This window comes from Dromiciops gliroides, chromosome 3, assembly GCF_019393635.1.
Source record: "Dromiciops gliroides isolate mDroGli1 chromosome 3, mDroGli1.pri, whole genome shotgun sequence".
NCBI lineage: Eukaryota > Metazoa > Chordata > Mammalia > Microbiotheria > Microbiotheriidae > Dromiciops > Dromiciops gliroides.
This window is the reverse complement of record NC_057863.1, coordinates 217,985,384-218,129,562: the sequence shown is the minus strand read 5'-3', so window position 1 is coordinate 218,129,562 and position 144,179 is coordinate 217,985,384. Positions and strand designations below refer to the sequence as shown.

At 38.7% G+C, this 144,179-nt stretch overlaps 2 protein-coding genes across 2 annotated transcripts; one reads left to right on the top strand and one right to left on the bottom strand.

Moving 5' to 3' along the window:
* Window positions 1-6,396: 6,396 nt before the first annotated feature.
* LOC122747369 (28S ribosomal protein S24, mitochondrial-like) lies at window positions 6,397-8,592 on the bottom strand. The gene is given in 3 exon segments (XM_043993437.1): window positions 6,397-6,778; window positions 6,780-6,881; window positions 8,483-8,592. Coding segments are annotated over 3 exon segments (594 nt in total).
* Window positions 8,593-42,017: 33,425 nt separating this feature from the next.
* On the top strand, window positions 42,018-95,650 carry GRPR (gastrin releasing peptide receptor). The gene is made up of 3 exons (XM_043998212.1): window positions 42,018-42,525; window positions 88,226-88,577; window positions 95,258-95,650. Exons 1-3 carry the CDS (start codon window positions 42,113-42,115, stop codon window positions 95,648-95,650), a joined length of 1,158 nt encoding a protein of 385 aa, XP_043854147.1. The 5' UTR covers window positions 42,018-42,112.
* Window positions 95,651-144,179: the final 48,529 nt, after the last annotated feature.

Below are 144,179 nucleotides of genomic sequence, written 5' to 3'. Positions count from 1 at the left end.
AAACTCTCTTCCTCCCTCCCTCCCCACCCCCCAAGAACTCAAGCAATTATATAAAAGTTACACATGAGTAATCATGCAAAACATTTCCACATTAGCCAGGTTGTAAAAGAAAACAGACAAAAACAAAACTTCATTTAAAGGAACTAACAAAAAAATTATGCTTCAATCTGTATTCAGATACCATCAGTTCTTTCTCTATAGATGGATTACATTTTTCATAAGTCCTACAGAGTTGTCTTGGATCATTGCTTTGCTGAAAATAACCAAGTCATTCACAGCAGGTCATCTTACAATAGTGCTGTTATTTTGTATACAGTAGATTTCACTTTGCATCAACTCATGTAGGTTCAAGTTTTTTCTGATAGCACCCTGCTCATCTTTTTTTTTTCCCTATAGTAAACTACATTTACATAGTACTTTAAAGAGAGATTTCCTTACAATAAACTCATGAGGTTGATTCTTGCAACAAAGGTAATAGATAACATTTATATAATACCTTATACCTGACAAAGAATTTTCTTCACAGTAGCCCAGCAAAGTAAGTACCATACAATTTATCATCATCATCATCAATCAATCAATCCTCATCAATCATTCCTCATCTTTATTCAATTATCATCAATCCATCAATCAATCAATGGAGGATGTAGTCTTAAAGTAAAACAAGGCACCATCCCAAACTGAGACAACTTCCCTCTTACAATCATAACCCTTTAAGTAGAAGATGGTTATAATGTACTCATAGGTCTTCTCTCATCATCCCTCAGTTCCTTTAACTGATCAATCACTGTATCATGTTTTCTAGTTTACCTGCCCTATTTATTGCCCTTCTCTGCACACTCTCCAGTTTCTTAATATCTCCAGCCCATTCTGAGGTGTGGTACTCAGACAAAACACAGCACTCCAAATATGACAGTGGTCTTTAAAATTTTTTGATTGATTGATCTGACCAAGAAAGAATGCAGAAAAACAATTATTTCCTCCATTTTGGACACTATACCTCTAATAATGCAGGCTAAGATAGAGTTCTGGCCCTGCGTTCAGGAGAGACATGAGTTCAAATCTGGCCTCGGACACTTACTAGCTGTGTGACCCTGGGCAAGGCCCTTAACTCAGTTTGCCTAAGTTTCCTAATCTGTAAATTGAACTGAAGAAGGAAATGGCAAACCGCTCCAGTATTTCTGCCAAGAAAACCCCAAAAAGGGTCATGAGGGCTCATACACGACTAATTGACTAAACAAAAATTGCATTAATTTTGCTTTGTCTTGTTTTCCTTTTGCCATCCTGCCCCATGGTTGACTAATATTGAGCTCATGGTCCACTAAAAACTCAAGTCCTTTCCAAAATAACTGTTGTCTAGCCACAGCTCCCCTATATCCTGTACTTGTGCAGTTGGTTTCTTTGATCCCATGTTGGAATGTATATTTATACCAATTTAAGTTCCTTTATTAAATTTGGCTCATTGTTCTTGTCTGTCAAAATCTTTTTGTATCCCAATCCTGTCATCCAACATATTTGCTCTTTTTCTCTGCTTCACATCATCTGCAAAGTTGATGACAAGGGGCTGTCAAGGCAGAGTGAGTTGATCTATTCTAGAATAATAGAGTTGGCATAAAGTCAAATGTAGTTTTCTAGTTAATGGGTGGTAACTCGTTTGATGACAGCCTCAACCCAGAACACTAAGAATCACAGAAGCATAGAACATTCAGCTGGATGAAATCTGGAAACCCCCATCTGGTCCAGCTCCTTGTTTTCAGGATTAGTAAATAACAAAGGAACCTAAGACCCAAGGTCATCTGTCAAAGCATCTACTATATGGTCTCTGCTTCACTTCTCTGTAGATATGATAGAATATCTGATTTTCACTGTGCGTGAAGCTGCCCAACTCTTTTTTTCCATTGTTTCTGATGTCTGAGTTAATTCTCTCCTGAACTTTTCAAATCTCGGATCAGAATTTTGGCCCCACCCCTCAAGTTACTACCAGTGAGATGAATTAAGGTAACAGATACTTGGTAGCCAGCAATGAATGAATGAACAACTTCATTAGTGCAAAACTATGTGGATTGAATGTACCAAGATCTCTATGATAAGATTATGAATGTTTATTTGTAACAAAAACAAACTTTTATATAAAAAACAAATAAGAAAAAATAAGCAACTACACTTTGTGTGAAATGTCAAAGTTCACATTTACAAAAGCAGTAAGCAGCTTCCATCAAGAAAATATATGAATATGTATGCATGCATACATATATATGTGTTTATTAAACTTGTTCCCATGTGTATTATTTCAGTTCATGTTCCCTTCTTGACACAAATGCCAGTTGTCATTCTTCTGACAGGATGCTGACAGTCTCAACAGTATCAGCTATATTCATAAGCTATCTTTTTTTACTCAGCAAAGTCCCCATTAAGTTAACTAGATGTAACAAGTTTTTCCTCTGAATAAAAATCAACCTATTTATCACAGAAATGTTTTTTTCCCTTCATAGAACTGTCAATTCTTCACAGCCTCAGCCAAGCTGTCATTTCTATCTATTATGGCCTCTCTGAGACAATCCCCCTGTATCTCACAGGATGGTCTTGCATTCCAAACAGCTGAGATTTTGTAGAAGGACGTGAACTTGTTTTACTTACAAGTTATACTCATGACACAGTGGGTAGCACAACTTTCCACTTTAGTAAAATGGTAATAAAAAATGAACAGAACTGGGTCTTGTCAGGCTCTGTATTACAAACATATTTTTTTATGGCCAGAAACAGGATTTTTGCCAGTAACCAAGATAAGCCTTAAAGTACGGTACTCTGGCAAAAGGGGAAGGGCATAAGGCATGAACTAGTCAAGAGAAAAAAGTTAGGAAAAGCTAAAATTACACTTTAATATATAATATAACATAACATAACATAACATAACATAACATAACATAACATAACATAACATAACATAACATAATATAATATAATATAATATAATATAATATATATTTTACTTGAGCATCTTTCCTTTCAGGTGGCATGATATACTTGACGAATCAGCAGAAACTGTACTTAACAAATTCAATTTCATTGAGGTCTTCATGCCAATAACTAGTGACAGTTCCAGCTAGATTGACATATCTGTAAATTGTGTAATAATCAATTTTTTTTACAGATAAACAGAAGGAGAATGAGAAATAATGTGTTCAATACAGTTTTATTGATAGTTCACAGTTTGTGAAGCTTCCTTTCCAATATTTTGGCAAGTTGTATGACCAGAGGTGAGTCTAAAGAGAGTGAATTAGGTAGAAAAGAGAAAACAATTCCATAAAGTGGTAATTAATGACAATGTAAGGGCATCCCAAACTTAGCATCTGTTGCAAATTTAAAGGAATGATGTCACTATACTGTGTTTTTCCTTCACAGATTCCTAAATTTTGAGTGGAAATTGATAAATATGCTATAAGGTACAATGTGATAAATACAAAGGGGAGGGTCTAGAACAAAAGTTCTTAACCAGATCCATGAACTGTGGATGGGGAAAAGTGTATATCTTTATTTTCATTAGCCTTTGGCTTCCTTCATAATCCTATGTCATTTATTTTATATATTTTACAACATTATTAGGGGAAGGAGTCTATAGAGCTCACCAACTTACCCAAGGAGTCCAGGATACAAGAAAAGGCTCAAACCCCCTGGAGAATATGGTTGGGTTTTGTTTTGTTTTGTTTTGTTTTTGTTTTTGTTTTTGTTTTTTGGGGCAGGGCAATGAGGGCTAAGTTACTCCACCAACAATGCATTAGTGTTCCAATTTTTCCACAGCTTTTCCAACATTTATTATTTTCCTTTTTTGTCATTTTAGCCAATCTGATAGGTTTTGGGTGGTACCTCAGAGTTGTTTTCATTTGCATCTCTCTAATCATTAGAGATTTAGAGCATTTTTTCATATGGGAATAGATAGCTTTGATTTCTTCATCAGAAAACTGCCTGTTCATATCCTTTAACCATTTCTCAATTGGGGAATGACTTGGATTCTTATACATTTGATTTCGTTCCCTATATATTTTAGAAATGAGGCCTTTATCAGAGGTACTGGCCATAAAAATTGTTTCCCAGCTTTCTGCCTCCCTTCTAATTTTGGATGCATTGTTTCTGTTTGTACAAAAATTTTTTAATTTGATGTAATCAAAATCATCCATTTTACATTTTATAATATACTCTATCTCTTGTTTGGTCATAAACTGTTTTCCTTTCCAAAGATCTGATAGGTAGACTATTCCTTTCTCTCCTAATTTACCTATGGTATCACCTCATGTCTAAATCATGTACCCATTTTGACCTTATTTTAGTATAAGGTGTAAGATGTTGGTCTATGCCTAATTTCTGCCATACTATCTTCCAGTTTTCCCAGCAGTTTTTGTCAAATACTTTCTTCTCTGATTGCTAAAGCTAACATTTCTATTACAATATTAAATAATAGGGGTGATAATGGACATCCCTGTTTCACCCCTGATCTTATTGGGAAGGCCTCTAATTTATCTCCATTGCATATAATACTTGCTGATGGCTTTAGGTAGATACTGTTTATTATTTTAAGGAAAACTCCACCTATTCATAAACTCTCTAGTGTTTTTATTAGGAATGGGTGCTGTATTTTGTCAAAAGCTTTCTCTGCATCTATTGAGATAATCATGTGATTTTGGTTGGTTTTCTTATTGATGTGGTTGATTATGTTAATAGTTTTCCTAATGTTGAACCAGCCCTGCATTCCTGGTATAAATCCCACCAGGTCATAGTGTATTATCCTGGTGATCACTGGCTGTAATCTCCTTGCTAATGTCTTATTGAAGATTTTAGCATCAATATTCATTAGAGAAATTGGTCAATTATTTTCTTTCTCTGTTTTTGCTTTGCCTGGTTTTGGTATCACCACCATATTTGTGTCATAAAAGTAATTTGGTAGAACTCCTTCTTCACCTATTTTTCCAAATAATTTGTATAATATTGGAATTAATTGTTCTTTAAATGTTTGGTAAAATTCACCCATAAACCCATCTGACCCTGGGGATTTTTTCTTAGGGAGTTCATTAATAGCTTGTTCAATTTCTTTTTCTAATCTGGGTTTATTTAAGGATTTTATCTCCTCTTCATTTAACCTGGGTAGTTTGTATTTTTGTAAATATTCATCAATTTCATTTAGATTGTCAAATTTATTGGCATACAGTTGGGCAAAATAATTCCTAATTATTGATTTAATGTCCACTTCATTGGTGGTAACATCACCCTTTTCATTTTTGATACTGATCATTTGGTTTTCTTCTTTCTTTTTTTTAATCAAATTAACCAATATTTTATCTATTTTATTGGTTTTTTTCATAAAACCAGCTCTTAGTTTTATTGATTAATTCTATAGTGTTTTTTTGCTTTCAATCTTATTAATTTCTCCTTTAATTTTCAGGATCTCTAATTTAGTATCTAATTGGGGATTTCTAATTTGCTCTTTTTCTAGCTTTTTAAGTTGCATGCCCAATTCATTAATCTCCTCTTTCACTTTTTTATTCATGTAAGCATTTAGAGCTATAAATTTTCCCCTAAGCACTGCTTTGGCTGCATCCCATAGATTTTGGTATGTTGTCTCATTATTGTCATTCTCTTGGATATAGTTATTGATTGTTTCTATGATTTGTTGTTTGGCCCATTCATTCTTTAGAATGATATTATTTAGTTTCCAATTGATTTTCATTCTACTTTTCCCTGGCTCCTTCTTACATGTAATTTTTATTGCATCATGATCTGAAAAGGATGCATTTACTATTTCTGCCTTTCTACATTTGACTATGATGTTTTTGTGCCCTAATACATGGTCAATTTTTGAAAATGTGCCATGTACTGCTGAGAAAAAGGTATATTCCTTTCTATCCCCATTCAATTTTCTCCAGACATCTATCATGTCTAACTTTTCTAGTAATCTATTCACCTCTTTCACTTCTTTCTTATTTATTTTTTGGCTAGATTTATCTAATTCTGAGAGGGGGAGATTCAGATCCCCCACTAATATAGTATTACTGTCTAATTCCTCTTGTAACTCATTTAACTTCTCCTCTAAGAACTTGGATGCTATACCACTTGGCGCATATATATTTAAAATTGATATTACTTCATTATCTATAGTACCTTTTAGCAAGATGTAATTTCCTTCCTTATCTCTTTTTTTTTTTACCATAAACAAAAAGTTTTATTTTACACATTAATTTAATGAGAAATCACAGCCACAGAGATCACTGATCCCTCCTTTGAAAGCCACAATTAAGATGGGGGGAGGTTTTATTTCACAGCAGCTTCGCACAGTCGGGAGGCCAGAGGCCCCTCCCCCAGCCCCACCCCTCTCACCCAGTTGTGGTCATTGAGGGCCCGGGGAGCCTAGATGTACTTGTACACTGGCTTGTGGGCCACAGTTTGCAGGCACAGGTTCACCGGGCACTTGTAGAAGGTGGAGAGCAGCGCCTCGCTATAGCCCACAGGGAAGTACATCTTGGACAGCAGCATGTGCTGTAGTAGCAGCAGGCAGATGACCAGCTGGTTGGCCCGACGCTTGACGACCACCTGGTTGGCCAGGCAGCCCGGGAAGGTGCCGAACGGGAACTTTCGGAGGAAGACGTCCTCCACAGTCCTTTCGGCAGCCCCCTCCTCTCCGTTCAGGTTACTCGTGTGCAGGGGCAGCCAGCCCTTGTGGTGAGCGATGAAGTGTGGGGGGTGGGCTTGCTCGTAGGTTACAGGCTTGTCCCCCTTCCCCACTCGGACCGGGTGCTCGGTTCTTGCAGCAAACCTCGGTTGTGTGGATGCTGCGGCTGGTGGACAGCAGCTCTGGGACCCCAGAAACGGCCACCCACTGGCTGAACCAGCTGCTGCACGGCCATTTGGGGACGGGCCCTTATCTCTTTTAATGAGATCTATTTTTGCCTTTGTTTTGTCTGAGATAAGGATTGCTACCCCTGCTTTTTTCACTTTAGCTGAATCATAATATATTCTGCTCCAGCCTTTTACCTTTACTCTATGTGTATCTCTCTGTTTCAAATGTGTTTCTTGTAAACAGCATATTGTAGGATTCTGGTTTTTAATCCACTCTGCAATTCGCTTCCGTTTTATAGCAGAGTTCTTCCCATTCCCATTCACAGTTATTATTACTGACTGTCTATTCCCCTCCATTCTATTTACCCCCTTTGTACTTCCCCCCCTTCTTTCACCCTATCCCTCCTCAAAAGTGTTTTTCTTCTGACTGCCCCCTCCCTCAATCTGCCATCCCTTCTTTCACCCCTCCCCCCCATCCCCTTCCCCTCCTACTTTCCTGCAGGGTTAGATAGATTATTCTACCCAATTGAGTGTGTATGTTATTCCCTCTTTGAGCCAATTCTGATGAGAGTAAGGCTCACTCCTCTACACGTCCTCCATCTTCTCCTCCACTCCATAAGCTTTTTCTTTTCTTTTCTTTTCTTTTTTTTAAAGTGAGGCAATTGGGGTTAAGTGACTTGCCCAGGGTCACACAGCTAGTAAGTGTGTGTTAAGTGTCAAGGCTGGATTTGAGCTCAGGTACTTCTGACTCCAGGGCCAGTGCTCTATCCACTGCACCACCTAGCTGCCCCCTTAACTCCTTCTTAAAGTGGGGCACTGCTTTGATGGCACACTGTCCCAAGCCTCAGAGAGTCCCAGGTGGTATGATTTAAGGAGAGGCATATTCCACACTTCCCTGGCCTGTGCTCTGGTCTGTAAGTTACCACAGGCCTCGTTACTCTTTAACCTGGAAATAGAATTCTGTTTTCTTTTTGAGAGTTTCAGATTTTATTTAATAAAGCTACTTCCAACCCCTCCACAAGCATTAGCGGAGCTCCCTCACCTCAGCCATCTCCACTACCACAGGGAGAACTGGGTGATTAAACCAGGCTGGGCTCTGGACCCCGATGCAAGGACCCTGTCCCCAGAGGGGCCACTCCCTTCTCCGTGAATCTGACTTTCAATTTGTCAGCTGACTGGTTCCTGCATATCATCCTTCCAGGCCTCCACCTCCTCCACCAGCATCAGTTTCTTCTAGACACCTTGCAACAGTTGCTCCTGCAAGGCTTGGAGTTTGTCTCTGTAGATGTGCAGTTCAGCTTCTACTGCCAACTTCTTGGCTATGGCATCATCATGTTCCTGGGTGACCCGCTCCAGAGCAGTTTTTGCCTCAGCCTCCCCCAGGGCTCTGGCCACCAGCAACTAAGTTGTTGGCTCTGGTTCTGCTTTGGGGTCTTCCTTTGTGATCCACCAGCCCACTGTCTTTCTGCTCCCTGGGTGTCTCTGTCTTCCAGCCACAGAATTCTGTTTTACTGTGGTTGTGACCTCCATCATGCCTCTACCCCTCCCCAACCTGGGCCACCACTCAAAACTGCTTCCTGTTTCTGAGCATGGGCAACACAACAGAGTTCTGCCTCAGTGCCAACAGAGACCCCTGCAACCTCCCCCCCCAGCCAACTGCTCTACCTCCTCACAAGTCCATGAGTTGAGTTCCAGAAGTAGCTGCTGCCTCAGCTGCTTCCAAGGTTCCAGAGGCCTGATTCTCTGGGGCTGGGGCTGGGTCTGCATGGTGCGGTCCAGATCTGCACTCCATTCTCACCCAGGTACAACAGGCCTTTCCTGATGACCTTCTTTTTTTTTGGTGGGGCAATGCGGTTAAGTGACTTGCCAGGGTCACACAGCTGGTAAGTGTCAAGTGCCTGAGGCCAGATTTGAACTCAGGTACTCCTGAATCCAGGGCTGGTGCTTTATTCACTGTGCCACCTAGCCGCCCCCTCCTGATGACCTTCTAAGCTGTCTTTGGCTGGAAAATGATCTCACCCCATCCTTTTGTGGGTTTTGATGCTCCAGGAATTGTTTTATGGCATTATTTGAAGGGATTTGGAGGGATTTGGGGGAGAGCTCTGAGGAGTAACTGCCTTTCCTCTGCCATCTTGGCTTCACCTAGGAAGTCTCTAATGTACTCATTTTGACCTTATTTTAGGATACAGTGTAGGATGTTGGTTTATACCTAGTTTCTGCCATACTGTTTTCCAGTTTTCCCAGCAGTTTTTGTCAGATAATGAGTTTTTGTTCTAAAAGTTTCACACCGGATAAATTGGAAATGATCAACAGGGAGAAGGTACTAGAGTTAAGAAGGATTGGGATTCTCCAGGAAGTAGAAGGTAAGGTTTTACTTGGGACTTAAAGGAAGCCAGGAGCAAAGATGAGGAAGGGAACAGCCAGAGAAAATGTCCAGAGCCAAGAGATGAAGTGCCTAGTTCCAGAAGCTGCAAGGAGCATGGGATCGCTGGATTGCAGAGTACTGGAAAAGAGGGGTTTGGGGAGAGGTTTGAAGAGCTTTAAATGCCAGAGAATTTATATTTGATTCTTCAGGTGGTAACAAGCCCCTGGGGTTGAGTATAAAGGTAACATGGTCAGACCTGTGATTTAGGAAGATCAACAGCTAAGTAGGGGATGGACTGAAATGGGGAAGTGTTTGTGGCAGCCACACCAGTCCAAAGTCCCAATGTGAGGCGATGAAAGACCTGAGTTCAAGGCCAGCCTCAGATACTTATTAGCTATATGACCCTGGGCAAGTTACAGCCTCTGTCTGCCTAAATTTCCTCTTCTGTAAAAATGAGAATAGTACTAGTTCTTCCCTCCCAGAACTACCATGAGGATAATGGGAGGTATTATTTGTAAAGCACTTTGCAATCCTCAAAGGGCTATATGAATTCTATTATTAGCAATGGTAGATAAGGAGACTTCAAAGGAGTGATGGGGAAGATAGGAAAGCAATTTCCTGAAAGCCAAGGGAAAAGAGATTCTCTAGAAAGAATGTGCCACATACTACAGAAAGGCCCATGAGAATAAAGAAAGAGAAAATTCCTGGGTTTCATAACTAAGGGATCACTGGAAACCTTGGGAAGAGTCATTTCTATAGTGTTGGGGACAGAAGCTAGATTGCAGGGACTTGGAGAGCGAGCAAGTGGTGGCCACTCTTCCCACAAGTCCATCAGTGAAGGGAAGAAGCAATAAAGAACAGCCACTTGATGGGACAGGGAGTTTGGCAAAGGAAATTCGTTATAAGCCACAGCCAAGATTTCTGCAATTCTTCTATAGTACAGCCAATTCCAAGTCTGTAAGTGTCAAACGAGGAATCAAAATCCACCCAGAGTTCTTACAGAACTTTCTTTCTTTGACTACAAGGGGGCAGAAAATAGAGAAAGAGTATTTTACATATAAAACCAAATTTCCATTGCTTAATTGGATATTTCTTCTCTTTGATGAAAATTTGTTGAAATTTGCAATCCTTTTTCTTCTTTATTTTAAAATTAATGAAAATATCTTGAGCTAAATGTTCATATCCTTCTCATCTTGAACAACATAAACAGAAGAAGCATTTGTTGCTGTTCAGTCATTTCAGTCATGTCTGACTCTTGGTGACCCAATTTGGAATTTTCTTGGCAAAGATACTGGAGTGGTTTGCCATTTCCTTCATCTCATTTTACAGATGAGAAACTGAGGCGAACAGGGTGAAGTGATTTGCCTAGTAAGTGTCTGAGGCCATATTGGAGCTCAGTTCTTCCTGACTACAGGCCTGTTGCTCCATCCAGTGGGAAGCATTTGTTAAACACCTACTATTGTCAAGCACCTACCATTTAGCATTGCCCTAAATGCTGGGGATACCAAAATGGCAAAAACATGGCCTCTGCCTTCTAGAAGCTTCCATTCTAATGGTGGAGACTATATTCAGTTAACTATGCACTTACAAGGCATATACATACATATAAAGGGGGGTGTCTCAGATAAGGCACTGTCAGTGAGGGGAGCAGAAGCTGCCCTCCTCACTTCAACTTTCCAGTATGCCAAGCTTCCTTCAAGACTCCTCCCTTCACTGCAAGTACATATTGTCTCTGATAGTCAGTGAAAAGGAAGGAGGTGGGAGAGTGTTATGTACAATGAACTGCCCAAAGGACCAGTGTCAATAGATTGTAAAGTACTTGGAAGTGGGCAAAGAGTAAAAAAAAAAAACAACTAGAAAGGTAGGAAGGAGCATGATTGTGAAAGACTTTAACATCAAACAAAGGGTTTTTACAATTTATCCTCAGGGTAATAGAAGGGAGGGGGGCACCCAGTCATCTCAGTGGATGGATAGAACCTGAGCCTGAAGTCAGGAAGACTCATCTTCCTGAGTTTAAACCTGGCCTCAAATACTTGCTAGCTGTGTGACCCTGGGCAAGTCACTTAACCCTGTTTGCCTCAGTTTCCTTCTCTGTAAAATGAGCTGGAGGAGGAAATGGCAAATCACTCTAGTATTTTTGTCCCAAACCCCCCCAAAAAAAACAAATGGGGTCACAAAGTGTCAGACATGACTGAAAATGACTCAACAACAACATGGAGAGCTTTAGAGTTTATTGAGTGAGTGTGTGTGTGTGGCAGGGAGGAACAACATGGCCAGACCTGTGCTTTAAGATGATTGCTTGGGCAGCTGAGTGGAGAATGAATTGGAGCATGGAAGGACTTGAAACAGGGAGACCAACCAGAAGGCTACTGCAAAAGTCCAGATGTGAGCTGATGAAGATATGAGGATACACAAGGGGGGTAGCTATGTGAATAAGAGTGGAGAAGGGCATGTATATCCGAGATGCTGTGAAGGCCAAAACAAGACTAGGGAACAGACTAGCTATGTGAGGTAAGTGCAATTGAGGAATCATTTTTTGGTGAGGCAATTGGGGTTAAGTGACTTGCCCAGGTTCACACAGCTAGTAAGTGTCAAGTGTCTGAGGTCGGATTTGAACTCAGGTCCTCCTGAATCCAGGGCCAGTGCTCTATCCACTGCACCACCTAGCTGCCCCGGAATCATTTTTTTTTTATAGTTAAGTTACAATTATATAGTGCTTTAAAGAGAGATTTCCTTACAATAAACCAATGAGGTTGATTATTGCAACAACATTAATAGATAACTTTTTTTTTCTTTTGCGGGGCAATTGGGGTTAAGTGACTTGCCCAGGGTCACACAGCTAGTAAGTGTCAAGTGTCTGAGGCTGGATTTGAACTCAGGTCCTCCTGAATCCAGGGTCAGTGCTTTATCTACTGTGCCACCTAGCTGCCCCTAGATAACTTTTTTATAGTACCTTAAACTTGACAAAGAATTTTCTTCACAATAGCCCAGCAAAGAAAGTACCATATGTTTTGTCATTATCATCAATCAATCATTAATCAATCATCACATCTGTTTCCCTCCATCCTATTCCCTTCCCATGATATTTACTCTATTTTCTATCTTCTTTTACCTTATTCCTCCTCAAAAGTGTTTTGCTTCTGATTGCCCCCTCTCCAGCTCTACCCTCCCTTCTTTCACCCTTCCCTCCTTATCCCCTTCACCTCCTACTTTCCTGCAGGGTTAGATAAATTACTCCACCCAATTGGGTGTGTATGTTATTCCCTCCTTCAGCCAACTATGATGATATTAAGTTCTTTGAGCTAATTCGGATATGTGTAAGGCTCCTTCACTTCCCCACTCCTCCCCCAACCCCCCCCCCACTCCATAAACCCTTTCCTACTTCTTTCATGTGAGATTTTACCCCATTCTACCACTCCCCTCCCCCTTCCCCCAATGTATTCCTCTCCCCACCCTCAATTTTACCCCAGAGATGTCATCATTGGGCAGCTAGGTGACACAGTGGACAAAGCACCCACCCTGGATGCAGGAGGACCCCAGTTCAAATCCAACCTCAGACACAAGACACTCATCAATCCCAACTGCCCCCCATGCCCCCCCAAAAAGAGAAACAAAAGATAAATGCTTTGCAGTTATTATCCCTTCATAAATAATTCCCACCTATCCCCTCTGTCCAAATTTATTCCTATAATCTGCCCTAATACTCAGAAAGTTCTTATGATTCAGACATATCATCTTCCCATGTAGGAATGTAAACAGTTTAACCTTTTTACTTCTCTCATGATTTCCTTTTCCCGTTTATCTTTTTTATACTTCTCTAGGGTCTTGAATTTGAAAGTCAAATTTTCTATTCAGTTCAGGTCTTTTCATCATGATTATATGAAAGTCCCCTTTTTCATTGAAGTCCGATTTTTTCCCCTGAAAGTTTTGATGGGTAAGTGATTCTTGGTTGTAATCCAAGTTCCTTTGCCCTCCAGAATATCATATTCTAAGCCCTCAGATCCTTTAATGTAGAAGCTACTAGATCTTGTGTTATCCTAACTGTGGCTCCACCATACTTGAATTGTTTCTTTCTGGCTACTTGCAATATTTTCTTCCTGACCGGGGAGTTCTGGAATTTGGAAAAATTCCTGGGAATTTTGCTGGTTGTTAGCTCCTATGAGCCTGCACCCCTCCCCCACCTGGGCCACCAGCACTCAAAGTTTCATCCTGGTTCCCTGCTGGGGTAGGACATCCAAATCCCCCCTTAGCTCCTGCATACACCCCCACAGACTCCCCTCCAGCCAGCCATTCAGCCCTCTCACTGGACTGTGAGTTTAGTTCCAGAAGACTCTGGCACTGCAGCTGATGAGGAGGCTTGGAGGGTAAGTTTCTCCACACAGCCTGCCTGGGGCTGGATCTGTGTCAACATGATCGTGGGGTTGGACTCTACTTCCAGCACTGCTCCCCCTCCTGCTAAACTTCCAAGCTGTCTGTCTGTAGGTTTTGCTGCTCCAGGAGTTGTTTGTTAGCTGTGTTTGGAGTTTTTTTGGAGTAATTGTGTTAGGAAGTCTGAGCGTTTATTGCCTTTCCTCCTTCATCTTGGTTCTGTACCACATCAAAACCCAACAACTTTGAAAGATTTTATAACTCTTATTAACACAATGATAAATCAGGAGTCCAAAATTATGAAAAGAAACATGCCACTTACCTCCTTAAAGGGAAGTGATTAACTGAAAATACACAAAGGGATATATTTTTGCATGTGACCAATGGGAGAGTTTGTTTTACTAGCTAAATATGTATGTATCAAGGACTTTATTTTTTATTTTTGTTTTTTAAATTTGCTCATGGAGATGGAAGAGAGGGGTTTGGCATAGTAGGGAGGTCAGATTAATAAAAGAAAAAATATGTAAGTAGTTGAAAAAGAGATGTGTGTAGCAGTGACATTAAAGATGCAGCATTTTGAGAGATTGCACCAAAAACAAGTTAGCACAACACAATAATATTATTATTTTTACTATTTGTATGTGTTAGGTGACACAGTAGATAGAACACTGGGCCTAGAGCCAGGAAGACTCCTCTTCCTGAGTTCAAATCTGGCCCCAGACACTTACTAGCTGTGTGACCCTGGGCAAGTCACTTAACCCTATTTGCCTCAGTTTCCACATCTGTAAAATGAACTGGAGAAGGAAATAGCAAACTACTTCAGGATGTTTGCCAAAAAACCCCAAAACTGGGTCACAAAGAGTTGGACACAACTGAAAAACAACCAAACAACAACAAAAACGTTATACATATCTACGTATATTATGTTACTTTATTTTATGGTTAAGATTAGTTTTTGTTAAAGAAATTATAATAGTCTTTAAAAGAGATAAAATATTATTATTATTTACTAATTAATATTAATCCTTTCAAGATAGCAATAGTGTGGATTCCCTGCTGGATCCATGTACTGTATTTGTTGTAGTTCACTGAATTCCATGGTTCTTTTTTGTGTCACACACAAAACACATTTCAACAACCCTCACTTTACAGACGTTTGTGTCACTTACCTTGAATTGAGTTGCCTGTTGTAACGATTGGAATGATGACACGTGCTGGAGACTTACTGGAGAAAAGCTCCACCATGAGGTGAAGGTCTTTGAGGGCAAGACCATGCATCTTTTCTTTGGCGTCAGGAAGTGACATTTGCTGATGGGAGGAAGAAGGAAGAGCCTGGCGCTCTGACTCTATCTCTTTCCTGTGGACTCTGGCAGAGAGTGAGCTAGGAATGCTCTCTTCCTTTAATAGATAGATGAATGTAGGCCTTTCTCTCTCTCTTTACCAAGTTCTTATTCTCCTTAATAAATGCTTAAAAGTCTAACTCTTGATAAAGCTTATAATTTATTGGTGACCACTCATTAGATATTTTAGACAGACTAGCTAGAATTTTAGCCCTTAACACTGTGGTGGGATCATGGATCTAGAGTTAAAAAGGAAGCCATATAGATCATTCGGCCCAACCTCTGCCTTTTACACATGACAACACCAAGGCCCAGAAAGTTAAGGGATTGCTTAAGGAGACACAAGTAGAAATGTTTCAGAGGAATGACTCAGACTCAGGTATTAGAGTCTAGAATTTGTGGCTCCAAGTTCAATTCTTTCTCTCGCAGAGATTAAGAAATATCCAATAAGTCTGATTTCATTCTATTATGCACTGGAGAGCAGTAGAAAATAATGCTATGCTGTGAATGACTTGAAAATTCTCAACACTACAATTATCCAAGAGAGTCCAAAAGGACTATTGATGAAACATACTATCCACCTCCAAAGAAAGAACTGATATTGATGGAACAGACTGAAGAATGCTAGTTTTCATTTTCTTTCATTTTTAAAAAATCAAGATTGCTTGTACAAAATGACAGATATGGTAATGTTTTATATAATCATACTTGTATAACCCATATCTGATTGTTTCCTGCCTTAGGGAGGGGGGAGGGGAGGGATAGAAAGAAGAATAAAAACTGGAGCCCCAAACTATAAATAAAAATCTTTATTATTTTTTGAAAAAGAAAAGAATGTCATGAAAACCCAAAGAAGAGAAAATATTCAAGAGAACATGGTCATTGATAGCATCAAAGCCTGCAGAGTTGACTAGACAGGTGAAGATTGAGACAAGACCATTAGTGGGAGGAAGAATCCCATTTCTACTTGGAATTTTGCTAGAAAACATCCTTCATGATAATACTGGATGGCGTGACTCCCCCTTTTGTGCCTCACTTTTTCTGTTAAGTGCATCAATAAGTAAAAGCTATCTCCTTATGTAATCTTACAGAAGATTTCATGCATTGCATAATTGCATGGACTAAATACATGTTTAATTTAAAAAGGACTTGTAAGGCTGCATTTTGCTCTACTGAGTCAACTATTGGTTTGTTTTATTTTTAATTTTTAGTATACTCAGGAAACCAAAAAAAATGCAACTATATTCTCTATAACTGTATGACTACGTGTCTATTGTAGAAACTCCTTTAATGAAAGCCATCTTACTCTATTCTCATATTTTCATTATATATACATACATACATACATATATATGTGTATGTGTATATATACATATACATATATGTATGTGCGCATATCTATATCTATCATCTATCTATCCATCTATCTCTCTATCTCCTTGACTATTCTCACAAAACATTTGTGGATAAAGGATATGTGATTTCATTTATGTGGGGACCTCCCAGTTTAGGAACTCTCTCCATCAACATAGATCATGAACTATCTATAATCTGTCTATAATTTAGCAAATGAATTTGATGAAGTTACTTGAGGCACACAAAGATAAGGATGAGAAAAGGGATTTGAATCCAGACCCCAAGTCCAGCAGTCATTCCATCCACTCTGCAACAATCTCCATTAAGATTTTAAGAAGACAAGAATTTATTTAGGCAGCTGATTCAAATACTATTGATATTTTCTTGATCAAATCATTCACTTTTTAAAAATTACACTCATATTATTTTGTTTTTTAAAAATCCTGCCCTATGAGATATCTTTAAAATGATCTCTAAGTGACTTTAAAAATGCATCATAGATTACTTCTATATATACTTGGTCAAGTCCAGCCATTCTTTCTGATTTCATCTTCATAAAGGCCATTACCAATTCATCATCCAGTACATTGGTACTGAAAACAAGATACTGTGTCAGAATACAGAAAAGAAAAACTACTTAGACTTCTTCTCTGGTATGAAGGGAGGGCCAAAAAATTTTACATGGGTTTTCATGGGATATCACACCCCTAAACCACCATGGAAGAGACCACTGTAAAACAGTATAGTCCTTTTGTTATATGGCAGCCACTGTTTTTATTCTGTATATTCATCTTGTATTTATGTTGGACTTCAAAGTCTCCAGCTAGGACCCATCATTGATGTATGTCACAGAGGATTCCCCTCCATGAAGGCACAAAAACTCTGAATCCCACCAGAAAAATTAAAGACAGCTCTGTTGTGTTTCCTTGGTGTGAGATTTAAAATTGTATATATGAGTATTAAACTCCCCCTTTAACTTTTCTCTCCCAGACCAGTAAGAAAAAGAAGCCTCTGAGCTTTAATCAGTGAGGGATTAGCTTTTATTGTTTGGGAATTAATTAGACAGCAAACAGGTGATACCAATTAGGGAAATAGGAAAGTAGAAATACAAATTAATAGTCTTAGATCTATGCTTAGTCTATATTCTTTTATAAAACTCACCGAATCCCAAAACTGCCTGCCAGGCCGAGAACTAGAGTCGATCACCAAAGCACGCTGTCACCGCTAGACTGAGAAGCCAGAGTGCGCAAACAGAGAGAGAACTTCCGTTCCCACTCTCAGTTTTAAGTTGGCGTCCTGGAAATATGGCGTGCTTGGCCACGCTCTCCGGGCAGCAGCAGGCGCACCGCCGTTCGTCGCAGTCTCCTCCCCAAAAGGGCGGTCCTTCAAAAGCTGCTTCAGTAGCATGCGCTCAACTCTCAAATGATTCAGCTAAAACTTACATTTTTTACCACATTGGCATGGATGTGTTGACTAGGATAGGGTTCAAATCATATATAATGCAACATACATAGAATATTTCACTGTTTATTAGATCTCCTTTAAACTCCCCTGGTACATCTAGACATAGGAGACACACCATGAAAACAGAGAGACATCTTTGATGACCAGTTAATTTTAGGAATCCCAAAGACATTCTTTAACTGGTCAAAAGCAGATGAAGCAGAAATTGTTAATACTTTCTTGAACAGACAAAAAATGTTTAAGTGAACTCACAAGTTTTTCTTTGTCAAACTACCACATGACATGAGACATCTGTTCATACTGTTCACAGTCAGCAGTGTCATCCACAATTATTGAGACCATTTTTCCATTTAGTGAATACACCATTTTTTGTTGCCCAACATTGTGCAAGGTCACAATTAAATCATTTTTATATGATTATTTAGATAAGTAGCATTTCAAGGAAGCACATTGTCCTTCTGGTAGAACAATGATAAGATATAGAAATAAAGCCTCAGAAGTGTCAGCTTTTTCATCACAGGCCAGGTCATCAGATGGAATATTTGATACTTGGATTGAAGCTACACTGACCCCAGCTAAGAGTGCATGTATTTCTGTTGATCATTTCTCATTTTATTGCTCTTGCTACTAGAGCTGATGGAATCATTATCCTCATGTCAGTTCTTAACTGAGGAGTGGGAAGTAATTGCACTGCTATCAGCACATTCATTATAATTCACTTTGGCTGCTTCTTTTCTTATCTTAACAACACACATATCCATATTTTAAATTTAAAAGGGATGTCATGATAGCCATGGACTTGTTATACTATCTCAGTACTGCCTAGGTGAGAAAGATTAAAGGTACTAAACTAAGCTGGACATACCTGTTGTAGCCACTGATATAGGTCAAAATAATTTTCCAGAGCACTCATCAGAGGAAAATGAGACCAATGGTAAATGTGGCTTACCCAAGCTTCATCTCCAGCTCCTGTCTGAGGGTACAGGGCTACAAATGGGGTTATGGTTCTTTAAGCTTTGACCTTTGCAGAGAACTCATATAGAATAATCAAGGGATCTGAAAAGCTCCATTATTCAAATTTAGTAGAAGCATATATTACCAGAGGGAACAAAAACTATTGATCATTGGTCCCCACAGAAGAAAACTTGGCTGACTGCAGCAGGTTGAAATGTCAGAGCCAAAGAAATAAATACTACCCAGGGATCTAGGTGGCAGGGCACCTGCCCCTTTACCATTAAGTTAATTTATTTTGTAGTTCAAAAAGAAAAGTTTGTTATAAAACTTTTGCTTGGGGGTCAAGGTTTTTAATAAATGTTACTTGCCTGAACTTCTTATCAAGTACATTTCATATGGTTCTTTAGCTCTTAGTGCAAAGTTTGCCCTGATCCCTGGAGTGTTTTTCCATGCTGATCGAATGTAGGAGCAGGAAAGGCAGGACAGAAAATTGAGGCTTTACTCCAGATGGGTTCAGGATAGAGTCAGGTAGGTGATGCCATGGATAGAGGACTAAGCCTGGATTCGGGCAGAGTTCAAATCTGGGCCTCAGACATGTACTAGTAGTATGATCCTGGTCAAGTCACTTCACCTCTGCCTCAGTTTCTTTATTAGTAAAATGGGGATAATAACAGCACCTACTTCCCAGGGCTGTTGTTAGGATCAAATGAGATAACCTGTAAGGCCCATAGTAGGCACTTAATGTTACTATTACTATACTATTACTACAACAACAACAACGATGATGATGATGAGATGAGGACCAGTCTTACCATCTGCTCTACCTTTATGCCTGGCACTGCCACCTGACCTAGTAATGTGACCTAAGGACTTGCTACCTACTCCAAAATGATACCCTTAGTACCCTGGATTCCTTCTATCTTTCATGCATCCAAACCTCTTTTTAAGTGTTATATTTTTGTTTTTGTTGTTCAGTCATTTTGGTCTTGCCAAAGATCCTGGAGTGCTCTGCCGTTTCCTTCTCTAGCTCATTCTACAGATGAGGAAACTGAGGCAAACAGGGTGAAGTGACTTGCCCAAGGTCACACAGCTAGAATTTGTCTGAGGCCAGATTGGAACTCAGGTTCTCCTGACTGCAGGGCTAGAACTCTATCCACTGCAACACCCACTGTGTTTGGGGTTTGCGGGGGGGAGGGGGGGGTGCGGGGCAGGGCAATGGGGTTAAGTGAATTGCCCAGGGTCACACAACTACACAGCTACTAAGTGTCTGAAGTCAGATTTGAACTCAGGACGATGAATCTTCCTGACTTCAGGCCCAACCCTCTATCCTCTGAGCCACCTAGCTGCCCTCTTTTAAGTGTTACCTCCTTTAGTTAGCTTTTGATCTCATTAAGAGCTAAGACCATCGTGCTTTTTCTGTTTGTTTGCCCTAAATTTAGCATAATGCTTGACATATTCTAAGTGCTTAATAAATGTTTTTTCATTCATAAATTCATTCTTTTCCTGGCCTTTTCATATGCAAACGAGCCACTCAAAGCCTACCACCTGAACCTACTCAAAGTTTTAAAACCTAAACAATGTGCAAAATGATCTACTCTCATCAGAAAGGGGCTGACTCTTTACAAGGTGCAAAGGGCGTCTTATAGGAGAACATTCTCAAACCTCACTGTCTCTGTTGCTTGCCCTTTACACTACCAGAAACTTCAAAATGTTGTGGATAAAATGTCATGAGATTTAAGTAGCAACAAATTGCACAATTGAAATAGCAAGTTGGTTGGGAAAAAAAAATTGTCTGGATCCAAATCATGAAAGACTTTTTGTTTTTTGTTTTTGTTTTTTGGTGAGGCAATTGGAGTTAAGTGACTTGCCCAGGGTCACACAGCTAGTAATTGTTAAGTGTCTGAGACCGGATTTGAACTTAGGTCCTCCTAACTCCAGGGCCAGTGCTTTATCCACTGTGACACCAAGCTGCCCCTATGAAAGACTTTTAATGATCATTTTGGAAAGTCCAAAGGCTTCTAAACCTAGGCTTTCCAGTGGCCCTGAGCATGTCACTCAGTTTCTCTAATCTTATTTAAAATGAGGAGCCTGGACTAGATGATCTCTAAAGTTCCTAAAAGCTCTGAAGTTCCACCTAGAGTGATTATGAATATCAGTCAGTCAAACAATCAGCATTTATTAAGTGCTTACTGTGTGCCCAGGGGCTGTGCTAAGTGCTAGGGATACAAAGAAGGGAAAAATTATGATGTGTGACAGAAAGGAGATAATATATGAACATTTATGTGCATACAAGATACCTACTGGGTAGATTGGAGATGATTTCCAGGACAATTTGTCATTCTTTTTAAAAGAGGCTCAATGACACCTCTGGGTGATGACTTGCCTGTGGATTGGATTTAAGTGAAGCAGAGCTGCACAGTCATCAGCCTCACTCTCTCTCTCAGCCATCAAAATCCAGCGGCAAGACAAAAGTCAGGACAACTGGCCTGGGATGCAGTGGATGGCCTTGGCATCTTTATGTCCAGCACAGCTCCTGCTTCAGCTTCCTCTGTGGCCTTTGGAACAAATTGTTCTCATCCCCCCTATTCCTGCACAAGTGGAGGTGGGGTGGGGGGAGGATGTCTTCCTGCACTTAGGACCAGCAGTGGAAATGATCAGGAAAGGCCTCTGGCAGAAGGTGGAATTTGGGCTGTGTCTTAAAGGAAGCAAGGAGGTAGAGAGGAGCTAAATCCTAAAGCTAGGAGGTAGAGGTGTGGAAGGCAGAACATTTCTGGCATGAGGAACAGTTAGTGAAAAGGTAAAGAATCTAGAGCTGTAGGGTGAGATGCAAGGAACCACCAAGAGCCTCAGTGCTGCCGCACTGCATACAGTATGTGGTGGGGAGTAAAGTGTAAAAAGGCTGGGAAGGTAGGAAGGGTCCCAGGTAGAAAGGGCTTTAAAAGACAAACAGAAAAGAAAGAAAGAGAGAGAGAAAGAAAGAAAGAAAAAGAGAGAGAGAAAGAAAGAGATAGATAATTAGATAAATAAATGAATGGATAATAAACAAATGAATGAATGAATAAATAAATAAATAAATGAATAAATGAATAAATAAATAAATAAAAGACAAACAGAAAAGAAAGAGATAGATAATTAGATAAATAAATAAATGAATGGATGAATAAACAAACAAATGAATGAATGAATAAACGAATGAATGAATACATAAATAAATGAATAAATAAATAAAGACAAACAGAAGATTTTCAATTTGATTAGGGAACCACTGGCGTTTGTACAGCAGGGAGTCAGACCTGTATATTAGGCAACATTTGCAGCTCGGCTGGGCAATGGAGGAAAATGGTTATTTAGGAAGATTATTTGAACTCCTTTCAACAAGCATCTATTAAAAACCGAGTATATTGCCAATGGCAGAAGTAGGTGCTAAGGATGCCGAAGACAAAAATAAATAGACCATGTCCTCAAGAAATTAATATTTTCCTGAAGGGTTGTAGCAGGTATACAAAGAAGTAAAGAAAACAGAAGGGTCGGGTGGGCTATGGTCCATGGGGTTACAAAGAATCAGACACAACTGAACAACAGTCCAAAGTGAAGTTCAGTAGCAGGAGAGCACTGACTGTCAAAACATCAAAAAAAAAAAAAAAAAAGACCTTGTATAGACGATGGTACCAAAGCTAACCCTTGATGGAGGCCAGGGATTGTAGGAGGTGGAAGTTAGGAGAGGCTGCATTCTGGGTATGGAGGATGATCACCCATGCAAAACCACACAGGTGGGAGATAGAATGTCATGAACTGCAGGTTCCAACATTTTCCAGAGCATGCAGCTTTTAAAAACAGGGTCAATTGGAGCTGACATGATTGACTACAGTATAGTCTTTTTTATATTTATATTTTTTTTCTAATTTCGTATTGATTTTGACCTTTGCACTAAGAACTAGTCAATGATTCAACTTCTCACAGCAGAAATAACTCCCATTTCAATAACCTGTCATTTCCTGTCCATTAAGAGACGATCAATTTCATTTTTTTTTTGCTATGTCCTTCACTACTTCCCACATTGAGCACCTTCTATCATGAAGAAATTATTCATGATATAAAGGCATGAGGCTTTTAAGTAGTCACAGAATTGTAGATTTAGAGTAGAGAGAGACCTCATAGGTCAACTATTTCAACCCCCTCATTTTACTGATGAGGAAATTAGATCCCCAGAAGTAAGTGGCTTTCCCAAAGCCCCACAGGTAGTAAATGACTGAGCTGGGATTTGAACCCAGGTACACTGCCTCCAGATAGAACATTCTTTCTATGGCACCAAATTATACACTCTACAATCCTCTGTCTACCTTCATTTCTCCATTGCTGTTGTTGTTCAATTGTTTTTAGTCACATCTGACTTTGTGACCCCATTTGGGGTTTTCTTGGCAACAATGATAAAGCAGTTTGCCATTTCCTTCTTCAGCCCATTTTACAGAAGAGGAAACTGAAGCAAACATTGCTAAGTGATTTGCCCAGGGTCACAGAACTAGTAAGTGTCTGAGGCCAGATTTGAATTCAAGAAGATGTCTTATTGATTCCAGGCCTGATGCTCTATCCTCTATGTCACCTAATACTGAATATTTTTAATAGGTTTGATGTTCTTTCTTGTATATAGCTTTGCATTACAGTCAAAAGTATAAAAGTAAATGTTAATTTAATTTCAAGGATATTGTCAAGTTCTTCATTAAACTGTTATAATTACTATTCGCCCCCCTCAACATATACTGATGCATAAGCTATAAATATTTTCATAGTGTTCTGTTTTCTTTGCTCATCTTGAACACCAACTGATGAGCTCATCCTTGTGTTGTTTTCCCTTTGTCCACAGAATAAAACCTCTACTTCCCTTTCCAAGGGGACTTGGTCTGCTACCTTTACATTGAGCCCAAGTGTATTCTGGTTTAACAACCAGCTTTGGGAGGAATATATACAAAACACATTTTGAAGTTTAAACTGTATTATTATCACTTTCTTAAGTCTGGACATAAAACAAAGCAATATTTGTAATGTTTGTTTATTTAAGCCCAGATTTGTAATATTTGTTGATTTTTTGAGGTGTAAATATACACACTAAAATATACGTCATTTCTCCCAAGGTGCCTCAAGCTGGCTCCAGCACACCACTGATTTTAATTACACTTTCTTTGTATAATCTAGTTTTCTTGTTCTGTTTGTAGCATAATCTCCCCCACAGGTTTCCACATGACTCTGAGGCCTCTTGCTGCTGTCCATGTTTCACATGCTGTTTGAATATAACATCTATTCAAATCCGCAGTTCTTGAGCCACTATAGAAAAAACAGCCAGATGACAGGTGGAATCAGAGAAAAAGCATCTAGTTAAAATAGGATGCAAGATAAATGACAAGTAATCAAATCAGGTCACAAATGTTTTCTAATTTATCCTTCTGGTAAGATGGAAGACCACCAGACCTTGCCACCTGCTGTGCTGCTGCATGCTGAGGTCTTCCAAGCCTTTCCCTTGGCCCTGCCTCCAGACTCCAGACTCTAGACTACTACATTTATACACCCTATATTTATTCACCCTAAAGAACCCTGGGACTTGCTATCCACCCATTGTTGCTCTCTCAGGATTGTAGGTTTTTACATCTGCCCTGCAAGTGAACTGATTTATGTACTGACTTCACTAAATAGAGTGTGAATTCCTTGAGAGCATGGGTTAGATCTCACTTCCATTTTTCTTTCTCACAACTTCTATTTTCTTTGTTTGTTTGTTTGTTTCTTTTCCTTGCTCCTTCTTCCCTCTCCCTCTCTCTGTCTCAGTCTTTGTCTCTCTCTCCTTGTGTGTCTCAAGATTGAGTCTCTTTTTCCCATGTTGTTTCTCACCCCATCAAGGGGAGAGAGAGAGATAAAGTCAGAGAGACAGAAAGACAGAGAGAGGGCGAGAGAGAGAGGGCAAGAGAGAGAGAGAGAGAGAGAGAGAGAGAGAGAGAGAGAGAGAGAGAGAGAGAGAGAGAGAGAGAGAGAGAGAGGGATGGATGTGATAGATAGATGGATAGATATTTGGAGGGGATAGTTGGTAATTCTCTCTTATAATTCTTTAGCTATAGACTGAATGAAGCATTTCCACAGAGGCAGCCCTAGACCTTGGGCATTTGACCAGTCTTTCCACATAAAAGCACCATTCCTATCCCTTTGAGGTTTAGGGCAAAAGAGAAAGAAGCTGCTCTTATAACTGTATTCTGTGGTACTAAATTCAAAAGAGCAAAACTCTTGCAGGGACAAATAATATTCGACAAAAGGAACATTTACAAAGGGAAGGACAGACTTGGCTATTTTTGTAGAGCTGGGGAGAGATCTGCCAAACACAGAAGAGCTTAGCCTTGTCCCTTTAGAAAGGATTAGTGAAGTAGTAGTGCAGAAAGGAAGATGGCAAATTAGGAATGGGATATGGAGGGGGATGGAAAACAGTCCATCAAGCTTTGTCAAAGTGCTCCATTTAACTGTCTGAATCTTTGCTATGAGATCAGCAGGAGAGAGAGTGAGAGAGAACATGCTCACTGTTGCCAGGAAATAATCACCCCAAAGCCCAGCAATATTTCTGATGAGAAGTTACCTATTTTGCTTCAAGTTTCTGTATGGATTTTTTTCCTGTTTATTGAGAGAGGAAACTCAGCCTGGGCCCTGTCAGTCTCAGAATCTGATGGCTTTCTGCTTTCTCTCTGCTTACTTCAATTCTGAATTAATTATGTATGAAAGAATTTTGATGGAGGCCAGGAGCTAAGGCCAGAACTGAATGTCCTGTTTAGGAATTGATGTCCCTGGGTGCAGCTTACAAGAAAATGGGGGATGGAAAAATAGAGGCACAGACTATTGTCAAACACATTGTTCTTATGGATGAGATACATGTGCACATATACGCACATACATATATACACATGGGTGAATATAGCCAGAGACATAGGTGTGTGATATACAATAATATTTATATAGTGCCTGCTGTGCTGCCAAGCGCTGTGCTAAGAGCTTACCTATATCATCTCATTTAATCTGCACTACTCTGGAAAGCAGAGATGAGGAAACCAAGATAAATGAGTTTAATGTTTGCCCAGGGTCACAAGCTATTAAAGCATCTGAGGTCAGATTTGAACCCAGGTCTTCCCGACTCCAGGCTCAATGTTCTATCCACTCTACTGCTTAGCTGCCTTGATACATGTATTGTGAAATATGTATATGTAAATAGATATGTACATGCCTGAACATATATGTATATGGCTCTCTGTGTATATATCTGTGTACATATATGATATAAAGATGGAGTGTATATGTATACACATGTATCTGTGACACACATACATGCACGTATGTACATACATATACACATGCATGAATACACACACACACACATATATGGCATAGGGATATATACTAGGTGTTGTTTCCTTGGTCTTCCTAGTAAAATGAGGAAACAGAGTGAAAGGAGGAAAAATAAGAATGCCCCGCTACCTTCCCACATCTCATTTAGCAAGCTTTAGCTCTTTAGATAAGCCGGAGGTGAAAAGGACCTTGTAGATGATTTAGTCCAACTCCCTAATTCTACGTGTAGCATCTGAATTTCTCTCATACATGAAATCCCCAAATCTACCTGAGCATTCTGTGACTCAGCACTTACCCCAAATCACAGTCCATGAGTCCCACTGATAATGTTTATTTTATTTTATTATTTTTTATTATTTTTTTTTTAGTAAGGCAATTGGGGTTAAGTGACTTGCCCAGGGTCACACAGCTAGTAAGTGTTAAGTGTCTGAGGCTGGATTTGAACTCAGGTACTCCTGAATCCAGGGCCAGTGCTCTATCCACTGCGCCATCTAGCTGCCCCTATGATAATGTTTATTTTTATGGAATCAATTGGGATGGATATGTGAGTTCAAAGCCAAAATAAAGTATAATCAAACAGCAGAGGGAGAAACAGTAACAAGCTGTTCCACATCTAGGGGCACCATACATATAGCTGTACCATGCATGGAGGGGTACATTCTTCCTCATATAGCCTCAGTGGGGGAAGGTTGTTCTATAGATGTAGGAAGCAATTGTGAGCACATGGCTATAGCAACTCCTACCTCTCTCAGTGAAGTGCCAGGTCCTCTGGGGATGTTGTTGTGCTTTTTGCTACTTCCGGGTATTGTTTTGCCTCTGGTGCTCTCTGCTAGGCATCACACTTCTGCATATCAAGACATCTCTACTGTGCTGTGCTTAAGTGAGGATCACTGTTCTCCACTCCATCTCTGGAGGGTCTCCAGCTGCATGGCTCCCTGAGCTGCTCTCTGCTACCATCTGCTGGTTTTTAACTCCACAGCCTCTTCAGGGTTCTCTGCTGCTCTCTCTCTGTCACGGTACAGCTGGGTTAGTAGTCTGATCCCTTTCATGGATTCTCATGGATTTCCACATAGCCTAATACCATCACAACTGCATTTAGCTAGGCAGCCAGAAATAGCAAACAGACTTTCCAACTTAATATTAAATTTTCCTTTGAATCGACTCTTCCATTGTTCTTACTTAAGGTCCCTGGTTTTAGCTAATTATCTGACTTGTCAGTTGGAAAATTCCTTGCAATTGCTGTGAAAGCCCTAATTTTCAGTTTGCATAGCTCAAGTCATTTCAAGGACTCCACTCAACATGCCTAGGAATTGGTTCCTCTCATCCACCCATAATGCTCCTGGTTGGCATGTGGAAAAACCAAGGAGCAAGAATATAAGTATAAAAATTGAGCCTGCAGGGTTAACAGCCTCTGCCTTAGATCCTCGGTAATACATGCCTGCCTCTTACGTACCAGTAACAAAATCGTTGTTCTTTGTATGTCATTCTTGTCAGCAGCAAACCTCCCTGGACTCCCTTCAACAAAATGGGGCATTATTTCTCCAACTTCTTTCAAGGACACTGCCCCTGCCTGGTGAGACAAAAGCTAAATCCTGAAATGCACTTCTTCCATACTAAGTGGACCTGATTAAGTTTCAGGAATGTTGCCTGATCTCTGTGAGGCCCACAAGGCCTAGGGGCACTCATCTGTTGCTCCAGTCAGCTTAAAAGGCACGAATTTTCTTTCTTCACAATCATCTCCAACTCCCAACCCTTTCTCATTCAGCCGTTATAAATTAATGGTTTTTTTTTTCCCTTTTTCAACATGCCTGACTCTGTTACAAAAGAATTTTTCCTCTATAAGTTTCATTAACCACACCTTGACATTGTCAAACTCATAGTCAGGGGGAATGTGTAGGGGAGAGGAATGAGAGAAGAGAAAAAGAAAAGAGATAAAAGGAAGTAGAGAATTCTACCAATATAGATGATGCCTCTTCATGGAACCTCTTTTCTTAGGACATTGATGATGGAGATTTGAACTCATTTTTATAGATGGGAAAACTGAGGTACAAGAAATTCAATGATTTGCCTGAAGTCACAAGGCAGATTGAAGAATGGAATCTTTGTCTTTTGAATCCTAGGCATATGCTTTAGCATTTGAACTATAAACTCAGCTTTACTGTAAATCCAGTCTAGTGCTTATTTTGTAAATTTTGGGGAGAGGATTCATAGAAAATCCCGCTTCTGACTGGATGATTTTATTCTACAAAAATTTTCTCTTCCACCAAACTATATTTAAGATTACCTTCAGCTTAGACTTCCATAATATTGATACTTTTAGCCTCTATCCTGGCTTATTATAGTTTTTTTTTCAACATTTTCTCTCTTTTCTCCTCTTTTTTTTCCAATCCTCTGACAGATTTGACTGCTCTGAATTTTAGTCCTGAAATTTTCATCTTCTGCCTAATACATTTTCTTATGGAGTTTACTCCTGGTTTAATTTTTTAAAATTTCTATATTTTGTTTTATACCTCTTGCACTTCTCTCTTTCACAAAAAGTCATGACAGATGGTACAAAAATAAAGAAAAAAATTAACAAAACTCATTGCAGGTGGAGTTGTGAACTGATCCAACCATTCTGGAGTGCAATTTGGAACCATACCCAAAGGGCTATCAAATTGTGCATACCCTTTGACCCAGCAATACCACTACTAGGCCTATATCCCAAAGAGATTATAATAAAAAAGGGAAAATGACCCACATGTATAAAAATATTTCTAGCAGCTCTCTTTGTGGTGGCAAAGAATTGGAAATTGAGGAGATGCCCATCAGTTGGGGAATGGCTGACCAAGTTGTGGTATATGATTGTAATGGAATATTATTGTGTTATAAGAAATGATGAGCAGGCAGAACTCAGAAAAACTTGGAAAGACTTAAGTGGAGTGATGCTAAGTAAAGTGAGCAGAACCAGAACATTGTATACAGTGAGAGCAACACTATGTGATGATCAGCTTTGATATATTTAACTCTTCTAAGCAATACAATGATCCAAGATAATTCCAAAGAACTCATGATAGAAAATGTTCAGGGCAACTAGGTGGCACAGTAGATAGAGCACCGGCCCTGGATTCAGGAGTACCTGAGTTCAAATCCAGCCTCAGACACTTAACAATTACTAGATGTGTGACCCTGGGCAAGTCACCTAACCCCAATTGCCTCATTAAAAAAAGAAAAAAGAAAGAAAGAAAGAAAAGAAAAGAAAATATTCGCCATATCCAGAAAAAGAGCTGTTGGATCTGAATGAAGATGGAACCATACTATTTTTAATTTTTGCGTTGTTTTTTGTTCTTTTTTGAGGTTTTCCCTTTTTGTTCTGATTCTTCTTTCACAACATGACTAATGTGGAAATACATTTAATGTGACTGTACATATATAAACTATATCAGATTGCCTACCATCTTGGGGAGAGGGGGAGAGAAGGGAGGGAGAGAAACAAAGTTTGAACTCCAAATCTTATAAAAATGAATCTTTGAAAACTATCTTTCCATGTAACTAGAAACACTTCTGCAAAGGAGGGAAGGAGATATACACCTATTTTATCTCTACTTTATCATATCTCTACTTTAGCACCAATCTTATTTTTTTTTAAGTGAGGCAATTGGGGTTAAGTGACTTGCCCAGGGTCACACAGCTAGTAAGTGTTAAGTGTCTGAGGCCGGATTTGAACTCAGGTCCTCCTGACTCCAGGGCTGGTGCTCTATCCACTGAGCCACCTAGCTGCCCCTAGCACCAATCTTGATCATTTTAATTTTCAGTTTCATTTTTGTTTGTTTGGTGGTGGTTGTTCTTTCTAGTTATATTGTGGTAATCATAATATATAATGTTTTCCTGGCTCTACGTTTTTCACTTCACATCACTCCATACCATATCATCTACCCATTTCATCAATTATATACATAGATGCGAAATAAAGTTGGGACTATAGTCTCTCCTACACTGTATGACTCTACTATGTGGTGTTTCAGTTTGGAAAATTTTTTCTTAAGACTAAACCCCACTTTCTTATAAGGACTAGCTCTCTGAGTCAGGGATAGGGAAATATATATATATATATATATATATGAATGTGACATAAAAATATATGAATAAAATACCATTTAAATGTTTACAAAAAGACTAAATCTCTTATTTTAGGGTCATCTTTTCTATCATTTTTGATGTCAATAGTGTCTCCAATATAAGTAGAGAAGAAAAGAGAAATGAAAAAATAACCTGAGCATTTCATGCTTTGATATCATCATCACATTCTTCCTTCTTTGTTCTCCCTGCCTAATTAAAATCTGACATCTCTCCAGGCTGACTCATCTTTTTTTGTGTAATAAAGATTTTTATTCATAGTTTTGGGTTCCAATTTTTATGCTTCTTTCCCTCCGTCCCCTTCCCTATCCCTGAGGCAGTAAACAATCAGATATGGGTTATACATGTATGATTATGTAAAATATTACCATATTTGTCATTTTGTACAAGAAAACTTGATTAAAAGGGAAAAAATGAAAGAGAGTGAAAAAATAGCATGCTTCAGTCTGTTTCATTAATATCAGTTCTTTCTTTGGAGGTGGATAGTATGTTTCATCAATAGTCCTTTGGGATTGTCTTGGATCATTGTATTGTTAAGAAAAGTCAAGTCATTCACAGTTATGAAGACAATATTGCTGATTCTGTATATAATGTTCTCTTGGTTCTGCTCACTTCACAATACATCATTTCATACATGTCTTTCCAGGCCTTTCTGAAGTCATCCTGCTTGTCATTTCTTATAGCACAATTATATTCCATCACCATCATATACCACAGCTGGTTTAGCCATTCCCCAATTGATGGGCATTCCTTTGATTTCCAATTCTTAGCCACCACAAAAAGACCTGCTAGAAATATTTTTGTACAAATAGGGTTTATTTTTTCTTTTGGGGGGATGTCTTTGGGATATAAACCTAGCAGTGGTATTGTTGGATGAAAGGGTATACACAGTTCTATAGCCCTTTGGGCATAGTTCCAAATTGCTCTCCACGGGCTGACTCATCTTAAGTAAGGATTACTGCAAACTTTACTCTGGCTTCCCCATTGCTCAGGTTCTATGAACAGTCAAAGATCTGATATCCGTATGATATCCGTTGTACATTTTCCTCCAGCAACATGGCTGACTTCAAAACTCCTGGTTTGATGCACTATGCTTTTTAAAATAACTGATTTACTTATTGACACTTCTGAGCTTCAGAACTCCCAGTCATTCTTTGTTTTTATAGATCTGACTGATAATTTCATCTTTCCTTTTTTTTACTCCTTTACCATTTTCTTCTCTTCAACTATATTAATTAATGCGATATGTCTAACAACAAATTCTTCACCTTCCACAAGTTCCAGTCTCATATTTCTGACTGCTGAACTTCTCCATACTGATGGTCTCTTAACATATCAAACTTGAAAGATGGATGGCAAGGGTGTGGTCTTATGTGGCCAATTTGAGCTTCTGATGACTGCAGAATTCCACTGGTGTGGAGAACTCAGATAAGATTTACTTTTCCAATGACAGTTAAATCATTTTGAGACTTGGACAGAATTCTAATTGCCCTTTGTCCCTTTTTGTGTCACTAAGAGGGGGAGTTCCCAAACTTGACTTCATAAAGACAAATTCTATCAACACTTGGCTCCCAAGTGGGGGATCAGTAAAGGAAAGTGTCCAATTTCTAATGACAAAGAGGAGACAAAGCTGGCTTTACAAAATTATGGGGAATCTAAATTCACTTTTAAGAATAGTTTACTTGGTGGCAATCTTGAGTTCCTAGAAGAAAGTGAGGAGGAGTCTTTTCTTGGCCTCTAATGAGATAGAGGGAAGCTGGGGCAGCTAGGTGACGCAGTGGATAGAGCACCAGCCCTGGAGTCAGGAGTACCTGAGTTCAAATCCGGCCTCAGACACTTAACACTTACTAGCTGTGTGACCCTGGGCAAATGACTTAACCCCAATTGCCTCACTAAAAAAAAAAAAAATTAAAAAAAAAGGAATAGAGGGAAGCCTACCATATCCTTTTAAAATCTTTTAATGCAAATAAATCTTTTAATGCAAATAAATTTGTTTTTATTTGTATTTAGTTTCAAGGCTCATGAATATTTCATTGCATTCCAGTTGTGAACTTGAATAATTGGCCTGGTCAGAACCAATCATGACCCAGAACAATAGTGACAACTCATGGTGGTTAGCCTTGTTCATTCTTTACTTCCCCTGTCCACTGGCATTTGTGTGGTAAAACCTACAGTATTGGGGGGAAAGGGGCTGAGAGTTGAGTGAAGCCTCAGCATTTTTGACCCACAAAAGCCCTGTGAAATATGTTGCAAGGAATCTTAGGTATTAAAGAAGAGTATCTCCAAAATTTTTCAGGGGGAATTCAGGTTTACTATAAGGACTCAGCTATAATTCAAAGAGATTTTCTAACCCTTAGTCAGATAGAGACTTAGTGAAGAAACATTGATCCTGCTAGCTATTAGGAAGAAGTGAATTAAAAGAATAGATAATTTTTGTCTGAATCTGCTCTGTCTGGCTACTACTTTTTACTAGACAGGAGCCAAAATAGCCAGAAATTGTCTTGAAATGATGAAACCCAGAAATTGGTAATAGAGTTAAGCTCAGAAATCCTGAGACCAGCAGATAAACAGAATCTTCATCAGGAAGTAGATCAAGAATAAAGCAATGTCCAAAGTGGGGAAGGGAAGTAAAATCTAAAGAAAAGAAAAGAAAAAAATAGTCTTCAAAAGGATGTCTGAGAACTGTATGGCATCACAAGTGAGCAAGAGCAGTCTCATAGTACAAGAAGTGTGAGTTTTGGGGCAGCTAGGTGGCACAGTGGATGGAGCACCAGCCCTGGAGTCAGGAGTACCTGAGTTCAAATCTGGCCTCAGACACTTGACACTTACTAGCTGTGTGACCCTGGATAAGTCACTTAACCCCAATTGCAACCCCCCCCCCCAAAAGTGTGAGTTTCCAAACCACATGTGTGTCTTTTCTACACAAGTTCTCTGCATCTATACCATCCACACATGTGCCTTGATCACAGTGTGAACATCTATTTACACATATTCCTTGGTCATACTTATCCTTGATCCATTCATGCTCTCTGGTCACACACATTTGTGTATATGCCACAGCACACATGTCCCTTAGGTGTGTTCATGCTTCTCATTGATGGTCTGTGAACTTGTAGAAAAGTGTGTCCCAGGTTTACAAGGGGAGTGTTCTACTGCTATTTTGTACCCTTCTTTTCTGCTAATTGCTTTTACTTTCAACTAATTATATCATCTGGATAACTTGTAAAAGGAAGTATATCGTTGGAGATTTGTTCACTATAATTCTGAATACAATCAGACACATAGGATAGCTTTGAAAATGTTTTTCTTGGGAGGCTTCTGTGTAAGAGGGGCCATACCAGGTACAATGTTAGGGGCAATCCCAGGTAAGATGTTAGAGTTCTAAGGAACCATAGAGATTAACAAGTCCCCTCATTTTGCAAGTGTGGAAATGAGGCTCACAGAGGTATTCATATAATTGCAGACTTGGAAAAGAATTCAGAGGACATTTAGTCTAACAAATACAAAATATTGAATCTCTACAGCATTCCCAGAAATGATCACCTGGCCTCTTCTTAAAGAAATCTAGTGAATAGAAAACATTTTACAACCCCTTTTCCTTTGCTTTAACTGTTAGGGAATTTTTTCTTACATTGAACCAAAGTAAGCTTCTTTTTTGTAATATAGATAGATATAGATATAAATATAGATATAGATACACACACACACATATTGCTTTAATTAACTAAAATCTGCCTTTTCAACTTTGTACCCTCACTCCCCACCAGTTGAAAACACAAGAAAAACAAAAACATCTATAATCAATCAAAGCAAATTTTCACTTTGGTTATGTCCAAAAAAAATTCTTATTCTGCATTCTGAGTCTTTCAACTCTCTATCAGGAGGTAGGTAGCATGTTGTATCATTAGTCCTTTGGAATCTCGGTTGGTCGTTATGCCGATAAAGAGTTCAGTACAATAGTATTCCATCACATTTATATGCTATAATTTGTTCATCTGTTCCCCAATTTAAGGGCATTCTCTCAGACTCTCACTCCTTGCCACCTCGAAAAGAACTATAAACATTTTTGTATATCCTTAGAGTTTATTTTGCTCAGGGCTAATCCATCCCTTTAACTATTCCCTAATTCCTCCTCACTCCTCTATTTTCCCTCCTATTTCCCTGTTGAGTAAAATGTTTTTCTGTATGCAAATGCCTGTGTATGTGTATTCTTCCCTCTTTTGCTTGGTTCAGATGAGAGTGAGATTCAATCATCAACCATTTCCCTCACCACCTCCTCCTCTTTTTCTCATGTAGATTCCTACTTGTATTCTCTGATTGTGAGAGATTATTTGCCCTACCTTCCTTTCCCTTCTCCCTCAATGCTCTTTCCTCTCTTTCCATTCTTTTCTTATGATCATTAAGACATAACAGAGGGGCAGCTAGGTGACACAGTGGATAAAGCACCGGCCCTGGATTCAGGAGGACCTGAGTTCAAATCTGACCTCAGACATTAGACACTAGCTGTGTGACCTTGGGTAAGTCATTTAACCCTCATTGCCCCGTAAAAAAAAATAATAATAATTTTTTAAAAAGACACAACAGAGCCACTCTTCAACCTTGTTGAAATGGATTTCCTCTATGAATCCTGATGATAGGGTTCAGAGGGGACATGTATCATATTTTAATATCTGAATATAAGCAGTTTATCCTTGTTTAGTCTTTTATCATTGTTCATTCACGTTTAATTTTTATAATTCTTTTCACTCCTGTTTGCACTTTAAATCTTCTGCACCACTCTGGTCTTTTTTTCATTAGGAATGTTTGGAAGTCCTCTATTTCATTTTGGCCCCTATAGCATTATACTAAAATTTTTCAGGTAAATTATTTTTGCCTGTAAGCCTATATCCTTTGACTGGTGGAACATCATATTCCAGGGGCAGGTAGGTGGTACAGTAGATAAAGCACTGGCCCTGGAGTAATGAAAATCTGAGTTAAAATCTCACTTCAGACACTTACTATCTGTGTGACCCTGGGCAAGTCACTTATCCCCAGTTGCCTCAGACATCCGGGGCCATCTCTAGTCATCCTGATGTATATCTTGCCACTGGACCCAGATGGCTTTGGAGGAGAAAGTTAGGTTGGTGATCTTGCACAGCCCTCCCTCACTTAAATCCAATTCACTTGCAATTCATGATATCACCTTGATGTCATGGTCCTCTTAGAGAACCAAGGACAAACAACAACAACAATCATATTCCAAGTTTTCTGTTCCTTAATATTTGTGGCTGCTAAATTCTATGTGATCCCGACTGTGTCCTTGGTACTTTAATTCTTTCTTTTTGCATGCAGCATTTTTTTTTTGACCTGGAAGCTCTGAATTTGAGCTATCATGTTCCTAGGTGTTTTCATTTTATGATTTATTTCCAGAGGTGACCAGTATACTCCTTCTATTTTCACTTTTCTCTCGGGTTCAAAGAGACCTGGGCAGTTTTAAGATTTCTTGAAATATATTGTCTATACTCATAGATCATAGCATTCAGTTAGTCCAATTATTCTTCTTTTTGTTTCTCCTTGATCTGTTTTTCAGGTCGGTTATTTTTGCTATGACTTTTGATAAATAATTTTTAATAACAAATATTTTGGGGGACCCAGAGATATACCATTTTTAGTCCTCTCCACCCAAAGACAAACTCTCCTTGAGAGATTCTATCAAATCTTATCTCTGTCAAACCCACTCCAACAACCCCAAGCTCACAAAAGGCGCCTTAGGTGGAGACAGATTCTTTTGTCTAGATAGAGGAAGGACATCACTGATGAGATTAAACCAAACTTAGATGAAACATTTTGCCCTGACAAGCTTGAGTGGGGGGTTTTATATTCCTTTCTCTGATGTAACCTGACCTCATTTTAATATGACACACTTTCAAATTATGTCAACCAATTAGATTTGAATAGTGCTAGCCTATTAGATTTGTTTGCTGTGATGGACCTCTTACAGTGGAAAGTTATATGAATCAAGATCCTATCATGAGGAAGAGGCATTTGGTCTGAGAGAGATGGTCATAGACCTCATTTTATTAATAACCTGCTGGACACATTAATAAAATGATTAAATTACCTAAATACCACATCTCTAATTTTTAAAAAAATCATCACAGATATACCAAATATTTTCTTCTATTTCTTTAGTCATTAGATTCTTTCAAGCTCTTAATATTTCCTACTGCCTCATGGAAGTTGCTCTACTCTAATATTCAGGGAGTTGTTGCTGGGGTAATATTTTGAATCTCTTGTGCCAGATTATTAATTGCCTTTCTAATCCTTTCTTCCCTAGCTCTAATTTATTTTCTAATTGTTTCCCACAAGTGCTTTCACTCCACTTAGAAAAATGTTTTACATTTTTTTTTAACTCTTGCTTCATTTCATCCAGGAATTCTAGCTGAGTATATGTTCAAGCTTTATTTTTCTTCAAGGCATTGCTTGTAGATGTTTTGGAGTCATCCTCTTCTGTGCTTTTTTGTTGATTGTCCTTGCTACCATTCATTAGAGTTCTTTTTTTTGTTTGTCCATCCTTCCCGCCTGCTTCCTGACTTTGAGCTTAATGTTATGGATGGGCTAGTCCTTTTGCAGCTTTCTTGGATAACCAGGGACATACTGGAAAGCCTACAATCTTTCAGTGTTCCCAGAGTGGTTGGATCCAGGGCAAAGTCAGCTTGCTGCCTCCTGGTCTGAGTTCTACAAGTTCCTGACCTGGGTTTGGGTCAGTGCAAGAATAGTCCACTGCCAGGTTCTGTCCCATAAACCATCTTGAAAGCTCTGTTGATTCAAAGTGACAGAATTGTGGTTTCCCCTTTGGTTTGGGATTCTTGCCCTGGTTATTTCTCTGCAGACTGGGCTCGATGTGTGGAGTGAGATTCAGTTCTGAATCTGAGGTCTGTCACCCTGCTGTAGCTGCCACTGGCTTCTGAACTTCTGCCCTTATGGGTACACAGCCTAGGGCCTTCCTCTCCAAGAACACCACTGCCCAACACTGGTGCCCGCTGGAGTTCCCCTTCTTAGTCTACTCTGGGTCTGTGATGCAGAAGAGTGTAGTGGACAGCAAAGCTGCCAGTTGGCACCTGTCCCCATTGCAATGTCCCACTATTGTGCCCTTTTATCGGTCTGGGACCTCCTCTTGCCCTGGTGCACAACTCCTTCCTGCACACTCCAATACTCCACTAAAGTCCTGCTTCTGACCTGACCCAGTCCTTAGTGTCCCCAAACCCTTCTGCCTGTCTCCCTGTGTTGAGCTGGAGTGAACAAAGGACTTCCTGTACCTCTTTCTGGATTCCCTCATTAGTATTCAGTCTGGTGTGTTTTCTAGATCTCATGGGAGAAGTTTGTGGGCATTGCTTCCTATTACTATACTGGCTCCCAAAACAATCTTTTTATAACTTCCATGCCCTGCTCCTGCTTCTGTAATCCGTCTTCCATGTCACGACCCTTTGATGTTTAAAGACAGTTATTTCTTCCTCCTCAAACCCTGCTTTTCTCCAGGGTAAATACCCCCAGTTTAATCAAATAATCCTCATGTGCCATGACTTTATCCCCTTCTCGTCTTGGTCCCCTACTCAGTTTATCACTAGCACTTCTAAAATGTGGTAGCCAGAAGAGCAGAGATTTGAGATGTGCCCCATTTCTAGGGCAGAGCCGAACAGTCCACCCTTCACTCTGAATCCACTCATAATGTTTCTATACTACTTCAGGACGGCAAAGGGGCAAAGATACATTATCCCATTGGAGTCCCATGGAAATCCTGTGAGGTGGGTCCCACAGACTTTATTATTTTCATTTTACAGATGAAGAAGCAGACTTAGAGAGGTTAGCGAATGAGTCCATGATTGCACAGCTACTAAATGTCACGTGTGGGATTTGAAACTGGGGTTGCCTGACTCCAAGGAGCCTTGTATGTTACACATAGCAGCAGGATCTTCCTTCTTTGTTTGCCACATCATAATGGTGACACATGTCCTCTAAAACCTCAGGGGCTTTTTCAGATTAATTAATCACCATCCTATGTCTAGACAACTGATTTTTAAAAATCCATTTTAAGCCTTTATACTCATTTCTGTTCATGTGTAACATTTCAACCCCTTGAAATGTTTTCAGATCTGTATTACATAAGTCCTTTCAATTTTATATCTTCTGCAAATTTGACAGGCAAAAAAAATCTATGTTTTTATTCAAGGCATTGATGGAAATGCATCACAGAACAGAGAAAAGGACAGAAATTCTCCACCACCACTATATACATACACTGTGATAATTCATTCCCAAAGGCTTCCTTCTACAAGGAAGGAAGGAAGGAAATACTAAGTTCCTACCATGTGCTAGGCACTATGTTACGTGTTTTCCAAATATTACCATTTGATCTTAACAACCTTGGGAGGTAGATGTTATTATTATCCCAATTTCACAGTTGAGGAAACTGGGATAGACAAAGGTAAAGTGACTTGCCCAGGATCATACAGATAACAAGTGTGTGAGGTTATATTTGAACTCAGGTCTCTCTGACTCTAGGCCTAGCACTCTATCCACTCCCTCTCTGTCTGAATCCTATTTATTTTTCAAGATCTAGTTCAAGCATCCTATTCCTTTGTGATTAGAAGTACCCTGGCCTCTCTGAAACCATTCCATACCTTGTTACACCATAATGATTTCTGTCACTTCAGAATTCCTGTAGCATTCATTGTCTGTACTGCTCATTTGTCATGTACTTCCTGGTTTATCTGTTAACTTTTCTCTGTGCATGTGTATCGTGATTTCAGACTGCAAGGACCTCAAGGGCAGGGACCTTGTCTTATACTTTATATTTGGCATATTACTTTTCATGATGCTCTACATAGAAATGGTGCTCATTATAAATTGGTTGTTTGGTTAAAAAATGTCTTCCCTTTATTTACTTTAGTGATACCATTGAAAATGCACTGACTTGGGAGCAGCTAGGTGGAACAGTGGATAAAGCACCAGCCCTGGATTCAGGAGGACATGAGTTCAAATCTGGCCTCAGACACTTGACACTTACTAGCTGTGTGACTCTGGGGCAAGTCACTTAACCCCAATTGCCTCATGAAAAAAAATTAAAAAGAAAAAAAGAAAAGAAAGAAAAAGCACTGACTTCAGAGTCTGAGGACCCAGATTCAAATCCTGATTCTGTCCCTCCCTGTTCAACCTAGAACATATCATTTAACATTTCCAGTCTTCAGTTTCCCCATCTCTACATCAGGCTATGTGGCATCCAAGTTGGTTTCCATCTCTCAATCAATGATTCTATGATCCCCTACTCCTTCTCTTCCTCCCGTATAATCTCCATGACTTCCATCCAAGTCACATTCATTGTCAACTTCAAATATACTACAAAGTCCAGTTGTCTAAAGTGATGAAAATGATTGAACTACTCATGAAAACTAAAGCAAAAGCAGTATCAAGCGAGAGAGAGAACAATGTTGGACCAGTTTTTCCTTCTCAGAAACCTTTTTGTTTGTTTGTTTGTTTGAAAATAGCAACCATTTGCTTACCTGTGTTCCATTCTATACATATGCTGAAGACACAAGGGTCAACATTCAGTCGTCTGCTGAACAAACACCTGAGTGTGATAGACCCTGGCAGGAAAGGACACATCATCATCATGGTGCAAGGAGTGGTTGTGTCTAATCAAGCTTCCTCCCTTCCCTTCCCTCCTCTCAAGGGTGCTCAATAATATTGATGATGACTATTGTCGCCAAGGCGTCAATCTTACACTGGACAGTGCAGCAACTGATAGGTGCTCACATATCAGGCAACAGCTGCTGATTTTGTTCTGGGTGTTTGAGCAACAGAACTGTGGTCTGAGTGTTTGTAATGTCATGTTGGAAATTCCCAGGGCGATAGTTTCTGTGATTTCCTGATGGATGCATTTCCCCTTTTAGGAATACCAAACAGGACCAATCTCCAAGAACTTGCTTCTTCTTCTTCTTCTATTGTTTTTAGTTCAGGATGCTGGAAAGTGAGGTTTTCCATAGGAATCCTTGAATAAGAACCCAACAATAATTGATGGGCTGCTGGAGAACTTCAGGGGGTTGTTTGTTCTGCACAAATTTTAAAGATTGGAACAGGGTAGCGAAGTCCATTCATGTGCATAAATTACTGACGAAAGAGCTAATTAATAACATACTTGTCAGGTTAGAGTGGATTAGCATGTTTTAGAAGACAGTGCAGCACACGACTGAGCACATATGCATTCCCACTTACTAGCCTGGTGACTATGGGAAAGTCACTTAAAATCTCTGGTTCTCAGTTTTATCTTTTATAAATGAGGGTAATAATACTTGTACTATCTACTTCACAGGGCTGTTGTGAGAAAAGCACTTAGTGAAATGAAAAGCCCTTTAGGACTATGAAGAGTGGTTGTATTTTTTCTGTAAGAGAAATCAAATACTTTTGCCCTTAAGATTATATCTGATTCCCGGGGGCAGCTAGGTGGCCGGTAGATAGAGCAACTGGAGTCAGGAGGACCTGAATTCAAATCTAGACTCAAACACTTACTAGCTGTGTGACCCTGAGCAAGTCACTTAACCCTGATTGCCTCCCCCCAAAACCCAAAACACACAAACACACAAACAAACAAAAGACAAAAAGATCATATCTGGTTTTCAGCTCAGGGATCCCATAATAAAGAAAGAGCATTTCCTTTTTTGTGACTATAGGAGAAGATTGTTATACACTTTGACATGTCTTAGAGCATCTCCTGGGCTTTCAGAATGTTAGTTATTAAAGAGTTAAAGCCCTTTACTGTCACCCTTTGTCCCCTAGCTTCCTCCAGGCTACAGTATGCAATGCTAAAATTGATAAATTGAGGAACAGATGCACTTGGCCTGTTTATTTGAGAGGATTACTAGAGTTCTCTTGTAAAATAAGTTTTCAGTCTCTGCTATACTGAAATAGGGTGGGAAATGGGAGTGGGCTCAGCCTTTCCTTCAGGACCCCTAGAGAACTTGGGGTGTCTCCCAGGTGGTTTCCAGTACTGAGTTCAGGCAGGCGGTCAACATTTATTGAGTACTGACTGTTTGGAAATCGTGCTGAATTCAAGGCTGAAAATACTTCTGTTATCATAAAGATAAACCCAAGAGGACATCTGTTCCATTTCCCCCTGAAGAGCTAAGGCTTTTTTGGAAAGGGACAGTGGATTGGGCAGTGAAGAAATTGTCCAGTAGGTGGCTGGCATTCTCTAGTCTAGAAGTAGCCCAAAGCTCCTTTCCAATTGTTCTATTGAGCAGTCTTGCTGGTGAGAGCTGTCACGTGCAGTCTCTCCCGCCTATAGGATCCGAGGCTTTCCAAGAGCAGTTTCTTTCCCTCACTTTAAACCTGTCTTTTTTAAATACAGGGAGAGACGGGGAATGAAAGCAGCAGTCAAAAGTTCTGGCAAATTGCAATCAGGCAAACTCAGACACTAGCACTAGCCTAGCCTGGAATAGCGTGCAGAGGAGGTAAACTAACCAGATTGAATCTGAGCCATTCTCTCTCTCTCTCTCTCTCTCTCTCTCTCTCTCTCTCTCTCTCTCTCTCTCTCTCTCTCTCTCTCTCTCTCTCTCTCTCTTTCTGTCTCTTTCATGTCTCTGTCTCTCTGTCTCTGTCTCTGTTTTTCTGTCTCTCTGTTTCTACTCCCCCCCCCCCCCCTGGACTTTCTTCAGAGGGTTTTTTTTTTTTTTTGTAACAAACTTACAGATTGATCTGCTTGGTTAAATGAATCTGAAGAACAGAACAGACTCAGGATCAAAAGCCTGGCTGATATGTCTCCAATGCCATGGTATGTGAGGACTTCTGCCTAGTGATGTTTGTATTAAAGAAGATAAATTGCCCAGAATAAAACGTAGCCTCTCTCCCATCCATGCCTGTACTACAACAATTTCTTCTTCAGAGTATCTAAGAGCACTCTTGGGTGGCACAAGTTTAAGTGATGGGGCCAAAGGAATGCTTTCTTATGGATCTGGAAGAAGACAACTTTATTAACTGCAACATCTCCAACCACAGTGAAAACTCCCCTCTGGAGAATGACTGGTTGAACCCAGGATTCCTGTATATCATCCCAGTTGTGTATGGTCTCATCATTCTGATAGGGCTGGTTGGCAATATTACCCTGATCAAGATCTTTTGCACAGTCAAATCCATGAGAAATGTGCCCAACTTATTTATCTCCAGCCTGGCTTTGGGAGACTTGCTTCTGCTCATCACCTGCGCCCCTGTGGATGCTAGCAGGTATTTGGCAGACAGGTGGCTTTTTGGCAGAATTGGTTGTAAACTGATCCCCTTCATCCAACTCACTTCAGTTGGGGTGTCGGTCTTTACACTCACGGCTCTCTCTGCAGACAGGTAAGTGTGCTGTTGGAAGTTCAACCTCAGTTTTCGATTTTGGTGCTTTTTCTAACTGCCCCCATCCCTATGATACTGACTTTCCTGTGTTCATACTGAGTCTTTCTGGAGCATGGACTCGCTGGCAATTGGGCTGCCTCTTCGGGGTTTACTTCTGGAAGTTTATTGGTAAGAGGTTTCCAAGAGAAAATCAGTAAGAAATGGGGTGAATAAGGGGGAGAATCAGGTAAACATCCTTTCTTCTAAAGAGACAGCTGAAATAGTACTGAGAGAGATGCACATTTAACAGTGGGTTCAACTGACAGTTCTTCTATGTCATTCCTTTTAACTTCCTGCCCCCTCTAAGTTTCTAAGAGAAAACTAATAAAACCTGGCACAATTTACATTTTAGACAACATATTCTCCCCAATAGCCTAATGCTTACAAGAATATTATTCTTAGGAAGAGCTACAAAGGAAGAGTTGGATTTATGTCCTTTCTTTTCCAGCATATACTTTTAGACCAGGCTAAGAGTATAGATAAACTAGATTTCTTTGAATTCCTTTTTCCTGGACAGCTTGACTTTTTCTCATGGCTGAATTCCAGGGTGACTTTGAGTGGACTGAGCAGTTTGCACAGAGAAATCTGTTCTATGGATATCTCTGTAGTGAAACTTCACACACTTAACATTTTTGAAAGAGGGATACGTAAGTTTGAATCCTCTGCCTTGCTTTTGTTGTTCATTTGTATCCGACTCTGTGTGACAAAGTTTTCTTGGCAAAGATACTAGAGTAGTTTCCCATTTCCTTCTCCAGGGTGTCCCTATTTTAAAGATGAGGAACTGGAGGCAGATAGGGGTTAAGTGACTTGCCCAGCGTCACACAGCTAGCAAGTATCTGAGGCTGGATTTGAACTCATTATCTTCCTGACTCCAGGTCCAGTACTCTACCCACCACACCATCTATCTGTGTCTTACTAGGAGTGACTAATTTTATCATGTTTATTGAAGTACTCCTATGTCCATTGCCTCTTGAATTTAATCCAGCCTGGTATATTCTTCTGAGAAAAAAAAATGCACATAGGAATTATTTCTCCCCATAGCAGCTCCTTAGGAATTGGTATTTGTGCAGTAAATATTTATTGAGCACCTAATTAATGTAGTTGAGAGAGTTGCTTTAAGAAACAGGCTAGGAAGAACATATAGGATACTCAGATTTATTCTGTTTTGAATGGTTTAATGGACTTTAATTAAATATCTGTAGAAAGTAATAACTAGGCTTCTCACAGTTTCAAAGTCTGAAATCTTTTTTCTTCAAAATCCTATGACTGGGTCATGGTACCAAGTGAAGAGAAATGTTGGTGAGAGATTTCTGAGAAATGCCTTCTAATTTTACCTCCAAATCAAATGTCAATGATTCTGCTGTTAAAGAAGTTTGATATACCAAAGAAAAAAAAACAACAGGTAAAAAAAAGAGAGAAGGCTCACTTTATAGATTTCTGTCAGAAAGAAATGTAGTCCACTGCCCTGCATGTGGTGCTGGGTTCTAATTGTGTAATCTAATTTGGATCCTAATTTTTGACCTGGCTCTGTGGAGTTTTGTATAAACAAGAGAGAAGGCTATGTGTCTGGGTAAAGGTATGGACACTGCTACCTGGAATATAGTGCTTAATCCAAACAGCAGTTTCAAAAACTGAACAAAGGACAGAGGAAAGAAAACAAAGTTCTGACACATTCCCTTTATGAGATAAGGTTTCATTTATTCAGGCCCTTTTCCTTTGCACATATAACCACTCCTATGCACTGTCCTGCTGGCTTCAATGAATATAGATGACTTCAAATGCTGAGGCCACAGCAGAAAACTACTTTCAATCCCCCTACAAAGTTTGTGGTTCGTAAGGCCTTCCAGGATGTCACACACACACACAGAGAGACATACACACATGCATACATACATACACACATACATACAAAGAAGAGACTTTGCCACCTGGTTGGGAAGGGAATTGGTGCAGGTGTCTTTTTTTAAAAACTCATTTGTTGTTTACTAATACAATCACACTGAGCTGATCTCCAGGACTTCAAACTTTGGAAATCTTTGTTGTTGACATATATGAAAAATCCTTTCAAATGTGTCTTAGGGTCAAGAGGCAGAAGAAGCCTTAGGTGCATGTTGTTGTTATCATTTGTTCTTTATTCTCGAAGAGGACTATAACAGATGTCATGACTTGCAATGAATTGGATTTAAGTGAGGGAAGGCTGTGCAAAGTCACCAACCTCACTCTCACCTCTAGAGCCATCTGAATCCAGTAGCAAGACACACATCAGGATGACTGGAGATGGCCCTGGATGTTTAAGGCAATTGGGTTTAAGTGACTTGCCCAGGGTCACACAGTAAGTGTCTGAGGTCACATTTGAATTCAGGTCCTCCCACTTTCAGGGCCAGTGCTCTGGCTACTGCTCTATCCAATGTGCCACTTATAGGGCATGCCTAAGTGGGCCAGGACACCTATCTCACCTTCCATGTGTGCCTAAGGAAGAAACTCAGTTTTTCTGGTACGTAAATACTTTCCTCAGTCTTAAGCACTTTTTGGAAACCCCAGTGAGGCTAAACTACTGAGAATATCACTTGCATGGCAGTTATGGTAGACAATGTACCATGAGCCTCAGAATATACTACCAAATTCAGAAACTGATACAAAGGAGTTTTGTGGTTGTTGTTTAGTCAATTGGTATATCCAGCTCTTTGTGACCCCATTTGGAGTTTTCTTGGATACTGGAGTGGTTTGCCATTTCCTTCTCTAGCTTATTTTACAGATGAGGAAACTGAGGCAAACAGGGCTAAGGGACTTGCCCAGGGTCACACAGCTAGTAAATGTCTGAGGCTAGATTTGAACTCAGATTCTCTTGACTCCAGGCTAGGCACTCTATCTACCATGCTACCTTATAAAGGAATTGATGGATATTATTTACAGAGTAAATATTTTTAAATTCTATTTCCACACCATGCTATTTCCACTCCAGCATTCCCCATTGGCCAGCCCCCCCCCTCTCTCTGTCTCTCAGTCTGTCTGTCTGTCTCTCTCTGTCTCTGTCTCTCTCCAACTTTGGATTCTGTCCTAAGATTCTAGGATAATATAGGTGATTTTTTACCTTACCTTACCTGGACCCAGTTACCCACAACATGTCTTGACCATCTATATACCATGTTGCCTTCTGTTCTCCTTATTCAGCTCCCTTTTAAGTATTATTTTTCCTTATTAGAATGTAAGTTCCTTGAGGGCAGGGATTGTCTTGCTTTGTCAGATTTATATCCCAGTGCTTGGCACATAGTAAATTCTTTATAAGTGGGTTTTTTTTGTTCCTATCTAGCTATTTAGTTAGATTACATTAGTTACATTTGATTCACAGTTCTTAATATCACACCCCATTCTTACAAAAGCCACAGTGCCTCACAAATACTAAGTACCTTCTAAACATGTGTCGAGTTAAATGACTTGTTCACACAACCAGAAAGTGTTGGTAAGAATTTGGGTCTTCAGGGGCAGCTAGGTGGCACAGTAGATAGAGCACCGGCCCTGGAGTCAGGAGTACCTGAGTTCAAATCCGACCTCAGACACTTAACATTTACTAGCTGTGTGACCCTTGGCAAGTCACTTAACCATATTTGCCTCCATTTCCTCATCTGTAAAATGAGTTGGAAAAGGAAATGGCAAACCACTCCAGTATCTTAGCCCAGAAAACCTCAAATAGGGTCATGAAGAGTTAGACACGACTGAAACGAATGAACCCTGTTAGAACATGAACTCTTTGAGGACAGGCACTGTTTCATTTCTGTCTTTGTGTGCTCATTGTCTAGCATAATACCTGACACATTAAGGGGCCTAATGCTTGGTGATTGATTTATTATTTTCTTTAGCCATCATGTCAAGTATTTATATCGGATTGCGAATCTCACCAGAGCAAAGAACATAAACCTAGGAAAATAGTTTTAGAGTTGAGTGACTCGGCTTCCCAGTAGTGTCCTAATATTTCAAATCATTTGGGTTACTTGCAGTTTGCACCATAGGAATGAGATCAGTACCCATAAATGAGACTCTAAGTATATATTCATGTAACCAATAAAGTTCCATTTCAGCTAAAGTTTATGTAGTGCCTAATGCTGGCAAAATACTGTAATAGGGAGTGGGAAAGAAACAAAGATTTTATAAAATTAAATTCTATAAGACATAGTCCAATAGAATACTTATTGAACTGCAAGGGTCCCTGCCTTCAGGAAGCTTACACTTTAATTAGGCATATATGACACGACAATAACAACAATAGCAATAATAACATTTATATAACATTTTAAGGTTTGCAAAGTGCTTTACTTCTATTATCTGATTTGATCCTTAGAACAATACCATAAGGTAGATGGTTATTAGTTATTAGTATCCTTATTCTACGATTGGGGAGACAGAGGCTGAGATAGGTTAGGTGACTTACATACAGCTATAAAATATCTCATTAGGATTTGAACATAGGTCTTCCTGACTCCAATTTCATCACTCTGCAAAGAGATACTTGATAAATAGAGATGGCATAAATCAAGTTCTACATAAGACCCAAAAGGAAAGGTATTGTGGCTAACTAGAAGGACTGGGGAAAGTTTGTTGGAGGAGAATGCACTGAAGTTAGTCTTAAAGGACAATTAGGATTGTAACAGATGAAAATAGAGTAGAAAATATTCTAGGAATGTGTAAAAGTGTAAGCAAAGGTTTTGAGACTGGAATACCTGGGGTATGTACAAAGGGTAGCAAGTAGTTAATTTTTCCTGGAATATAAAATAATTGAAAGGGAATAGTAAGTGATAAAGGAAAAAAGATAAAGGTTGTGGAAGGCCTAGAATCCCAAGCTACACATATTTTTATACCTATATGTTTGTCTTCCTTAATATAATGTAAGCTGCTTAAGTGAAGGGACTGTTTCATTGTTCTCTGTTCTTAGCACAGTGCTTGACACATAGTAGGTACTTAATAAAAGTTCTTAGTTGATTAATACTGAATTTTATTTGGTTGGTAATATGGCGCTATTGAAAGATTAGATTTCAAGATTTGTAGATGATTAGATTTGATTATTAGATTTGTATATCAGGAAAATTATTCTGGCAGTAGTATAAAAGCTAGATTGGAGTAGGGGAGGAGATGAAGCAGGAGCCCTGTGTGTGTTTTTAAGTATATTTTTTCAATTCAATTTTATTTTATTTTCAGTTCCAAATTCCCTCCCTCCTTCTCCCTTTCACTCACCCATTAAGGACACAAGAAAAACAAAACCCATTACAAATAGGTTTAGTCATATAAAACACATTACTGTCTTAGTCATATTAAAAAGGAAAGGAAAGGAAGGAAAAGAAAATGTGCTTCACTTAGTATTCTGAGTATATCAGTTCTTTTTCTGGATGTGGATAGCATTTTTTATCATAGGTCCTTTAGAATGATGGTGGGTCATCATGTCAATCAGTTACAGAGTCTTTCACAGTTGATTATCTTTACAATATTGCTATTATAGTGGAAATTGCTCTTCTGGTTCTGCTCACTTCACTTTGCATCAGTTCACAAAGTATTCCCAGGTTTTTCTGAAACAACGCCTTCATCATTTCTTTTTTTTTTTTTTTTTTTTTTAGTGAGGCAATTGGGGTTAAGTGACTTGCCCAGGGTCACACAGCTAGTAAATATTAAGTGTCTGAGGCCGGATTTGAACTCAGGTACTCCTGACTCCAGGGCCGGTGCTCCATCCACTGCGCCATCTAGCTGCCCCTGCCTTCATCATTTCTTACAGCACAAAGCATCCCATCACAACCATATACCAAAATTTGCTCAGCCACTCCCCAATTGATGGGTATCCTCTGTTTCCAATCCTTTGCCACCATACAAAGAACTTCTATAAATATTTTTGTATGTATGTGTCCTTTTTTTTTTTCTTTGGTCACTTTGTAGTATAGACCTAGTAATGGTATTGCTTGGTCAAAGGGTATGTACAGTTTAATAACTTTTGGGGCATAGTTCCAAGTTTCTTTACAGAATGGTTGGAATAGTTCATAGCTCCACCAGCATTGTCTTGTTTTCCCACATCTCTTCCAGCATTTCTCATTTTCTTTTTTTTTTTCATCTTAGCCAAGCTTATGGGTATAAAGTGACAACTCACAGTTGTTTTAATTTGTATTTCTCTAATTATTAGTGATTTAGAGCATTTTCCACATAGCTATTGATTACTTGGATTTCTTCCTCTCAAGAAGCCTGTCAAGTTATTCTAATAGTCCGGGTTTGGGAAGGCAAATAACGAAAGACTGGAGTAAAATGGTAGAAATGACACTCTAGAGAAGAGAAGACACACAAGAGCTTGCAAAGGCAGAAATGTCAGGTCTCAATCAGTGATTAGATGTGGGAAGTAAAAAATAAGGACAGATTAGATAGATATGAAAGTTGGGAATGTGGGTGACTGAACAGTGCCAGTGACAGAAATAGAAAAGGAAATATGGTGTTGAATTGGCAGGAGAAAATGATTTCATTTTGGACAAGTTATGTCTAAGTTCTTCCTGTGTCCTTCAGTTGGGTATGGGAGTTTAAGATGTAGGTCTTAAGCTTTGTAGAAAAGTTAAATCTAGATCAATACCACTGGGAGTCAACTAAATATTGGTAACTGTGGAAATCGTGTTAGTAAATGGGTTCATGAAGGTAGAAAATTTGGACAGAAGAAGGGACTGAGAATAAGACCTTGGGGAAAAGTATTAACATTAATGTGACAGAGGAAGAATGGTTTGAAAGAGAGGAGACCCTGGAGAATGATGTCTCAAAAGTCAAGGAAGAAGAGAGTATTCAAAATTCCAAGAGGGTTGTCAAAAGCATTAAAGAGGCAGAGAGGTCAATCAATCAACAAGCATTTATTAAAGGCATACTTTGTGCCAGATACTGTGTAATGTCTTGAAGGTAAAAATCCAAAGGATTTCAAAGGGTTTACTTCTAACATGAGGACTCGAGAAAAACCATTCAATTTGATGATATAAAAGTCACCGATGACCTTTGAAAGAGCAGTTTCTTTTTTCTTTTTTAATTTTGGACTTACATGTAAAAATTAATATTTCCATATACAAAGTAGAATAAAAAAGAAGGTTGTATAAGAAACAGGTATCTCAAATATACTGTTTGCTTTTTTAAGCATATAATAATTTCAGCATGCTATTTTCAAAACTGTCCTGGTTGTTTCCTTCTGAACATCTTTCTGTTCTCTTCTATCCATTTTCTTTGAAATCCTTCAGTGATATTCTTTTCTTTCTTTTTAGGGGCAAAACTATTGGTATCCCTCTTTTTTTCCCCCCAAATATCCCTCCCTCAATTGAAAAAAACAATAACCTTGTAACAGATAAACACAGTGAAATAAAGCAAATTCCCTAATAGCTACATCTGGGGTATCTAGGTGGCTCAATGGATAGAACACTGGGCTTAGAATCCAGAAGACTCCTATTCCTGAGTTCAAATCAGACCTCAGACACTTCCCAGCTCTGTGACCCTGGGCAAGTCACTTAACCCTGTTTGTCTCAGTTTCCTCATCTGTAAAATGAGCTAGAGAAGAAAATGGCGAACCATTCTAGTATCTCTTCTAAGAAAATCCCAAATGTGGTCATGAAGAGTAAGACATGGCTGAAATAACTCAAGAACAACAATGCCACATCCAAAAAACATATGTCTCATTCAGCACCTTGAGTTTATCACCTCTCTATCAGGAGGTGGGCAGCAGGCTTTATCATTAGTTCTCTGAAGTTGTGGTTGGTCATTACATTGATCAAAGTTCTTAAGTCTTCGAAAGTTGTTTTTCTTTAAAACATTTTTGCATAGATTGTTTTCCTGTTTCTGCTTCCTTCTCTCATCATCAGTTCATATGTCTTCCTAGTTTTCTTTGAAACCATCCTGTTAACTGTTTCTTTGGAGCAATAATATAACATTTATATATCACAATCTATTAAGCCATTACCAAGTTGACAGGCATCCACTTAGTTTCCAGTATTTTTCACTATAAAAAGAGCAGCCATAACTATGTTTGTACATGTACATCCTTTCCTTCTTTACCTGATACCTTTGTTATACAGGCCTAGTAGTGGTGTTGCTTGTTTAAAGGGTATATATGGATTAGTGAATTCTGGATCACAGTTCTAAAATTCCTTTCTAGAATAGACAAATACTGGACAAATTCACAGTACACAGATGTGCTGCATACACACATATATCTAAATATGTATATATATAAACATATATGTGTGTGTATATATATATATATATATATAAACATATATGTGTGTGTGTGTGTATATATATATATATTCCACACCTTCTCTCCCCTATTCCTCACTTCCTCACCAATCACAGTTTTCATGTTTTTATCATCTATGTAAATCTGATGGGTGAGACATGGAAGGGGTTGTTTTAATTTGCATTTCCCTAATAATGATTTGGAGCATTGTAATACAAATTTTAATAGCTTTGTTGTTTAATTTTTTTTCTTTTGAGAAAAAAAAACCCTGTTCATTTTCTTTCATCATTTATCTATTGGGAAATCACAGAGAGAACAGTTGCAATACAGCGATGTAAAGAGAAAACAAATTTCCAAGGACTAAGGTGTGAGTGGGTGGTGAGGAGATCATAATAAGCACAAAGTATTTTGCAAAAAATCCTTCTATGTTAAAATTATTTCTGTCAGGGTTGTATGCATGCTTGTCAGTGCTCCAAGGACACAGTCTATGAGTATTACCCTTAAAAGAGTTAACGAGACTTACAAACGAGGCTTTTATACTCACACACACACATACACACTTGGAGAATCTGGCTCATGATATTTTAAAAACACATAAATATACTTTATTATTTGTCAGATCCGTGGTTTCTTTTCAACTGAACTCTCAAGAGTTTAACCAGATGCCTTTTTCTAAGCCTGAATTAGAGTCATCCATCTAATATATCATGGAAATTATGGAACATAATGGAAAGAGCATTGGGTTTAATCAGAGGATGTGGGTTCAGATCTTATCTCTGATATCTACTTGTGTGACTTTAGATAACTTGATCTCCCTTGGCCTCAGTTTCCTCATCTGTAAAATGATGGGGCTGGACTAGATGGCCTTTGAAGTCCCTTCCAGCTCTAAATCTTCAACCCTATTAAGTCTCTGTTGTTGTTCAGTTGTGTCTGACTCATCATGATTCCATTGGGGGTTTTCTTGGCAAAGGTACTGGAATGGTTTGCCCTTTTCTTCTGCAGTTCATTTTACATATGAGGAAATTGAGACAAACAGGGTTAAGTGACTTGCCCAGGGTCACACAGCTACTAACTAAGAGGCTGAGGGCAGATTTGAACTCAGGTCATCCTGACTCCAGGGCTGGTGTTCTATCCACTGTGCCACTTAGCTGGCCACATTAAATCTTTTTATTCCCAACCATGTACTTCTACAGACTCTAAAGCACTGGAAGCTACATGTTGAAGCACATTTACATTTCTATCTTTTCTGGAGTTTAATTTTTCAACTAATTAAGTGCTAAGTTTAACACAAAGGAAAATATGAGAACCACATAAAGCTGTATATAGCTATGTGTTATATGTTAACATAGTCATTTTCCAACCACATTGTAAGCTCTTTGAGTGCAAGAACTATCTGACATTTCTTCTTTATTCCCTGTGGTATCCAACACATTATTCAACACATAACAAGAACTTGATGAATATTTGTTGATTCACTAATGACTTTGTCAGTAAATGGGAACATAAAATTCCATCCTCATTTATTCATTCAACATATAACTCTGAATCACCCTCTTTGCTTTGTGAATTATGCTAGGTTCTGGGGAAAATATGACATTTAGATGACTCCATCCTGACCCTGTTGGAGCAGTACAGCCCGACAATGATGGGCAGCAGTAGCATTTTTAAAAGCATCAACAAAGAGACAATAGTAATAATAACTGTTTCTCACAGTTGCCCAGATATAAATAACAGTGATCCATAAAAACAAAAATAATGGAGTTTTGGGGGGTAAATATCACCCTGCCAAATAATCTTCAGGCTACATGGAATAAATATCTTTTTAAGTGTACAGTTCTAACAGAGAAAATCAAAGTCATGTGGGACTTTTGACAAAGTAGTGACTTGTCTCAGGACCATTTCTACCTAAATTCCAACAAAAAAGGATGAGAAGGGGGCAGCTAGGGGGCGCAGTGGATATAGCACCGACCCTGGAGTCAGGAGGACCTGAGTTCAAATCCGGCCTCAGAAACTTAACACTTACTAGCTGTGTGACCCTAGGCAAGTCACTTAACCCCAACTACCTCACACACAAAAAAAAAAAACCCACCCAAAAACCAACAAAAAAACCACAAACAAACAAAAAGGATGAGAAGAACTTATTAGTTGTGTGACCCTGGGCAAATCACTTAACCTTAATTGCCTCACGTGCAAACACACACACACACACACAAGGATGTGACAGTGATCCTGTAATAATTAAGGAGTGAAAGACAGAGGGAAATAGAGAGAGTGAGCATTTATTATTAAGTACCTACTAGGAATACAAACACAAACAAAAATTCAGATGGTTCCTGCCCTCAAGGAACTTACATTCTAATGGGGCAAGACAACACATATAAGGAAACTAAAGATGGGTTGGAGAAAGTAAGGGGGCAATGTGGAAAATTTGTCATATAATAATAATAATAATAATAATAATAACTCACATTTATATTGTGCTCTGTGGATAATTTAACTTGAAGCTCACCCTGCTTGATTGTGAAGCTTTAAAAAAATTATGTTCCTGTCAGTGGTTCATAATTCTGATATTCAGTTGTTGCCCAAGGCTTGTAGACATTTCTAATGGGAAAGGCAACACAACAGACCACTAGTACACATCACCAGCAACTATATCCCTCCCCGTTGTCCCACCGACAACCCCTCCAGAAGCCTTGTGGCATTGGTAATAGACTCCTCTTTCCAATGCCAGTTCTTTTCCCCATCAAGACATGGAAGAAATAAAATAGATTAACTCAAAAAAGATTAGGGGACTCAGCTCTAGAAGATAAGATAATATCAAATAATATCAAAAGGAAGTTCCAAGGAGGAAGAAATACAGCTGCTGAGTTCCAAATGTATAATTGGAAATAACTTTTAGCAAGACTAGGGTCTGGATGCCCTCCATGATATGGCCCCAATTTACATTTTCAACCTTATTTGCTTTTGTCTACATGCATTCTATACATCAGCCAAAAGGGTCTTCTGAAACTCTTCTAATCATGTTATTAATATTAATGTTTATATTTGTGCCTTTTCTAATGCTACTTCATACCTGGAATCCTCTTTGTTTCTTCTCTACACATTCAAATTTGTTGTTGTTGTTCAGTCATATCTGGCTTTTCATGACCCCATTTGGGGGGTTTTCTTGACAAAGATAATGGAGTGGTTTGCCATTTCCTTCTCCAGCTCATTTTACAGATAAAGAAACTGAAGCAAAGAGGAATTAAGTGACTTGTCCAAGGTCACATGGTTACTAACTGGCTGAGGCTATATCTGAATTCAGGTCTTCTTGATTCTAAGCCCAGCATCCTATCCACTGTGTACCTAGCTGATCAGAATCCTTCCTTAGCCTTAAAAGTCCAGGTCATCCCACCTCTTTCTAGGACACCTCAGTAATTTCCTCTTTTCTAAATTCATAGGGTTTCTTCTCAGTAGTATCCCTTATCTGACCATCAAACATATACTACCCTAAGGAATATTGTTATCTATCTATTGTTACCATTTTGTTATGTTGTTATTTAATTTTTCATGTTTTTAAGATTTCGTATACTGACTTCTCAACAAAATTATTGCTACTTGAGGGCAGGGATCATGTATTGTGCTATAGTACCTACTATGTTCATTCATTCATTCATTCATTCATTCATTCATTCATTCAACAACAATTATTTATTAAATACCTACTATATCTGGTCTTTCCCCAGCCCTCGGTTTACCTGAGGCATTGCCCATTCAATGACTAACAGCTAGCTATCTTGACTTTTCTCTTGTCACAGGACTCTGATGCCTCTGAAGGAGAGACTGAGGCTGACTACTTTGGGCAGCTCAACCTTACTGGCTAGTCAGGGTATCACCCTCATGATGTCATTGGTACTCCTTGAGAAGGAGAAACAACAGCAAACTTTATCTGGGCCCTGGGCTAGCACTGAAGAGGAAATTCACATGTATTTAATACTTTAAGATTCAAAAAAAATCTTTCCTCATAAATGGTAACATTATTTATTTTTTAAAAAAAAAGGAAAATGGAAGGAGGTCCCTTTATAGCTCTGGCTCAAGAGAGAATTCTTTTTTTTTTTTTTTGGCAGGGCAGTGGGGGTTAAGTGACTTGCCCAGGGTCACACAGCTAGTAAGTGTCAAGTGTCTGAGGCCAGATTTGAACTCAGGTACTCCTGAATCCAGGGCCGGTGCCTATCCACTGCGCCACCTAGCCGCCCCTCAAGAGGGTATTCTTAATCAAATAAGAATAGAGATGATCCTAAAAGATAAAATAGTCTGATTGTATAAAGTTAAAAATCAGCCAATCAGTCAATAAACATCAGTTTACCTGTTAGATGCCAAGTATTGTGCTAAGCACTGGGAAGACAAAGAAAGGCAAAAAACAGTCCTTGCCTTCATAGAGCTCACAGTATAATAAGGGAAACAATGAACAAATATGCACAAACGAGCTATGTTTAAGAGACATAGTAAATAACTAAGAGGAGGAAGGCACTAAAATTAAGAGGGGTTGGGAAAGGCTTCCTCTGGGACTTAAAGGAAGCCCGGGGGGGGGGGGGGCAGTAGGCAGAGATGAGGAAAAAGAGCCTTCCAGACATGGAGGAGAACCTGAGAAAATTCCTGGAGCAGAGTCAGTCAGCCCACTGAAGAACATAGCGAGCCTCAGTTAGGAAAATCTGCCTTTCAGTCCCACTTCTAAACCACATTGACAAATCACTTCACCTCTAGACAGCTCTCTAAGCTTATGAGTTGCTGATTTATGTTGGTAAAAGCAATTCCACACATCACTGAAGTCACAGGGCCAGAGCTTCTTCCTTCCTCCCACCCCTAAAAATGGGTAGGGAAGAAGACCATTTTTATATCTTGTTAATTACATCCTTTTCTTTACTCTAACTAGGCTTCTAATCCTTCCCACTCACACACACACACACACACACACACACACACACACACACACACACACACACACACCTTTTTTTTTTTTTTTAACCTTAAGGAACCTTATTCATCCATGAGTTTCAATGAGAAAAAAACATGTTGGATCTAGTGTTAGGTAAAGATTTGGCTGGGATACTCTCCTAGTGATATGACCTGGAGTGTGTCTCTTAAACTCTCTAAGTCTCATTTTCTTATCTGTAAAATGAGAGTGTAATATTTGCATAATCACCCTTAAAGTGTTTTGTAGAAAGGGCTTTGTAAACCTTGAAAGTGAGCTGTTTTTATTCCCAGACTGTTAGCTTCCTCCCTCTTGTTTGAAGAAGAGGAGAGATGGTGCTATTGAATCAATTCATCAACAAGTATTTACTTGTTGGTGCCCGATATCATGCTAGGTACTACAGCGCCCCATGCTGTGCCATGGGAAGAGCCCATCCCAGCGTTGGTGGGCTTTATTTCTCCTCTCCCGGCTTTCCCTTGTCAAGATCTTGGGTATATATTTTACAGAATCTTGCATGACCAATCAGGGATTACTCCTGCCAATGTATATGATTGTACAATGGCAAAACGTGGAAACTTCAGGGCAGCGTCTGAATTGTGAAACGTTCACTACACAACACGTGCCAGAGAACCCCAGTGCCCTCAGGGACTTTTCAGAACCACACACTTGCCTTCACGTCCATTACACACTGGCTGGGATTGTAAGATCCCTTGATAATATTTATACTAGGAACAGTGCTTGAGTTGAAAAAAGAGTTCATTCTCTTCCCTGTCTGTAACTTGTTTTGATTCTGTAATGATTAATGATCTCAACATTTACAACTACCTGGTAGGATTGGAAGGCCTTATACTGTAATAAATGGAGGACTTCTTAGGAAAGTCAGAGGGTCTGCCTTCCTGCACCAGCTTTGCTGGGGATAGCCTGTGTGACCCTGGGCAAGTCATTTAACTTCTCTAGGCCTCATTTTCTCACCTCAGAAAACAAGAGATTGGGCTAGATGATTTCTAAGGTCCCTTTTAGCTTGAAATCCTATGATCCAATTATGTTTGTTATGTAAGTTCATGGAGACCGACTATTTCCTCCTAGGCACAGTGCCTGTGATTTTATTAGCAGCCTCCAAATGAATGCGGTACCTTGGTACTTCAATCTTCTTGCAGTTGTAGATAAGTGACAGAGGGTACATGACTTTACAAAAAGGGGATGATCACAGAGGGTCTATGGAAGAGGTGAGATGAGCTGCTAGGCTTTGAAGGATGAGTAAGATCTGAATGCTTTCATACAGCACTGGATTTAAAATCTAAAGAGCTGTGTTCAAATCTCATCCCAGTCGCTTACAAACTGGATGACACTGAGTACTTTTCTGAGTGCCAAAGTTTCCTCATCTATAAAATAGAAGTGATATTACTTTCACTGCTTCCCTTGAGGGGTTGTTGTGAAGAAAGCCTTCTGCCAAAAAAAATTTTAATTTAAAATAAAATAAAAAAATTTTTATAAAAAGAAAGCCTTCTGCAAAACTGGAAGGCATATACAAATGTGAGCAATTGCTATTATTTCTCAACAAAGATGAGCTTATTAAAATAACAGGATACATTATCTATTCACAATGAGAGGCGAGAAAATAAAAAAAAGTATGACCTGAGCCCCTTATCGGTTCTTGCACTCTGATGGGGGGAACGAAGAGGATGCTTGCATCATGGATTCTAAATCAGGTATATTTTAATTTTAAAAGCTTCTCTATATAGAAATGTATATATATATACATATATTTTTTCATAGGTCTAGTTAAATTTCTGCAAGAAATGTTCTGTTAGTGGTTCTAATATTAAAGATAAATTTTATATGTATTGAAAATACTACGCGTATTTCTTTTCATCTGAAATAGTCTTAATTTCCTCTGTTACTTCATAATTTCCTTGCCAGGACATTAACCCTGGGATTTTACATACTCTTATGCCATCCAGTTCAGATTTTCATCTTTATATCTTTTGAGATATATAGATCTCAATCTTTTTAGAATTCTAATGTTCTTTGGGCAGCTTGTGAAATGCTAATATAACACATTGTGGCTTAGAAAGGTTTTTATTCACAATAATGCTATGAAGTGGACATGACAAGCATTCTTATGCCTATTTTATAGATCAAGAATCTTAGACTCAAGTGAGACCAAATGACAGATTATAAGTGTTGGAGGTGGGACTGGAAATTTTCTGACTCTAAAACCAGTGTTCTTTACAATAAAACTAGGTTCCAATGAGTGTAAATAATACATCCTGTGAAGTGGTTGCATGCATAGAATTTATATTATATGAAGTTAAAATTATGTGAAATATGGTAATTCAATCCAGCCCAATGGAAATATGCCTTTTGACATCCAATAATGAAGCCACTTCAAGGGGATTCATTATTTGAACCAGTGGGGACCTAAGTGTGTACCATGTAGCTTCTTTATTTGATTTGTTGTTCTAAATTAAAGTAGTTATAAAGTATGATTAAAAAAAATGGAATCATCTCAGACTAAAGACATTTTTATTTAATCTACAGTAGGTGTCCCTGACAGAACCATAATAGTGAGGGTGAGTGCCTGGTTGAGACCATTGATAGTCTCCAAATTCAAAGTAGTTGACCAGGTTGGGCAGCTTAAAAAATGGCAAAAATCTGTCTGCTTCAACTGACCACTATCTCTTAAAGAGTCAGGTACACTAAACCTTTAGCTGAGTTTGACTGAGACTAGTCAGTCTAAGCTAAATTAGAGACCCAGACTAAGGATCACGCTTCTTCACCTTGTACCCTGGCTTCACAATGACTAATCATGACTTGGGGACATTCTAAAAGTATCCAGCCCTTTACTACTCAAAGAAGCTCACCTTGAAAATGCCTGACTCCCAGATGGGACCACTTACCAGCTGACCCATGAGCAAGCCAAGAAATTAAACAAGGAATAAGACATAAAAGAAATATAACCTACAGGTATATATTAGCATTTTCACCTTAAATTTAAGTCATCATACTCTACTTTTAAAAAGCCTTTACTGGGGCAGTTAGGTGGTGCAGTGGATAAAGCACCAGCCCTGGATTCAGGAGGACCTGAGTTCAAATCCAAACTCGGACACTTAACACTTACTAGCTGTGTGACCCTGGGTAAGTCACTTAACCCTCATTGCCCCACCAAAAAAAAAAAAGTCTTGAGTCTAGTTTACAGATTCTGGAAACATGACATACCACTGGAAGCTTCGCAGACCTCTCCCATTTATAGGTGTCAAATGAGAGTCCTTTCAGTGGCAGAGGCTTATTCACACTGCTGCTAGCCAGCCACCAATTCTCACTAACTCCAAGTACCCCTGTTACATTTGGAGAGTTTCCACAGTATGAAGTCCTGGCCCATAAGATCACAGATTTAGAGCTAAGAGGAACCTTAGAAGCCATCTAGTCTAACCCCATCATTTTACTCAAGAAGAAACTGGGGTCTAAGAGGGTCACACAGTGTCAAAGATAGGACTTGAAATCGGGTCTTCTGATTCCAAAGACAATCCATTGTTTCTATTATACCATATTGTTGGTAAAATAGAAAGGGGGACTATTCTTCTCTGGATGTTCCTTTTCTCTGTGGTGACTATGACTACAGTAAGCCCCTAAATATTAAATTCACTGGAGCAAAAGACACACAGTGTTATGGTTTTGCTCCATCCAATAGCGAGTTTACTCTAGCAAAAAGACCATACTTCACTTTTCCCTTTCTCCTTCCACAACTACATCTGTATAGATTATCTGAAGTTTATAATTTAAATCTTCCATTCCACCCCCAACTCCTTCCTTCCTTCCCCCAAATCCACACCTGCCACTACTTAGCTTTGTTTTAAAGATTTTGGGTGATCTCTTAGAGGGGTCAGATTTTTTTCCTCTTGAACATTTTAAACACAACTTTAAAATAACAGAACAGTTTGTTTAAGCAAAAATCTCACAGTGATTTATTTATAATATCATATAAAAGCAAGATAGAGTAAAACTTTTAAAAATAATGTTACCCTTTATATAATTAGTGACACCAAGGCTGGTCAGAGAGTTAAAATTCACTGCTTATCCTGTAAAATGGGCAAAATTTAAAGTTAAAAATAAAAATTCAGTTTTTGAAGAGACTTTAGGTAGGATGATAGGAATAAGCAGGGTGTCATTGTGGGATACTAAGGAGAAAATATTAAAGTATTATAATATTAATTCTTAAATATTTTGGTTGACTTATTGTTGGGACGTGGAAATTGTGCCTGGAAGACATGAGGTTAGAGTCAAATTTGAGTGTGCTGGACTAGGAGAGGCGATCAAGATGCTGGTGTTGGGGGGCAGCTAGGTGGCACAGTGGATAAAGCACTGGCCCTGGATTCAGGAGTACCTGAGTTCAAATCCGGCCTCAGACACTTGACACTTACTAGCTGTGTGACCCTGGGCAAGTCACTTAACCCCCATTGCCCCGCAAAAAAAAAAAAAAAAAAAAAAAGATGCTGGTGTTGGATGATAAAATTCAGAGATGGAAGAGACCTGAAAGATCATACTGGATTAGAGCTCTCATTTTACAGATGAGAAAACCGAGGCCCCAAAAAGTTAAGTGAGTTGTCCAAGTCCATGCCACTAGTAAGAGCAAGATTCAGACCCAAATCCTCTGATTACAAATACTGTCTTTTCTATTGCCACAATACAAAACTGGCTCCCAATTCCAGATTTTCTACTAATTAGCTGTGTGACCATAAACAAGTCACTCAATCTTTATGCCTCATTTTCTTCATCAGTAAAAATAAAAGTTTTAGATTTTTCTTGTCCAAATTTTGGCAAATCAGTTGGCTGTATTATCTAGGGATTACTATATAACTACAAATACTCTACTTTGGTATATTTACCACTGCCCTTGTCTCCAAAATCCATTATTCTGTTGTTGTTTTTTTTATTGCAGGGAAATGAGGGTTAAGTGACTTGCCCAGGGTCACACAGCTAGTAAGTGTCAAGTGTCTGAGGTCAGAATTAAACTCAGGTTCTCCTGAATCCAGGCCTGGTGCTTATGCACTGTGCCACATAGCTGCCCCCAAAATCCATTATTCTTATTCCAAGAAATCTCTTCTTCCTCCTCCTCCTCCTCCTTCTTCTTCTTTTTCTCCTCCTCCTCCTTCTCCTCCTTCACCTTCTTATTCTTCTCTTTCTTTCTCTCCATAGATAGATAGATGGAGATAAAGATAGAGTTATACTTCCATTCACATGGATGGTTCATAGCCTATTCATCATTTAAGGCTAAGTATAAGTCTTTTGCAGTCTTCCTTGGTAACTCACATTGAATCTTACCATAACCTACCCAACACACAACTTATATATGACCTTGATTAGGCAAAAACATGAAGGGGAGGGGAAGAACAATCCATCATCACCTGAAGGCATAGCACAATGGGCTCCAAAATAGGTGTAAATAAAAAGATGCTGTGTGGGACCAGTGTCCTACCAAAACATCACAATTTGAAGGGGAAAATGAACAGAAAACCTGCCTACAAGAGCAGAGATTTGTATAAGAAAATCTGAAAGTATTATGGCTGCTGACCATTTGGCTTACTCATCACGATCCCTTAAGACTTGAATCTTTTTGTGATGACTAATTTTTTTTTCTTACTCCAATCTCACCCTGACATATGGGTGTTGTTATGAGCAGCATCCTTTAAACTTCCCCCAGAATGAGCTGCTGGATGCAAACAATGTTGATCTTTCCCCTTCTACACACTTAACTGTATTGATTCAAATAGCTGCTATAACCCTAAAATGTGATCTTTTTTGAATAGGGAAAAAAGTTTTATAAGAGATAAATACTTTACATTACCATCCAAAATTAGATTTACTGTGACTTTTTTGCATTTATCTTCTTTTTCCAAATCAACATTTTTCATCTTTATTATTGCTTATCTATTTGCTGTTGATATTTATTATTATTCTCACAATATGTTGCCATTCAAAAATTATTTGAAAAGCAGCAGTGTTAAAATTCATGGATGCTGGATTCAGGAAATATCTTTCTCAAGAAGTTATAAAAACTACCAAAGTGTTTCAACCTTACACCTGGCTCCCAGGGGTCCCATCTTAAAGCAGTACTTCTCCATCTATGACACTGAGTGGGATTATAGATTCTATTTACCTTTTACAAAAGCCAGGTTTGGAGGGTGAAGGGAGAATACAGCCTCTATTTGAACTGATTTGGGCATTAGCTGCTCCATTAAATTAACACTTGATTCTATACTCTCCTGTTCCATAATTGTTGAGGTCCTTCAATTTTCTACTCTATGTATATATAATTTGGCCTCACTAATTGATTTATTGTCTTATTATTTGTTACTAATGACTTTATCTTATCTCCCTAAGTAGACTGTAAATTTCTTGTGGTCAGGGAACATCTTTTCTACCAATTTTGTACTCTGTATGATCTAATTAGTGCCTAATAAATACTTGTTAATTGATTGGCTCATCACCTGGGCAGATGACTGTCTTCATCTGACTATTGCAAGTTTCCTGACTGGTGTTGCAGACTCTTATTCCTCTAATTAATTCATCATCCCCACTACTGCCATATTAATCTTCCTAATGAACAAATATTATCAGTCTTTCCCACAAAGGGTCCATATCTTTAGTTGCCCTTGAATTGCTCTACTAGATCTATGACTCTGGGCAAGTAAGATTCTCTCTCTCCCTCAGTTTCCTTATCTCAAAATGATAAGAGTTGTACTCATTGTTTTTTATTTTCTCTCATGTTTTTCACCTATGAAAAATAATGAGAAACAGGAGAGATCTCTTAATATGAGAGAAAAATGGGCAACCATAATCCTTATTTTCAAAGCATTGAGGAAGATAGATTCTTTAAATTACATACTGGCAAACCAGATTTTGTTCCTTAAGAAAATTATAGTTAACTATACCTAGATCTCAATTAATATGAATATTGAAATGCATGAAGAGGTGGTGTGAATTAGACTTTGTGTTATTTGAAGTTATAATAATGTAAAATATGGTCATTGAACCTGAATGTTATCCAGAGAATATGACCAAGATGGCATTTGAAATGAGTTGGGGGGTTTATCTTAGAGAAGACTTGGTGATTCATGTTCATTCCAAATACTTAAAGAGGTGCCGTAGAGAAATATTCCTTATATGTTTGGCCCAACAGGGCAGAGGCAGGACCAATGGGCAGAAATCACAGAGAGAAAGAGTTTTATTCACTACAAGAAAAAATTCCTAATAATTTTAGCTATTCCAAATTTGAATGGACTACCATGGAAGGAAGTGGTTTCTCTATCACTGGGAGTCTTCAAATAGGGACTGGATGACTGTTAACAGTGTTGTAGAAGGGATTCATGCTTCAGGAAGGGATTGTACCAGATTACTTTTCAATGCCTTTCCTGTGAAAAATTTAACTCAACAGATTTTTACTAAACATTTACTATGTGCAAAAACACAGTGCTAAGTGCTCGGGATTTTTTCCCTTGGACCTGGGATTTCACTGACAAATGAAGAACATCTGGAGAGGAAATTTCCCTGCAACTTATAATCTTAGAGAATTGCCTAGGAACACAGAGATAAAAATGATAAAATCCCAGCACTCAAGGAGATGTTGATCTATTAAAAAGGATGTACATGTATACATATAAAATATGGCCCAGGGTAGAGAGGGATGAAGGTTAAGGAAAGATCCAAACAAAGAATGTTAGGAAAATTTAAGGAGGGAGAGAAAAATTTTGACTGATGGGATCAAAGAAGGTTTACAAAAAGAATTGTTACCTCAACTGAGCCTTGAAATGAAAAAAGGGATGCTGAGAGGCAGAGGAGGGAATGCATTCCAAGCATTTAAGCAAGGGAGACAGCCTGTGTCAATACATTGGTATGCTGAGTTTAGGAACAATTTGTAATCCAGGTTGGTTGGAATGTATAACGTCGGGAAGAAGTAAGGGTGAAGTCTAGAAAAGTATGTTGGAGCCAGTCTGTGGTTCTTTAAAACCCCAATGAAGAGTTTGTCTTTTATTTTAAAGGTAATAGGGAGCTACTAAAGGTTTTAGAGCTGGTGAGTGATGTAATCAGATATATGATGTTTTTAGATTGTTTTGGCAGCTCCATTCTGCTTCTGTTCAGTCTACTTTCAACTGCGTGGAGCAAGATACCCTCCCCCCCCCCACGGCTAGCTTTCCTACCTCCATTTATGTATTATCTCCCTCCCCCCATTAGATTGTAAGCTCCTTGAAGACAGAGATTGTCTTTCTTTTTATTTATTATACCCCTAGCTCTCAGCACAGTGCCTAGCACATAGTAGGAGCTTAACAAATATTTGCTGGATTGGAACAGATTGACTTGGAAAATATGTGAAGGAGAAGTAAGAAGGTAGAATCAAGATGACAAATTAGGGTATTATAGTATTCTAGACCAATAGCGTTGAGGGCCTCAGCTAGAGTGGTGCACATTCAAGTATCAGGAAGGAAATAGACATGACAGAGGCCCAGTAAAAGTAGAACCAGTTAAACCAGAAAACTGTTTGTGTATGGGAGGTGAAGGAGAGAGTAGATTCAAAGATGGCTCCTGGTGACTGGGAAGATGGGATGGCCTTGGGAATTGGGGAGGGGTGGGGCTTCTGATGCCTTGGTTCTAAAGTTCAACAGTTCTCTCTTTTGCAGTCCCTGCTCCAGAAAGATCAAAGAGGTTTGCAAATGTTTTTGTACCACCAGGGTTATTATATCCTTGCTGCCAGACTTGCTTACCTTCATTATCACAGCACCTCGGGCCAGACTCTTCCTCTTCTGCAGCATCCTTCTCCGAAAGGTTTCCCTGTTCTCTTTTTCTAATCATGTTTTATGGACTTAATATGTTTTATGGTTCAGGTGTTAATGAGAGTTCAAAAAGTTCTCTCAAGATGGTCTCTGAATACAAGTGGAGAAAATAAGCAAACAAGTAAGTTAGTGATGGATGTGAGCTTCTATTATTTGGTTTTTTTTGTTTTGTTTTGTGAGGCAATTGAGGTTAAGTGACTTGCCCAGGGTCACACAGCTAGTAAGTGTTAAGTATCTGAGGCTGGATTTGAACTCAGGTCCTCCTGAATCCAGGGCCAGTGCTCTATCCACTGTGCCACCTAGCTGCTCTAAGCTTCTGTTATTTGGCTTGTAAATATGTTTGACAGTTGATCTTTCTACTCTTCATTTATTTCCTTCCCTCCCTCCCCACTCTGGTGTAGCCCATATTTCTTGGACTTATAGTCCTCTGCTCATAAGACTGTCCCTCCTCTTAGTTAGATGTGTGGTGTAGTAGAAATAGTGTTACACTTGGAGACACAAGACCCAAGTTCAAATCCTGCCTCTGTGACCTTGACAAAGCAACTTAACTTCTGCGGACCTCAGTTTCCTCATGTGTAAAATAAGGGAATTGGATTAGATCATTTCTAAGTTCCCCTTTAGCTCCAGATTTGGATCCTACAGAAGGCAGAAAAAAAACTGAGCAAAGAGGCCTGGGAGTATGAGGTAAGACAAACTGAAGGACACAAAGCATGGGTAGGAGCAGAAGTAAAGTCTTTCAAGTTGGGTCAGTGAAAGTCTAGAGAAAAGCACTATGAGGCAATGGATTCAAGAAAAGAAGGAAAAGGGAGAAATGCATTTCCCCCAGTATATGGTATGGTAAGTGGATTAGATTTGAAGACAGAGTCAGTTTTGTGTCTATTATACATGCTATCTGTAGGACATGAGACAACCCACTCATCCTCCCTGAGCTTCATCTTACTGTGAAAATATTTTGTTAACTAGGGCTAATTTTGGGGGGCTAAACTATGGATGACTAAACTGGGGACTGTTGACTATTTGGCTATCTGACTTCGTTAATTTAATGTGGGCCGTTTATAAAGTTCCACCATACTGCTCCACTCCCAAATTGATAAGCACAGGATTAAGAAGCCTCTTAACTAAATAATCCAAGCAGAGTTTATTTATGAGATACTGTTGAAAATTAAGAATACAGGAAAATAAAATGTACAACCTGACTGCTTTCCTGTGGTCTCTTTCCACTGTGTCTCTTTCCCACCTGCTGCGCCTTAGCTGCCTCCTGCCTCAGGGCACGTTATACTTTCCCTGGTTTGTATTAAGGCCTGTAACCTTGTCAGCCCCATCTCTCCTTTTCCAAATCGAACTCTCCTCCGTCCTTGTCCACGCTCCACTCTAGTCAGCCTCCCTCCTAATCTTGTCTATCTAGTCTGTCCTCTTCTAGTCAGCCCCTCCCAGGTCTATATATACCCTTTCTTCTCTCCACTCAAATCTCGGGGCTTCCTTCACCCCCACAGACCAAGCTAATCCGCCAGCCAGGGCTGCGGCTGGTTGGGGGGGGGGGGTGCACTCCCACTTCAAGTGCCTCAGCACAGGCTATCCGGGATCTTTTTGGATAGCTCCGCTCAGGTCGGAGGGAGCTGGGGCTTTTTTTTTTTTTTCCCCAGCTGTCTGACCTGGTGTCTTGTATAGCCCACGGGGCTTTTTCTGCTCAGCTGAAGCTGAGGAGGAGGGGGAGAGACCCTGAGGGCCTAAGGCTTTCCAATCTCAGCCTAAAGGTAGGGTCCCCAAATCAAAATAAATTTCCACATTACTTAATTTAGAAAATAATAAAAGTAACAGCATGGTGTGACATATAAAAAGTTCCAGAGACATAATTTCTGGGCAACTAATCATTTTATCAATTATGGCTACCAGATAATTAATAAAAGGGTCATTTGGCTATCTCCTAAACCAAAGACCCCTCACGGGACCCACTCAAAGCCTATGTGTTCTTGGAAGAGTGGGTGTTCCTGAGGATGGAAATCAACTCTGATTGGCTAACAAGTAATGAGAGAATGAATATTATAATGAAAGGTGGGCTTATTCTAATGAGGGTCTGGGGGTCATGACTCTGATCACTCAGTCTTGGACAAAGAGACTTATTTATACCAGACTACCCCCTCGTTAAACACAGTGGGCCAGGATTCACCACTTCCTCTAAACTAGAGTTTTTATTTTTTACTTTTTGATGAGATCTAAGTTTCCCCAGTTGAGTTCATTTTACCCAATATTTCATCTGATCATTAGCCCTGCCCTTCAAAATCTGGATAATCTACAAGGACTGATTTCTGAGTGAGGAAATAGGAAGAGGAAAAACCTTAGTCCTATTTCAATAATTAGTTATTAATATAATATAGAAATAGTTATTTCTTTCAATAGCATTCTTATTATTTACTTTTAAATATATTCATTATTCACATATTATTTATTTACTTTGAGTTTTACAAAGCACTTTATAAAAATATTTCATTTTATCTTCACTATAATTCTGGGAGGTAGGTGCTATATTTAAAAAATAAATAGTAAAAAGAAGTCAGATTAAGTTATCTCTAAGATATCCTCCAAATGGAAAAAAGTCTTATGATCTTACAACTCCCCCCCCCCCTTTTTTTGAGGCAATCAGGATTAAGTGACTTGATCAGGGTCACACGAGTAGCAAGTGTCCAAAGCTGAATTTGAACTCAAATCCTCCTGACTCCAAAACCAGTGCTCTATGCACTGCCCTTTCTCCTTCCCTTTTAACTAACTTTAATGAATCCAACAGAATGATTGTACCTCTAGCACTTAGACTGCTTAATTTCCAAGGTCCTGAATTCTGTTCTCCTCTCTAACCAAAATGTCTTGTCCTTCCACTTTTCTTGCTTCCTTATACCTCTTCTTCATGTCATTATGACTTTTCATGCTTGGTTCCTTGATGCTTCTGTATTTTTTTTTAGTTAAGCAGGTGTCATCATGTATCTATTCTTACCCAGTCTAGACTAGGTCAGTAATCCCTATGAAATCACTATGGTCAGTGATTTCTATATTGCCCTTTCCTGCTCCCTTGAATCCCTTGTCCTTATGACCTTTAGTAGTTTCTGATTTGCAAATGGTACATCCTGGCTAACACCCACCATTATATTTCTCCCCTTCTTCTCCCAAGCTACAGAATGTTGCTAGAGGAAAACATGAAATCATGTTGATGGAGCCCCTACAAATTTATGTTCCTCCCCAGTCATGGCTGGGCCTTTATTGCTGCAAGCAATCCTCTTATTTATGTTATCTTGCCTCTATCACAAGTCCTAAACCCTCTCTTCTCTTCCCAAGGCCCCAGCTTCAACACATCTCCACAGCATCCTCAACCTCCCCTCCTAGTTTTCCTGATCAGATTAATGCATCTGACTTTGAGTCCCTCAGCTCCGTTCCTAGATCTGAACAACAGTATACAGTTATCCCTTCCACATCATGGGGACAGGGGCGCAGCATACCCGCAATCTGGAAAATCCACATAAAACTTTTTGGCCCTCCCTTCACACCAGAGAAGAAGTCAGAATTATTATGTTATTAAAATAAAAAATATGTTGATATTATACAATGTTATATTTTATGCATTTCTGAGTTTCTAAACTTTTTCTGTGTCATCTGCTGGCTTTTTGCATGTCTCCTGCAGTTTCTGCAAGACTCCCCCAAAATTCCCATTTAATTTCTTGTGCCAACCCACGATATATCAAAATCATGATGAGGAAAGTGACAATGTAGATGGGATAACTATATTATAGTGGATAAAGCATTGAACTAGACTCAGAAAGCTCTGAGTTCAAATGCCACATCAGATGCTTATTAGCAAAATGACCCTGCACAAGTCACTTATCTCATTTTTGCCTCAGTTGTTCTCATCTGCTAAATGAGCAATTTTAAGCTTTAATGGTTTAAAAGTGCACTGACTTGGGACACCCCTGTATAATGTTGGCAACATTTTTGTTCGTGTTCCTGCAAGTGTTTTTGATTATAGGCTTTAAATTATTAACTTCCTCTCATATTACCTCACAGTTACAATAAGAGCCTATGACATAGGGAAACTTCAACTCTAAAATTAACTTTCTCGTCTTAAAGATTTTTTTTCAGAAATTCAGAAGTACTAGTAACCATTACTAGCCCTTTAGAAAAATTATTGTTGTCTTTTATTTTTGCATCACAGTCATTTCCCAATATAATTCCCCTCACCATTAACTTTGCTTAGTGACTGAAAAAGCTTGCCAAACAACAGAGGAAAACTAACATAGCAAGGGAGTCAAACAATGTAGGTAACATCAGGGACATATGTTTCATCAAATATTCCACAGAGCCAAGATCAAGCCTTATAATTAATCACAATTGACTGATCTTCAGTGCTATTCTCATTCGATTTTATAGGGCATCTAGATGACACAGTGGATAGAGTGCCAGGCGTGGAGTCAGGAAGACTCCTCTTCCTGAATTCAAATCTGGCTTCATACATTTCCTAGCTGTGTGACCCTGGGTAAGTCACATCACCCTGTTTGCCTCAGTTTCCTCATCTATAAAATGAGCTGGAGAAGGAAATGACAAACCAGTTCAGTATCTTTGCCAAGAAAATTACAAATGGAGTTACCAAGAGTCAGACATAACTGAACAGTAACACCAACACCAACACCAAAAAGTACTCTTATCTGTGTATATATATGTATATACACACATACATACACATGTACATATATGTATATACATATTGTATACACATATTTTATACATTTGTAAAATGTATCTTTTATATACATGTACATATACATAAACATATACATATACATATATTTCACTCCTTCCTGGTTCCTCTTTGCCCTAAATTAGTTGAAATAGGACTTTCCATGTTTTTTTATGAATTTCACACATGTAATTTATTATGGATCAATAATATTCCACTATATCCTTATATCACATCTTCTTTACCTACTTCCTAATGGATGTGGACCCCACTGTATTTCCATTTCCTTTAACTACCACAAAAATATGGCTGCTATGTTTTCGGTGAGGTTGAAATGTTAATTAAAATGATATTGTATTCCCATTAGATATGAAAGTAAAATTTTAAACCACAGATAATGAGATCTCATCTTTAATTTTATATTTTATTTGAAGAATACAGAAATCAAGACATATTAGATTAGAAGCCTTGGATTCTAGTATGAGTTTTGCAACTAATTTGCTATGTGACCAGAAGAAAACTTTTTTTACCTTCCTAGCCCTCAGTTTCCTCATCTGATAAATTAGATAATTTAATTAATTAGATAATTTAATTTAATTAATTAGATAATTCCTAAAATCCATTCCAGTTCTCAAATTCCATTGTTTTAAATGATAATCCATATTTCATGATGAAATTTTCTGTTTTTAAGCACAATTCTTTATAATGCATTTTCTCAAAAAGCATTTTCTAAAGATAATTTAACATTCAATTTAAGATACCCAAAGTTTAAAGATATTTTTGTAAAATTCAAGAAAAAATCCACTCTAATGCTCACTTTAATTTAAATATGTAATTAGGAAAATATATCATAGTAAAACCTTTTAATATCATCAAAAATTGAAAATGTCACTTTTGTTTATTTGCCTGTTCCTAAAATATATATGATTTATTCACTAACTTAGTAGATAGTATTTGAAAGAAGTTCTACTCTGAAACTTTATCATGATGTGAGGGTGAGCCTTGGGCTCTTGGAGGTTACGCTAGCAGCATAATAGCATTCGCCAATGACGTCATGAACTTTCAGAAGCTTGTTAGTCAAACATATATATTTTCTGCACCGGGCCCTCCTTGGTCAGGCCCTCTGTAACACTACCAAAAACACCATTGCTGGAAGGTTTCACTTAGCTGAAAAGTCTCCTTCTACTATCCCAGGAATAATGTCTTCTATCTGAAGACAAACCGAACTCAGTATGATGAGAGTCCTCAACTGGTTTTTGTTTAGTTTAGTTTAGTTTATTTGTTTGTTTGTTTGGGGGTTGGGTTTTTTGTTTGGTTTGGTTTTTTTGTTTGTTTGGTTTTTGGTTTTTTGCAGGGCAGTGAGGATTAAGTGACTTGTCCATAGTCACACAGCTAGTAAGTCTCAAGTGTCTGAGGCCACATTTGAACTCAGATCCTCCTGAATCCAGGGCCGATGCTTTATCTACTTGCCACCCAGCTGCCCCCAGGAGTCCTCACCTGAAGGTGATGTGTTAGATTGTGAATTCTTTAACCACTGAGATTCATTCGACAAAACTAGAAAATAGCCCGTCCCTTAGTCCTGTGTGGCTCCCTTCTCCTTCCACATGGACAACAGTAACAATTTCTTCTTAAGCAGAGAGTCAGAAGGCATTGGCCACTTGATGTTGCATCTGCTGCTGCTCTTACTAGTTTCAATGCCATGGAACCAGATGCCCCTTCTAGGACAAATTCATCACTTCTAATCTGACCACTATGTTGCTAACCCGAGCCTTAATTGACACCACCTCCCTCAGTCTCCCCTCTCCTCTCATTAAAGGACTACAGGACAGAGAATCAAACTCCTCCCAATGCCTTCTTTTGTAGAGGACAGAAACTGGATGCTTGGATCATTCCAATTTGCATCTGCTACTCTGGCTGGTTTCAATTGTTGTTGTTTGTCCTTCCTCTCTATGAGGACCATGACGACACACAAGTAATAAGTGTCAAGTGTCTGAGGATGGATTTGAACTCACATCCTCCCAACTTCAGGGCCAGTGCTCTAGCCACTATACCACCTAGCTGCCTCCTGGTTTCAATTCCACAAAACAAGGTACCTCCATCCCAGATTCCGCTTGGTTCTCTACCTTTCCTGCCTCCTTTGTTGTGCCATTTCTCTGTTTAGATTGTAAGTTCTTTGAGGGAAAGGACTGTCTTTTTAATAATTGTATCTTCAGTGAATAACACAGTGCTTGACATAGAGTAGGTACTTAGTAAATAGTGATTAGATTGGATGGGGAATAATGACTAACACGTGTCAGTTAATCAATTATTACTGTAAATGCTTACTATGTACCAGGGCACTATGCTAAGTGATGGGGATACCAGAAAAAACAAAAATAATATATGCATTCAAGGAGTTCCCACTCTAATGGGGAAGACAATATTTACATAATTAGGCACATTCAAGATTCGTATGTAGTATATGGAAGGTAATATCATAGAGGAGGTATTGTTGCTGTTCATCCTTCATTTTATTTTATTTTTTTTTTGCGGGGCAATGAGGGTTAAGTGACTTGCCCAGGGTCACACAGCTATTAAGTGTCAAGTGTCTGAGGCCGGATTTGAAGTCAGGCAATCCTGAATCCAGGGCCGGTGCTTTATCCACTCATCCTTCATTCTAGAAGAGCACCAATGAAGTCAGTAGGGTGATGTGTTGACTGGCAAGTGAATTAGATATAAAGGAGACAGGCCTGTGCAAAGTCATAAGCCTCACTCTCTCCTCCAGAGTCATTGAAGTTCAGTGGCAAGATATAAGTCAAGATGACTGGCAATGGCCCAGGATGCAGTGGGGGACCTTGGCTTTTGTAAGCTAAGGTCTTTCCCAAATCTAGGAACACCCATTCTGTAGTTAAAGTATAGATAAGAATTCAATGGAGGTGTTTACACTTTGGGGTGGAGGAAGAGGGAGAGAAACAAGAAAGGCTTCCTGCTAAGAAGTAGAGGTAAGGAGGGAAAGATGGGTAGCAGCCAATGAAATATCAGAGAGAGAAGAGATGGTGTTTCCTGTACAAGGAACTGAAAGTAAGCCAATGTGACTAAATCAAAGAGTGAGTAGACTAGAAAGGAAGGAATAGGCCAGGTTGAGAAGAGCTTTAAATGCCAAACGAAGTTGTTCATGTTTGATCCTGGAAGTCAAGAGCCTGACTGAATCTTGGCAGAGAGTACAAAACTGATCACTGATGGAGGAGTCATTTCAAAATCAGCAACATGTGTGTAGTCAAATCATTGAAATCATCATTCACGTAAAAAAAGGATCAAGATTAAAATTTATGCTATGAATAATGACAACGGTACCAACTTCACCTGTTGAAACCAGCTTCTTATTCAGAAAAGGAGGAAATGGCTTAAAATAAAAGAATTAGACTCTAGTATCATATCTTCAAAATATTTAACTGATATGTCACCACCACAAAGAGGACAAAGATCCTAGAAACAGCTCCAGGAAGAAAAAAATTCATCATTTTTGGCAAGTGAAGACTCATGATGATGAAGGGCAAGCACCCACTTAGAGTACAAATTCTTTTTTTTTCCTTTTTTTTTTTTTTTTGCTTCTTAAGCCATTGGATGACTTCTATTTATTTATTTATCTATTTGTTTGTTTGTTTGCAGGGCAATGAGGGTTAAGTGACTTGCCCAAGGTCACACAGCTAGTAAGTGTCAAGTGTCTGAGGCCAGATTTGAACTCAGGTCTACCTGAATCCAGGGCCAGTGCTTTATCCACTGTACTACCTAGCTACCCTAGAGCACAAATTCTAATGGAAGATTACAAACATTACATAATGGACAATGAAAGGCCATGAGGCATAATTCCCTCCCAAAAGAGCAAAAATCCAAGCAATTCTTCAGAAAGCTAAGTTTGAGACTTCAGTATGTCAAAGCAGCTGAAGGGCAATGATAGACAAAAATGGAAGGGGGACAACAAATAGGCATGTGGAAGTAGAACCATAACACTGGGCTCTCACATCTCATTACCAGAGCTTCTGGAAGTAGAAATGCACCTTGGGTGGGGGGAGGAGAAAGAATGGGTGCCACCATCCCAGTACGTGCAAAGGACACTCATGGTGGAGATAATAACATTTTTAATGGCTCTTGAGGATCTACTTCCAAGACATTTCAAAGTGAGGAAAATTTCAAAAGAATGGAAATCATCCCGGGTGCTCATAGAGATCACTGGATTTGGCCTTAGTAACTGTTGAAGCAGATTCCTATTTTCTCATGTCTGTGGCGTCTACTTTGAGAATTATATATATATATATATATATATATATACACATTATAGACACACACATGTATGCATGCATGTATATGTGTATGTATTCCTTGATAAAAGAATGAAAAGAGCCTTTTTCACAGACGATGTTTATTAGAGCAGACCACACCTTCAGAGACACCCAGTTGACTGAAAGAAGGCGAAATTCTATTATATTTATTGCTTGTTGATTTAAAAAATACATTGTACTCGATGGAACAGGATAAAAGCTCACCTTCCACAAGTTTCCCTCGCATGTGTTAAAATCAAACAAGATTCTGTGAGAGAAAAACAACAGAGGAAAGGTTAAGGATCATAGGATTATTGTTGTGAAGAAGAGATCAATGCTCTATGAAGTTTTTTGCTAGGATCATGGAACAAGGACGGGACAAAAAAATAGGCAAAAGAAAAGTTCCACTGATGACATCAGCCTAGAAAAATCACATAGGAATGTGATGATGTGGACTGGTGTTTACATGATTTAAAGCTTGTAAAGTACCATACACTGTCTCACTACCCTCACAATAATCTTGTGAGGTTGGTACTGCAGATATTATTATCCCAACATTATAGATGCCTTAAATTCCCATTTAATTTCTTTTGCCGACCAGCAAAATATCAAAATCACATTGAAGAAAGTCGTGATGCAGGTGGGATAACTATATTGTAGTGCATAAGGCATTGGACTAGGCTCAGAAAGCTATGGGTTGAAATGCCACATCAGATTCTTATTAGCAATGTGGCCCATATCTCATTGTTGCCTCAGTTTTTCTCATCTGCAAAATGAGCAGCTGGTTAAGCATCAGAATTGAATCTATTTCTTCCTCATTCAAAATCCAACTTTCCATCCATCATGCCATGCTACCTCCCAGGAAGATCCAAATAAATGTCGAGGTACCATTGGGTGGATAATTGACTAAATCAGGACATTCACTGTGGACAGGCCCCGGATCCATTAAGTAGAGGAGTATTGAAATACTCATATTTTCTGCATTCTTGATGAAGCAGGTTGAATGCTACTCAGTGTTTGGGAAATTTTGCTACTCATAAATTCGCCAAAGGGATCTAACAAGACTTTTGTGATTTGTTTTCCTTTTGACAACATTTTGGGAGGCATGGCCAATAACCTACTTATGCCTCAATGTTTGTACCCTTTCTAAGCACTAACTTATTTACAGAGTTTACTCTTTTCTATTTTAAGCATACCAACCAGAAGCTGTAATATTTCATATTGTGTAGACCTAGTCTCAAGGGCTCACTTACCAAGTTAGTGTTGAGCTCCAGAACTATTTCATCCTCCTGGGATGGTGAAAAATCTAAGCTCTTTCTTTATAGCTGGCCGGTCAGTGGTTGCCAAATGACTCTGAAGAAGGCTTCAGCATCCAAAGGTGATGTGGGAGTCTGTTCAGATTGATGTCTAAGTTTCTACCTCCCCTTTGCTCTGCATGTTTGGGAGTCAGGGTGTTACCTTTAACAATATTAATAGCTGTAATAAAAATAAATAGTGTCTTTCTGTTTGCATCTTTAAAGAGGACAAATGTTCACTGTGCTGGCAGATAGCTCCGTTATGCCCTTTTTTGTCTCTCTGCTCCACTTTGGTTAAGTAGAGCCTTCCTGAGGCAGAAAGGGGCTTCAGGAATATCCGGGTACTAATTCCCAGGGTGAGCATGACAGGAATACAAAGAGAGGAGGGAGTTTTACCCCAGTCTCAGAAGGAGACAGTGAAGAGTGTAGACCTTTTCGGAGGTCACATCAGCTAGGAGGGAGATGAGGGAAATCCCAGTTGAGGGGATGGATATGAAAAACAACACGGTAGATGACAATAATATAAGGATGATGGAGAGAAGAGAAGAGAAGAGAAGAAGCAATATCATTTCTTCCTGAGGGGTTTCTTTTGATATTGTTTTACTGAAGTGGTGAAACATGGATAAGGATAAATCTCATGCTTGGATTCTCTGACTCTTTTTTTCTCCTGTTCTATAGTACTGCCACCCTAGAGAAACCTCCACCCTAAAATAGTCCTCTCTTGTCTGGCAACTCCCTCCCCAGGAACCACCTTTTCAGGAAGGACCCTAACTATGCTTCACCTCACTTAAGCCTGAATTCCCCCCTCCTAACTCCTGACATTCAATGAAATGCTTTATGATTTATTTTCTGGTGATTTGCCTGATCTGTAAATAGAGTTTGGCCTCATTGGTCTGAGGCCAAATATATTTGCTGCCCCTCACTTTGAACCTGAATGTAGCTCAGCAGACCCTAGGGAAGAATGATTCCATTAGAATGTAAACTCTGTGCAAGTGGGGATTATTTCATTCTTTGTATATGCTAGCCCAATATCTAGCTCAGTGCATAGCATATAGTAAGTCCTTAATAAATGCTTGTTGATGGCTTGATTCAATACACATCTAACAGGGACTTGGCACATGCCCAGACCACCTAACTAAATGTGGGAGCTGCTTGGGACCTGCTCCTGAAGATAGAAGAACTAGTGTATACATGAAAATTTTTGTCCTGGCCTACCATGTTGTTGGGAGCAGCCTTTTTCCACTGGCTATGAATGTAGAATCATCTGTATCTTTAAATCTACCTACTTACGCATAGTCTTCTCCTTTTTGAGGCATCCAGAGGTGAAGGACACATTCACTGGCAGCAGGTAACATGCTTCAATAAAGGTAGGAAGGGCCTGGGAAACATCTCTCCCAGCCTCCCCAGGACATGTGGCCATGAGAAATAGGTACATACTAATTTAATTCTCATAGCAGTCTCGGGCCTCAGAGTGATTCAATGACTTTTGCCAGGTCCCACAGCAAGTAAGTGACAGAACCAGGATTCAAATCCAAAGCTTTCACTTCTAAGGACAGTGCTATTTTTTTTGCAGGCCAATGAGGGTTAAGTGACTTGCCCAGGGTCACACAGCTAGTAAGTATCAAGAGTCTGAGGTCAGATTTGAACTCAGGTCCTCCTGAATCCAAGGCCGGTGCTTTATCCACTGCACCACCTAGCTGCCCCAAGGACAGTGCTATTTTTACCAAACCATGCAGCCTCTCACAGTGTCCAAGACACTGTCTGTTCCTATTCTCTTTCTTCATACCACCTGCCCTTTTCTCACCCCACATTTCATGGTTTTGCAGTTTTCCGAGTCACTTCCTTACCTATCATGAAGGCTCTTACTTCTTTGGAGAAAAGCCTTTTTTTTCCCACAAGTGAAAAAAAATGTCTACATCCTATTACATTACAATTAGAAATATGCATTACAATATCAGTATAGGCATATGTTACATAATGTTGCCCCCCAATCAACATCTCTTTGCAATAATTTCATTAATCAAATAATCAAACCTCAATATATATTGATTGATTATACAACAACCAAACCTCATTGTTTATATCTGAAACTTCTTTATAATGCAATTTGGCCAGTCACCCACTTATAACATTGCTCTGAAAGGACTGATTGCCCCCTATAATATTGTTCTACTTAACAATAAAATAATAAATGCTTATCATTGACTCTTCATCAAATTAGATAATGAACTACTTTCAATTGGGAACTCCTGGACCTCTGCGAGATGGATCATATTGACTTAAATTCACACTAGAATGTAAATGACTGGTACTAATATATACTAGTGTGCACATTTTAATAGAGTTTAAGACACCGGGAGGGGCAGGGTTTGGTGCAGAAAGTGAGACTGGATATTGTTGTTGTTGAGTTGTTCATTTGTATCCAATTCTTAATGAACCCGTGGGACTCATGGACCATACTGTCCATAGGGTTTTCTTGGCAAGATACTAAACTGGATATACTAAAGATAAATCTTGCCTACTTCACTTTTTATTTAGGGTAAGGCCTGAGCCCCACTTTTTTTCATTTTCTTGGAGAATATTACATCTAAAATGGTGACATGGAAAATAACAAGCTTCTTCTTTTAATATTCAAGCATTAAAGTTTTATGCACTTAACAGGAAATAAAAGAAAGAATGCTTGAAGGAAATAAGGATTCAAATTCTGGCTCCACCAATCACTTGGGGGCAATGGAGCGTTTGTTTTATTAATAAGACAACTAGGTGACATAGTGGATAGAACACTGGGCCTGTGATCAAGATAAGGCCTGAGTTCAAATCCAGCCGTAGATACTTAGTTGCTGTGTGACTTTGGCAAGTCATTTAACCTCAGTTTGCCTCATTTTTTTTGCAGTTTCCATCTCTTCTCCAGGATTGACATTCCTCCTTCTCTCAACCCATCCTCAGATGTTATGATCTGGTATCCCTCCTTGGACTATTCTCTAGCATATTAGCATTCTTTCAACACTTAATATGCACATGTTGACTTAGCTTTCTTAAAAAGTAGATATACAGAACCATATTCTTATCTGGGATTTGCAAAGTAAGATATGTGATTGCTGTCTTTGTCCTAGTAATAGATTTATAGGATTATAATTGCCCTATCATGACCCAAGTAATAGAAAAATCCCTCCTGGAAGGGGCCATGAGGTTCACATGCCCACCCTTGTATTATATCAGTGAATTCACTATACCACACTTGTTCACAGTAGGTACCGCTGTGGGACAGAATTTAGTCTCAGTTCTGCTGCTCCCAGTTTATGAAATAAGGGAAGGAACTGCAAAGATGTTCCTTTGGGCCAGGGCAAGCATGCCCATGCAGTTTGTTAGATGCTCTCTGGGAAAGATGATGGCAACAAGTGAGGAATAATGTTTCAATCATACTTTAATAAGGCACCAAGAGTATAGAGGCAAATGGCTAGGGATGGAAGATGGGGTGGTGGAGGGGGACAGGTATCAATGGGGGAGAGAATGGGAAGAGGGAGGGCCACAGACTTACTCAACCACTGATCATAGTTGAGAGCACTTGGGCAGTATAAACTCTTAGCCGATGGTGAAGTGCTCAGGGGCCAGGAGTTTGGGGTTCCATTTTTATAGAGTTGTGGTGGTAGGGGATAGATTCATTCTTATTCATGCTACCCTTGGCCTGGTTCATTAATATATCAACATAATCTCAAAATTGTAAAAAAGGTTTCCCCTTTACATGATATCTTGCTGATATTTTGCTGGTCTTATTGCACACATCTGGAGCTTATTTGAGGATTACAGACCATGGGAAGTTAGCAGGACCAGAGGGGTCATTACATTAGGGCTTAGCACATAGTCTCAGGATGTGGTCTCAGTTAATTTTTCAGACAGTTGCCAATGAGTCCTATACACCCCTAATTTATGGGACAGATTGTAAGTGACTTCCATGTTCCCCATTTGAAATTTTACTTCCCACTATTGTTACCTTATAATAGCTATTTATAATCTTACTTATACTAGCAAGGAGTGGGGAGAAATTGTACAGGGGACCAGAACAAGACACAATTTCAAAAGTATTTTAGATGTTTCACACTGTGTGAGTGTGAAAAGAATATTTAAAAAACAAAGAGGACATCTTTGGACAACTCATGAAAGAAAATCAAATATGAGAATACCCTAGGAAGGGTAAGAATTTTGTTTTTGTTTTTGTTTTTTGCAGCACATTGTGCTCTTTATAGTGAGGTATCATAAATTAAGGTATCCCAGAGAAAGAGTCAGGTGGTCTGGGTAAGGAAAAGGTGGTGAGAGGGGAGAAGTAAGGAGAAGACTAAGGGGAAAGAAAGTGATAGAGAAAAGGAAGGAAGGAAGGAAAAGAAGGAGGAGAGAGAAAGAGGGAGAGAGGGAAGCAAGGATGATGGGAGAAGAAAGAAAAGGGTCAAGGCCAAAGGAGAGAATAAAGGTAAAGTCAAGGAATCTAGGTTTTGGATAGAAAGTACATGGGGCCGTGGGAGTATGGAAGAAGACTTGAATCAGAACAAATATCCTGGGGCCTTATGCTATGTTCTTGCTTTCTTAAATAATAAAATGTGATGGAGGAAAACAAACACAATAATTATAGCCTTTAACATTAATGAACTAAATACAACCATAAAATCGAAGAGAGAGGGAGAATCAATTAGGAAATATAATCTAACAATGAATTATGGCTATATATAAGAAACTTACTTAAAACAAAAAATGCAGAAGAGTCAAATTGATGGTCTGAAATAAAATTTATTATGCTTTAGATGAGACCAAAAATGTAGGAATTGCAATCCTGATTTTAGGTAACTGGGAAAATATATATTGCCAAGAGAGACAAACAGGAAAACTACATTAAATTGAAAGATAACTGAGATAATAATATGAGTATTAAATATATATCTGGGGCAGCCAGGTGGCGCAGTGGATAAAGCACCATGCCTGGATTCAGGAGGACCCGAGTTCAAATCTAACCTCAGATTTTACACTTACTAGCTGTGTGACCCTGGGCAAGTAACTTAACCTCATTGTCTCATCCAAAAAACCAAAACAAATATATATATATATATATATATATATATATATATATATATGTATATGTGTGCATGTGTGTGCGTGTGTGTGCATGTGTGTGTATGTGCAATGGATGATACAGTAATTAAGAAATTTGAGGAAAAGAGTTTTATAGTGTGACACTAACTGTTGGTGAACTTTACAAGTCAAACAGAAAAACAAAGGAAATTATAGATCTGAAAAGAATGGTGGGAAAACTAAGCTTGAAAGCACTAAGATAATTATCGAATAGGAATATTGAAGAGCATATTTATTTTTCTATATCATATAATGCCTTTACAAAAATCATGGGCTAGGACACAGAAAACTAAACTTTGGTACCAAAAACTAAACAGAGTGTTCTAGATGTGAACTAACCAGGGCAGATTACAGCCGGACTATTGCCTACCCATTCCTGAACAAGAGGGTGTACAGAAAGTTATACTGACTCAGTGACCCATTGTTCTCATTCCTGCTTATAAATCAGTGTTGGAGGAAGCTCAATTGAAGGAGGCTCTTTTAGGGGAGATGTCACCCAGTCTCTATTCTTTATATCACCTGCTATTTTTCACATAGATCCTGCCTGATTGCCCTCATGTATGGGCAATTGGGGAGGTGCTGAGGTGCAGTGGCCCATCCCTTTTGCTGACATGACCTGTTGGAATTGTCTTTATCTCATTACAAAAGCTATCAAGAAAAACTGGCTCCATATTGAATCCCTTTCTATTCCTTAGTAATGAGTCAGTCCAGAGTTTTGCTTCCTTAATCAGGGTGAAAGCCCAAAGAATTGTCCTTTTAACAGGTGACTGACAATTTCTCTATTTTGAATGAAACTAAACAAAGCAATAAAAATGGCAATGATGACATGTATTTATATAGTTAAGGTTTGCAAATTCATGTATAGATATTAATTCATGTGATCTTTAGAACAATCCTTTGAGTTAGGGGCTGTTATTATTTCCATTCTACATTTGAAAAAACATGCTTACAGAATATCCAGGGAAATAATGAAAAAAAATTCACAGAAAGGTGGGTTAGCGGTACCAAACCTGGAGCTTTACTATAAAGCGGCAGTCATCAAAACTATCTGGTCCTGGCTAAAAAATAGAGTGGTAGATCAATGGAATAGGCTAGGCTCAGGAAATGCAGTAGTAAATGACACTAGTAATGTAGTATTTGATAAACCCAAAGACTCCAGTTTCTGGGATAGGAACTCAGTATTTGACAAAAACTGCTGGGAAAACTGGAAGATAGTATGGCAGAAATTAGGCATAGACCAACATCTTACACCTTATACTAAAATAAGGTCAAAATGGATACACAATTTAGACATAATAAGTGATACCATAGGTAAATTAGGAGAGAAAGGAATAGTCTACCTATCAGATCTTTGGAAAGGAAAACGTTTTTTGACCAAACAAGAGATAGAGTATATTATAAAATGCAAAATGGATGATTTTGATTACATTAAATTTAAAAAAATTTTTGTACAAACAGAAGCAATGCATCCAAAATTAGAAGGGAGGCAGAAAGCTGGGAAACAATTTTTGAGACCAGTACTTCTGATAAAGGCCTTATCTCTAAAATATATAGGGAACTAAATCAAATTTATAAGAACCCAAGTCATTCCCCAATTGAGAAATGGTCAAAGGATATGAACAGGCAGTTTTCTGATGAAGAAACCAAAGCTATCTATTCCCATATGAAAAAATGCTCTAAATCTCTAATGATTAGAGAGATGCAAATAAAAACAACTCTGAGGTACCACCCAAAACCTATCAGATTGGCTAAAATGACAAAAAAGGAAGATAATAAATGTTGGAGAAGCTGTGGGAAAATTGGAACACTAATCCATTGTTGGTGGAGCTGTGAACTGATCCAACCATTCTAGAGAGTGATTTGGAATTATGCCCAAAGGGTGATAAAGCTGTCCATACCCTTTGACCCAGCAATACCACTTTTGGGTCTTTTTCCCAAAGAGATCATGGAAGGGGGAAAGGGACCCACATGTACAAAAATATTTATAGCTGCTCTTTTTGTGGTGGCAAAGAATTGGAAGTTGAGGGGGTGCCCATCAATTGGGGAATGGCTGGACAAGTTGTGGTATATGAATACAATGGAATACTATTGTGCTATAAGAAACGATGAGCAGGAGGAGTTCAGAGAAACCTGGAGGGTCTTTCGTGGGCTGATGATGAGTGAGATGAGCAGAACTAGAAGAACATTGTACACAGTAACATCAACATTGAGCGTTGATCTACTGTGATGGACTATATTCTTCTCACCAATGCAATGGCACAGAAGAGTTCCAGGGAACTCGTGATGGAAGAGGATCTCCAAATCCAGGAAAAAAAAAAAAAAGAACTGCAGAGTATAGATGCTAAATGAACCATACTATTTCTTTTGGTTTTGATGCTGTTTTTTTTTTCTATTTTGAGGTTTTCCATCATTGCTCTGATTTTTTTCTCTTATAACATGACTAATGCAGAAATAGGATTAATGTTATTATGTGTATATATATATATATATATATATATATATATATATATAACCTATATCAGATTACCTGCTTTCTAGGGGAGGGGGGAGAGAGGGGAGGGAGGGAGAAAAATCTGAAATTGTAAAGCTTGTATAAACAAAGGTTGAGAACTATCTTTACATGTAACGGAAAAAAATAAAATACTTTATTAATTAAAAAAAAAAAAGAAAAACCATGCTTACTCAGAGAATTTTAATGACTTGCCCAGTATCACAAAGCTATACATGTCTGAAAAAGGATTCGGACTCAGGTTTTCCTAGCTCCAAGTTTTGAACACTATAAACTATAACGTATTTCCCTATTAATAAGATTTCATTGCAATAGATAGTAGAGCATATTTAGCTTATATGGAAAGATAATCACTACTTTGCATTTATATAAATGCTTTAAATTTTTTTCTTCATTTATATAAGTCCTTTACAAAAAAATTTCCTGGGGGCAAAAAGGCAAAAAAGTTTTTGTTTTGTTATTTGTATATATAGTTGCAGGCACAGTTTAGCATTCCAAGGAGCAAGCTTATTTTCTTCTTAAGGGAATATGTAGGTATACAGAATATGTATATATGTGTGTGTGTAAAGCAGAGATAAAAAACAAACTACTGACAAAACTACTGACTTCAATGAGGAATTGCAGATAATTAAGCAAAGTGCAGGGATCTTTAACAATGACGCATTGCATATAGTAAACACTTAATAAGGGCTTTTTCATTAATTCATTCATTCATTCAGTCAGTCAGTCATTCAGTCAGTCATTGTATACCTAAAGGTCCTAGAATTCAGCATGGAAGAAGGCTGATCCTCCTTACCCCAAAAGGTCTTTGATACTTTAATCCTGAAGAGTAATTTTTGCCCCCTCCACTTTTTCAAGTTTTATATAAGAAAAAAGCAAAGCAGGAACGTTTTTAAGAATAAAGCATGATCTAATTAACCTCCATCTCACTGTAGGCATAGGTATATAATAAAATCATAGATTTTGAGCTGAAGGGGACCTTAGACTTTATCTAATACAACTGCCTCATTTTATGCATGAGGAGCTAAGCCCAGAGAGGGAGAGTTGTTGAAAGGAAAATTCTTCATTTGTGCTTTCATTCTGATTAATGAGGCAAAACTCAGGACAAAGAGAATTAAAAGGGGTTTTGTTATATGTCACATTGACAGGCTGATCACTGAAGATCAGCAATGACTTCAAAGTGGTATCAGCTTTTATAGATAATTTTAATACAATTTGGATAGGTCAGCATCAGCAAAAAAGGTTGAGCCTTTGCATCTCAGCTCCTCCCCAAGGTAGCAAGAATGTGATCATTTGTAGGTAGGGGTACAAAGGTCATAGGTGGGGGAGGAGTGACTGGGTGAAAACTTCTCCAACACTGATTGACAAGTGATGCTGGGAACAATGGGTCACTGATTCAACATAATTTTCAATAGAGTAACTTATCCAAGGTTAATCTGATAATAAATGGCAGAGCCATAATTAGAACCCAGAACTTCTGACTCCATATATATTACTCTTCCCACAGTACTATGCTGTCTCTCATATCCTCTCTCTACATACTGCAGACTATAATATAATCCTAACTGAACAAGTCTGTAAAGTTGAACTTACCTTCCCATCTGTAAAAATCTTAGTATAGCAAACTGATCTCCTATGTTTAAGGAATCGATCAATCAGTTTAACAGTTCTTGTATGTCTACTTCTCACAAGAAATTGTGATAGGCAAGGGGAATAGGGCATAAATAAATATAAGACATATTCATTGTTCTCAAGAAGGTTATAATTCAGGAAAAAAATAAAACATCCCAACAAAAAGATTACCGGCAGCTCAGGCCTATTTATAAGTGTGAAATGACTCAATATAGACCAGTGGTTTTCATCTTCTCATCTGTAGACTGCCACTGGTCCATGACAAATTTTTACCAGTCCATAAAAATCTTATTATCAAAGGTCCTTATTTCTGGGCTGTGAGAAGAAAGAAGCATGTTGTAGTGGACAGAAAGGTGGCTTCAGAGCTCTAAGAGCTATGCTCAAGTCATGCCTCTGATTCATACTGGCAGTGTGACCCTAGAAAAGTCACTTACATTCTTATGGTTTATGGAAACTCTTTAAGACTACAACTTTCAGAGAAGTTGTCAATCTGCATTAATAGAAGAAGTTTTCTCAGTTAGGCATGCACTGTTGCATAAAAATTTCTTGGGCAAAAAGGGATCACAAGTGGGAAAAATTTAAGAAGCTCTGCCCTATAACAATAAAATCACTGTTATCACCCTTATTTCTTTTTTTAAAATACAGATAAAAATCTGACTCCTCTTCCTGTATTTTGCTCCCTGTTTATCCCCAGTTCCTAATTCCTCCGCCCAAAATGCTAAAAGTTCACCTCCTAAAGCTATTGAAGGCAAAATGATTCAAAGTAGAAAAATATACCTAATTTTTTAATCCAGAGTATAATTTGCATTAGAAAACCCTGGTATAAACAATAAATATTGGAGAGTTCTGGTGAAGAGGTGGGGTGAAAGTCAGAGAAGGCATCAATGAAAAGTAGAACTTCAGCTTGATGTTATAAAAAATGTAGGGTTCATATAAGCTCAGAGGAAGAAGATAGCTTGTAAAGGGAGAAAGGTGGGGAACAGATAAAAACACTGCAACAGGAATATAATTGCTTTGTTTACCGTATAGTGAGTAAACAATTATTGATCCACTCATGGAATGATCCTTGATTATTTTTCCCACAATCTTTCATAAAGAAGTGGGAGATTATTTATAGACATAATATATAAGAAATATAAAGCATAAAAATGGCTATTGAAATGTTCTGGATGTCACTTGGTCTAGTGATTCCCAATCTTTTCAAATAATATGCTTCCTTTTAAATACCATTTTTTGTGCAACCCAACAGAATAATCGGTAACTAGGAATTCTGGCTTCTGGGTCAAATATAATTAATAAAAAGAGGAAAGTAATACATGTGCTAAACAAGTAACAGAATGGAGATGGAGCCCCCTCAGTTAATTACAACAGGTGAAGAGGGGGGAGGTGTAGGGGTCATGTTAGGGGACTGATGGTTTATTTTATTGGATACTTTGATTCTGTTCTGGGTGCTGTCCTTGGTAACCAACTGGGATTGAGGATGTGGGAAAGGAGGGAGATAGTAGCCCAGGCGCATTCTTTGCCATCAGGTCTCCCTTACGATCTTTCCCCTAGGCCAGAAAGTACAATGGAGTCAGACTTGGGAAAACAGAGACCACTCTCATCAGACCATCAGACCCTTGTCAGGGAAGTGGATGATTGTCAGACTTCTACCGAGACAGTAAAAGGTGCTGGTTAGGCAATTGATCCTACACCAGGGATGGAAGATACCACTTAAATGTTAGCACCTTAGGTTAAAGCTTTGATCTATCAGTGCTGTATCTAACTCTGATGATAGTAAGTGAAAAATATCTATTGAATGAAAAATTACTACTCTGAATTTAATAATTCATACTACTTTCTTTCTATAATATCTAAAATTAATTTTAGAATTCATCATTGAATTCATAGTAGTTTCTTTCCATCATATATTTCCCATCACAGTGTGAGGAGACACCAGAAAAGATTCAAACCCATCTCAGGTTGCCAATATTCACAATCTGAATATTTAACATGGCATATTCTTCCCCATATACTAAGCAAGAAAAAAATGTTATAGAAATAAAGCATACAAGAGGAAAAACATATTGAACTAATAAAAATCATCAAGAGAAAATAGGACGAAATATACGGTATCTGAAAAAATTGTTTTAATATATATGGTATATGCACTGTAGTAGGAGAAGGGAGAGATGGAAGGGGGTACTGTGCTATAAAATACCACAATAGAGAAGACAGCAGTAGCCTCCCCCACTCCCCTACTATTCTCCAAGACTGGGATGCCAACATCTAGGGTGGCATGCTTCTACCCCTGACATAGATAGCATTGTTTGGGGCAAATTGCCTCAGTTTACCCAAATAATTCGAGGAGACCACCAAGTCAAGCAGAGACAGATTTATTACATTCCTATAGGAATGAGCAAACTCAATAACTGAGTCACAATAGCTAATACATGCCTTGAGCTTTTATAGGAATGTTGGTCTGGGGGGAAGTCCCCATGCACACTAGGGCGAGCTCACAATCTAACATCCAATCCTGTCTCACCCAGGGTGCGTGTTTAGCTCATGATCAATGTGTGGAGACATGCATACGTGTTCCAGGAACACGGGGGGAAAGGGGAGGGGGAACAAGGTCAAACCAAAGGAAGAGGGAACAACGGGGGAATGACAGTCAGATGTTTCAGATCTCACAGTTCCCACTGACTCCCCCCCCCCTTTCCCAACCCCTTTCTCCAAAGATATTCAACTTGAATAACAGGAAGAGTCACTCAGGTGTTTCAGCACTGTTTTGTAGTCGTGTTAATTTTAGAAGGATGACAGGGTTAAAATTTATCTTTGGCTATGTTGGGAAATCAAAGAAATAGAATAAAGAATAAAAGAATAATCCATTGTTGGGACCCTAGGGTCAAGGGGATTCTGCTCTGAGAAAAAAGAGACATGTCACTTAACATTTGGTCTCAACTTAATTGCCACATCTTGTGCTGAATGATTTCTACCGAGTGACTTCTACCGAGTCCCGAGTATTGAATTGGTGGGCAAACTCCCCGACCCACTCAACAGGGACTGGGGTTCTGACACATGATGGATTCCAGATAAAACTAAGATGTAGCTGACAAGTGGGGAGACTGAGCAGAAGTAAAAATACTGTTAATTGACAATAAAACTTAAAGGAGACAGTGAGAATTTGACAAGCAATAAACTTTTAAACTAACTATACTGGGGCGGGGCTGGGTACCTTCCAGACCCCATCCTCAGAGTTGAAACTGACTCAAATCCATAATCATCTCATACAGCATCAAGCTCCAAGTTATAGTCATAGTGTCCCGACTTCCATTCTGGAACAGGTTGGGCTAATAGTAAAGTTCAAATATACCATGGAATCAGAGGCCCTCAGGCCAAATCTGCCATTTAATGTCTGTGTTATTTTAGATTGGCTCAATCTGCCTATCTAGATCTCAGTTTCTCACCTGTAAAGTGAGAGTTGGGCAGTATTTCCTCCAAGCTCCTTTCTACCTCTGAATTCATGATCCTCTGGTCCTGTATGACTTACTTGATTCAGTATTTTCTCTCAAACTGAAAAGGCAATTTTTGAATACTAAAACAATATCTGAATTCTTAAAATTTTCCTTAGGTTAAAGAATATTCACTATCCCTATCTCCTTTATAAAAATTACTATCCATGTTTTCGTAGTGGTTGAATATAACCAGCATTTCAAAGTTTTCAAGTTTTCCAAAGTATTTTATGGACATCATCTCATTTGATTATAACAACAACCTTGATGGGTTCAAGTGACAAATATTTTTATCCCCATTTTACAGATGAAGTAACTGAGGCTCCAGGCGGTTCAGTGACTAACCTGTGGTCACACCCTTGCAAAGACAAGCTTTGGAGTCTTTCTGGACCCCAAGTCCAGCACTCTGCCTTCCACAAAACCCTGACAAAAAGTGAAAATGGCCTTGTCTTTGTTTTTCTTAAAATAACTTTACCTTCCACAGAGCATGCAAATGGATGTCATTGATAGATGTTTTGTGATGAAGGTGCATAGAATAAAAAATCAAATAAAAAGATGACTCTCTGAGCATTAATGTTTTTTTCTTTCTCGTACCTAGGTATAAAGCTATCGTTCGACCAATGGATATCCAAGCCTCCCATGCCCTGTTGAAGATCTGCTTAAAAGCAGCGTTTATCTGGATCGTCTCCATGTTGCTCGCCATTCCTGAAGCCGTGTTTTCTGATTTGCACCCTTTTTACGAGCAGAGCACCAACCAAACCTTTGTCAGCTGTGCACCATACCCCCACTCCAATGAGCTGCACCCCAAAATCCATTCAATGGCTTCCTTCCTGATCTTCTACGTTATTCCCTTGTTCATCATTTCTGTATATTATTATTTCATTGCCAAGAATTTGATCAGGAGTGCTTACAATTTGCCAGTGGAAGGGAACATACATGTCAGAAGGCAGGTAGGTTTTTTAAGATGCATGGATTTCTCACTTGGGGTATATTTGGGTCATGACTTGGATCTCTTTGGCAACTAATGAAAAATTTATAGGTGGATAAATACAGATGGTTCCACAACAGGCAGATGTGATTTTTGAATGAATGGTGCACTAGGTAAGGGTTAGATGAGAGCTTTCTTTCTTTCTTTCTTTCTTTCTTTCTTTCTTTCTTTCTTTCTTTCTTTCTTTCTTTCTCTCTTTCTTTTTTCTTTCTTTCTTTCTTTTCTTTCTTTCTTTCCTTCTTTCTTTCTTTCTTTCCTTCTTTCTTTTTTCTTTCTTTCTTTCTTTCTTTCTTTCTTTCTTTCTTTCTTTCTTTCTTTCTTTCTTTCTTTCTTTGTTCCTTCCTTCCTTCCTTCCTTCCTTCCTTCCTTTCTTTCTTTCTTTCTTTCTTTCTTTCTTTCTTTCTTTCTTTCTTTCTTTCTTTCTTTCTCTTTTTCTTTCTTTCTTTCTCTCTTTCTTTTTTGGTGAGGAAATTAAGGTTCAGTGACTTGCCCAGGGTCACACAGCTAGTAAGTGTCAACTGTCTGAGACTGGATTTGAACTCAGGTTCTCCTGATTCCAGAGCCAGTACTCCATCCACTGAGCCACCTAGCTGCCCCCTAGATGAGATGTTTCAAGTCAACCTAAAAGTTCCAGGAAGCCTTGTTTTGTGTATAGATAACCTAGGTACTCACGTACTTAAATTAGTCGAGCATCTTTTTTGTCATATGACAAGTATTATATTCACCTAGGAAGTTAATGAGACATGTAAGATTTATTTGTGAGAAGTATCTAGATGCTTTTGGTTCTTTTTGTAATATTTAAAAGAATTGTTGAATTGCAACATGAGACTTAGGAGATAGTTGGCAAATATATTGGTTCTCCCCCTTCTTCTAGCATCCTGAAAATGTTGTTAGACTTATTTTGAGTGTCTTGTTTGCCACTGTGTGAAGTGTTAGTGGGCACACAGAGTAAAATAATTGTGATAATTATTTATATTTGGAAGGAGATGTTGTAGTAAAGGAAGGAAAAGAAATAATAATAGCTGATAGCCTATATAGCAATTTACAGTTACAAAATATTTTATCTATATTGTCTCATTTTATCCTCACAATGATGTCTATTTCATAGATAAAGAAACTGAGGCTCAAATTCGTTAAAAGGATTTCCCGAGGCCATATAGTTTGTGGTGCAGTGGGAAAAGTGCTGAATTTGGAGTCAGAAAACCTGAGTTTAAATCCTTGATTTTTTACTTAGCGGTAAAATGAGGAAGTTGGACTCTTGGGTCTCTGTTTCATCTTCTTTCTAAGTTGGAGTGTTGAAGGACCAGCTCCTCTGATCCTAGGGTTTGCTGAGCCCTTTTCAACGCTGCTCATCCACTCTTGGTGTCCACCCAGCTCTCACCTGTGGCTCCAAGAAGCTGTAGCATATACAGTGGCAGTAAAACCCAGTAAAATCATCTTGGCAAATGGGCTAAACCAGGTTGAAGGTAACCAACAGGCCTCAAAATCTTTGGTGAATTAGGGGCATGTCTACCCCAAGAACATGAAGACTTCCCCTGGTGGAATGGGCAGATGAGAACAATTTGTTCCAGTGGCCATGAAGATGGCTGAAAGAGGCATTGTGGAGTGCTTAGAGCTTGATCAGATGTTGAAGATGCCAAGGTTATCCACTGCACCCTGGACCATCACCAGTTGTATTGACTTTTGTTTTGATGAGTCTGGAATACAGAGTGAGGCTGACAATTTTGTGTAACTCTGCCTCACTTAAATCTAATTCATGCACAAGTCAAGCCATCACCCCATGATGTCATTGGACCTGATGATAAACAGCATTTCTAAGCTGTTGGTTCTCTGATAAGAATCAGGGCTAAGACTCAACCCCAGTTCTTCTTGAGTTCCAACTTGGGGTTCTTTCATCTTTAGAACAGTCACTTAGTTGCAAAGAAGAAATAGCCCAATATACACATAAATTCAATATACAAATCCATTATCTCACGATCCTCTTGGAGTGAACGCTAAATTTGGAGTCAAAGCACTTAAGTTTCAGATGCTGACTTTGCTATTTGCTACCTGTGTAACATTGAGTGAGTAGCTTAACCTTAGCTTCCCCATTTGTAGAATGAGAGGGTTGAATTAGCTGACTTCAACAATCCACTCTCACCCTAAATCTATGATCCTATGAAGTAAAGACAACTATGTGAGGAAGGTAGCAAGAGGAATGAACTGCCTCCTAACATCTCCCTTCTCCCACCTTGACTTTGCTATATATAAAAAACCAAAAGGCTCCACTCCATCCAAGGAGCCTGAACTCCTGTCTCAAGAGGAAGGCTAGCTGTTGCTCCTTGGCATGGAAGAATAATCTGCCTTGTCGTGCATAATTGTTTGTAACAGATAAGAGCCCAGTGAAACATTTAAGAAAATTATTCACAATATCTTTTCACTTTCATTTGTGCCTCCTCCCTACCTTCCCCTGCAGTACACACCATGACCAGCTAAAAGAAAGAGAAGCTTGCGATTTCATTTCTGATAAGAAACTGTTAAAAATGGAGATCCTGCTGATGAGTTACTATTCTCCTTCCTCCCTTACTTTGCAGCCTGGATGTGGATGTCCCAGCCTTTAGAGCAGAAAAGAATACATCCACTATTTCAGTAAAGAATCAGCTCAATTGAAGGCCTCACCCTACAACATTCAATTTCTTGTCAAGGTTATGGAGGTGGTAGGGTCGAAGGGGAGACTTCTATGAAATTGTCTTCTGAAAGTGACCCTCAGGGAGGAATATCCATTTCCTTCCTTGTTCTACCATCAGAAAAAATGACTTTTCCTCTTACAACAGAAGCAAGACAATCATATTACTTGAAACGGTGTTCATGAAACTATATACTGAGGTCAGATGAGGCAGACAGATCTTTAAGGATAACATATACCATATAATAATAGTGTTTGATTTATAGTGTATTTTTGAGGAGTTTTATTTATTTTTGTCCAAATCTGTGACTTCATCTTACTAGGACAGCAGGTCTCAAACTTTTTGGTCTCTGGACCCTTTTACACTCTTCACAATTATCAAGGATCCCAGAGAACTTTTTGTTTATGTGAGATTTATCTATCAATGTTTATTGTATTAGAAATTGAAACATCTTAGTATTACTATAAAAATGCCCTTAAAAGGGCCTCAGGGTCCCCAGGGTACCTGATACCACACTTTGGTATAGAGATGTCCTTGTGAGGAAACATGTTCTTCCAATGCAGGTCGGCACCTCATCCATAACTTATTGTAGAGGGTTACCTAAAGCACTGACAGATTAAATAACTTTCCCCCGGTTACACAGAAATAGAACTTGAACCAAGTTTTTCCTCAATTCCAAGTCTGAGTCTCTATCCACTATCCAGGCTGCTACTAATGTATTTTTTGTTTTGTTTTGTTTTTGTTTGTTTGTTTTTGGTGAGGCAATTGGGGTTAAGTGACTTGCCCAGGGTCACACAGCTAGTAAGTGTCTGAGGCCGGATTTGAACTCAGGTCCTCCTGAATCCAGGGCCAGTGCTCTATCCACTGCACCACCTAGCTGCCCCGCTACTAATGTATTTTAAGTTAGTTTATTTATATTTCTAAGTAACTATCATTGGCCAAAGAGGGAAAATCAAGATACCTCCTCCATTTCCATTGACCCATGTGCCAATCCAGGAAATAAAGAACAAAATCAATGATACCACATTTTGTCCCTTGACCGTGCAGATCCCTCTCCATTAAAATTCAGTATTAGCAAACTATGGAACCTGATCTTACCAGTCTAGAAAAAATTCACTTGATTGGAAGAGGAAGTTTCAAGAGTAAATCTAATGAGTAATATTTCTTTCTTAAGTGTTTACTGTTAACTTATATGTAATTCAATCAATTTGAATACCACCACCTATTAAGGAAAAACTTCTTGAGCCTTGCACTTTGTGGCAGAGTTAGAAGAGGGGTTGAAGTGGGAGAGACTATGGCTGAAGTTGCAAAAATATTTAACTTCTCTTTATCTCTCCCCCCCCACCCCCACAAAAAAAAGGTTGAATCTAAGGAATTGTGAGAACATCCATGCAAGCAACACACCAGTGGCCTGGCTTGGATAGAAAGCTCCTGTCTATTTTATTGGGTTTTTTTTGCAGGGCAATGAGGGTTAAGTGACTTGCCCAGGGTCACACAGCTAGTAAGTGTCAAGTGTCTGAGGCCAGATTTGAACTCAGGTCCTCCTGAATCCAAGGCCAGTGCTCTATCCACTGTGCCACCTAGCTGCCCCTCCTGTCTATTTTAGCACAGGCCTTGAATGGGGTTTGAGAATATCCATAAACTCAGAACAAGAAACCCCAAAGCTAGCTGTCCCAGATATGGCTCACATAAGTTCACATGAGTATTTGGAGGTGACATATAGGCTGGGTCCCAAAAAAGATGCACCTAAGTCATTCCATAAAACAGAAGGCTATCCATAGGGTCAAGGAAAACTGGCCATGCTCACTGAGAAGTGGATCTTTTATGTAAATTGTTTCAAAAAATGTTTTTATTATAAGCAACCATTAAAAAACAAAATGAGAGAAAACCACATGTAAAATTAAAAATGTCAAATTATTTAGAATTTGATAAAAGGACAAATATTATATGCAGTCTAGCAAGATGATATGTTTTTCTTTTTCCCCTCTCTTTTTCTTCTGTATAACAATATTTTCTTGTTGATTCTTTTGTAGTCAGAGAGGGCTATAACTCTGATTCTGAATTGTTCATTCTGAATCACTTCTTATAAGTTTCCTCATATTTCTTTCTGTTCTTTTCATTTGTCTTTTTTATGGTACAATAATATTTCATTATATTGATAGACTGCAGTTTATTCAGTTACTTCCCAATTCCTAAATATATCAGGTGTTTACAGTCTTTTGCTCTTTTATTAATAAAGCTGCTATCAATATGTCTGTATAGCTAGGGGTTTTGCTTTTGTTCCTTTGAAAAGCATTCTTTTAATATGGTCCTTGTAATAGGATCATTGGCTCAAAGGGCATGTTCATTAGTGTAACTTATTGGCTGTTGGTAAATTGCATTTATTTTATCATTCTATCAACAATTTAACAGTGTGCCTATTTCTTTACAGCTACCACATTGAATTTGATTTTTTTTTACTAGCATTGTCAATTTGATGTACAGCCTTTTATGTAAAACTCCAAGTCACTGAATCTAACATTATGTTAAAAGGTTTTTTGCATTTCTGTCCCACAGTCCAAGATTACCTCTCCTTCCCTCTTAGTTCTATCTATGATTTGATCAGAACTGGTGATCAAGGAGGAAATGGACCTGATAAAGTAACTCATACTAAATTGTTAATGATTAATAGGGATTAATGAATTGGTCCTCGGCTTTAAGGAATAGCTGGTGGCCAGCAAGGTTTTAATTCAAAGAATTGAATAGGGTGTGATGAAATTCTGGGCCTCAGTAGCCAGAGAGTTGGAGAAATAGTTTGGGAAAGAGCAGTCTTTCTAAATTGCCCCCATATAGGCAATTTTAATATATAAAGGATTTTTTGTTTGTTTGTTTGTCTTTGAAGTTTGGTCATCCCTGCTCTTGGAATCAAGTAATGAAGGGTAGCATTGGGGCATAGTCCCATTGTTCTGAACATCACCCATGCCACTTCTGTAGGGAATGCCATCAATAGCTAATTCCTATCAAGTCATCCTTTCTGTACTTGTTGTTCAGTTGTTTTCAGTCATTTTTGACTCTTTGTGACCCAATTTGGGATTTTCTTAGCAAAGATACTGGAATTCTTTGCCATTTCCTCCTCTAGCTCATTTTATATATGAGGAAACTGAGGTAAATACAGTTCAGTGACTTGCCCAGGGACACACAAAGTGTGTGAGGCCAGATTTGAACTCAGCAACATGAGTCTTCCTGACTCCATGCCTGGCACTTTATCCACTGGTCCACCTGCACCTCTTTTCCTGCACTACTGATGTGATACTGTGAGGTACCTGTCTCAAAGGTGGCAGTGTGGTGCAGTGGAAAGTATGCTCATTAGAGAACCTGGGTTCAGAACCCTGCTCTGCAAATGAATACCTGCATAGCACTGGGCAAATTACTTAACCTCTTCAGGGCTCAGTTTTCTCAATGACAACACAAAGGTAGGTAGGGAATTAGATTCTACCTATGAATCTGGGGTAGTAAGGCATGGATGAAGTCTACCATAATACTCCTTCCCTTACCTCCTCACTTGAGGCTGTTCCTGGCATAGGCCCATCAGCAGGACCAGTGGGCTTGTGTCCAAAGAGCAAGAGGGAAGGGGTGAAAATGATCCTACTTCTATTGTGAATCCTGCTATATGGCCAGAATGTGGAACTTTTCAGGAAAATAGGGTAAGAGACACAGGGAGAATCCTGGGTTGTGCCGTGTGGCCAGCCACTATATCAGTCTAGTCATATTTCCAGAAAATGAATATTGGGTGTAGAGTTTGCACCACAAATTAGCAGAACCAATAAACCCTCAAGGGCCGGCGTTGTCATTGCTACATGTAATCCTTTAAGCCATGTAATCAGCTTTGTTTTAAGCTCTCCTTGTGGCTGATGCATTGTCATCCCTTTTCTGTCTTAGTTAATTTCATTTTAATCCTTGAGCTTCTGCTTCTCTGTCTCTCCTTGGGTCTCTTCAGATCGAATCCCGAAAGCGGCTGGCCAAGACGGTGCTGGTGTTCGTGGCTCTCTTTGCTGTTTGCTGGCTGCCCAACCACATCATCTACCTGTACCGATCTTACCACTACTCGGAGGTGGACATCTCCATGCTGCACTTTGTCACCAGCATCTGCGCCCGACTCCTGGCCTTCGCCAACTCCTGCGTCAACCCCTTCGCTCTCTACTTGCTGAGCAAGAGTTTCAGGAAACAATTCAACTCCCAGTTCTCCTGCTGCCGGCAGGGACTGCTCAGGAGGTCGCAGAGTACCGGCAGGAGCACCACGTGCATGACATCCCTCAAGAGCACCAACCAGTCTGTGGCCACCTTCAGCCTCATTAATGGCAACCATGCATGCCATGAGGGTTATGTGTAGAGCTGCCCCAGGATGGGTGGCATTAGGTTGGGCTCTCCTTCACCCTCTTCTGGTCCATCGGAGGTTTAGCTCCTCTCACCCCTTCCCCATCACCCCCAATTGGGATCTCCATGTTGTAGAGAGTACCTGAAACCCTTGGGAAATTGGTTTTGGCAGAAGGGAGCTGGGAACAGAGACTGAGGCATAGGTATTCTGAAGAGACATCAAGATGTTCATATCTTCTACTGAGATTGCACCAGGGAGATGTTTCAGAAATACGAATGAATGGAGGGCATAGCCCTAAGCTCTAGCATGCAGACATAACCTGCCTTGAGCAAGCCAAATAGATGAGTATTCAATTTTCCAAAGCAAAACAAAAAAAGAGATAATCGTTCGTTTTATCAAGTGTCTCCTCTTTAGAGTTCCTTTATATGGAGAGCTGGTTCACTTAAAATGTGATTTGATTTATCTTTTCAGGAAAACCTCTATTGTCCCCAGTGAACAACACCTGTTTGTGAACCACACACGACAAACATGCATCTGTCTAATGCTTTAATGTTCAAGCTGAGGGACCTTTCCAAATGAGAAAACCCAGACAAAATGAGGCAATAATAATTGCTGAACATTTATTTTCCAAGGTAGGCACTGTTTTCATTTTCTCTGTCTTTATATCATCCATGTCTACCAAGTTGTCTGGTACATAAGAGGAAGTTAATAAATACTTGTTGACTAAGTGCACAGGTAAAGCAGACAATCTGGAGCTATCTGTGCCTTCTCTCCCTCCCTCCCTCCCTCTCTCTCTCTCTCTCTCTCTCTCTCTCTCTCTCTCTCTCTCTCTCTCTCTCTCTCTCTCTCTCTCTCTCCTGTGTATGCTTCTCAAGGTTGAAGTCTTAATTGATGGAAATCTCTTTTATTTGGTTGCCAAAAAAGATTGATTGATAAGAAATAATCAGTTCTCATCAGGAAAAAAAACACTAAAGAGGAAACACTTAAAACTTTTACCTAATTCTTAGAGCTAAATATGTGTAATTGTATGTAATATTGTATTTATTTATATTGTAAATTTTTAAATATAAAGAGTATTAATTGGGGGTTGAGGGTGGGTCGGTGGGTTGTTGTATCTGCCTCATGAAGGCAGTTATTAATTTCAATGTGAAAGCAGTCAAGTGAATTTAATTAAAATGTGTTTACAGTTAAAAGCAGTCACCTACTTTTCCCACCTAAAGATCATAGAAAACCCCACTTGTTACATTTCAGAAGCATGGATTTCTCCTAGAATCTGTATGGAATAGCTGAAGTGTGCTTTGCAGGTTTGTTTAATAACAAACACCTTCATTTTGCCTTGCCTCTTGAAGAAAGCTTTAGCTTCATGTGCAAAAAAAAGTCTATCGGGCAGCTAGGTGGCACAGTGGATAGAGCACCGGCCCTGAAGTCAGGAGTACCTGAGTTCAAATTTGGTTTCAGACACTTGACACTTACTAGCTGTGTGACCCTGGGCAAGTCACTTAACCCCAATTGCCTCACTTAAAAAAAAAGTCTATCTGCAAAGTGGCAAGTTGATAGAATTTTTTTTTAATTCATCTTCCACTTTAAAGACTGAATGAAAGGGGGATTATAAAATTGACTTAATTGATTGTAAGCCTCAAATCAAACTTTCCTTTGTATCCTTCTGTCCATTTGCAAAATTCAAATTTGCTAATCCATTCTGTATATGTACCTGAATGTATCCTATCATTTGTATTCTTGAGGTCATGCCACACATGATGTTCATTATCTTTGTCAGAAGGTATAGCTGAAAAATGTGGTCTGACTGGCCCTTGTTTCTTCAAGGTCCAATCAAGAAACTTGTTCTCCCTTGATTTGAGACAGGATTGAATGTTTTCAAAGATTAACAAGTTGTGGGATAGAGAAAAAATTAACATGGTCTGAAGGAAATTTCTTCAAGGCAATATTTATAGACTGAATGAATGAAAATGAATGAATAGATATGAGCATTTTCATTTCTGACTGATGCATTCCAGGCTCATCTGTTTGCTTCTGTCTTCTCTGAGGATTACAGCTGTGCCACAGAGTTTGATGCTGTGCACCATTGTGTTCTTAGAGACTTTCTTTTTCTTTTCTTCTCCTTTTTCTTTTTATATCATGCATTGAATTATTTCAGTTCAGCTCACCAAACAGCAGCTGGCTTAGAATCTTGTTGTCATACATGGCCCACAGAAGTCTAGACCAATGGACAAAGTCCATTGGTTTCAGGAGCTCCCCTGGACCTCTTTTTAAGAATGGGTAAGGTTGGCAATCTTCCGGTCCTTTGCTTCCATCAGATTTTTAAAAATAATTTGTGGGGCAATGAGGTTTAAGTGACTTGCCCAAGTGTCAAGTGTCTGAGACTGGATTTGAACTCAGGTCCTCCTGAATCCAAGGCCAGTGCTTTATCCCCTGAGCCACCTAGCTGCCCCTCAGTCCTTTGCTTCAATGGCCATTTGCCATGATAAGTCACACAGATCTCAGTCCTGAAGTCCAGCGTGATTCCCTTCAAAACTCAGGGGTTGCTGCCATAAGTCCTGGTGATTTTTTAAAATCTATATTTGGGGGGGCAGCTAGGTGGCACAGTGGATAATGCACCAGCCCTGGATTCAGGAGCACCTGAATTCAAATCTGGCCTCAGACAGTTGACAGATACTAGCTGTGTGACCCTGAGCAAGTCACTTAACCCTCATTGCCCCACCAAAACCAAAAGAAAAAAAATCTATATCTAGTTTGTAATTGACTAGATCATGCTATGCTTTTTACCTCTCTGATTCAATCACCTCTGATCTCTCAGATACAAATAACATTTAAGGAGACCTTTTAAGAAAAGGATAGACTAAGGATCTGTACTTTATGAAGAAGATATTAGGACAATTTCCACTACTTGAATACTTTTTTTTAATCAGAGAAATCAGAAATTAGAGGGGCTAGGTGAAACAGTAATTTATTATTTTTTTTAAATAGTATGATCGATTCAAAAAGATGAACTACTAGGATCATTGGTAACTACCCCAGAGCTCTGAAGGAAGTCAAGGATGTAGACTATAATAGATTGATGGATAGATGGATAGATAGATGAATAGATAGATAGATAATTTTTCTAGGAGTCAGAAGGGTTCTGGATTCTAGTCCCAGCTTTGCAATTAATAGCTTTTGGTATGATCTTGGCCAAGTAATTTTTACTTCTTTTCTACTTTTCTTCATCTGCAAAATGAGGGGTTAGACTTGCTGACCTCTAAGGTCTCCTGCAGCACAAATATTCTACCAGCTTTTGGTGATTTTACCCTTTGGTCATCATGTGACCCTGTAGTCACTTTGGTTGGCTTCCTCTCTTTTGTAATTTGAAAGAGACTCTCGATACTGCATTTGGAGTCCCTTACAAGGTGTTTGTTGAGTATTTTCATAGTAGCATTTTAAGGAAGTTTTGAGCTTATATCTGAAACATTTGTTTTGTGATAAAGACCAAATTTATCCAAACATTCATTGGTTCCCCCTTGGTAGCTCACTCTGTTCATGGGAAAATATCAAGAGAGTAAGCCAGTTTGACAGACACTTGGACTACACTCAACAATCATCAACACTGAGGAACAGGACTCTCTGGGAATAATAGTAAACTATGTTTATGAAATACTTTCTTCATAATAACAAGTGAAAAAATTGAGGCTCCAAGAAGTGAAGGACAAACACTAAATTCAGGGTTTGGGCCCAAAAATCCAATCCCCAAATTCATTTCCAATGGTCCCTCAGAAAGATGCTACTTCAGTCTTTGTTTTTTTCAGTTGTGTCCAACTCTTCATGATCACATTTGCGGTTTTCTTGGCAAAGATACTGAAGAAGTTTGCCATTTCCTTATCCAGCTCATTTTACAGATGAGGAAACTGGGACAAACAGGGTTAAGGTATTTGCCCAGGCTCACACCGCTAATAATTGTCTGACAACAGATTTAAACTCAGGTCCTCCTTACTCTAGAACTGGCAAGCTATCCACTGATTCACCTAACTGCCCTCAGAAAGACACAGATCTAGAAAAATTCAATTCGACAAACATTTATTATTCAGCTACTCTTCAAAATATTGTATAGGCACTGAGAACAGAAAGACATCAATAAAATGGTATCCTGCCCTCAAGAAGCTTACATTCTCCTGAAGAGACACAACATGTACAACATTAAGTATGGTACAAGTAGAAACTCTAACAACTGGGAAATGGGGAGAAATTCAAGAAGAGACAGCAGCTCACTTGAGTATTAAAGGAAGACAAGGATTCCAAGAAGTAAAGATGAGAATGGAACTGATTTCTGGCATGGAGGATTGTATATACGTGAACATGTACAAACTGTAGTTGCAAGTTCATGGAATGGCTAAGTAGTCCAGTATGATTGGAAAGTAGATTTTGTGAAGGGGAACAATATCAAATATCTGGAATGCAAACCAGATTATGTAGTCTTGAATGCCAAATATTTTCTGTCTTAATTTCCTGAATCAATGAAGTAGTCTCATTTTGCCACAGGATACAAAAATACCAACCCTCAAACTAGGTAGGGGCTTTGGCCACGGTGCCCTTGTTCCCAAGGAGGGCGCCAAATAGCCACTCAGAGATCCTGGTAATCTGTCACTGATGCTACCTATAAGGTTCTGGAAAGGGTGACCAGATATCTATTGGACCCATCTATTAGAAGTGATGGCCTCAGGGTTGGAGAACTATACCTGGCGCAGAGTAAATGCTTCATGAATTCTCGTTGACTGACTGAAGTCACAAATAAATGGGACCATCCTGCCTGGGGACACAGACAGTATTGGCTCCTGAGTCACCATAGAATAAGGTGTAGGTGTACCTGAGCAAACAACTCCCTTAGGGACCTAAAATTCTTCTCTTTGCAATAGGTGGCAGTTTGGGGATAGTTCCCAAGTAGACATAAAGTTCTTCTTAAGTTGTCAGTCCTAGACTTCCCAAGACCCCCAAGAATTCCAGTTTGGAGCCTCCAACGCTCCCGAGAACCATCTTTTTACACTGGAGAGACACTAAAATTGGTCATGCCTGCCTTCCAGAGATAATCACATTTACTGCTTGTCTTTGACCAAAAAAAAAAAAATCAATTTTTTTTTTCCTGTGGGGGGAAAAAAAACATCTGTGTTTATTCAATTGACAGGCACTACCTTTCAATCTATCTTAGATTGAGCCTCCCTGAGGCAGGCAACACAACAGTGATAGATTAAGCAATAAACACACCCCAGCTTGCTGAGGAAGAAGGAACAGCTGCTTTTGTGAGTCTTGCACCTCCTAAGGCCCCCAGCACAATCCAGACAAAGAGTACCTACCTACTGAGAAGCATATTCAGTAACTTAGAGGGTTTTTAAAAAATATTGTGTTAACCCCTTTTTTATGTATCTCACTCCACTGTTCCACTGAATTTGCCCTCCTTCTCCAAGAATATGTCCTTGCTTTGTCTTCATTCAGTTGCATAGAATTTAGCTGCCTTTGGATAAATTTGGGACCTTTAAGGCAGATGTGAACTAGCTGTTCAGCTTCAAAACAAAGCTCAGGTTGTTATGGAAATCGGCCTTTGGTGAAAGGGAATTAATTTGACCATGGGTCCTGGACTCTACCTGGAATTCCAAATGCCTTATTTACACTGAACGTTTAAGCAGGCTTATTGATTCCTGAGTCATTTTATGCACAGAATTAGTGCTTCTGGTTTACATGTGATCTTTGATTATGCCCTAAATTTCAGTCTCTGTGCTCAGTCACCTTTGCTCTGTGCAGAGATTAGAATGATTTTACTTTTAGACCCTTTGAAATGATTTTCACAGGCTTTATTTGTATGCTAACGTGAATGGGAGATGCCAAAATTTTATGCTTGGTCTTTTTAACCATCCCCTCTTAGCCCAACAGTATCATAATAGATGTGGTGGTTAAAGGGGATGTGTGACAACATCCTTGAGCTGCTTGATGAAAAGAGCAGGTTTATATAAGTCCCCAAAGAACTGTAACTAGGCCAGAGCAACTGGGGCTTCCTCTTCCCCCCTCCCCCTGCCCAGATTGTTGAAATATGCTTTTATCTGTGTAGAAACACCAGACTTTAGTAGTTCATTAGCAAAAGTGGTTTAAAATAGGAAGTTATCAGGTGGACCACTAATGTAATCCCATTCCCCAAGCCCCTTCAACTAAGGATGTATTTCATTGCACTTGCCATGGGCTTATTTTGTGGTCCTTTTGCCAGGTAGAAAAATCCCTGCTTAAGACTGGAATCCATGAGATGGATTAATTTAGAATCATGGGCCTTTAGAACTGGAAGGAACCTTAATCATCTAGTCTAGAACCTTCATTTTGCAGATGAGAAGACAAGAGGTCCAAGAAGCATCTTCAGAATGGAATAACAGCCTTCTGAAATGGAATACCACTCTATTTTACAAGGGTCTGTTTGCGTGTTTGTTTTTCATGTATACAAGCTAGTCTGTGAACCAGAATGAAGTTAAATTCTAGGATCTCCAATATCAGCACTCTAGGTTTCTAAAGTTGTGTGAGTGAGTGAGTGAGTGAGTGAGTGAGTGAGTGAGTGAGTGAGTGAGTGAGTGAGGAAGTGAGGGGAGTGAGTGGGTGGTTGGGTGGGTGAGGGAGTGAGGGAGCAAGCAAGGGAGCAAGTGCATGTGCATGTGTGGTTGAAGAGTAGTAGGTGTTGACTTTAAGACATCTCCATTATCTGTCTCAAAGTTTTTCAGAAATATTAGGAAAAGTGTCTTCTAGGCCAATTACAGTATAAAAGATTTTGTTAGGAATGGACTCAACTAGTGTTTTAGGAAGTATATATTTCATCTGTTGATGTTTAAGAGGGAAAACCTCCAGGTTAAAATGTCAATCAATATTCATAACACAACCCCATGTGATAGGTGGAGCCTCTCCCCATTGGCAGTATCTTTACTTCCCAATATGCTCACAATATAAACACAAACCACTTCCCTCTATTCCTACTGGGCTTCCTGTTCACCGGCAAGGCTGCTGTATGTTCTTGCAGGCCACATTAATGATGTAGTGCACATACTTGTGTAATATAAACACAGAGAGAGTCTTTGGAGCCCGTCAAGAATCCACTAACACTTAAAGGCTAGGGCCACCATAGACTCCATTCTACCTTCCTATTGCCTCAGCTTTAAATCTGAGATTTATGAGTAAATCCTCTTTTCTGATCCCAATCCACAGAGGAGGCAGAGAAAGTCCATTTGGTAAGAATTTATGGAGGCTTAACATGGGCCCTGCTCTATAAATTTTAATGTGGGGCTTTTACATGGTTTGTTTTAGCTGAATCACTTACTCTGTAGGGGAAGTCAATTCTCAATACTCATTTAGGAATTTAAATTTAACTTTTCCACTTCAGTGAGGACCTCCTTGGCTAAGATATTAGTAAATAAGATTCAGCTTTCAGCTTAAAGATCTATTAAAAAGCAATCAGCCTGATCCACAAAGCTTAGCAACCAAATCCACCCTGCTCAAAATCACAGTGGTGTGAGGGCCAGGGAATTGTAGAGAAAGAATTCATGTCAAGGCAGCAGATGTAGATCATTCTTTCTAAGTGGTTAGTTAATGTTCAAGCTGTAAGAAAATCATTAAATTTGGACTACTTCCCAATCCATCAGGTCTTTTTGCTCTTTGGCATCATAGGTTCTGGGTTCAAACCATCCCTTTTCCATTTGATAGCTGTGTGACTTCAAGGAGTCACTCCTCCTTGAGCCTGTGTCCTTATCTATAACATGAAGAATGGGCTAGACCTGCAGTTTTGCAGTCAGAATGAAATTAAAATGTAATTGGGAAATACTTAACAAAATAAATGAAAATACAAAAGAACAAAGATAACGTTAATGTATAGTTTTCTTTTTTCTATCAAAAATATTTTATTATTTTCCAGTTACATGTAAAGATAGTTTTCAACATTTGTTTTCATGATATTTTTAGTTCCAAATTTTTCTCCCTTCCTCTCTTCCCTCCCCCCTCTCCAAGACAGAAAGCAATCCGGTATAGGTTATATATGTACAATCAATGTATAGTTTTCTATGTCAATAGCAGCTTCAGGGATCCATATGTGCCCTGATTCTATTTGATTTTGCTACCACTATAAGGTCCTTTATAGCTCTAACATTGCATGCTGGAATGACTATATTTGGACTTGGAGTTAGGAGAACCTGGGATCGAATCTAGCCTCAAACACATTACCTGTGTGTCCTTAAGTCACCTAATCTCTCTAAAATGAGGATAATTGTAGCACCTACCTCACAATGTTACTGTAAGGTTCAAATGAGATCCTAGATTTAAAGTGTTTTGCCAACATTAGGGCAGCTAGGTGGTACAGTGGATAGAGCACTGGGTTTGGAATAAAAAAAAAAACTCTTCTTCATGAATTCAAATCCAGCCTCAGACTATCTATTCAATATCTATAATTCTAATAATAATAATAATAATATAATATCTATAATAATAATTCAATATCTAGCTATGTGACTTTGAGCAAGTCACTTAAGCCTGTTTGTCTCAGTTTCCTCATCTGTCAAATGAGTTGGAGGAGGAAATGGCAAACCGTTCAACTATCTTTGCCAAGAAAATGCCAAATGGGATCACAAAGAGTTGGACACAAGTGAACTACAGCAACAAGCCAACATTAGAACAGACCACTGTTCTGATGTTAATTCCTGCAGAGGAGATGCTAGGTATCAACCATTCATGCATTCAGTATTTTAGGTAAACTAAAAGGGGAAGAGAGTAGAGGAGTGGATTGAAGAAAGAGCTGAGGGAAAAGATAGTTGCTATTATTTAGGGGTATTGGGTCCTAGAGCTAGAAGAGACCTTAGTCCAACCCTCTCCTTTTTTACAGATGAGAAAACTGAGGCCCTACAAGGTTAACTGACTTGCTCAGGGCCACACAGGTAGTTAAGTAGCAGAGGCCAGACAGCTAGATGGCACAGTGGATAGAGCACCAGCCCTGGAGTCAGGAGGACCTGAGTTCAAATCCGGCCTCAGACACTTAACACTTACTAGCTGTGTGACCCTAGGCAAGTCACTTAACCCCAATTGCCTCACCAAAAAAAAAAGAAAGAAAGAAAGAAAGAAAGAAAGAAAGAACAAAGACTAAATTAGGTCCTGTGATTTCAAGCTTTACATGCTTTTTCTGCTGTGCCATGCTAAGTGATTACTCTGGAAACACCCAAAGCCCTTCCAGATCAGAGAAGAGCTGCTATTGAGCATTGCTTACTGTAGTTAAGTTTCAAGGAGGGAAATGTCTGTTATTAATGAGCTATTCAGTTGAAAAGCCTATGGAATTATAATTTCATTTCGTTGCAACATGCACTAATGATGCTTAATTCTTCGGGCATGTTATACAGTACTGAAGAGTCATGTTCATCAGAGATCCCTTTGTTTCTGAGCCATACCATTCCCCTAGGAGTGTGTCTGTTTTACTCTGGAATAAAAGAATGAGTGAATGCTGTACTTGTTGGGAGACACAGTCGAGACACTCTTGGCAAGTACTGCACTCAAAGTCATAATGAAATGGGAGGTTAGGGCGAAGAGTCGAATGCCTTTTGACAAAACAAACACAAACAGTTCCATTTTGTGGGAATTGCTGCCTAGTGATAGATATTTCACCAGCTAAAAAGTACATAGGTTTCCCCCAACCCCAGAGTATATTTTTTTTCCTGGAATTTGAATGTGATGGTCAGTCTCAATTGAGAAGTAGAATAGGATCCCTATGAAGCCCTTGGAAGTCTCAGGTCTCATGTAAGGAGTTCAGGTACTGGTTTACAACAGCAAACCTGATTACCTACTATAAATACTGTTTACTGCCCTGAAAAATTCTCAAGTCAATGAAGACATTTCAGGAAGGACAAGTTGGGTCTTCACTGTACAGGCTGAACACACACACACACACACACACACACAACAGAACAGAAGGATCTGTGAGGAAAGAGGGCAGTGAAAAATGAATTTGCTATCCTTCATCTCCTACAGAAATCACAGAGCTCAGCACCTCCTTAGGCAAGACTAATTAGTTAACGTAGGAAGCTATCAGGTGGCTTGCCGGTTTGGGCTCCTCCTGTGGTTCCTATCAACAGAGGAAGCATTTTCTGACACCTCCGTCCTATTAACTAGCTTCCAGAAGGCTCAGGAGGGAAGTCTCATTTCTAAGATGCATTCCATGACAACTGTATCCCACTCATTAGCCTCTAGAGTTTGAGGAGATTAAGACTGACCCTTGACCATTTTCTTATTGATCTTATTTTTAATTAATTGATTTCATCCTGCAACTGCTTAAGTCACAGTTCTTTGTGTCTGAACTTAGTTCAGAATTCATCTGGCTTGTAAAGGGTTAATTTTAGAAATCCAGCTCTCCTGTTAATTGCTGATATATTCTTGCCTCAAGAAATTTTGCCAACCTTGGAGATTGTGTGTGAAAGCAAGGCAGTTGGGTCTAACATCTTTACACCATCAAGCTACCCTTCAAGGATGTCTGGTTTGCTGTCCAAAAGCCCAGGCTGCTATCTCACACCTGCACTCAGATAATAAGTATTTCTTAGTCTCAAAAAAGGGTTATTGCTAGCTCCCATTATCAAACTTCAAACCAATCGTGTTGTTCCCTGCGCCTCAGCTCTGTAACCAATCGTGTTGTTCCCTGCGCCTCAGCTCTGTAACCAATCGTGTTGTCCCTAATCCCACAATATAATCTACCCTGTTCTGTTGCTTGTTCTGTGATTCCAAATTTTTTTGCTTTTTCCACTGAGCTCTTTCCACTTTTCCTCAAAAACCTATAGAAGGGGAACTGTCCTTTTACTCAGGGTCTTTAGCATTAATGAAGGCAATCTATTGACCCATTTATTGACAGGTAGCAGGTCCTACTAATAAATGTTATCTTGCTTGGAGGTATCTCTCAGTTTACCCTTTTGTTAAAATCTCAAAAGCTACAAAGTTCTAGGTTGGAATTTTGCTACCTAATCTTTCGGCCAGCCAAGGAGATAAGAAAAACTTGGAGATATACATCAGCAGACAGCTATGAGAGGAAAAATCAAAAGACTGTTCAAGATTAAAGCTGTAATTCAAGGAAGGCTTTCCTTAAAACAGGGATTATTATTCAATCCTAGATTTGGAGCTGAAAGTGACCTTAGTGGGCATCTAGTCCAATCTCTTCACTTCATAAATGAGAGAACCAAGGGCTAGAGCAGTTCATGGAATTTGTCCGAATTTACTCATATGGTAATTAGCAGAGGCAGGATTTTGGACAGATTTCCTTCAATTTCCGTCCGGTGCAACACATTTTCCCTTGTACCATGTTAATGGTTGGGGAAGAGAATACATGACATAAAAGAAAATTGTTATAAGCTTCAGAATAAGTATGGGATGGAGCAAAGGCCTATAGATCTCTTGCAGTAGGGTGCAAAGCCCTCCTTTGTCCGATAGGAACACCATTCCTTGGTAGGAATGGAAAAGCAAATGCCTATCCCATGTTCCCATATTATGACCTTCCTAAGTGACAGAACTAAGCGTTGTGTCATATGCCCAAGGATTGGCCATCTTCATGCTCTCAGAAGGCTGATGTTCCTAAGGAATCAAGTTAGAGGCATCCATCTTATTCTTCTGGAGTTAGACTCCATCACCTGAAATAAAGAAATTGACTAGAATGTGTATTTTAGGCAGTTAACATCACCTATCCATTAAGGTCTTTGGAAAATACAATGTTATAAAACTGTAAAACCCCATTCAGTCAGACCTCATTAATCCATGATGTGTGATCATCTTGAAAAACATTATGATTCAGGATTTTTGTGTTTAAGGCCTATTGTATAATTAACATAGATCTATTGTGAAGCTCTGTATATTTTTTCATTAACTTGCCTCATTTTATTAGTATGCACAAATTTTCACTGGCACCACAAATAAAACTATATCATAAAATGTAGTCATATAAATTCTGCGATTCAATATTCCTTTAAAATTATTCTCCAGTTGGACTTTACTAAGGTGATCACAACCTTCCTCTGTGTTCTTCAGATTAATGAGGTTTTGTGTGCTTAAAGCTTATTGAAAAGGACAATTCAACTACTTAAAAATGCATGTATCATTTGAGAATCTACATAAAGCAAAGTATTCTGTGTGTTGCCTAATAAATATTCATTGAATTGAATGTTATTTTGTGCTCTGGTCTAAATGTTCGACTATTTTATTTTTATAGATTGTAACTGTGATTATTAATATCGTAAATATTTATCGCTGTGAAAAAATGTCGTATTCGCTAACTTACTTGGCAAGAGTACTCTATGAAATTGTTAAATGTACATAAATTGAGAATTATTGCATGGCTTAATTCTATTTGGAAAAAAATATTTTTCAAATGAGAAATTCACAAAGGTGTGTTTCTGGAAATGATTCAATTCCCTTGCAGTTCAACACAGTGAGAACTCAGTTATATAGATATGGAGAAAAAAAAAGTATTGCTGTATATTTCCAAAAGGAATTACTATTTTTTCAAACGATGCTTTGAAATGCTTATGTTTTAATATTTCATCATGCTGCTGACATAAAATCCAATCCAATGATGCTGGATGAATATTAAAGCTGTAGATGTGAAATGAACTGTATATCTCGATGTAATAAAGCATGATTGATGAAATAAAAAGATAATAGAGTCTTTTGTCTGTGTGAAAAAGAAGTCAACAGCTATTCTGTTTCATATCAGTCTCTGGGTCTCTGCCTAAACATCAACCTAAGAAAACTTTTTCATTCATCCTCATTAGCCAAGATGAGGATAAAAAGTTAGAAAACCAGGATGTTTACAACGTCGTCTGCCAGGAGTCAGCTTCTTGTCCCCATTCTAATCAGGACTTCATTTATTGATAAAGATGGGGAATACAGGGTGTCAAATTAGTTCTTAAACAAAGGCAATGAGGACAGTGGTAGTTTTAGACAGGGAGAGAATAGAAACTACAGATAGTTGGCTGATCATACACAGTCAAATGACAAGGCAAAAAATCTTCTCTCTCCCATCTTTATACAATGCATGGCTAAGCAACCCCAGCAGGTCCTTGAACCTACTTTGCCATTAAAGCTACCCCCAAGTACACACCATGAATTATGAAGATTGCTTCAGCTCCAAATGTTATAGCTAAACTGGGCAAATTGCATTGATACGAGCAGGGCTGATTTAAAAAAGGAAAAGGGACATCTGAGCTTGACAAACTACCCAGGAGTTCATTTTACAATAGCGACATCCAACAGACTTGCATTGTGGTGTACTCTGGATTTGCTGAAAAGAATTTGACTGGATTACCAATTAATCAATTAACAAACACTTACTAAGTACTTACTGGGTACCAGACACCTAATTTAAGCACTAGGGATATGAAGAAAGGAAAAAAATAATCTCTACTTCCCTGGAGAACATGTTCTAAGGGAGAGAGACACCATGTATATAATTAGATGTGTACAAAGCAGATTAAATGGAGTGTTAAAGGGGAAAGTTCTAGCATTTGGGGGAACTGGGGTTGTACAAGATCACTGACCCCACTCTCTCCTCCAGAGCCATCTGGATCCAGTGGCAAGATATGGATCAGGACAACTAGAGAGGGCCCTGGATACGTATATATTTGTGTGTGAATAAATATATCTACACATATATATGTGCATATATATATATATATATACACATAAAATTTGTTATGGGCAAAATATCTCTTTTCTTGAGTTCATTTGGAAGGTAACTGTTGCCAAAATTGATCTACCACAATGCAGAAATTTCAGAGGTAAGAAAATCCTAGGTTTTATTATTAGATTTAAACATAGGTTCAAATCTCAGACACAAAAAAACATCTGAACAATTAGAAGGATTCTAACAAGGCCTCTTATAGGCAAAATTATGTTAGTGACAGAGAACTAATTCTTTTACATATTGGAATCTTGTGCATTCCTTATAGGCCATGAAAGTTAAAGAAAAGATAGATTTATAATCCCAAGATTCCTTCAATGTTATAAAAGTTGAACAAATTTTAGACAGTCATAATCTCACAACTAACAAACCTAGTCCACTGAACTCCCTTTGAAGACTTAGTGAAGGACTGAATGTGGTCTTCAGATATTGGAAGGGCTTACCATGTGGAAGAAGGACCCTATTAATCTGTGTGACCCAATGGATAGAATTTATAGGAGAGGAGATTTTGCCTCAATATAAAGAGTGTTCTAAAAATAAGATTTATCCATGAGGCCAATGACTTTCCTTTCATTGGAGGTGCTGAAGACAAGACATTGAGTAGATCACAATTTAGCAATGGGATTCCCATTTCAGGCACGTTTTAGACCAGATTACCTCATAGGTCATAGAATGATAGCTTTATGGAATCATAGAATTGGAGAGTTGTATGGAATATGAGTAGCCATTCTGTCCAGCCCACATAAGAATTACCCACTATAACATATTTGATAAGTGGCCATATAACTTCTTTTTTTCAATTATTTCTATTTTTTCATTAATATTTTCCAATAACATGTAAAAACATTTTAACAATCATTTTTCCACATTTCGAGTTTCAAATTCTCTGCCTCCCTCCCATTCCTACCTCTTTCTTGAAAAAGCAAGCAATTTGATTTTGATTATATGCATGAGATAGCATGTTTCCATATTAGCCATGTTTCAAAAGAAAAGCAAATAATAAAAATAAAGACAGGTGTTTTTTAAAGTATGTATCAATCTGCATTCAAAGTTCACTTTTCTTTCTAGAGGTAGATAGCATTTTCCACCATGGGTCCTTTGGAATTATCTGAATCATTGTTTTGATCAGAGTAGCTAAGTCTTTCATAGTTGATCATCCTTACAATATTGCTGTTACTATGTATAATGTTCTTCTGCTTCTGCTCACTTGACTATCATGTAATTTTCCCAGGTTTTCCTGAAACTATTCTGTTTGTCATTTTTAATTGAGCAGTAATATTCCATCACAATAATATGCCACAAGTTGTTCAACCATTCCCCAATTGATGGACTTCTTGATTTCTAATTCCTTGCCAGCACAAAAAGAGCTGCTATAAATATACATGTACAAATTGGTCCTTTTCCCTTTTCTTTGATCTCTTTGGAATACAGACCCGGTAGTGGTATTCCACTTTTATAGCCCTTTGGGCATAGTTCCAAATTGTTCTTCAGAATGTTTGGACTAGTTCAAAACTCCACCAACTGTGCATGAGTGTCCCTTTTTCCCCCATATGCCCTCCAGCATTTCTCGTTTTCCTTTTCTGTCATGTTAGCCAACTGAATAGGTGTGAATTGATACTTTAGAGTTGTTTTAATTTACATTTATCTAATCAATAGTGATTTAGAGCATTTTTATGAGACTACTGATAACTTTGGTTTCTTCTTCTAAAAACTGCCTGTTCAGATTCTTTGACCATTTATCAACTAGGGAATGGCTCTTATTTTTATGAATTTGGTTCAGTTTCCTATATATTTGAGAAATGAGGTTTTTCTCAGAAAAACTTGCTGTAGATATTTGTCCTAGTGTCTTGTTTTCATTCTAATTTTGGCTCCATTTGTTTTGTTTATACAAAGGCCTTTAAATTTCAAGTAATAAAAATTATCTATTTTACTTCCTATCTCTATCTCTTGTTTGGTCATAAACTCTTCCCTTATCCATAGATCTTGTAGGTACATTTTTCCATACTCCTCTAATTTACTTATGATATCACCTTTAAGGTGTTAGATGTAAGTCTATGCCTGGTTTCTACCAAACTGCTTTTTAGTTTTCCCAGTAACTTTTGTCACATGTTGAGTTCTTACCCACAAAATGTGGACCTCTGGGTTTATCAAACACTAGATCACTATAGTCATTTACTACTACATAATGTATACCTACTATATTCCACTGATCCAGTACTCTATTTCTTAGGCAGTAACAGATTGTTTTGATGATTACTGCTTCTTAATAAAGTTTGGAATCTGGAACTGCTTGGGTTCTCTAACTATACCATCATATTATCTGCAAAGAGGGATAGTTTTGTTTCCTCATTACCTATTCTAATTCCTTTCATTTCTTTTTCTTCTCTTATTGTTATAACTAACATTTCTAGTACAATATTAAATAATAGAGATGATAATGGGCATCCTTGCTTCACCCCAATTGTACTTGGAAGACTTTTTGCTTATCCCCATTATAGATAATGCTTAATGATGGTTTTAGATAAATATTACTTATCATTTTAGGAGAGGCTCCATTGATTCCTTTCCTTTCTAGTGTTTTTCATAGGATAGAGTATTGTATTTTGTCAAAGGCCTTTTCTGAATCTATTGATAAAACTATATGATTTCTGGCTATTTTTTGGTATCGATATGGTCAGTTATGCTGATAGTTTTTCTAATATTGAACCAGCCCTGCATTCCTGATATAAAATCCCACCTGGACATAGTGTATGATCTTTGTGATATATTGATAGTGTTTTATTTAAATTTTTTGCATCAATATTGATTAAGGAAACTGATCTATAATTTTCTTTCTCTGTTTTTGCTTTCTCTGGTTTTGATATCAAAACCCATGTAGCATCTGCTATCTTCCTGAAGACTTCCAAGGAGGGGAAATCTACCTCCTATAGTGGCAAGCCATTCCACTTTTGGACAGGTCTAATGGCTAAGTTTTTCTTAACAGCAAGCCTAAGCAACTTCCATCTATGCCTCCTGGTTCTGTCCTTTTAGACTAAACAGAACAAGTCCAATCCCTCCTCCACATAAAAGCCCTTCAAATACACGAATGTAACTGTTCCTGTTGAATCTTCTTCATCATCATCATCATTTTCTCCTCTTCTCTGGCAACCAGGGTTAAGTGATTTGCCCAGGGTCACGCAGCTAGTAAGTATCTGAGACCAGATTTGAACTCAGGTCCTCCTGACTCCGGGCTGGTGTTCTATCCACTGTGCAACCTAGCTGCCCCAGAATCTTCTTTTCTCTAAGCTACGCATTCCCTTTTCTCCTCTTCTGGACAATGCACAGTTATCAATTTCCTCCTTTAAGTGTGATGCTTAGAAGTGAGCATAATACTACAGAAGAGAATAGAAGGACAAAGTACAGTAAGATCATCACCTCTCTTTCCCAATGCCCCCACCCCCAATATTTCATTAGCTTTTTTCAGCTGTTGCATCACAGGCACTTTAACAGACAGCTGATCAAAAGAAAACCTACCAAAACCCTTCTTACAGATAAGGAAACTGAAGCCCAATGAGGTAAAGTGACTTTCACAAGACCAAATAAGAAGTGGTGGTCAGTTAGGTTTTGAACCCAGATGCTCTGATTTCAAATCCACCATTAATTTTTATTGCATTATGCTTTGCCCCTTCGAGCTCTGGAATTTCCAGCTATGATTTTGTGAAATGATACTGCCTATGTGACTAATACAAAGTTGGTGTCAATCTGAATGCCCTTCCTTCCCAGGCTAACTATAATTCATTTACACCTTAGAGGCAAGGACATCCAAATGGACAACTAACTAAAGATATGTTAACATATGCACCCTTTTCCATCATATTATAAAAGACTATTTCACTGCCTGCATACTGAATGGGGCAGTTAGATGGCACAGTGGATAAAGCACTGGCCCTGGAGTTTGGAGGACCTGAGTTCAAATGTGACCTTAGACACTTACTATTTATGTGACCCTGCACAAGTTACTTAACCCCAATTATCTTAAACATCCAGGGTCATCTCTGGTCATCCTGATATATATCTCCCCACTGGACCCAGACGGCTCTGGGCCATCTCCATATCTTGCCACTGGGACCCAGATGGCTTTGAAGAAGAGAGTGAGGTTGGTGACCTTGCACAGCATTCCCTCCTTTAAATCCAATTCAGTGCAAGTCATGACATCCCCCTGATGTCTTCTTCGAGAACTAAGGACAAACAACAGTAACAACATATTGAATAGTATGCCATAACTACCCTGTCTTTAGATAGAGACTCTTTTCTCAGACAGACTCTTTTTTATTGGGATCCACAATATCCTCATTAAAGCCAAAAACAAGAGTCATGATTACTTTTAGCCCTCTGAGGTAAAATCAAAGCAGGGAAAGGTGCTCCAGGTCAATTAGTGAGCTGGGCGGTAGGAGACATGAAGGCTAAGCTCCAGGTCACTGACCTCTAGTCCAATTTTTTCTTTAATAAGCCATGGTCACATTTAATGAACTCTTTCATTTCGACATACTAGTAGCTGAGAAAATGTATCACATTTTAACTTATCTTCAAGGTATGAAGTTATTAAAAATAACCTTAAGCCTTGAATTCAGAGGAATAAATTCATATTCATATTCATGGGGATTAAACTAGATAATCTCCAAGATCCCTTTGAGCTCTAGTATTCTGTGAGTCTGAATATTTGACTATAGCTGACCTTTCCCATGAGCACGCTAAAAATAATGAGTTACAAACAACAACAAAAAATAACAAATGCTTGCTATGTACTCTGTTCTCTATGGAAAAAAATAACATTGTAGTCAATAGTTAATGAACATCTGTTATATGTATCAGGAATTCTGCTAAACACTGGGAATACAAATAAGAAAAAGCATTTCTTCCCTCAAAGATCTTACAATCTAATGAAGACAATACACAAAAAGGAGCTAAACAGGGGAGCACCAGCAGAATATACTCTATTCTTCATCGATTCAAATCAGAGTATCCAGTTGGAAATGAAGAGGTGGCTGGAACTTCTGAGCCCTCTCTAAGGGGATGCTTTGGAAGGAGTTTTTTATTCCACCTTTCAGCCCTCTAAGCAGAGGAAAGGGCATACTGAATAGGTAGCCTGTTGTTGTTGTTGTTGTTGTTGTTGTTGTTTGTCCTCCATTCTCAAAGAGGACCATGACGTTGGGGTGATTGGATTGCACTGAATTGGATTTAAGTGAGGGAGGGCTGTGCAAGGTCACCAACCTTACTTTCTTCTTCAGAGCCATCTGGGTCCCAGTGGCAAGATATGGAGATGGCCCCAGATTTTAAGGCAATTGGATTTAAGTGGCTTGCCCAGGGTCACACAGGTAGTAAGTATCCAAGGTAATATTTGAATTCAGATCCTCTTGATTTGCTCTATCCACTGTGCTACCTAGCTACCCCTAGGTAGCCATTAACGATCATCTAGTCCAACCTATTCATTTTTCAGATAAGGAAATTAAGACCCAGAGAGATGAAATGATTTGTTCAAGGTCATACATCCAGTTAGAGGCAGAGTTAGAACTAGAAGCCAGGTCTCTGGGTTTAACTTGGTATAGTACAAAGGGCTCCAGGCTAAGAGTCAAGAGGGAAATATTCTGCAGTATTGTAAGGATGATCAACTGTGAAGGACTTAGCTACTATGATCAATACAATGGTCCAAGACAACTGCAAAGGAGCCATGAGGAAAAATACTATCCACCTCCAGAGAGAGAATTGATGAACTGTGAGTGCAAATTGTGCAACATATCATTTTTCATTTTCTTTATTTTTCTTGCTTTTTTTCAAGATGGCTAATACTAAAATGTTTTGCATAAAATTAAATTTAAAAAGAAGTATAAGTTCTAATTGCAAAACTGTTACTGAACACCTCTGTTACCTCAAACAAGTCATTAACCTCTACAAAATAAAAGTAGACCTATTTCCTATATGACTATGCCTAATGTGTGATCTCTATGCATGTTCATTCCTCCAACTATGGTGTCTATATTTATGGTAGAGTGTGCTCTCCATGTATGGGGGATAATGTTCTGTTTTAAATCTTACTGTGCTATTTCATTCAATACCTTTTCCTTAAACTAATATTATCTTCTGGGTGACTTGGGAAAAAGTAAACACTCAGTGAGGTTCAAGAGCTATTGTACTGAGTGGGTGTTGACCCAGAGACCTTGAACCTGGGGTAGCTATTCTGGGAACCTGATATGTGAGATGGGGATGTCACAAATTCTAGAAATACAATATCAAGGTACAAACTTGAGAAATGTTTTATGAAAATAATAATACTTCGGGAAGAGGGAACACCTTTTGTTCTTTTTTATAGATAAACTATCATAACCAAACGATAAGAAACTCTGAGACTACATCATAACCTCCCACTTGTTCTTCATCTCTCCCAACCTATGTCCCTCACCCAACTGCAAGACACTCTCAAAAGGAACATGGAGTTATGCCCCCAAGCCTCTGAATGGATACCCAGAAATACCACTATTAGGCCAATACACCAAACAGAGCAAAGAAAGATAAAGAGGAAAAAAAATATTTAAAGCATCTCTTTTTAAATGTCAAAGAATTGGAAGAGACAGGGATGCTCATTGGTGAAGAAGGAATGAACAAATTATGATATATGAATGTAATGGAATACTATGTTACCCTAAGAAATAATGAAAGGGATAATTTTAGAGGAACCTGGGGAGACTTGTAGGAACTAATGCAGAAAGAAGTTAGCAGAACCAGTAAATCAATGTTTAAAATAATATTTAAAGACAAGAAACTTTGAAAGATTTAAGATCTCTGATCAATGTGTTGACCAACCATGATTCCAGAGGGCCAATGATAGCCATGCTTTCCACCTCCTAACAGAGAAGTGACCCATAAAAGAGGAAAAATAAAGCGTGCATGTTTGAATGTGGCTAATGTGAAAAATTATCTGGCATATCTATATCAAGGATTTCATTTTTGTTTTTTCCAGTGAAGGATAGGGGTGAGAGGGAGAGAAATAAATGCTTGTTAATTTAAAATTAAATTAAATTATAAAAAACAATGGATGAGCTTCTAGAATGGAAACTAAAGAAGTTTCTTTTTTTTAGTGTGGACTTAATCATCAAATAAGTTCAATATCTGAGAAACAAAAAGAGAAGTATATATGAACCTCCCCCCAAAAAAGCAAAGAAAAAAGCAAAACATAGTCCAAAAGAAATCCTCCCTACTAAAAACTGCTCTATACCACATGAATAATGTAATATAAAATCAAATATAAAAGATTTAGGAATTTAATATGGGAGCATATTAACATGGAAGACAGAGCCAACTCTAATAGGCTTGGTGCCTATATGATTTAGAGTGCTCATCTGCCATCTGAAAATCAGTGTATTCCATAATTACTTTCCTTATCCCCTCAGTATAAGGACTACTTTTAATTAATTGGACACCTAGGAAGTTCATTAAATGCTGGTCCTGGAGTTAGGAAGGCCTTGGTTCAAATCCAGCCTAAGACACGTGCTAGCTATGTGGCTCCTAGACAAATCACTTAACCTATTTGCCTCAGTTTTCTCAACTATAACATGTAAACAATATACCTCATATCTACTTTACAGAGTTTTTCTGAGGATCAAATTAAATAATATTTGTAAATCTCTTAGCATAGTGCTTGGCACATAGTAAGGACTACCTAAATGTTTATTCTCCCCATTACCGCTGCTTCCACATGGCTACTGTCCTAATTAGGTACTGGTACAAATGTTCTGTTCAGTCATTTTTCAGTTGTATTTAACTCTTTGTGACCTCATTTGGGGTTTTCTTGGTGAAGATACTGGAGTGGTTTGACATTTCCTTCTCCAGCTCAATTGACAGATAAGGAAACTGAGGCAAACAAGGTTAAGAGACTTTCCCAGAGTTATACAACTAGTAAGTTTCTGTGGCCTGATGAGTCTCCTGTCTCCAGGCCTGGCACTCTAACCACTGTATCACCTAGTTGCCCACTGTTACAAACACAAAAGTGACTCTTTAAACGTTAAACTTTGCTCAGGTTTAATCTCTGATCTGCCACCATCCTCTCACCTGGAGCCAGGATTATTAGGCCATCTTCAATTCAGTTTATCAAAGTAATCTTCCTAAAACACAGATCTGACCATGTCACAACCTGAACTCTTCGCTCTCCCATTTCCTCACTCAATAAACCCCAAGAGTTCCTTACCACCTCTACAGATACAAATTCCTGTTTGACCTTGAAAGTCCTTCATAACCTACTCCCCACAAAACACACACACACACACACACACACACACACACACACACACACGGACAAACGCCCCTTTCTAGCTCCCTTGTATCTTACTTCTCTCCATGCACTTTGCCATCCAGTGTCACTGGTCTCCTTGATATTCCAAGAACAAGGCACTCCATCTCTGACTCAAGTGTTGGCTGTCTCCTACGCCTGCAATCCTCTCCCTTCTCATCACCTCTTGGTTTCCCTGGATTCCTTCAAGTCCTGCCTAAATTCTTACCTCCTACAGAAAACCTTTCCCAATCCTCATTAATATTAGGGCCTTTCCTCTGTGGATTACTCCCAGTTTGTCCTATTATATAGTATGATTGTATATATTCATTTGCATGCAATTTCCTCCATTAGATTGTGAGCTCCTTGAGGGCAAGAACTATATTTTTGTCTTTGTATCCTCAGAGAACAGTGCCTGGCACATAGCAGGCATTTAATAAATGTTCACTGACTGACTGGTTGGAAGATTTGCATTGTTTTAAAACTGAAAAGAAAAGAAGCTATATGTTCTAAAATATTTCTAGATGCTTTCTTTGTGTTGGCAGAGAACTAGAAATTGTGGGTATGCCCGTCATTAGGAGAATGGCTGAATGGGTTGTGGTATGTGATAGTGATGGAATACTACTGTGCTATAAGAAATGAATAGACAATAACAAAATAATGAAAAATGAAATGAGCAGACCAAGAGAATGTTGTATATAGTGTGTAATTTAAGATTCTAAATGTGGATTCTAATCTGTTCCCCCAGTTTTGGGGGAAACTGACTAAAATCACTGATAAAACAAGTTTAGGTTTTTAAGGGTTTATTGAAAAATAGAAAGAAAAAGATTGAGAACAGAATTCCAACAGCCTGACATTCCTATCTTTCCTCAAATTTCCTGTGAAGTCCTCTGCTGCCACCACCACCATCAAGTCAGGAACCCAAAAGCGCGAGAGCTCTCTGCACAGGCTCCCTTTCCTCCTTCCTGTCTCCTCCCAGAAAATAGGAGGCTCCTCAAGTTGATTGGCTGGTAGCCTTGATAGACAGCACCCATGAGCAAACATCATTTTCTGATGCCAAGGAAAAGCCACAATGCCTCTGAGGCATTTTCCTCATGACGGAGCTTTCCCACAGCAAGTCTCCAGTAGGTGGCATCATTCCAATCATTCCAATAGTAACAATATTGTTTTAAGAACAACTTTGAGTGATAGTCATTTTGACTATTATAAATACCCAAATTAACTACAAAGAATATAGGAAGGAAGATACTACCTGCATCCAAAGGAAGAACTAATAAATAAAAGTACATATACCATTATTTTACATATGTGTATGTTTCTAATGGTAGCCCTCTATAGGGCAGGGAGTGGGGGGAGAGGGAGAGATGAAAAAAAAAGGAAAAAAAATTTACATGATAACTTTATTACATGTTTAAAAGGAATAGCAAAGTGCCATGTACAATCATGCTTTTTTTCTTATTCTTCTATGTTATTGAAATGCTGTTTTATTTCTTAAGTTCAGAATAAAATAAATATTTTTTAAACTTTTCAAAATAGCTTAATGCTCTACCTATCCATAAAGAAAACAGCAGCACAAATAATTGTTAATTCATTAATAAATTATCAATTAATTATATAGTTAATTAATTATTAATACATTATTAAACTAATAAATCACCAGAGTAATGATAGAACTGTCGACACTGACATGGTCTGAATTATCCAGTATAAAAGTTTACTTTAAAACATTTGGAGAAATCTTTGGAAGGGGAAAAAAAAATCTGATCAGTTTTTTTTTTTCTTAAATCTCATCCAACCTTTAAGGAAATAGCTCTCTCTATAACCACATTTCCCTGATTGATCTCTCCACAAAGAAATTAATTACTTCCTATAAAAGGCTGACATCCATTGATGGCATTCATCTTCAACTAATTCCTCCTATCTTTTTTTATTAATCTATACTGGTTTTCTCATTTACCATCTGTTTCATTAAATTAAAAAAAAATTCTTCCCTTGAAGCCCTGAAATTCTGTTCTCAGTGAAGCAAATTTGGGGCACGATTTATTTGGCTAACATATCCCTTTGAAAATCGAAATTCATTCATTTAACACATATTTATAACACACTGACTGATTTCTTACTGTGTGCGACATACTACACTGGGGAATGAAAGGAAAATTAAAAGAATAAATTGGTCCTGTTCTGAAAGATGATGATGATGATGATTTTGGAATATTTCCCACCCAGTGGCACTCCTCTGGATTTCAGCATGTCCTAGGAACCTTTTCATCCTTTAAGATCACATCAGTAGGGGCAGATAGGTGGTGCAGTGGATAGAGCACCGGCCCTGGAGTCAGGAGGACCTGAGTTCAAATCTGGCCTCAGACATTTAACACTTACTAGCCATGTGACCCTGGGTAAGTCACTTAACCCCCATTGCCTCACGAAAAAAAGAAAAAAGATCACATTGGTGCCCCCTGCTCCTGGAGCTGCCTCAGCCCTTGATTGGAAGGTGGAGGGTAGAAATCAGAGAGTTCCCCCTAGAACTTCCATTTAAGTGGGGAGCCCAAGCCAATCATCTCTTCTTCATTTCTGACAAGGTGACACTTATCTGGACTTTATCACGTCTTCGGTACCTTCTACCTCTTCTTCCCCCCCCCACCCCACCCCCCACCACTTTCAGTTGCCTTTTGTGTACTATGTTCCCAAATCAGACTGTAAGCTCCTTGGAATCAAAGACTATCTTGTGCCTTTCCTTGTAACCCAGTACTTATTCTAGTGCCTGGCAAATAGTAGGTGCTTAATAAATGTTTATTTATTGATGGACTCTAAATATTTATTAAATAAAAAAGCACTTCCTAATTGCACGGTTTCACCACCAGAAGGTTGGCCACTAGGTGATTTTTTTTAACAAGATGATCTATGAAACAGATTAAAAATATGAGTTAGCCCATGGTCCTATGCAGTGTTCTTTGACATGACATGACATGGTGACTGGTGGTTGAAAATGGAGGTAGAGGGTAATAAGAATTATATATTTCTGGGGCAGCTGGGTGGTGCAGTGGATAGAGCATCGGCCCTGGATTCAGGAGGAACTGAGTTCAAATCTGGCCTCAGACACTTTACACTTGCTAGCTGTGTGACCCTGGTCAAGTCGCTTAACCCCAATTGCCTCATCAATAAAGAAAAGAATTATATATTTCTTTCTTTCTTTCTTTTTTTTTTTTTGGTGAGGCAATTGGGGTTAAGTGACTTGCCCAGGGTCACACAGTTAGAGTTAAATGTCTGAGGCTGGATTCGAACTCAGGTATTCCTGAATCCAGGGCCAGTGCTCTATCCACTGCGCCATCTAGCTGCCGCATTTTTTTAAAATTTTATTTATTTTTAATTCATTCATTTATCAATTTTTTTGTGCTAATGAGGGTTAAGTGACTTGCCCAGGGTCATACAGCTAGTAAGTGTCAAGTGTCTGAGGCCAGATTTGAACTTGGGTCCTCCTGAATTCAGGGCTGGTGCTTTATCCACTGCACCACCTAGCTGCCCCATAATTTTTTTTTTTTTTTTAGTGAGGCAATTGGGGTTAAGTGACTTGCCCAGGGTCACATAGCTAGTAAGTGTTAAGTGTCTGAGGCTGGATTTGAACTCAGGTACTCCTGCCTCCAGGGCCGGTGCTCTATCCACTGTGCCATCTAGCTGCCCTATATATTTCTTAATGTGTGTGGTGAATATAGAGAAACATGGGAAGATCTATACAAAGAGCCAAGAAAATGATTTACACAGCAACTATAACCTAGTTAATGGAAACAACAACACACCAAAAAAAACCCCCAACAAACAAAAGTAAATAACAAAATTTTAAAGATCAAATGAGACTAGAATGAAGAGATATTGGAAGACATGCTCAACTTACCCCTTAGTGGGGGTGGGAGATCCACAGATTTATACATTGCACATATTTTCAGATTTTTTTTCCAATGCATGAATCAGTTGTGCTGATTCCCCTCCCCGCAAAAATACTATTTTTCACATGGGATGGTTCTGGTAGGAGAAGGAGGAGAAATACATGGGATACTATAATGATAAAAGAAACAGAAAAATATCAATAAAATATTTTTAAAATAAAATAATTACTCAAACTGTCCTTATTTCAGTACTTGAATGCATTTGTGATCTCAAATCTCCAGTATCTACTCTTTAATGTTGCCTCTTTAATTCATTCCTCTCCAAGCTACTCTCCTAACCCTCCAGACTTTCTCTACCATGCAATAGAAACCTCTTCACCCTGGAAGTTCTATTCACTTAGGACTTCACAAAGTGGAAAAATCCTCTGCCCTTTCCACCATTTCCTCTGATTGGCTGGTTCCTCTCAGAACTTTCATTTTGTGAAGATGCCTGCCCTAGTCACATCTTCAGTTATATTCTGGCTGCACACCTGACTCTCTGGATTTTCTCTACCATAGTCTTATGCGGGATACCTTCATCTTCCCCTAGTTCCCTTTATCAGCTTCCTTTTAGGTATTTTCTTCCCCCATTGGGATGTAAGCTCCTTTAGGGCAAGGACTATCCTTCTGCTTGTATTTCTGTTCCTGGTGCTTAGCACTGGGCTTGAACGTGGTAACCATTTGGTAATTGCTTGTTGAGTGCTTGATAAATGCTTATTGATTTGACTTGTTGCCTATCACAAACCTTCCATGCCATCCTTTTATCCTATGTAACTCTCATTCAGATCCTTTTATGAATCTTCTTTAGGAGATCTATTTCTGAATATGTTGACATTACTTATATAAGGAGAACCTATAGGCATCCTGTCTGTCATTACTTGCTCTTACCTCATGATCAGCTCAACTTTTCTAGCTATATTTCTCTGTTCACATCCTTTATGTTGGTCTTTGTTGTTCAGTAGTTAATCATGTTTGACTCTGTGACCCTGTGGACCATAACACACCAATGCTGTCCATGGGGGTTTCTTGGCAAAGACAGTGAAGTGTTTTGCCATTTCCTTCTCCAGCAGATTAAGGTAATTGGAGATTAAGTGACTTGCCCAGGGTCACACTGCTAGTAAATGTCTGAGGCTGAATTTGAATTCAGGTCTTCCTGACTTCAGCCCCAGTGTTTTATCCACTGAGTCATCTACCTGTCTGCTCTTCTGCTATTTTTGTGCTGTTTGAGGGTAATATGTAACCACCTATGGCTACTCACCAGTTCTCTCTCCATTGCCCTGTGGGCAATGCTCAACTTTATTTCTTTAGGGACTGTGGTATGCCATGATTTATAGCCACACAACATCAGAGGAAGAATATTCATATTAAAAAGATGGGCCTTATTTCTGAGAAAAATTTGGGGTCATTAAATTTATTTTTTGCAATTTCCCAAAGGCAATCCACCTTGCTGTCTTCTTCCTGAAATATTTTAGACTGAGCTCATTGTCCGTTTGTGTTATTTTGTCAGAATATACTTATTTAAATAATGACAAATAAACTCTATTGGTTATCTATCTAACTGCCTATCACAGTATAGATAGCAGGCAGTTTTCAACTACTTGTATTTTTCTGGATGGCTTATAAGGCAATGTTCTGGGTTTGATACAGAGCAAAATGTCATCCTCAAACAGGGAAAAAGGAGTGACCTTACCTTATAGGGAATCTTTCTTCAACTTGCACTGCACATGTTCCATCACAGTGGTAAGCACTTTTAGTAAGTGTACATCTCCATATTTTATGTCTTATTTGATATTAATTATCAAACAATTATTTTTTTAACTAGAGATTTGTCAAAAATATTTATCTCAAATAAAAAAATATTTATCTCTATTGCCACATATTTCAAGAAATCCAAAATGATTTTGAAATATACATTAGAGACGTTGTTGGAGGAAAGCCTTTGAAGAGACACTGTGCTTACTGAATCAAATAATTTTTTTAATATTCAACAAACAATGAGCACTGTGATCTTATATTCACTATACCTTTCAGTCAATTGTATAACCACAATTGTAAATTCTTTTCTCATACTTTCAGCAAGAGTGTTTTTGATTCATAAGTAGATTATTATTCTCATTAAATTTTTATATTGATGAGAAAGTAGTAATACTGGCTTGTATTGATTCTTACAGTCTCCTTTCTTTTCAGTAATTATAAGGTCTGAGATTTCTTCCCCATACCTTTTATATTACCCCTTTCCTTTAGTTACCTTGAAAACCGATTCTTCAACACTATAAAAATTTGTGTTGGGGCAGGTAGGTGGCGCAGTGGATGGAGCACTGGCCCTGGATTCAGGAGGACCTGAGTTCAAATCCGGCCTCAGACACTTATGACTTACTAGCTGTGTGACCCTAGGCAAGTCACTTAAGCCCAATTGCCTCACCAAAAAAAATTGTGTTGCCTCCAGTATAATCCTCCTCTGTTTTTCTTTCTGTGATTCTAAATATTAGTCTAATCTAGCTGCTCTTCTGATTTCTATCTTCCTTAGTGCTATTTCCCTTTCCTAATTTAGGACAGTGGCATTATATGTAACTTTGGCTACCCTGGCTCCCACTGCTAAAGACCAGATAGGTTAGATTTCACTCTTCCCTTAGGGTTCTCTGGTACCCATAAGGGGGTTTGAGGTATCTGGGTTTTCTAAAGATGGCTCTAAGCCCCCACCAATAATGTTCCCCCAAGTATATGTAGGTTTTGCACCCCAGTTCCAATTTGCCACTAACATTCAATCTAGCTTTTACAAAGAAATATTTGCCACAAAAGTAAAGTAAAAGTATAATCAGAAATATACAAACTTATTCTGCCAATACCCCTACTCTTCATACTATTTGAGTCTCTGGGGAAGGGAAAGGTATTAGGTTTATGGCTTAGCTTAATTTGCTATAGGGCAGTGGCAGTTCCAAGATCAAAACCATCTTTGGGCTCAAGTATAAAGTACGCAGTGCAAGGAATTAATTGTGATTTGGAGTTTCCATCACCCCATCTTTGCTTCATTATGGTCAGACTGAAAAGATGCAGCCTTTAAAAGCCTAAGAGAAGATGGGTATGTACTTTAAGAGATAATAGATCAAACAAAAGGAACTCTGATCACAAAGAACATTTATTGAGTCAAAGTATCCAACTAAAGTACCTAATCCCCACCTAGGAGTTCCCCCATGCCCACACGGGCCTGGCCAAATTATAATGGGGAGAGCCCATGGGGTATATTGAACCAATTGGATACTCATCATGACTAAGAACCACCCTGCCTGTGAGAGAGGCAGGAGGAGAGAGTACTCAGAGAGGGACAGTGAAGGGAGGTAGAGAGAGAGAGAGAGAGAGAGAGAGAGAGAGAGAGAGAGAGAGAGAGAGAGAGAGAGAGAGAGAGAGAGAGGAGCTGGTGGTGTTTGACCTTCAGACCAAACCAGGAAAGAGACTGCATAGCTGATTTTCCTTAAAACTACAGATTCCAGGTGGTGGTGAATTTGTGTTGTTGAAGTGAAGCTAGCTCTTTAGGCTAGCTGAGCTGGAAGCAAGTTTGGGGTCTGAGTCAGTTTTTGTTTGAGATAAGCTGTTCTGAGTAGATGAGAAAGCAGAGCTTACTCAAGGTACCTGAGGACTTTTTACCCTAGAGATTTAGATTCTAATCATCTAGGAAGCGGGTCATATTTTTCCCTTTCTCTATCACCTTTCTAATTGTCTCTGCCTTTATTAACTTCACTTGTGTTGTAAATTTTTTCCCATTAATAAAACCTGATTTGTTTGTGGAAAAGAGGCTGTTAATCTCCTTTCTTATCAGTCTGAGAGAAATAACCAGAAAGGAGGCAGTTTGGAAGGGAGGAAACTCTGGACCTAGAGGTACCCCATTATTTTCTCTTTTTTCCTTCCATTATTTTCTGAACCCCAATATTATGGTGAGGAGCCCAATTAACTCTCCCCATAGTAAATATGGCCCATATACCGGGCTTCTCTGGGCTTCCCTGCTGAGTAAGCTGGCTAAACCATTTCACCTGCAAACCTACTTCCAAGGTTGTCATGGCTTTGACTCCCAGTTCTAAAGGGGACCACTACTTGTACCTAAAACTGAGGACAACTGACATAGAATAGGAACAAACACCCCCCAGACTCATTTTATCTGAGCTCAGGTAAAAGAAAGGGAGAGCAGAGGAAGGAGGTCCTTTCTTTTTCACTAGTTAAGTTCATGGAGAACTTGTTGAGGTTGAACTGTGATCATCACCCTCAGGATATGGCAGGAAAGTGCAATGCATAAAGGGTAAGCCAGAAAGATTGGGAGAAATAGAGTGACAATCTCAATTGGCTCATTTGGGTCTCTCCCCAAGCTTTCTTACGTTGCTTTTTGCTCTGGTTTCCTATCTGGTTTCCTTAGAGGTCTAAGAGCAAATACAAAATGCTCTATTTGGCACTTTAGCATCCAGCTCCCTCCTAACTTTCTAGTCTTCTTACACCTTACTCCCCAACACATACTCTTTGATCCAATGATATTGGCCTCCTGGCTATTCCACAAACAAGACACTCCATCTCAGTTCTGGGCATTCTCTCTGGCTGTCTCCCATGCTTTCCTTCCTCTGTTCTGACTATGACCTCCTTGGTTTCCTTTAGGTCCCAACTAAAATCCTACCATCTATAGGAAACATTCCCTAACTCCTCTTCATTCTAGTACCCTCCCTCTGTTAATTATTTCCTAATTATCCTGTATATAACTTACTTTATATATATTTGTTTGTCTATTGTCTTCCCCATTAGATTGTAAGCTCCTTGAGGACAGCAGCTGTCTTTTGTCTCTTTTTGTATCCCTGGTGTTTAGGACATTGTCTGGCATATAAATGTATTATAAACAATAAATGTTTTTTGATTGATTGATGAGGTCATATTGCTCATAATCTTCCACTATCCTCCATGATATTTTACAAATTAGTTTATGTTCTAAACTGATATTTACCATATCTCTCTACTTGGCAAGAATATCAAGTGTCTACACACTGGTTGATTTCTAGTTTTCTTTAGTTTCCTCATTGTGATAATTGATCTGCATCCCTGAGAAACAGTGATAGTCTTTGTTGATGTCTGCTCTTTTATCCATTTCTTTTATTTACAGTCAGCAGATTATTTAAATAGATCCTTTTGAAATCGCCTTTATTGTGTTACCTAAAAACCTATTGTTTCTCATTTGTATCATTTTTTCAATTATGTAACTTTTGATATCTGCTCTAACAAGTGGTTCCAGTTGACAAACAACTGGTTCAGAAATCAATTACACATAAGTAATTCCTTGTGAAAACATAATCAATTTAATTTTCATGAGTTTATTTGGCATTTGACATATCCAGTAGCTTCCAACTGTATTCTTAAGGAAAATATTCACAACAGAAGGGCATAAGTCTTCCCTATCTTTGTCTTCTCCAATTTCTTATCCCTGAACTATGTTTTCCAACATTTTTCACCATCTTTCCTCATGCATTGAAGTCACTTAGAATTAAGTTAAATGGTGATTTTATTTGAAGAGTCTTAATAATTTATTCATAAAACATCTTATTTTTCCCCATTCTCTGCAACAGATGCTGGAGCATAAGTCTCATGTATCTTCATGGTGGTCTTTCTGCAAATGCTTATATGAGTGTTGTGATATTCTTATATCACAAGATATTCTTATATCACAAAGACCAGATGTTCTGTGAAATTATGTTTTTTGTTGTTTTTTGGTCCACAGTAAAACCAACTTCCAACTCCTTTATATGCCTCTCCAATGCAAATTTTAATATAAAATGACATTTTCTACATTTTACATTATAGCATAAGCTCCTCACAAGAAAGGATTCTTTCATCCTTTGTGTTCTCTGGCACCTATGTATGGCACATTGTTTAGAACATAGTTGGCATTTAAAAATGCTTGAAGATTGATAGAAATGATTATTAATAACCAAGGATGTGGGGATATCCACAGTTTCCCCTTTTTCTATAGTCCTCATTTCAGAGTTCAGTCTCTTGAAGGACATTGCTGACAATGAGATTGACTTAATTCTCTTCAGTCTTGGTCAGACCCCACCCAACCTTTCACTCAGTTTTGTGTGGGGATAAATTCTTTGAACAGATTACCCAAGACTGGGCAATTTAGAATTAAATGACATAATCAAAGTTCACTAGAATAGGTTCAGTTCCTCTTTGTAATATTCATTCCCTCATTAATTGTTAACCAATGAGAGTTGATTGCAATCCTCAGGAACACCCCTCTTCCAAGGGCATAGAGGTTTTGAACCATCTGCCATGATTGTCTTCAGCATTTGAGAGTGCCACTGATCTCTTTTTTATTAAAATTCTGGCCTTATTAATAAAATGACTAATAATCCAGACATCATGTCTCTCAAAATTTTTTAATGTCACAGGATTAATTGATGTTCACTTAGTTAACAACTAATTATTAAGTGATTACTATATGCCAGGAACTACGCTAAGAATTGAGGATGCAAAGAAAGGCAAAAATAGAGTACCTACCTTCAAGGTTTTTACAGGGAAATGAGAGAGGCAACATGCAAATAAAGATGCAACAAACACACATTTACACTCATGCGTGTATATATATATGTGTGTGTGTGTGTGTGTGTGTGTATACACATATATATCCACACACACACATATATACATACATGTGTATATACAGACAGACAGACACACACACACACACACATGGAATATGATCTCCAAAAAAGGCATATTTGGCTGCAACTCTTTTGTGTTCTGATTTTATTTATTTTGAGCTTCAAGACTGAAAACATTCTTTTTCTCTAATAGCATGTCTCCTCTGAGGTCACTAAACAAACATGTCACATTAAGAGTACCAAAACTTAAATTAATATTTCTCTATGTTTGGGGGCAGCTAGGTGGCACAGTGGATAAAGCACCAGCCCTGTATTCAGGAGGGTCTGAGTTCAAATCTGGCCTCAGACACTTGATACTTACTTACTAGCTGTGTGACCCTGGGCAAGTCACTTAACCCTCATTGCCCTGCACACACAAAAAAATTATTTTCTCTGCCCCATTTTCTGAACTAATATTGTAGAAGCAGGATGTGGGGGACCTCACTACTATGGGTCCTTTTATTTATTTTTGTTTGTTATTTCACGGTTGCTATGTCTAAAGAATTCATCATCAAATGGATAGCCAATAGATGTTGAACCCATACAGACTTATCTAAACCAACCCTTGGAAAATAGAAGTGACTAGAACCATACACAAAGTCTTTCTGGTATGATACCCTAGCTCATACTCATTTGCCATTGCCCTAGAAGGCTCAAGGTCACATATGGATAGGACTTTATAGAAAAAATAACAGTTTGATAACCACATTCACACAAGTACCAACCCTTAAGAAGCTGGGTAAGAGCACCCCTTACCATGGGAAGGAATGTGTATGGGGGGAAGGGAATAAGTATTTGTTAAGTGATTACTATGTGCTAACAGTCATCCTGACCCATGTCTTGCCACTGGACCCTAATAATGACTTTGGAGGAGAGAGTGGGACTGATGACTTTGCTCAGCTCTTCCTCACTTAAATCCTATTCACTTGCAAGTCAAGACATCACCCTCCTGATGTCATTGTTCTTCTTCCAGAATGAAGGATGAATAACAATCAGTAGTAGTAGCGGCCCCCCTGGGGACACAACAGGCCAGTTCCATTTGGACAATGCTTCTATTTCCTTCCTCCTCCTCTTCCTCCTTCTCTCCTCCCCATCCACATGGGATATCCTACCCTTACATGTGGGTATTCTATCCAAAGGAATACAAATTCTGATCTCTTATATTTTGCAAGATATCTTGGAGTTTGAGGGCTAGATTCACGCCCCCACCCCATACTCATTTATTCTATCATTGGATTTTTTTCCTGAAAAACTGGAACAATTAATTCTTTTGTCTCGTGTGGTTTAAGTTTATGATTTCTTGAAATACAACTCTGAAAAACCAGACTTTGATAAAGCCCAGCTACTTGACTCTGCCTTTAAATCCAAATCACTCTGGCTTTCACTGATTGGCCAATAATGGGTTCCAGCCCAAGCCTCATTTGTTCACTTTGGGGTTTGATGGCTCAGAGTGAATGTAAATAGCAATTGTTTCTGTTCAGACCAGAAACTCTGAGGTTCTTCCCCTTCCAGGTTAATTCTTTTGTGAAGGAAAACTAGAACATCTTTTACCTCAGTTCTTACCTAGCCCTTAATCACTGACTGAATGGGTGTTGCTTCAGACAAACTGAGACCAGGGAAAGATGTCAGCTTAAAAAGGCCATGGTCTCCCACTGTATCTGGTACCATCCTCAGTCATTCTGACCTACATCTTGCCACTGCCCTCTGATGATAGCTCTGGAGGAGAGAGTGAGGCTGATGACTTTGCCCAGCTCTGCCTCACTTAAATCCAATTCACTTGAAGGTCAAGACATCACCTTCCTGATGTCATTGGTCCTATTCAAGGATGAACAACAGCAACAACACATTATGGTGCCACACATATAAGCTCTGAGTATTATCTCATGTAATCTCACAACAACCCTGAGAGGCAAGTGCCTATATTATCTATATTTTACAGTTGAGGAAACTAAGGCAAATGGAGGTTAAGAGTCTTGCCCAGGGTCATAGTCTGAGGTGGGATCTGAACTCAAATTTTCCTCTCTCCAGACCCAGTGCTCTATTCACTGTGTTACCTAGCTACCCCAATCCATAGGGATTGTAAAGTCAGATCATTTTCTATAAAATGATTTCAGACAAGATTACGAAGATAGATCTAATTCTTTTTAATTGTTACAGAGCATTATTCTGGGATAATGAAGTCTGGGGTAAATTTACTATAATAATTAGTTTTTAATGCCATTTTCTAGGCATCTTGACATTGACCTTTTCTCTGAAATTGTTCTTTCTTTCCTCTACCCTGATAGATTAATAATGCAAAGAATAGATCAAAAAGGTCAACCTTGTTTCAGATGGAAGCATTCTATTTCCCTAGCAATACTATTATATGGTGCTCATGGCATCAGACAAACAGCTTCATTAAAGCAATTACCTGTCAGCACTAAGCAAGAAAGAGGGAAGAACTTGTCCTGCTCGAATATCCAGAGAAATGCACGGATCATTTCTCCTTTGGCTGCTTCTGACAGGTTTAGAAGCCCAAGGAGTAGAGATGTAGCGTTAGTACATCAGTGATTTAAACTCTGGCAAAGAAATCTCTCCAAAGGAATGAGTTTTCAAATAGCTCCCACCATACTATTTTTCTTGATGTTGCTGGTGTAGGAGGTTCTTCAAAGGTCTTGTTTTCCCTATTACATAGAAAAAAATATGGTAGTGGATGGCTAAGGGACTCGATTATTTTAGAATGTTTAGTGGAAGTCCAACTGATAATTTAGGAAATTAAAATTAATCTTTCTAACTGGCACTCCAGAGGGATATTTAGGAGTCAGGCTTGAATAACCCAAAAGGAATTTGAAAAAAAAAAAAAAAAGAAACCATTCTGGTTCTATGTTTGACTTGTTGATTGCAAAGCCCCAGGGACCTAACTATCAAACCAAATGAAATGTCTCACAATTGTATTTCTACATAGATTTGTTTAGGGATGTGTACATTTAGCAATTGTTTTAAAATGTCAGAGTACAAAAAATATAGTCCAGTCACTTAAAAGAGAACTAGGAAAGTAAGAAAAGTCAAGGAGGAAAAAAGTCTCTCTTTAGTGATCCAACTCTTGATGTTGTTCACTCATGTCCAAGTCTTCATGACCCCATTTGAGTTTTCTTGGGAAAGATACTGGAGTGATCTTCCATTTCCTTCTCCAGCTCGTTTTATAGATGAGGAAACCGAGGCAAACAGGATTAAGTGACTTCTCCAGGATCACAAAGCTACCAAGTTGCTGAGGCCAGATTGGAACTCAGGAACATACATCTTCCTGACTCTAGACCAGGCACTCTATCCACTGTGCTGCCTAGCCGCCCTAATGTCTGACTACCCACACAAGAAAAACCAAGTGGAGGAAGAAGTTTATTGCCAAAAGTATTATAACCTAACTGCCCTGATCCAACCACATTCCACTTTTAAAAGAAAAAAAAATATTAAAAAAAAAAGATGGATGAAACCTATTTGTAGAATATTTATCCATTAAAGATATGAGTCAATCTATAGCTTGTATCTAAGAGAGAAAGAGAGAGCTGTAAAAGTGACTGATCTTGTTGTCAAAGTTGGAAGATTCTCTCCAGAGCATGAAATGGAGGTTCATACTTTTCTGGCTTATGTCAGGATTTCCAAGGAGGTGCTGAGAAAATCTTTCACAGTTGTTGTAGTCCCCCCGCCCCATTTCTAATAGCTAAACTGGTTTCTTTGATAACCAATCCATTCATCCATAGCACTTATATAAGTTTTCATGCTGGAGAACACTAACCAATTTTAGCCTAGAGAAATCTGTGAAAACAAGAAAGCTCTGAAAGGTGATTGATTATCCTAGAGCAACAGCCAACTGTGCCTTACTTGGTCTATTTCACACTAAATTGAATGGGGTGGGTTGAGGAGGATTGATTATTAACCCTTTCAAGTCAAATGAATTGTGGAAAATCAAACCATTGTCTGCAAACTTGTAGTTTTTTTCATTACTCAGCTCAAATGTCACCTTCCCAGGTGACCTTTCCTGGTTCCCCCAGCTGCTTGTATCTTACGCTCCAAGGTTACCTTCTTTCTACCTTGTATGTATTTTGTATGTACCTATTTATTTACAGGTTGTCTCCCTCATTATAATGCAAACTCCTTAAAGGCAGGGATTATTTATTTTCTTTGTATTCCCTGCCAATGCATAGCATACAGTGCAACTGGGTGGTACAGAGGATAGAGTATTGGGCCTGGAGTCAGAAACACTGCTATTCTTGAGTTGAAATCTGGCCTCAGATATTTACTCGTTGTATGACCCTGGGCAAGTCTCAGTTTTGTCTTAGTTTTATCATCTATAAAATGAGCTGGAGAAGGAAATGGTGAAACTACTCCAATATCTTTATCAAGAAAATCCCAAATGGAGTTACAAAGAGCTGGACACGACCAAAAACAACTCAACAACAGATGATAAAAACAGAGTAAGAATTTAATAAATGCCTGTTAGTTGATTGATTTGGACAGAAGGATAGATTGTACAAGAGATCAATGTCATCTAGATGATTGTTTTATGTCTTTAAAAATTGCATACATATGCTATTGACCTATTTCCACAATTCCACAAATTTCTACATTGGCCATATCCTAAAAAAAATTTGCCTCATTCTGCATTTTGAGTCCTTCACCTCTGTATTAGGAGGTGGGTAGCATGTTTTATCACCAGTCCTCTAGAATGCTGGTTGGTCATTACACTCGTAAGAAGTTAGCATAAAAGTGTTCCATCACATTTATATATCAGAACTTCTTTATCTGATTTATGGATACTCCTCAGGTCCCCATTCTTTGATGCATCAAAAAGAACTATAAGTGTTCTTATAAACACTTAGAATTTGTTTTGCTTAGAAATAATCTCTCCCTTAATCTACCCATCCTCTTATTCCCCTTCTCTCCCTTCCTTTCTATTCCCTGGTTGAGTGAAATGCATTTCTGTGTCCAACTGTATATGCATATGTATTCTTCCTTCTTTTGATTGGTTCATATGAAAGTGAGTTTCATATGACAGTTATTTTCTCCAATACCTGGAAATGTCTGTGCTTAATGGCACAGTGAAGTCCTCACTGTGGTTAACCCTCACCAGGGTTCTGGTTAAAGCAAAGATCTGGGTCTAGGAATTTACAGGAAACTGAAGAAGTCAATATTAATAAGAACTTCATTATTATGCATTTCAGCAAGCAAACAAAAATAGCATACACACACACCCCAACACACTGTACAAAAGTTCATCCTTATTGATTCAAGAAACTCAACTAGTTCCAGAAGAAAGGAGACATGCCAAGTAGGAAACATGCTCAAAGTTGGGGTTCAGATGGTGAAATTATATACCCTAAGAATGGGTTTGGTGAATAACAGGTGATTGGTGCCATGTATGAGGGGGAGCACTTTTAATCAGATCCAGATATTGTAGAGAAATTCTCAGGGTCATTTACAGAGACTGGGCTTAGTTGAGACTCAGATAGGGGGAGTTTCTTTATCAGGACTAGAAACTGGGAGAGAATTTAAGTTAACAATCAGTAGAAGGAGAATGACTGAAGGTCCAAACAGCTGGTCAATACTTTCATCCAATCAAAAGCTGTGAGCATTTTCTTTCTGACACAGAATTAGCATAGATTGGAATACTGGAAAAGTACAAGCTTTGTCTGTCTTTGCTTTATGGGCAATAGGACCACTTAGTGACTCCATTTTGGAGTCCTATCATTATAAGTATAATAATAAACAATATAAAGTTTACAGTTTTCAAGCTGACTTAGAACTGGCAAGTCCACACCTCTGTTATCAGAGGCTTTGGAACATTTTTACCAATGATTTATAGGAAGGCTCATAAGAGAAACCCCCATTTATAGGACTGATTATGTACTCTGACCCCTCTCGGACATACACATGGCTGTGATGATTAACACAAGCACCTCTTCATTAAAAATGATAATTTCTGGGGCAGCTAGGTGGCACAGTGGATAGAGCACTGGCCCTGGATTCAGGAGGACCTGAGTTCAAATCTGACCTCAGACACTTAACACTTACTAGCTGTGTGACCCTGGGCAAGTCACTTAATCCCAATTGCCTCACACAAAAAAAGGTCATTTCTTAGGAAAAAGAAAGGTAAAAGAAGGTAGCCAAGGACTTATGCTTCCCTGGGCACTATATGTCCCTGCTGCCATGTGCTTTAGCAGTTAGCCATCTTACCTCTGATTGGGGTTGGGGGCTGGGAGGGATGAGAAATTCTGTCGTGCCCACCTACCCTGACTGGAAGTCCAAGGGAAAGAAAGTGTTAGAAAAGCATTCCAGGGGCAGCTAGGTGGTGCAGTGGATAGAGCACTGGCCCTGGAGTCAGGAGGACCTGAGTTCAAATCCAGCCTCAGACACTTGACACTAGCTGTGTGACCCCGGGCAAGTCACTTAACCCCAACTGCCTCACAAAAAAAAAAGAAAAGAAAAGCATTCCAAGAGAGACTGGACTCAAAGAGGAAGAGTGGAGCTATTTCCACAGTTTTTATGGACCACTGGGTGATGGTGGGTGGGAGGGATTCCTTCACAAGGGCCCATCCCCATGAGTACAGTGACTACTTCCAACCTATCATTGATGTAAACTTTCCTTCCCCCATCACTGGATACCAGGGGGAAAAGGAAGTAGAATAGTACTAAAAATCATGTTTACCTATTTCAAAAATTTGCCATGGTCTGGTCCTTTCTTTTACCCATACATCTCATTGGCTTTCCTCAAAGGGAGAAGGAATGAAAATTTTCATAAAAAATACCTTTTGTAGTTCTCAGAGCAATCTATGAGTTCATGTTATCTTTGGAAAAACTCATGTTTTCATCTTCCCAAAGGGTCTAGCTGCTTTCACACTTTATCAATTTTACTACAGATGGTTCGTCAAACTATAGCCTGCCATCAATTTCTTGCAAAATTATAGAACTTTCGAGGAATGGCTTCTAAGCATTTAGAAAGAGAAGAGGTGGTTAATAGCCAGCATGAATTCATCAACAACATGTCCTTTTTGATGGGCTAAATGAACTTGTACATTAGGACAAAGATCTGGATATAATATAGTAGTATGCCTAAATTTCAGCAAAACTTTTGACCAACTCTCAAGATATCCTTATGTGTATAATAATACGGTGCATCTAGGTGGCACAGTGTATAGAGCACCAGCCCTGGAGTCAGGAGGACCTGAGTTCAAATCCGGCCTCAGACACTTGACAATTACTAGGTGTGTGACCCTGGGCAAATCACTTAACCTTCATTGTTCCACAATAAATATTTAAATAAATGAATTAATGAATGAATGAATGGATAAACAAACAAACAAACAAACAAATAAATAAATAAATAAAATGATGGGAGAATAACAGCTACATTATGTTAAAGTTAGATTAAATAGAATTTGTTTAATGACTGGAACCAAAGAGTAGGTCAGAGACTGGGAGTGTCTGGTCCCTGGCTCTGTTACATTTAGCAGTTCTTATCACTGACTTGGATGAAGTCATACATGATACATACTTCATTTGCATGTGGCTAAGAGTTGAAAAGGATTATTAACACATTGGAATCATATTTAACTCTTTCTCTTCTCTCATTTCCAATTAGCTGATTTATCCTGTCAATTTTACCTTCATAAAATCTCTTCTATCCACTTTCGTATAGTTATTCATAAGGTCACCACTCTAGTTGTGACCCTCCACACCTCTCCCCCAAACTATAAAATGGCTTTATAACTGGTGTTTCTGCCTCTTTTCTCCCTCCTCTCTATTTGATTCCTTACACCACTGCTAACATGATAGTCCTAAGCCACAGATCAACTCCCTTCCATTAGCATTTACTAAATGCCTATGTGCCAGGCACTGCTTAATATGGAAATACAAAAGTAAAACAGTCCCTACTGTTAAGAAGCATCATGCTCTTGATCAGAGGGAAGAATAAGTGGAGATAAGGGGAGACATGTATGCAGATAAGTAAATATAACAAATATAAAAATAGAATGATTTGGGAACAGAATAAAATCTGGAGGAATGAGGGAAGACTTCTAATATAGGAAGTGACACTTGACCTAAACCCAAGAGATAAAGGTAAAAGGGGAGAGAATTCTAGGGAAGGACAACTGTGTGGGAAAAGTCATGGTGATAAGAGATGCACATACCCAGGGAACATTCAGTAGGTCAATTTTGTCTACAATATAGTTATTAGAGGGAGTAATACATGATTAGGGCAACTAGGTGACATGATGGATAAAGAGCCAGACCTGGAGTGAAAAAGACTCCTCTTCCTGAATTCAAATCTAGCCTCAGACACTTACTAGCTGAGTGACCCTGGGCTACTCAGGTCACCGTGTTTGCCTCAGTTTTCTTATCTGTCAAATAATCTGGAGAGGAAAAAAGGCAAACCACTCCAATATCTTTGCCAAGAAAACCTCAAATGGGGTCACAAAGAATCGGACGTGACTGAAAATCAACTAAACAACAAGATGAAAAAATAGGCTGGAGACACACTGGTAAGGATTTTAAATGTTAACATATGGGTTTTGAGCCCATTTTTTTGAATACAGGTGTAGCATGGCCAGGCCTATTCTTTAGGAATATCAGTTTGTCATCCATGTAAAGGGACACTTGGTGAGGGGAAAGAATGGACACAGCAAGTATAATTATGGAACTATTGTAATCTTTCAGGTGATAGAGAATGAGGGCCTGAATTCAGGTGGTTGTGATCCCAAGGGAGAGAATGGGGAAGCCCTGAATGATGTTGTGAAGAGAGAATCAACAAGACTTGAAAAATAATTGAGTGCTTTCTTATTATCTCCTTCCCTATCTGGTTATCAAGCCTTTTTTGATCTGTCCTTTTGTTCCATCTTGAAAAAGATATGAGATACTTCTCCTTAGAAGACAAAACAAAAGCAAATCAGACTGGAGTGGTTCCACCTTCTCTTTCTGTAGTCAATTATCATCACCCCTTCTGTGCCAACAGCCAGGAATATCCCTTCTATAATTTTAGATATTGTCTAAAAAATATTTTTTGTGACCTGAACTTTCCACTTCTAGCCTCAGCTACTTGAAAGCAAGGGCCAGTTCACTTTTGTTCTTATATTCCTAAAACTTTGTACAGTGTCTAGTGCAGAGATGCTTATATGTATCTTTTGATTTTGAATTGAACTTGATCATTTCTTTTTTTTTCAAATTCTCTATTTTGAAACTCCATTACCTTTCCATGATTCCATCTTTTCTACATGTCTTTTTAAAATCTAAGTTTGTTGATAAGGGTCTTATGTATCCACTGGTCTCATTGTCTGGTATATAGTATGTGCTCTATAAATCTCTGTCTTTCTATCATCTGTCTGTCTGTCTGTTTATCCATTTATCTGTTTCCTTTCTTTCTTTCCTTCTTTCTTTTTTCTCTCTCCTCTCTCCTTTCTCCCCTCTTTCACTCCCTCTCTCTGTCCTTTTTCCTTCCTTTCTTTCCTTTCTTTTTCTTCCTTCCCTCCTTCATTCCTTTATTTCTTATTTCCTTTCCTTCTTCCTTCCTTTTTCTTTTTTCCTTCCTCCCTCCATTCCTTTCTTCTCTTTAATAGCTATCTTTTTCTCCTGCCACCGGAAACATTTGTCATTTTTGTCTTGAGAATTTTCATTCTTAAGAATTTCTCTCTTTCCAGACTTGTCTTACAAAATTTTAGTCCATGGAATTTTATCTAGCCTTTCCCTGAACCTTTGAACTTTGCTCTCCTCAAATCAAGGGTGCATAGTAGACTATGCCTAGATTTTCTCTCCTTCTCTATCAGAAATTCTTAAGATGGAGTGATCGCTTCCTCTCTCCCCCACCACATCCATCCCAGCAGCCAAGTCTTACTTGTTGGTAAAAATAAGATCCAAAATATAATTCCCCTTTTTAATCTCTCCACTTTTGGAGGATGAATTTATCAGCAAAGCATGTCAAGAAATTATTCATTTCTATGTGATTGTGTGTGTGTGTGTGTGTGAGAGAGAGAGAGAGAGACAGACAGACAGACAGACAGAGACAGAGAAAGAGAGAGACAGGGAGAGACAGACAGAAAGACAGAGACACAGGGACAGAGAGACAGACAGAGACAGATAGAGAGAGAGTTTCAGGCAATATCTGAAAACCTGAAGTTCCCCACCAATACCATGCCATGCCTCTTTGTGAGGCCTATGATGTGTTTCCCAAATCCTTCATCTAATTCATTTCCTCATTTTCTCTGTAGTACTCTCTGATAATATTGCGACTCTTTCTTCTGCCTTAATTGATTTTCACCAGCATATTTTCTACCATGATTCCCTCCTCTGGTTCATAGATTTTTATTTTCTTTATATACTTTCAGTTGCCCCCTTTTGTCTTAGAATAAAAATATAAACTTGGACTTCTAGAGTCCAGCTTTAACCTACATTTCTAGCTTCGTTTTATATTACTGTCTTATACATACTCTGGAAAATAATACAGACTAGACTGTCGTATGAAGATAAGAGGTGCCATCTTCAGCCTCCTTCTGAACATTTTAGGTATTAGCACAGTGAACGGAGCTCTAGGCTTAGAGTCAGGAAGATTTTTCAAATCCAGCTTCCTCTGCTTATTAACTGTGTGATACTGGGTTAAATCACAACCTCTATTTACCTCAGTTTTCTCAACTATAAAGTGGGGTTAGTAATAGCACCTACCTCTGAGGGTTATTGTGAAAATCAAATGACACAATATTTGTAAAGCACTTAAACCAGTGCTTGGCATGTGGTAGATGTCAATTAATGCTTATTTCCATCCGCTATATAGAATACACATCCTTTTCACCTCTGCCTTTCAGAATCTTTCCTTTTCTTCAAAGCTCATCTCAAATGACACCTAGTTTATGATCTCTTCTTATATTCCTTTCCTCAAAGGTTCCTAAAATGCTTTGTCTGTTTCTCTCCTTTGTGCTGGAATATTACTGTATACCCTTTATTTGATTTATCTTTGTATATATTATATGCCTTCCTATCCCAGTGGCAGATGAATCCCTTGATGGGGGAGGCTATGTTATGTTTATCTTTGCATCACCAGCAAATAGCACAGTGCCTTGTGTGTATTAGGTACTTAATATTACTCTCTAGAATAAGGGAAAGGATAGCTTTACTATATACTCTGCCATGGTGAGACTACTGGAGTTTTGTGTTTGGTTCTGGGGACCGAATATCAGGACCAACATAAATGAGCAGATACAAAGAAGGGAGTTCATGGGGGCAGCTAGATGGTTCAGTGGATAAAGCACTGGCTCTGTAGCAAGGAGGACCTGAGTTCAAATTTGGCCTCAGATACTTGACACTTACTAGCTGTGTGACCCTGGGCAAGTCACTTAACCATCATTGCCCTGCTAAATAATTAAATGAATGAATGGATGAATGGATGGATGGACGGACGGACGGACGGACAGACAGACAGACAGACAGATAGATAGATAGATAGATAGATAGATGGATAAATAAAAATAGACAAATAAATAGATGAATGAATGAATGAAATTAAGCTGAAAAGTTCTTGAATTTATACTTTGGAAATAGTAACATTAAATATCTGAATGCTCTGTGGCTATTGCTTCCTATACATGTTGCTTCTCCCTAATAGAATGTAAACTTCTGGAGAGCAGGGACTGTCTCTATTTTGTAACTGTATCACCAGCCCTCAGCATGTTGTTTGGCACTTAATCAATACGTTTTCATTCATTCATTCATTCATTCATTCATTCATTCATTCATTCATTCATCGTGCTCTCTTCAAGAGTCTCTATTTGGTCCAATGCCCTGTGTTCTTTTTTTTGTTTGTTTGTTTGGTTGGTTTTTGTGGGGCAATGGGAGTTAAATGACTTGCCCAGGGTCACACAGCTAGTAAGTGTCAAGTGCCTGAGGCCAGATTTGAACTTAGGTACTCCTGAATCTAGGGCCGGTGCTTTATCCACTGTGCCACCTAGCTGCCCCTGCCCTGTGTTCTTAACTCAAAAACAATGAATTAGACATTCATTACAATCAACATTTTATATTGGATTATAACTGCAAATTAACTCATATTTTTCTGGTCACTGAGTTTCCCTAATAAAAATTTGGAGAAAATTACATTAGAAGCCAAATTCATGATCAATTGCTATAGTGCTAAGTAGCCAAGCCTGTTAAGAAAACAGCAAGGCTGTTTAGCTGGGATTTGTAGAAAGGGCTGATGCTTGGGGTTCTCCAACAGTGTATCTGGGGACTACCCAAGGACTATATGCAAGTTTCCAGATCCTCACCAGAGGAAAAATGATTACATTATCCTGACTCCTAAGTCACAAAGGAGTTTGGCATGTGCTGAAGGTTATTAACCACAGAAGTACTTTTTAAACATTAGAATGCTATAGGGAAAGTGACTGAAACTATGATTTCACTTGTATAAGGACCTCCCAGAGGAGGAAACTCCCTCCATTGATGTAGGTCAACACCTTCTCTGTTACTGTTAATGGTAGAGAGTTGACTAGGGCACTAAGAAATTAAGTGGCTTATCCAATCAGTCAACATGCATTTTATTAAGTGCCTAATAAGTGCTAAGGACTGTGCTAAAAAAACACAACTTTTAAAGAGCTCACAATATAGAAGACAGCAAACAATTAGGTATAAATAAGACATATACAGGATAAACTGGAGATAATCTCTGAGGGAAGGCAATACAATTAAGGAAGACTGAGAAATGATTCTCCTTGAAATTGGAACTTTATCTGAGACTCAAAGGGAGCAAAGAAACCCAAGAGTTAGTGATGAAGAGGTAGAGAATTCTAGGCATAGGAGAAACCCAGTGAATATATACAAAGTTGAGATATGAAGTGTGTTGTAGAAGGACAGAAAGAAGTATAGTGTTACTGGATTACAGAGTACATGGGGGTGGGGGAAAGTGGATTAAGATATTAAAAGACTAGGGGCAGCTAGGTGGTGCAGTGGTTAGAGCACCAGCCCTGGAGTCAGGAGGACTTGAGTTCAAATCCAGCCTCAGACACTTGACACTTACTGGCTGTATGACTCTGGGCAAGTCACTTAACTCCAATTGCCTCATCAAAAAAAAAAAAAAGATATTAGAAGACTAGAAAAGTAGAAAGGGGCCAGGAGGTAATAGCCAACCACAGGAGTTTATTGAGTAAGAGGTTCATTCATTGTCTGTCCTTCCTTCTCAAAGAAGACCATGACATCAGGAAGTGATATCATGACTTGCAGGGAATTGGATTTAAATGAGGGAGGACTGTGCAAAGTCACCAGCCTCACTCTCTCCTCTGGAGCCATCTGGGTATGGTGGCAAAATATACATCAAAAAGATTGCAGATGGCCCCTGAATAAGGGTGTAATATGGTTAGACCAACCTTCTGCTCAAGGGAGGTCAATTTGACAGTCAATATATGTCAAAAAGGGAACTTGAAGCCAGGTCTCTATCTACTATACCAGCTGCCTGTTATACAAATGTCATCATCATCATCAAGTCAGGAGGGAGGGACAGAAAGCCAGCACAATGCCTCATTCCACAGAGCTGCCCAGAAAGCCATTCAGAGATCAAAGCCAGAAAGAAGTACTCAAGAATAACACACTAAGGAGCTAGCTAGGCTGGTGATAGTGATAGGATTCTGGGAGCAGTAAGTCCCAGCAATAGGCAGAAAAATCCCATGATGTCAGCATATAGGTTTAATTGGTCCCCTGTTATCAATTGCTGGGCTATCCTGGAAGAAGCAAAGTACCACCCACTGGGCAGGCGATGGACAAGTGTAAATAATGGTGCTGGAATTAATCAGAATCTGACCTTTCTAGAGTTCTGCCAGCTTGGAACACACACAGTAGGTCTGGGGTTTTTGCCTTATATTTATTTATTATTTTTGTTTCCTGGAAGGTCAGGTCTATTAGATCTAGCCAAGGCTGAATTACTGAGTTTTTGGTCTCTGTGAATCCTTGCCAAAGTGACTGATTTTTCAGGTGTCTGAATTTTGGTTTCTGCAATAGTGTATCTGTTCTCTGGCTACAACTTCCTGTAATGTGGAAGATGATAGAATTAAACTTACTAAAAATAGTGCATGGTATTTGAGCTAAGGGAAGGTATATGCTGGTAAATTTTGACAACCAGCTTTCTGGGGGAAAAAATGTTTGTGCAACATACTGTTAAGTTAAATCTTCATTATCAATAGTTTCTCCATAACTTTCTTAAGCTTAGACAATGAACAAAACAAAAAATCAAGCCTGACTCCAAGACCAGAACTCTATGCTCTATGCCAGTGGGGGTAGTAACTTGCACAATGAAGAATCCTGCCAGGTCTTTTGCTTATGTGGAGATCTCCTGTTGTAGTACATCATCCACCTTACATAGACCCAGTCATAAACACCACTGGCTAATTACATAGCCCAGGAGCCATCTCCTCCTTCTTGAATTTGCCAGCTTGGCAAGCAATTCGTTCTGCTGTAGATGTAGAGGACAATTCAGACGGATTTGGTGTGCCAGGTGAGGTTTAAGGAGGAAATGAAAACATGTGATGAGATCAACTAGTACCCTATGGTCCATTATGGCTTGGAAAATGGAGCTCATGAATTACCAAAAGATCATATGAGTGTGGTACAGTCCGAACACTGCAGACATTTAGGCTACATGAAGATGGGAATACCTTGTTACTTTCTATATTTCAACATCCAAATCTGATTGCAGTTTCCCTGAGCTCAATTTTGGTGAATGCTAGCCAACAGGTCAAGTCTCAGGGAGATAGAGTCTTGAGCTCCGATATCTATGGCATTCAGGGCTCTGTAATCATGACAATACCTCAGATTAACAAATACTACCTGAGTGCCATCAAGAGAAGTAGCAAGCAGGGGGCAGCTAGGTGGCACAGTTGATAAAGCACCGGTCCTGGATTCAGGAGGACCTAAGTTCAAATCCAGCCTCAGACACTTGACATTTACTAGCTGTGTGACCCTGAGCAAGTCACTTAACCCTCATTGCCCTGAAAAAAAAAAACAAAAAAAAAAAACAAGAGAAGTATCAAGCAGATGAACCTTTTATGGACTTTTTTTATAAATTCTATCGGAGTCCTGTTTTGAAACCAGGTCATGAGTATCACTGGCCAGCTCCAAATGACATTCAGTGGCACTTTCTTAAGGCCCATTTGCTGGCAACATCTCTATCTCAACAATGTTGAAAATGGCCGTAAATTCTAGGGACTGATGGCAAGAGGAATTTTCCAGTGACCTACAGAGAGCATACTATTTTGTGTTGTTTCCAGTGTCAAACAATATTCATGTAGCAGAAAATGCATCCTGGTCTCCCAAATGCTGTGAAAAATGATTAAAAGAATACCTCTCTACTCTCCAGATTAACCAGAAGAATACAGAGTTTCTGTATGAATGGAAGAAATGATCCAAAGGGAAAACAAAGAAGGAAAAGAACCAGAAGAAGGGAGTAATCCTAACTTTTGTCAGGAGGTGAGTAGGTTACTAAGGCTGCCATATGTGGACTTGACATAAACAACGGGGAATCTGCCTTCTAAGACCTCTCTAACCTGAAAGCACTGCAGTGGAGTCACATGGTATTGACAAAAGGAACCTAGAAAACATTATTAAAAATGTACAAAGTCCCCAGTAAGAAATGGAGGACCTTTGGATCACTGGTAGTGTTTTCACCACAGCTACCGTTCAAAGGTAGGAGCTTTACAAGAGAGGAGCAGAATTAGGAAGTAATTCTTAGTCATTAAGGAGATAGGATCAGAATAGGAGTTGGATTCCTGAGTCATGGTTTAAAATAGAGAAAAGAAGAGTTCTAATCAAGGAACAAAGTACATTAAATGAGGGCCAGTAAAAATATACATATATGTATATTAGTAATCTATAATATAATATTAGTAATATAATATATTATATATAATAGCTATATTTCTTCAAATTTTATCTATATATACATATATGTATGTTATTTGAA

Bases quoted from the DNA above. Each gene is read 5' to 3' on its own strand.
- GRPR (XM_043998212.1), top strand. From the start codon at position 42,113: ATGGGGCCAAAGGAATGCTTTCTTATGGATCTGGAAGAAGACAACTTT. The intron at 42,526-88,225 runs GTAAGTGTGCTG...TCTCGTACCTAG, and splicing joins ACGGCTCTCTCTGCAGACAG to GTATAAAGCTATCGTTCGAC. The intron at 88,578-95,257 runs GTAGGTTTTTTA...GGGTCTCTTCAG, and splicing joins ACATACATGTCAGAAGGCAG to ATCGAATCCCGAAAGCGGCT.